Below are 144,179 nucleotides of genomic sequence, written 5' to 3'. Positions count from 1 at the left end.
AGATACTGTAGTAACTGTCAAATAAATTTTAGTTTACAGATATGGCCTTGGTGTGGAATCGCCCAGACCCAGCTAGGCTTTCTGCTCCCTTGCCTTTCTAGACCATGCTCTTTCTCTGGACTGGCTCATTTCTATGCAATCCACAGCTTTCGCTGTGTCTGAGCTGAATGAAGCACATGGACCAGGGGACATCAAGTCTTTGATTTCTCCCCCATGGGCAATGCAGTGAGGCAGTCTTTGATGTGAAGTTAAAACCACTTGGAGAGAAGGGCAGGAAGGTGATCCCGTGCCTGTGGATTCACTTCTCGGCCTCAGCCCTTGAGCCAGTGGCCAGGACCCCATAGTGCTTGGGAAATGTGTCCTTCCTTCCGGTCAAGCTTATCATGGCTTTGACTGCAGACAAGCACAGAAAGATGGGAGCTGGGAACCAGCAGAAGAGGACAGCTGCTCCCTTGTCCCTGACACCTACAACACAGTCAAGGCCAGGAGCCCTGTTACCAAAACACTCAGCTCCTCTCCAAATCTCATTTCTGAAAATGGTGAACCCTCCTTTATCTGACTACATTCAAAATCCTGCTTTGCCTTATTATTGGAATCCACTTTTTTGGTCACTTGCTATATTCCAGGAGTTATATACATACTACCTAAATGAATCCTTATGAAGGCTGTATCAATACTGACATTATTCCCCCTACTCCTCATTTTACAGATGACGTCATTAAGCTTCAGAAGTGGAGACAGGATTTGACTCCAAGCTCTTCGGCAAATCTCGTTTGAATTAATCAACAGTGAACTCATCAGATTCTCCATCTTTTTATTAATTTAATTTTTATTTCATATCAGAGTATAGTATGTATTTACAATATTGTGTTAGTTTCAGGTATACAGCAAAGTGATTCAGTTGCACATATATTAATATACACACCCATTCTTTTTCAGATTATTTTTCCATATTATTACAGAATATTGAGTAGAGTTCCCTGTGCTATTGAGTAGGTCCTTGTTGATTATCTATTTTATATGTAGTCAAACACACTTTTTAAAAATAACAGCTTTATTGAGATATAATTCACATACCATATGATCACCTTTTTTTAAAGTATATGATTCAATAGTTTCAAGTGTATTCACAGAGTTGTGTAACCATCTCAATACCTAATTCCAGAATATTATCATCACCCCCAAAAGAAATTATTTTTCTATTCTCAGTCACTTCTCATGCCCTCAACCCCAACCATTGATTTCATTAATCTGTTTTCTATCTCTACCAATTTTCCTATTCTGGATACTTCATATAAATGGAATCGTACAATATGTTCACCCTTGTTTTTTTATTTGTTGTTAGTAATTTTTTAATTTTGTATTGCAATACTGCTGATTAACAATGTTGTGATAGTTTCAGGAAGACAGCAAAGGGACTCGGTCATACATATACATGTATCCATTCTCCCCCAAACTCCCTCAACATGTGGCTTTTGTGTCTCACTTTTTTCACACATGCACAATATTTTCAAGACTCATCTATTTTGTAGCACAAATCAGTACTTCACTTGGTTTTATGTCTGAATAATATTCCATTGTATGGATAAACCACATTTTGTTTATTCATTAATCACCAGTGGATGAATATCAGATTGTTTCTATTTCTTTGATGCCATAAATAACACACCATGCACATTCATTATGCTTCTGTGTAGATATATTTTCAATTTTGTGAGTATATACCCAGGAGTGAAATTTCTGGGTCATGTGATAAACTTCTGTTTAATCTTTGAGGAACTGTCAAACTGCTTTTTATGATGAATGTACCATTTTATAGTTCTTTTTTTTTAATGTATAAAGAATTTACTGGTTTTCTAAGCCAGAAACAAAAACACTAAACACTAAACACTACAGGGGCAGCAGGTGTGACTTAATGTATTTCTGGCTATTTTACATTTCCATCAGAAACATATGAGGGCTCCAATTTTCCCGCATCCTAACCAACACATTATTCTTATCTTTTTTATTACAGTCATTTCAACAAGTGTGAAATGGCATCTTGATTTATATTTCTCTAATGACTAAGGAAGAGGTGGCAAGAACACACAGAAGAACTATATTAAAAAGATCTTAATGACCCAGATACCCATGCTGGTGTGGTCACTCACCTAGAGCCAGACATCCTGGAATGTGAAGTCAAGTGGGCCTTAGGAAGCATCACTATGAACAAAGCTAGTGGAGGTGATGGAATTCCAGCTGAGCTATTTCAAATCCTAAAGTTGATGCTGTGAAAGTGCTGCACTCAATATGCAAGCAAATTTGGAAAACTCAGCAGAGACCACAGGACTGGAAAAGGTCAGTTTTCATTCCAATCTCAAAGAAAGGCAATGCCAAAGAATATTCAAACTACTGCACAATTGCACTCATCTCACACGTTAGCAAAGTAATGCTCAAAATTCTCCAAGCCAGGCTTCAACAGTACATGAACTGAGAACTTCCAAATGTTTAAGCTGGATTTAGAAAAGACAGAAGAACCAGAGATCAAATTGCCAAAATCTGTTGAATCATAGAAAAAGCAAGAGAATTCCAGAAAAACACGTATTTCTGCTTTATTGACTATGCCAAAACCTTTAACCATGTGGATCACAACAAATTGTGGAAAATTCTTCAAGAGATGGGAATACCAGACCACCTGACCTGCCTTGTAAGAAATCTGTATGCAAGTCAAGAAGCAACAGTTAGATCTGAACAGGGAACAACACACTAGTTCCAAATTGGGAAAGGAGTACATCAAGGCTGTATATTGTCACCCTGATTATTTAACTTACATGCAGAGTAAATCATGAAAAATGTCAGGCTAGATGAGGCATAAACTGGAATCAAGACTGCTGGCAGAAATACCAATAACCTCAGACATACAGATGATACCACTCTTATGGCAGAAAGTGAAGAAGAACTAAAGAGCCTCCTGATGAAAGTGAAAGAGGAGAGTGAAAAAGTTGGCTTAAAGCTCAACATTCAAAAAACTAAGATCATGGCATCCAGTCCCATCACTTCATGGCAAAAATGGGGAAACACTGGAAACAGTGAGAGGTTTATTTTCTTGGGCTTCACAATCTCCACAGATGGTGACTGCAGCCATGAAATTAAAAGATGCTTGCTCCTTGGAAGAAAAGGTATAAACAACCTAGACAGCATATTAAAAAGAAGACATTACTTTGCCAACAAAGGTCCATCTAGTCAAGGCTATGGTTTTTCCAGTAGTCATGTATGGATGTGAGAGTTGGACCATAAAGAATACTGAGTGCTGAAGAATTGCTGCTTTTGAACTATAGTGTTGGAGAAGACTCTTGAGAGTCCCTTGGACTGCAAGGAGATCCAACCAGTCCGTCCTAAAGGAAATCAGTCCTGAATATTCACTGAAGGACTGATGCTGAAGCTGAAGCTCCAATACTTTGGCCACCTGATGCAAAGAACTGACTTATTGGAAAAGACCCTGATGGTGGGAAAGATTGAAGGCAGGAGGAGAAGGGGATGACAGAGGATGAGATGGTTGGATTTCATCACTGACTCGATGGACACGACTTTGAGCAACGTCTGGGAGTTGATGATGAACAGAGAAGCCTGGTGTGCTGCAGCCAGCCCATGGGTCACAAAGAGTTGGACATGAGTGAGCGACTGAACTGAATGACTAATGATGTCAGTATTTTTTCATATACTTATTGACTATTTGTATATTTTCTCTGGAGAAGTACCTATTCAAATTCTTTGCCCACTTATAAATTAGTATATTTGTCTCTTTATTCTTGAGTTGCAAGAGTTCTTTTAAAACTGTGGGTACAAGACCCTTACCAGATATATTATTTTCAAAAATGTTATCCTGTTTTGTGAGTTTTCTTTTCACTTTCTTGATAGTGTCCTTTGAAGCACAAAATTTTTAATATAAATTTATTTATTTTAATTGGAGGTTAATTACTTTACAATATTGTATTGGTTTTGCCATACATCAACATGAATCCACCATGGATATACACGTGTTCCCCATCCTGAACCCCCCTCTCCCCTCCCTCCCTATCCCATCCCTCTGGGTCATCCCAGTGCACCAGCCCCAAGCATCCTGCCTTATGACCCAGCAATCCCACTGCTGGGCATACACACTGAGGAAACCAGAATTGAAAGAGACACGTGTACCTCAATGTTCATTGCAGCACTGTTTATAATAGCCAGGACATGGAAGCAACCTAGATGTCCATCAGCAGATGAATGGATAAGAAAGCTGTGGTACGTATACACAATGGAGTATTACTCAGCCATTAAAAAAATACATTTGAATCAGTTCTAATGAGGTGGATGAAACTGGAGCCTATTATACAGAGTGAAGTAAGCCAGAAAGAAAAACACCAATACAGTATACTAACACATATATATGGAATTTAGAAAGATGGTAATGATAACCCTGTTTGCAAGCCAGCAAAAGAGACACAGATGTATAGAATAGTCTTTTGGACTCTATGGGAGAGGGAGAGGGTGGGATGATTTGGGAGAATGGCATTGAAACATGTATAATATCATATATGAAACGAATCGCCAGTCCAGGTTCGATGCATGATACACATTTTTTTTAATTTTGATGAAAGTTCAGTCTATTTTTTCTTTTGTTGCATGTGATTTTTCATATTTCAAAAACTGTTGCCAAATATAAGGTCATAAAATTTTACTCATATTTTTTTCTAAGAGTTTTACAGTTTTCGCTCTTAGGTTTATTTAGATTTATCATCGATTTTCAGTTAATTTTTGTATCTGATGTTAGGTAGGGGTCCAACTTTCTTCCTGGATGGAGATATCCATTTGTCTCAGCACCATTTGCTGAAAAGACTATTCTTTTTCCCATTAAAATTCTTGGTAATGCTTTAGAAATTCTAATAATTTATTTCTGGACGCTCAGTTATCTTCCATTAACCCATACGTGTATCTTATGCCAACACACATTATCTTGATTACCATAGCTTTGAAGTAAATTCAAAATAGGGAAGCTTGAGTTTTCAAATTTTTTCCACCCCAAAGAAAGTTTTCGGCTATTCTTGGTCCCTAGCATTTCCATATAAATTTTCAGAGCAGTTTGTCAAATTATGTAAAAAAGATAGCTGGGATTATGATAGGGATTGCATTGAAGCTAAAGTTTAATTTGGAGAATATTAAATTATTACAATACTAAGTTTTAATATCAATATTGTTTTCCAATTCATGATTATGAGATCTATTTCCATTTATTTAGAGCTTCTTCAATTCCTTTCAACAATGTTTTTTGGTTTTAATTTAGTAAGTCTTACACTTCCTTTGTAAAATTTATTCCTAAGTATTTTATTCTTTTTGATGCTCCTGTAAGTGGAATTTTTTTCCATTGTTTTTAGATTGTTCACTGATGGTATATATGAATATGAATACAACTTTTTTTGTATATTGTTCTTATATCCTACAACCTTGCTGAATTCTCTTATTAGCTCTATTACATTTCTACATGTGATTGCTTATCTATATTCTCCAGCACTCTATATTGAGCGCTGAATAAAGCACTCAAACTTTGGATGGTCTCTTCCGATCCAGAATTGTACCACATTGTTCACAATCATAAACCTTCTCTACCCCGTTGGTTCTAATGGGCTTTTCGGTCTTCTCGTTTCACTGTTTTTTACCACCTAATGTCTATTCCCTCCTCTCTGGAATAGCTTCCAGGGGTATACTCCCTTCCCTGCTGTCAGTCCATAAATCCAGGGAGCTCCAATTCCAGGCGTTGACACAAGCCTGACCGCCACATCCATCTGGTCGTGATAACTCGTTTGAGCCGAGCATATAGCACAATCAGAGTCAATGAGCTGGAATCTCAGGACTTTGAAAAGTCGCCTCCAAGGTGACACGTTTTTCTTTTTGGCTGGTCTTAGGGTCGACACAAAGAAAAGAAAGGGAGAGACATTAGTTCTGATGTCATTGCTTAAACCCAGGATCACATTAAACTGGAGGCCCAGTCAAGCCCTTGACTATTCAGGTTTGCGAGCCAATGAATTATCTTTACGGGTTAGCCAGTTCAGGGTGAATTGTCTGCCACTTGCACTGATGACTCCTCAGATCATGTGTAGGATAAAAGACCAGAGTGTCCTGCATCGGACATAGACTGGCGATTCGTTTCTTGCATGATAGTATACATGTTTCAGTGCCATTCACCAACCCATGGTGGATTCATGTCAATGTATGGCAAAACCAATACAGTGTTGTAAAGTAAAATAAAGTAAAAATTAAAATTAAAAAAAAAGACCATAGTATTTCTGTGTTGTAACACCTAAGAATTTTATTGTAAATAAATGGTCTAGTAACCAAGGATGTAACAGACAATTTTTAAAAATCCTCATGCTTTGCCTTTCCATTCTAGGAAGAGGGCTTAAATCAAGGAACTTGATTTTCATTAGGGGCACACATATTTAAATTATTTAGCTTTACCTTTGGCAATACACTTTGCCTGAACTCCATGTGCAGCCCCTCTGGTGGCTAATTTAATAGGTAACAATTCAGGCTTCCTTCTCTTCCAGTAGCTTTGCTCATGGTGAGTTTGCTCTCAGAGTGGACTCATCGCTATAGCATCTTTTAAACTAATCCCACTAGATGGAAACAACTGTTTTATTTTATTAGGAAGAGCTCTAGAAGGAATTTTGCATAATATCCAAGAGTGTTAAGCAAGAAAAAAGAAGAAACTGCATTAAATAACCAATTCCACAAGGCAGGCTGTTTGATTTTACTCCCTTACACAGCTCATTCCAGAGAAGGAAAACTACCCCCAGCTTATGATTTAACATTTACCAGGAAGTGCAGAGGTTTTCAGCTCCACATACTAAAAACTATACTTGTAGCTCAATTCTTTTAGCTCATAGGGAACAGGAAATTACTCCAGGAAAGGGGGTTCTTTTATCTCCCAGCTATAGATTTATTTAGAAAGAAGGGTTTAAGGAGGAAGTCAGAGAGTGGTCCTCTCCTGACTAAATGGAGTTGGCTACCTTTATAAAGTAAAGGCATACAGTGGTGCTTAACATATTAGACTTGGAATTTGTCAAACATGGATCAAAAATTTGCCTCTCCTGCTCACTAGAATGTGCCCAGAATAAAGTTACTGGAACACTCTGAGTTTCAGACTGTTTTGTGAAATACGGTTAATCACAAAACCTACTTTATAGAGTTTTATGAGAGATGATGTAAAATTCACTTAGTTCGTGGTACTTTAAAAATGCTCAATAAATATTATCATGTCATTATTGTTATTTCTTAACTTTAGCAGGAATGGTGAATATCAAACGGCCCTTCCTTCCTCTAAGAAGGCATGTTCACAATCCAATCTCAGAATCCAGGTGGCCAAGATGAGTAACTTTGCCAGAATTTACCCAGGTGAAACAGCTAGCATTATCTGTTCCTGAGGCTCTCCTTGGAGGAATGGGTATATGAGAGCAATACAGTGTCAACAGCCATCTAAATACCAGGAATTTCAATATTGTACAACATGGGGAATATAGCAAATATTTTACAATAACTATAAACAGAGAATAACCTTTAAAATTTGTGAATGACTATATCATACATCTGTAATTTAAATAATGTTATATATCAACTGTACTTCAATTAAAAAAGACCCTAAAATTTAAAAAAAAAAAATTACCAGAAATTTCAGCTCTGAAACAAGTATTGGATTTTGCATCTAGTTTTTTTCTCATTGTTATTTTTTGCCTTATGATTCCCTCTCCTTATTCATAAGTTTTACAAGATTTAAGAGATACTGCCATTAAACTTCTTAGATAGGTCTTTGTTTTTTTCCCATCCAATCTACTTAAAGCATCTCTTCTGAAATTTGGCCAGAAACAGCAAGGGATCATGAGTTAATTCCACTGAGAATCCATGCAGAATGATAATTCCCAAACTAAAGGCGTTTTTCAGTCATCACAGTGGAGTGAATGATATGGACATTAGTGCCCCTACTTATAGTCACTGACGAATCTGCTCTTAACCCCTGGAGCCCCCAAGTGTGCCTGCAGCAATGGGGAGGGGGGTGTTTTACAGGGGGCATGAATGAGTTCATTGTACCTATATATTTTGGAAGCCAAGACCATTGCCAGATGATGCAAGAAATGGGATGCAAGAAAAATGACTTTTATCACTGAAAATAAAAAGCAGAGACATCATTTTGCTGACAAAGGTGTGTATAGCCATAGGTATGGTTTTTCCAGTAGTTATATGTGGATGTGAGTGTTGGACCATAATGAAGGTTGAGCGCCAAAGAATTGCTTTTGAACTGTGGTGCTGGAGAAGACTCTTGAGAGTCCCTTGGACTGAAAGGAGATCCAACCAGTCAATCCCTGAAGGAAATCAACCCTAAATATTCATTGGAAGGACTGATGTTGAAGCTGAAGCTCCAGTATTTTGGCCACTTGATGCAAAGGGCCAACTCACTGGAAAAGACCCTGATGCTGGGAAGATTGAAGGCAGGAGGAGAAGGGGAAGACAGAGGACGAGATGGTTGGGTGGCATCACCGACTCAATGGACATGAGTTTGAGCAAACCCTGAGAGATAGTGAAGGACAGGGAAGCCTGGTGAGCTGTGGTCCATGGGGATGCAAAGTTGGACACGACTGAGAAACTAAACAACAAATCACTGAAAATGAAGAAAGGATTCAACAAAAGCTAACTCTGGAAAGAAAGAACAGTCAGTCAGTGGTGCCCCGTTTCTAGCTCTTCCAATTATGGCATTGGTCTATTCTATTACACTAGTCAAGGAAAAATTCCTCCTTTACAGGTGGAGATGATGATTATTAAAGCAATTTGTTAGAGGCAGTGTGTGTACATATTAAAGCAAGATAATCATATTGGAGAAGTTGGCCTGAAGCAGAGATTCACCTGGAAAGGCCACTGCACATAACTTGGTTTTCTCGACCTGGGTAATGATGGTCACCCTAGTGACCAAGCTGCACGGTATGCTTTAATTGGATTTTCTCCCAAATATATCTGGTAATGAGATTAAGCCTGCTTAAAAAGTAGACACTTCTGGAATACTGCTTTGATATAAGAGAGGAAAGCTTATCAATCAGATCACAGCCTCTTTTAAAAGAGAAAAAAACCAGTCTGCTCCTAGAGTTATTTATTCACTCAACAAATACTTATCTAAGACCTGCTCTGCAAAGAGGTGGGAATATATGCAGGAGAGAATAATAAAGACATTATCGCTATCTTTGTGGGGTTTCTACGCTGTGGAAGGGATCAAACAACCATTATGCAATTGAATATTCAATCACAATCATGACAAATGCTTCGGAAGAGAACTATAGGCTACTTTATCTATGAATGTTGGGAAGTCTTCCTAAACTGAGTGATCAGAGAACATTTTCTTGAGGTGGGAGCATTTGAGCTGAACACTAACGATGAGAATTAGTTAAGAAGTGGGATGGAAAGTGGAAATGTGTTCCAGGCATCTGTCACGGCTCCCAGGCAGGAGTGATAATGAGAGAGAGTGTGACTGGAGCTGGCAGAGTAACCGAGGAGAGACGCAGGAAGGTTCTGGAAAAGTTGCTAGGGCGCTTTGCGTATGTCGCTCTCCTTGCCTGGAGCACATTGGGATGCCTCAGTGTACAGGGTGGCATGGGTACCAGCACTGTGGACAGCATCCAGCTCCACTCCTAGGGCCCCGGGGATCCTGGGGACCCTGTGCAGGGGGTGTGACTGAAAGATCACTTTGGCTTCAATGTGAAGAATGACTTGGAGAGGGGCAAGCAGGAGTGCAGACTGCAGAGGTACGTAGGAGGAAAAACCAACAGTACTTGGAAATTATCTGGATCTAGAAGGGACAGATGAACTTCTATGAAATATGACTAGTAGGAAAATCTCATTTTAGAAAGAATCTTTGATAATTGGGGGAATTTCTAATAATTACCCCACAACTATCCTCTCTGAGCTTCATTTAGTTAGTAAGACAAAACCCGTGTAAGAAGCACTGAGTGTGACTGTATCATTAGATGCACTTGTGGTAACACTGGAAAGAATCAATGTGAACATACACTGGGTACTTTAAATGTGCTCAAAGCTTTTCAAGGTTTCAACCATGAGGAGTATGAGGCATGCGACTTCCCATAGCAGACCCAAAGGCCTGGGAGGCTCCTTTTTTGAAAGTGCTTAAAATTGTGTTTTATGGTAAGTAAAGTCAAGCATGTGTCAGTTCAAAGTCTCACTTTTTCCTCTATTTTGGATGATTCTGACTTTTGAAGTAGTTACTTGACCCCTCTAAGCTTCATTTTTCTTATCTGAAAACTGAACTTAAAGAGGTAAGGGACTCAGTGTTTGGTTTAAAATATTAGTTCCCATCACCTTTCTCTAAGAATAATTATTAAAAAATGTAAGGACTTTCCTGGCAATCCAGCGGTTAAGACTTCATCTTTCAACGTGGGAAGTGTGGTTTCAATCCCTGGTCAGGGAGCTAAGATTCCACATGCCTCATGGCCAAAAAACCAAAACATAAAACAGAAACAATATTTTAATAAAGTCAATAAAGACTTTTCAAATGGTTCACATAGAAAAAACATAAGAAAATAAAGGTGTAACACTTTTTTAAAAGAAGAACAATAAAGATCTAGCTAATAATCATATCCATAATAAAATAAAAATAGTTCATAGTCATTGAATGCCTACGGTGTGCCAGCAATTATGCAAGGCACTTATATTTATCAATTCATCTAGTCCTATAACAACCCTTTGAAATAGGTAGTGTCACCATACCCATTTAACAGATAAGAAAACTGAGGCCATAGACTCAGGGCTACTCAAGTGAGTGGCAGAGTCAGGATTCAAAGACAACTAGTTTGAATGGGTGTTGAAAAAATGTTTCCAAACAACTTATGAGACAGCAACAGGCAGAAATAGAGGATGCAATTTATGTTAATCACCTACTATGACTCTATACTCTCAATAAATTCAGACAGAAAATCCCAAGTTGATGGCACAGAGGCACAGTGCTCTGAAAAATTTAACACTGTGCCGTGCTTATGAAGAATGAAACTCGCTGGATGTCACAGCATTCCAAATGTTCTCCCACCCACCGCCTTACAATCGAGGAACAACACCTTCAATTTATATGCCAACTCATCATGTCCTGGCAAGCCAAGTACTTTGCTGGGGACAAAGCACAGTGGTTTAAGGGGACAGTATGTCGTGCTGGGTTAATTAATGACAGAGAGAAGATAGAGCACTACTGAGATCCCTAGGTTGGATTTAAGAAACAGGGCTCAGTCAGGGATCTGGGCATGTGAGCCCAGCCCAGCCCAGACTGGAAAAGGCTGAATGTATGAACCAACCTTCCCTTCTGCTCTGCTCTGATGATGGACAAAGAAATCCTTCAAACCTGGAAGTTTTAAAGTCCTGTAGAAACCAGCTCTTCAATGCAGGGTGCTATCATCACAACCACTGCAAAGCTAACAGGGGACTGTATGGCGCTTGGAGAACAAACATTCTGTTCCACATTTTGGCACAGGGAATCACTGAATACTGATGTGCAGTGATGCTGTGTGCTGTTATCTAATGCCTGCTTTTCCAGAGAACTCTGTGAGAAAGAGTAAATTTGATTCTGTGCTTCCTCATAGCACTGAGTGTGCGTGATGCCCGGAAAAATAATAATAACAATAATGAGGAGGAAAAGGAAGGAAGCCAGCAGTTTCCATATACTGTATAATTACAAGAGGCCCACTGTAGTCTAAATATTTTCCATGAATTATTGTTTAACCCTGACAACAATCCTATAAGATAGGTTTTATTACTACTGTGTTTTGCAAGTGAGGAAGCTGAGGCATAATGAACTGCAGTAATAAACTGACTGAGGCTGAGAGAGACAGAACTCGAGTCCAGGCTCCAGCTGTAGGGTATGTGCTCCCAGCTGCTAGAGGAGGATGTCTCTTATAAAGGGTGGAGATGAGTTAGTATTTGTGGAATAAATAAACATTCTAGAAACTATTGCACTAGTGAGGGATGTGAATGGGGAGTGAGTGACTGGCTTCTAAAAGGCATATTGGAAGTCCTGGGGAGTCCCTTCAAACTATCCATCCTGTTCTTAGTCACTTTCCGTCTCCACTTCCGGGTGAAAATCCTCTCTGTGGTCAGTCACTTTTAGCAGTACAAAAGGCCTTCTCCCTCAAGCATATTTCGAGGGAAAATGAGACTAGAAATTACTGATCTAGAACAGCGGTCCTCAAGCCTGGCTGTACATTCGACCATGCCAGCTTTTAAAAATACTGATGCTGCACCCACCTCAGATGGATTAAACATAATTGCTGGGGAGCCTAGGCACTGGTTATTTCTTAAGAGCCACCCAGGTGATTTCAATATGGTGAAGACTGAGAAGCACTGATGCACACTCCTCAGCAAAAAGCAACCAAGGGACTCTCCGGACCCACCTTATTGCCCTTCCTTAGGTACTAACATAGAGGAACAGTTCCCTGAACAGATATCAAGGGTGTCAGCTATTTAAATTTTAATTTAATTCAACAAATACTTCATGAGCACCTCCTACATGGAAAAGGCAAGCACAAAGTAAAACTTTTATAGTGTATGACCTTAAACCTTAGCAAGAAAATAAAAGCACAGAGATGAGTATATAACATAGCTATCACTTCAGTTCAGTTCAGTCACTCAGTCATGTCCGACTCTTTGCGACCCCATGAATTGCACCATGCCAGGGCTCCCTGTCCATCACCAAATCCCGGAGTTCACTCAGACTCACTTCCATCGAGTCAGTGATGCCATCCAGCCATCCAATCCTCTGTCGTCCCCTTCTCCTCCTGCCCCCAATCCCTCCCGGCATCAGAGTCTTTTCCAATGAGTCAACTCTTCACATGAGGTGGCCAAAGTACTGGAGTTTCAGCTTCAGCATCATTCCCTCCAAAGAAATCCCAGGGCTGATCACCCTCAGAATGGACTGGTTGGATTTCCTTGCAGTCCAAGGGACTCTCAAGAGTCTTCTCCAACACCACAGTTCAAAAGCATCAATACTTCGGGGCTCAGCTTTCTTCACAGTCCAATTCTCACATCCATACATGATTCCTGGAAAAACCATAGCCTTGACTAGATGGACCTTTGTTGGCAAGGTAATGTCTCTGCTTTTCAATATGCTATCTAGGTTGGTCATAAATTTTCTTCCAAGGAGTAAGCGTCTTTTAATTTCATGGCTGCAATCACCATCTGCAGTGATTTTGGAGCCCCCAAAAAATAAAGTCTGACACTGTTTCCACTGTTTCCCCATCTATTTGCCATGAAGTGATGGGACCAGATGCCATGATCTTCGTTTTCTGAATGTTGAGCTTTAAGCCAACTTTTTCCCTCTCCTCTTTCACTTTCATCAAGAAGCTCTAGTTCCTCTTCACTCTCTGCCATAAGGATGGTGTCATCTGCATATCTGAGGTGATTGATATTTCTCCCGGCAATCCTGATTCCACCTTGTGCTTCTTCCAGCCCAGCATTTCTCATGAGGTACTCTGCATAGAAGTTAAATAAACAGGGTGACAATATACAGCCTTGATGTACTCCTTTTCCTATTTGGAACCAGTCTGTTGTTCCATGTCTGGTTCTAACTGTTGCTTCCTGACCTGCATATAGGTTTCTCAAGAGGCAGGTCAGGTGGTCTGGTATTCCCATCTCTTTCAGAATTTTCCACAGTTTCTTGTGATCCACACAGTCAATGGCTTTGGCATAGTCAATAAAGCAGAAATAGATGTTTTTCTGGAACTCATTTGCTTTTTCCATGATCCAGCAGATGTTGGCGATTTGATCTCTGGTTCCTCTGCCTTTTCTAAAACCAGCTTGAACATCAGGGAGTTCACAGTTCACATATTGCTGAAGCCTGGCTTTGAGAATTTTGAGCATTACTTTCCTAGCCTGTGAGATGAGTGCAATTGTGCAGTAGTTTGAGCATTCTTTGGCATTGCCTTTCTTTGGGATTGGAATGAAAACTGACCTTTTCCAGTCCTGTGGCCACTGCTGAGTTTTCCAAATTTGCTGGCATATTGAGTGCAGCACTTTCACAGCATCATCTTTCAGGATTTGAAACAGCTCAACTGGAATTCCATCACCTCCACTAGCTTTGTTCATAGCGATGCTTTCCAAGGCCCACTTGACTTCACATTCCAGGATGTCTGGCTTCTAGATTAGTGATCACACCATCATGATTATCTGGGTCATGTAGATCTTTTTGTACAGTTCTTCTGTGTATTCTTGCCACCTCTTCTTAATATCTTCTGCTTCTGTTAGGTCCAGACCATTTCTTTCCTTTATCGAGCCCATCTTGGCATGAAATGTTCCCTTGGTATCTCTACTTTTCTTGAAGAGATCTCTAGTCTTTCCCATTCTGTTGTTTTCCTCTATTTCTTTGCATTAATCGCTGAAGAAGGCTTTCTTATCTCTTCTTGCTATTCTCTGGAACTCTGCATTCAGATGCTTATATCTTTCCTTTTCTCCTTTGCTTTTTGCTTCTCTTCTTTTCACAGCTATTTCTAAGGCCTCCTCAGACAGCCATTTTGCTCTTTTGCATTTCTTTTCCATGGCGATGGTCTTGATCCCTGTCTCCTGTACAATGTCACGAACCTCCATCCATAGTTCATCAGGCACTCAATCTATCAGGTCTAGGCCCTTAAATCTATTTCTCACTTCCACTGTATAATCATAAGGGATTTGATTTAGATCATACCAGAATGATCTAGTGCTTTTCCCTACTTTCTTCAATTTCAGTCTGAATTTGGCAATAAGGAGTTCATGATCTGAGCCACAGTCAGCTCCTGGTCTTGTTTTTGTTGACTGTATAGAGCTTCTCCATCTTTGGCTGCAAAGAATATAATCAATCTGATTTTGGTGTTGACCATCTGGTGATGTCCATGTGTAGAGTCTTCTCTTGTGCTGTTGGAAGAGGGTGTTTGGTATGACCAGTGCATTTTCTTGGCATAACAATAAGAAAACAGCATAGATATAGGAAGAGCAGGAGGACTGGGGGCTTCCCTAGTGGCTCAGACAGTAAAGAATCTTCCTGCAATGCAAGAGAGCTGGCTATGATCCCTGAGTCAGGAAGATGCCCTGGAGACGGGAATGGCTACCCAACCCAGTATTCTTGCCTGGAGAATCCCATAGACAGAGGAGCCTGGTGGGCCACAGGCTACTGGAGGACTAATAGGAAGAGAGACCCTGATGGAAAGCAGAAGTGACTCTCTAGACACCAGAGGGCAATGACATAGAGGTGCAGAGGAAACAGATGAGGAAGAGCAGAGAAAGCAAGGGCGGAGGCATCTCCTTCCTTTCTTTTACTTTTTCTTTTGAGGTAATTGTAGATTCACAGACAGTTATAAGAAATCATACAGAGACATTTCGTATGCTATTGTCAGTTTTCCCCAATGGTAACACCTTGCATAACTATAGCATTCTTTTTCTTTTTTTTTTTTTTTGACAGAAGGCTCAGAATAAGCAGTAAATTTTTAAAAACATTTAAAATAGCCTATCAGATAATATAGCTATGAGCATAGGTCAATATTTTATTAAAAACTTGTGCAAAAGAGAGATCTTGGTTGACCTTGGAAGACACATTCAATGGGAAGAGGAGGGTGAGACAGTCACTGTTAGACTGGATACATGTAAAAAGAACGTCTGGTTAAGAAGATTATTAGAAACTTGACTTTCAGCTAAGCAGGTGGGTAGGTCGTTTCCCAGAAGAAGTCTTAATCTCATTAAAGTTTAACGTAAAACTGCTTAAGCATTTTATCACAAATCTTAATTTCTTTCCTAGTAGGAGGCTGTGAATTACATCATGAAAAAAAAAAAAAAAAAACTCCGTCTCAAACCTGGTTTGGGACAATTTTTCATAAGCAAAGGAATTAAGTGCAGTGTTGAGATTTCGAACATGACAGACACCTGGACCTGAGCCCCTGGAAGATGACCCAAGAAGAGACCCCAAGGTAAGAGACCAGCAACATGGAGACTCTAGCTTCTGTGTGACATAAACGACTTGATGTTTGTTACATATTATTTCCATGTTAGACTGTGATGCCTCTATAAGTTACAGAGGATGGGGATTTTTGTCTTTTATACTGATTTTTCCCTTGAACATTACTAAGTACCTGTTATTAACATGCAATAAATACTGATTGAATAAATTAATTCTTAAACATTAAGATAACTAGTAATCTTCCTGGCCCTATATTTGTATCATGTTGGAGGTGGGGACAGTTAATTCAAGATGACATTTCATGAGCTAATATTTCGGGAGCATATGTATGGGCACACTGATATACACCAATGCCACACCATGAGGAAAATTTCAGCCTCATCTTATACAAGGACCTCTACTGACACATTGTTGGGAATCCAGCAATCACTCAAGAAAGCCTTTGTTTTCGTTTTAACACTGAAGAACAAATCGGTGGTTACTGGGAACTGGGGTTGGGGTGTGATTACAGTGGGATAGCATGAGCGTTTTGGATGCCATTCTATATCCTGATTATAATGTATATGTCTAATAAATCTATACATCTAGTAAAGTTCATAGAATACTGTACATCAAGTCAACTGTTTTAAACATAAAACATTTACCACTAAATGCCTACAGAATGGGAATCTTGTAGAGTCAGCCAATGAATCAGCATTCCTGTCTCTTTGACCATCCTCTGTCTCCTTGACCACCCTCTGTCTCCACACGCAGTTAGATTTCCAGGAATGCTACTTACATTGGGACATTCTGTCCCCACCCCACCCTTCAAGATGATTGATGACAAGCTGAACCAATCAGGTCTCTCAGATATTTGAAATATGGGATTGTTTCCACAAGTCAGTCTCCAAAAGTGGATGGAATGGTAACAACAAAATCTATGGTTGTGAGCCAGCCATATTCTATTAAACAAATGCAGAACTGAGAAAGCTAGTTTGCAAAGCAAGACACAAAAGGATGAAAACCAACCAAAATAAGTAGAGATGAAAGAAATGAGAAAGAGAAATCAGACATGAGAATCAGACATGCTGACTGATCAATTAAATGGTTCCTCTTCTGGTTCCTCTTCATCAAGTCTATCTACTTTCTTACATTTGATTTTAATGAGCTATTCTATGCTTTTATAATCTTGTTTATGTTTACATTTAAACAAGCTCAAATAATCCTGTTCCTAAGATCATAGACTCTAATTTGTGTGCCATTAAATACTAACTCTACTGTCTTCAACCCATGAGAATTTGGGCAGTTGAACCTCTCAGTACCTGAGTTTTCTATTTCTTAAAGAAGCTTAATATCTTCCAAAGAATTCCTTGGATTCTATTTCGTTGTGACCTTTATGACAGCTCTTTAAAGCAGGTATTATTGTTGAAATTCCATGGATGAGGAAATTTAGGCTCAGAGAGAATCCAATGTCATTTTGCCATTTAATAGAATAGATAGGATGGAGGTCTTCTGGCCCCAAGAATTAAGCTTTTTCACAATAATCATATCTGTCCCTGCCAAACAAACAGCTCTGCGGATGAAGCCAAGCCTGGTACAGATATTTTTCCCACTTCTCAGATTTTACTTCTGGCTTGTATGTTGTATTCCCTACATTTTGCGCTCACAGAAGCATGGCAACATAAGCAAGCTGTCCTCATGGTATAGATTATGAAGTCAGGTCTTTAGTGATTCAAGTTTAAGGTCATTTTGGGGGTATGTGAATTAGTAAGAGAATAAATCTGGAGAATCAACCCAACTATCTCCTTCCTTCAAATCCAGTACTCTATCCCATTACATGCCACTACCTTTTAGGTTATTTTATTCTTAACCCTAGCATTTCAAATGATCAACTAAGGCTGAGTGGTGGAGACACATGTTCCTTGTAGTCAGAAAATTGCCAGAACTATGAGAAAAATACACATACTTTCCCCAATGGGATAGAAAAAGAGCTATGGTCAAATAATTAATATTGCACAAATGTTACAGAAGAATAACATAGATCTACATAGTCCAACCAGAGAAGGTGATGGCACCCCACTCCATTTCTCTTGCCTGGAAAATCCCATGGACGGAGGAGCCTGGTAGGCTGCAGTCCATGGGGTCGCGGAGAGTCGGACACGACTGAGCGACTTCATTTTCACTTTTCACTTTTATGCATTGGAGAAGGAAATGGCAATCCACTCCAGTGTTCTTGCCTGGAGAATCCCAGGGATGGCAGAGCCTGGTGGGCTGCCGTCTATGGGGTCGTACAGAGTCGGACACGACTGAGCGACTTAGCAGCAGCAGCAGCACATAGTCCAACATAGTACAAGATGGAGTGTTAAATGTGGGAGGGGGTGGAGGTTTTAAGACAGATTAGCTGTTTGCTGAAAATGAAAGAGGAAAATGAGCAACATTACATAGATATAAAAAAAAGAGCGTTTCTCTAGAAAGAGGTCATTCATCCCAAGATAGATAAAGGGTGTGGTCCTTGCACCTGGAAGAATACAGAGTTTCTCTTTCTTAGGGCCAGGGATTGAGGTTAGTGAGGAGAGCTGATTATAGGCGGCGTGTGGCTGAGGATAGAAATTGTAAAGCAAAATAAGGTAAAAATAAAAATTTAAAAAAAAAGAAATTCTCCTAGATCCAGCTATCCTGCAAATGGGGTTTGCCTTGGAAGATAATTGCAAGAGAGAGGAAGTGAGAGAGAATAATGTGTGCGTATGTGCACCCATATATGTGTGTGGATGTGCCCATGTTTTGTAAGATCTGTGTATACCAGAACTTTGGGAGCCTAGAACATGTTGGCAGGAAAGCAGACAAAACAATATGTCACTGAAAAGATCATTCCTTTTCATCACCTGTACCCACAGAGGTTCAACAGATGACTCAGGAGACTTTATCCAGTGGAAAAATGAACTGGATCATTGGGTTTGGGCAGGCAGTGTAATCTCAGGTCACTGCTGGTTTTCTGCCTGACTTTAAGCCGGAAATGGAGGTGTTTCAAGGGTGACCATGTGAAAATGACAATTACCAAAGCCAAAAGCAGCATGATTCCTCAGCCAGCTGAGGAGGATTTCTGTTCTTCCTTTTCTCTCCTCAATACAGGTGAGCAAATCTGCCTCCTTGGAGAGTGTTCGCACTCCTTTGTTAGAAGTACCATAGGACAAAGGATCCAGGTAAGGAAGAAAGACATTATCATAATATGTGGTTTCAGCGACTTATAATTTAAATCATAAAAGGAATGTGACCCAGCACCTACTTTTTGCTGTGACAGTGGCTCATATCACACTAAATCTACTGCCAAAAATAACCACAAAATCTAGATAAAATACCCCAAAAAAGGTGATTTGAAGCATTGAAAGTCAAGGAAGCAGGATGGTAAGGTCATGAAGAGATACTGATCAGTGACTTTTTTCCCTTTGAGATGTTTCATAGTCCAGGGTACAGAGGCCAAATAAAATGCTGCAACCTAGAACTTGCAGCTACCCTACAAAGCTGGGGAGATCAAAATTAAAGTACAGGACAACAAAGGCATTGCTTAACTTCCAAATATTCAAGGATCTTTCAAGATCCATGACCCTGGGGAAAAAGTGAACTAGTGAGAAGTGAGCCAAAAATTCTACATACAATTTTCCCTCAAGACCATATGCCAAGCTCCAAAAATGCACACACATGAAGCAAGATGCTGAGAATCCGAGAAGAAAACGTGCTAAAAAGCCAGAGTCGCCGAGACAAAATTTGGAGTTCTGAGGATGCCAAAGAGAGTTGCTAGTTAGAGATAGGAAAAATAAAACACAATTTGAACTGAAACTTCCAATAGGCTGTGTCCTTGGATGAAGCATTATACCTTAGGAGAATGGACAAGCTGGGAATATAGGTAGTCCTGATGAAATCTGAAAGCAGGTTTCCACCAAAGTAAGGTGACCTGCTTAGATTCTTTCTGGCTGCCAGAAGAAAATTACATATCCTGTAGAAGACGATAATATTGTGCAGAGTCTCTACTACTTTCATACAAAACATCCACCATTCTCCAAAAAGTTATCAGACAACAGAAACTATACCAGAGATGAAATAGATCCTGAGTTATTATACATATTATTTTGTCCAAAAACAGAAATCCACAGAGAATGCATAACAGAATTAGAATCCATAAGATAAGAACAAATGGAAATTCTAAAATTTAAAAATAGAGTAACTCATATTTATAATTCAGTAGTGATTTTAACAGAAGATAAAACAGAGAAAGGAAGAGTAATGAAATGAAAGGTAAAAAATTAGAATATATCCAAGTTGAGGCACAGACAAGAACCATACAGAAAATAGATAAATGACCCTTGGGATGTAGTTCAATCAGTTAAGAAATGTATAGAGTCTCAGAAGGAATGAATAGACAAGATAAAAAAGAATTATTTGAAGATTAGGATGAGGAATTTTCCAAAATGATGGAAGATAATCTACAGATTTCCAAAATCTCTACAAACACTGAAAGCAAATGAATACAAAACAAAATATCTAGACACATTGTTCCAAATCAAAGAAAGAAAAGCTTTCACAGAGCAGATACAGGAGAGAAAGAAGTATCAGGAGAGAAAGCAGTACAGGGGAGAAAGTATTTACTTTCAAGAAGTATCAAAAAAATGAATAGCTGATATCCTAATAGAAGTGATAGGAACTAAGATATTGAAGCAGCATCTTTCAAATGGTGACAGAAAACAACTGCCAAACCAGAGTCCTATACTCACCCCCAAAATTCCTCTAAAGTAAACACAGAAAAAAAATACATTTTCAGACAAAAAAAAAGAGAGAGAGATAAAATTACAGCAGATTGGGACTAGAGAAAGTGCTAAAGGGAATTTTTCATGTAGAAAAAAATATATATATATGACCCTGGAGGAAATTATAAAAACAGGAAGGAATAAAGATTTCTAGAAAGACAGACATGTGATTAAATCTAAACGGATATTGACTGCTAAAACATTGATAGTATGTCATGTACTACAATATATTTTTAGAATTAAAATACATGACAACAATGAAACAAGGGATAGGAGATGTAAATAGAAGTAAAACATTAATTCAAAAGAAAACAAGAAATCATAAACAGATGAAACAAAAATATGACGGTATATTTAAATGTAAATATTTCAGTAATTAATATTAAGTGTAAATGGACTAAATATATCAATTCAAAAAGAGATCGTCAACTTGGACAAAAAGAACCAACTAAATGCTGCTTATAAGAGACCTTTAAATATAAATATATAAAAGAGTAAAAGTTAAAAAATGGAAAAATATACCACAGATATACGGGAGCCAATGTGTAATTGTCATTTCTGACAAAGCAGACTTCACGGCAAGACGTATATTAGAGATAAAGAACATTTCATAATGATGAAAGAGTTAATCCACCAGAAAGATAAATTTACATGCACCTAATAACCTAGTCTCAAAACATATGGAGCAAAAGTTGACAGGAGAAGCAAAAGATAAAGCTAAATGAAATCGTATCTTTCTTAGAAAAATGCAGACAGAAAACAGAGGCATAGACATGTTGAAAAACACCCTCAACCGATTTGAGATGACTGACATTTATAAACCACTACACCAAACAACCTCAGAACACACTATTTCTCACACACACTTATGCTTGCTTAGTCACTCAGTCGTGTCTGACTCTTTGTGACCCCATGGATTGTAGCCCACCAGGATCCTCTGTCCATGGGATTCTCCAAGTAAGAGTACTGGAGTGAGTTGCCATTTCCTTCTCCAATGTGCACATAAGTTATTTATTAATATAAAAATAGATAAAAAGTTGTCTCCAAAATTATACAAAATATGTTCTCTGACAGGACACTAGGGAACATGAAAAGACCAATGAATTCCATGAGCATGGGTCCACTGCTCCATTTTCTTTGCTATGAAATGACTTCTTTGATTGCAGCAAAGCTGTGTGCAATACCATGATGGCCAGTAAGACATTCTGTAAGTTCATGGACAGAACCTGTGGCAGACGCATTGTGTGCAAGTAAGGCAAGTCCACACGTAGTGCATTGAACCCTAGAATTTCAGTAGTATACCACATTTTAATGGCCAGGAATTTATTCTCTTCCAGGTGGACAAGCCTCCATCTTAAAGGTACTGTCCCAACAATGGGGGGCGGGGGCAGGGAAGAGGTGTGGCATGCATCAGGGTCCCCCTGCTTCCTCAGTCAGAAAACCCCTAGGAGAAGGTAGTCACCTTCTCCAAGAAACAAACACCAAGGGTGGGGCTAAGGGAGTAAGACATACTTTTTACCCCAGGGCTCCTGCTCTGATCTGACACTTAAACGCTACAGACCTTTATACCCAGGTCCTTCCATGACTAAAACTCTTTAAAAGGGCCATAGGCCGGCTTGCCTTTCACCCATGTCTATCCAGAGTGACTGAGTGAACACTATATTGAGACTTCAATTACGTTTATTATGAGAAGATTGGGTGGTATGCAAGTGAGCAAGGGGGAAATTTTCTAACTATGAAAACATTAAAACCATGTGATTTTGCTAAAAACATCCTGAAAAATAAGTCTTTGTAAATGCTTCTAATTCAAACCTTAGGATGGGAGAGAGAATAGAGAACAATGATAAAAGAGAATGATGTTTGCACAGACTTCATCAATTAAGAATAAGAATTTATCACTATCTCTAATTGGAGAAGAAACAAATATATGTGTTTTTTTAAAAAAAACAACAGGTACTTAAAGCTGCAAACTAGACTTTGAGTGTACATTAAAGCAGAGAAAAACAGCAGGGTGTCTCCTTGTGCCTTATCCAGTTGCATTAATGAGAAGTAGGACTGAAGTGACTTAGCAGCAGCAGCAGCAGCAGGGCATGAAGGTAAAAAGTTCCTTTGGAGCAATCTTCTCTGGAAGGTTTGCTTATTCCTATCTTGTGCCCATCAACTTGGCAGTCTTCTAAAAGGTCTGTCCTCTTAATAAACAAATCTTATCTAAAATGATGTGTGGTTATCCCACGGTTGCTACGTCTCTACCAACAGGGAAACAGAGCTCACGCTCTATCAGCTACCTGGAGTTTGAGATGGACGAGTCATGCCAAGAAGAGGATGTTGTTGTTATTGTTCAATTGCTAAGTCATGTCCTCCTCTTTGCGACCCCATGGACTGCAGCATGCCAGGCTTTCCTGCCTTTCACTATCTCCTGGAGTTGGCTCAGATTCATGTCCATGGCGTTGGTGATGCCATCTAACCATCTCATCCTCTGCTGCCCTCTTCTCCTTTTGCCTTCAGTCTTCCTGAGCATCAGGGTCTTTGCCAATGAGTTCGCTCTTTGCATCAGATGGCCACAGTATGCAGGCTTCAGCATCAGTCCTTCCAATGAGTGTTCAGGGTTGATTTCCTTTAGGCTTGACTGGCTTTATCTCTGTGCAGTCCAAGGGACTCTCAAGAGTCTTCTTCAGCATCACAATTTGAAAGCATCAGTTCTACAGCGCTCAGTCTCATTTATGGTCCAGCTCTCACATCCGTACATGATTACTGGAAAAACCATAGCTTTGACTATGTGGACCTTTGTCCGCAAAGTGATTTTTTTACTTTTTAATCTGCTTTCTAGGTTTGTCATAGCTTTCCTCCCAAGGAGCAAGCGTCTTTTAATTTCATGGCTGCAGTCACCGTCTGCAGTGATTTTGGAGCCCAAGAAAATAAAGTCTGTCACTGTTTCTACTTTTTGCCCTTCTATTTGCATGAAGAAGAGGATGGCACGCCTCCAAATACTGTGGCCTATCTCGGGACTCCTGAGCACAGGTCCAAGTGGACCAGTGTTCCAGGTGTCCCAAGGCCCTTCCTACTCTGTTGTTCTCAAAGCAGGTCCTGCAGTGGGGTGGGGACAGTTTGAATCTTGGGTTGTACTTAGGTATCAAAGAGAACATGTAAAAATCAGTGCACTAAGGATCGGTGGTTCCCAGCCACTGGCTTGCAGCCTTCTCCTCCTTTCTTTTGGCAATACAGCTCTTACAGATAGCAAGGTTTGTTTTTAAATTGGGTCTGTCATTGGACTCTGTGGGAGAGGGCGAGGGTGGGATGATTTGGGAGAATGGCACTGAAACATGTATAATATCATATGTGACATGAATCGCCAGTCCAGGTTCAATGCATGAGATAGGATGCTCGGGGCTGGTGCACTGGGATGACCCAGAGGTGTGGTACAGGGAGGGAGGTGGGAGGGGGGTTCAGGATGGGGAACACATGTACACCCATGGCGGATTCATGTTGATGTATGGCAAAACCAATGTAATATTGTAATTAGCCTCCAATTACAATAAATAAAATTTATATTAAAAAATAAAAATAAATTGGGTCTGTCATATTTTTTATCCCCATAATATGTATTTGAAAGTTTTGTGCTTTTATGTTACATAATTAAAAATAAAAGTTAAATTATAAAAATGCAGAAGATATTCAGAAATATGTTTGTCAGGTAATACATTATAATGGAAATACAAAAAAAAGGAATGTGTCTCCTCCCCTAGTTCCACACTTCCCCATCCTTAGCAGTAACTGATGTTAGCAGCTTGATAATATATACATACGTGTGTGTGTCACAGGATATGTACTTATAGGCTTTGGGGCCCATATAAACACACACAAACATTAAAAAAATAAAGGTAAGGATTTCCCCGGTGGTCCAGTGGTTAAGACTCCACACTTCCAATGCAAGGAGTGAGGGTTTGATCCCTGGTTGGAGAACTAAGATCCCACATGCCACATGGCATGGCCTCCCCCGCAAAAATGAAAAAATGAAATAAAGGTAAGATATTATTTTAAAATAAGTAAAAAATAAAATGATATCCATGTCATCCAGTTAGCAGCTCCCCTGAAACAATCATTCCTTTGAAATTCAAGTGCAATTCACTCAAGCCACATGTCATGTGCTGGGTGAGTGAGTGAGTGAAAGTCGCTCAGTTGTGTCCGACTCTTTGTGATCTCATGGACTGTAGCCCACCAGGCTCCTCTGTCCATGGAATTCTCCAGGTAAGAGTACTAGAGTGGGTTGCCATACCCTTCTCCAGGGGATCTTCCCAACTCGGGGATCGAACCCAGGTCTCCTGCATTGCAGGCGGATTCTTTACTGTCTGAGCCAGCAGGGAAGCCTGCCACGTGCTGGAGAAAAGCTCGATGCTGATCCCATCTATGGAGATTCTTGAAATGTTGGGGTTGTCACCATCACTGAATCGTTTCTAGCTCAGCATCCCGTAATTCAGGCGAGGCCATTCCGTTTGTGGATAAACACACTGTCTGCCCATTTCCGCACTGTTACCAGACACCAGTCTCCATCTGTGAACCTCAGGCTGTAAGTGTGGCAGACTTTTTTTGAAAATTTGTGACAGTGAAGAAAATTTTACACCGCAGCAAAAGCTGTAGCAGCAAATCACCTCACTTAAAGCACGTAACAAGCACACACGAAGCTTCACAACTTCTAAACCAGGGACCAAACCAAAAATGACTTCTTTAAGGGCTCCTTCTTTTTGGTGTACCACAGGTAAAAACTTTTTAATGTGAGTGAGTGCGTAGTCACGTCTGACTCTTTGTTACCCCATGGATTGTAGAGTCCACCATGCTCCATGGAATTTTCTAGGCAAGAATACCGAAGTACATTTCCATTTCCTACTCCAGAGGACTTAAAGCTTTTTTTTTTTTTTTACCCTGACTTAAAGCTTTTAAACTGAATGTTACTTTAAAAACATCCCACACTTTCACCTCCACCTATCAAAAAAAAAAAAAAATTCCTTCCATCTCCTGTTTGCCAAGAGAATTCCCATGGACCACCCATCTCAGCCCCATTTTCTCTCTCCTTCCTCGTCCTAGCCTTTCTTTGCTCCATGCAAACCATAAGGTATCTCCCTGCTGCTGCTGCTAAGTCACTTCAGTCGTGTCCAACTCTGTGAGACCCCACAGATGGCAGCCCACCAGGCTCCCCTGTCCCTGGGATTCTCCAGGCAAGAACACTGGAGTGGGTTGCCATTTCCTTCTCCAATGCATGAAAGCGAAAAGTGAAAGTGAAGTCCTCAGTCGTGTCTGAGTCTTCGTGACCCCATGGACTGCAGCCTACCAGGCCCCTCCATCCATGGGATTTTCCAGGCAAGAGAACTGGAGTGGGGTGCCATTGCCTTCTCCAAAGGTACCTCCCTACATACTGTTAATCTCTTGTGCAAGAGAGTTTTCACAGTCTCTTTATTTCACTGTCTGTTTCCTAACTATGCCTTCCAAATTCAAGTCATCTGTATAAAGCTATTTAAATAGCAATAGGTCTCTCCCTAAAAGAAACTCAGCTGCCAGATAGAAAATTATTAGTTTCTACCCTGTTTCAAATGACATAAATTCCCTCCTACTTATAAATTCAACTAGTAGTTGGTACTCAATCTGGCCAGACACTAATGTGCTTGGGATATAGTGGGTGAATGTAATAAATTCCTAATTTTATCAAGCTCCCAAGAGAGGCTCAATAAATCCTCATTTGTTTGGAAAAATATAGTAAAGTCTTCTGCATTAATGAATGAATGAAAGGTATCTTTTCCACATCTGTGATTCAGAACTCAGACTTTTACACCTAATAATGATTCCTTCTCTTCTTAGGATATCTACCTAGATCCCCTCTTTCCATAAAAAGGGGAACCAAAAGCTACAGAAACAATGCTTCTAAATCCACTTTATCGAAATAAGCAACACTCTCCATTTCCTCTGCAAAACACGCTGACTGCTCCCCACAGAAACCAGAGACCTCTTGGCTAATAGGCAGCTCTCATTCTTCTGCTAGATTAGCCAGCCAACTACCAGTTCTAATTAGATTAGAAGGCTTCTACTGTATTTTTCCAAATAAAAACAGTTTCTCCCCAAGTGGAACTCTCATGCAGGAGTTGAAAAAATTAACTCTGTTTTCTTCCTATCCCATGCAGATGACTGGATGCTTCAGCAAGATTTCTTCCAGGCCTACACAGAATTCACCTCCTCCTTATTCAGTTCAGTTCAGTTCAGTCGCTCAGTCGTGTCCAACTCTTTGTAACCCCATGAACTGCAGCACACCAGGCCTCCCAGTCCAACACCAACTCCCGGAGCCCACCCAAACTCATGCTCATTGAGTCAGTGATGCCATCCAACCATCTCATTCTCTTTTGTTCCCTTCTCCTCCTGCCCTCAATCTTTCCCAGCATCAGGGTCTTTTCAAATGAGTCAGCTCTTTGCATCAGGTGGCCAAAGTATTGGAGTTTCAGCTTCAGCATCAGACCTTCCAATGAACACCTAGGACTGATCTCCTTTAAGAGAGTAAAATTCCATTGTTCACGTGCAGGAAGGGAAATGTAAGTAGTTGTATCACTTGTACTGATGGTTTAAAACAATAAGCATGTATTATTGCTGGGGAGTCTGTTGATAAGCAGGGAGGTTTTATTGACCTGAGCAATGCTTGTGTGGCTTGACCTTGTGTTGGCAGTCAGCTGGCAAAATCATCAGGAGTTACCTGGTCAGGGATAGCACTATATAGCAGGTGATTGATTGGCTGTTGGCAGGAGAGGAGGAGTGTCCAAGTCCTGGAATTTCTACATCCATCAGGCTAGACACCAACAGCAAGACAGAGTTCAAGAAGAAAGGTAGAAAGTACAAAGCCTACTGAGGTCTAGTCTCAATACTGACATACTGTCACTTCATTCACATTCTACTGGCCAAAGTAATTAACATGATGAGCTCATTTTAAGGGGAAAGGAAACAAGTTCCACCCTTTTATGAAAGGAGCTACAACATCATATTTCAAAGGTTGTAGATATAGGGATGAATGAAGAATCCAAGTCATTATTGTAATCAAGGTACTACATACAAGGTACTACATGCAATTAAGGCAGCGTAATTAACATTTTTTGCATTATGTGTCAAATTTATCTGGAAATTTTAGTACTCAGAAGAAAACCAGTGGGTTTCCTTCCATTTCAGACACAGAAAATCATGAGTGACAGTTGCTCTCACCCAAAAGATCAAAATAACTCACTTAAGCTATACCAAAGAAAACATACTAATACTCAATCACATTAATAATTACATTAAATTACAAAACTACCCAGTTAGAAGGCAGAGATTGTCAGATGGCTGAGGGGGAAAAAAATGTAATAACTAAATGTTACAAACAACAACAATACATTTTAATTATCAAGAAAAATACAACTTGATATAAATGTATACCATATAAACACCAAGCACAAGGAAGCTGTAATGTCAATATTAATATAAAACAATTTAAAATTAGAGAAAATAGTACTATTATGGATTAGTTCATTTCAGTTGCTCAGTTGTGTCCAATTCTTTGTGACCCCATGGACTGCAGCACACCAGGCTTCCCTGTCCATCACCAACTCCCAAAACTTGCTCAAACACATGTCCATTGAGTCGGTGATGCCATCCAACCATCTCATCCTCTGTCATCCCCTTCTCCTTCTGCCTTCAATCTTTCTCAGCATCAGGGAATTTTCCAGTGAGTCAGTTCTTCACATCAGGTGGCTAAAGAATTGGAGCTTCAGCTTCAGCATCAGTCCTTCTAATGAACATTCAGGACTGATTTCCTTTAGGATTCATTGGTTGATCTCCTTTCAGTCCAAGGGACTCTCAAGAGTCATCTCCAATGCCACAGTTCAGAAGCATCAATTCTTCAGCACTCAGCTTTCTTTATGGTCAAACTCTCACATCCATATATGACTATTGGAAAAACCATAGCTTTGACTAGATGGATCTTTGCTGTCAGAGTTATGTCTCTGCTTTTTAATATGCTGTCTAGGTTGGTCATAGCTTTTCTTCCAAGGAGCAAGCATCTTTTAATTTCATGGCTGCAGTCACCATCTGCAGTGATTTTGGAGCCCAAGAAAATAAAGTCTGTCACTGTTTCCATTGTTTCCCCATCTATTTGCCATGAAGTGATGGGACTGGATGCCATGGTCTTAGTTTTCTGAATGTTGAGCTTTAAGCCAACTTTTTCACTTTCCTCTTTCACTTTCATCAAGAGGCTCTTTAGTTCTTCTTCACTTTCTGCCATAAGGGTGGTGTCATCTGCATATCTGAGGTTATTGATAGTTCTTGGTTAATCTTGGTTCCAGCTTGCGCTTCATCTAGCCCAACATTTCCCATAATGTACTCTGCGTGTAAGTTAAATAGAGTGACAATATACAGCTTTGACATACTCCTTTCCCAGTTTGGAACCAGTCTGTTGTTCCATGTTCAGTTCTAACTGTTGCTTCTTGACCTGCATACAGATTTCTCAGGAGGCAAGTCAGGTGGTCTGGTATTCCCATCTTTTTAAGAGGAACACTTGACAATTATAAAAGTATCCACTCATCAAATAGACCTAACAAGCCTATATGTTAATGGGCCTAACAACCGAACTTCAAACATGTAAAGTATATTGATGTGGAACATTCTCCAAGAACTTTATAAAAATGGTAAGTCATACAGAAGATGTTCTCTAATTACAATAGCAGTAGATTACAATTCAATAAAAAATAAAGTATGTGGAAAATCCCCAAGTTGTCAATTAAATAACACGTTTATAAGTAACTCATAAATAAAAGGAGAAATGATGGGGAAAATCAGAAAATATTGTGGACTGAATAATAATGAAATAGAGCATATCAAAATTTATGAGATGCAGCTAAAGCAGTTCTTAGAGGAAAATTTGGGATATTGAATGCTTATTTTATGAACATGATACAGTTTTAAAATCAATAATTTAAGGCAGGAGTCAGTAAACTATAACCATGGGCTAAACCCAATTTGCTGCCTATTTGTTGATTTTTGGCTGTGCTGGGTCTTTGTTGCTGCACAGGCTTTCTCTAGTTGTAGGGAACAGGGGTTACTCTTCACATGGGGCTGGGGCCTTCTCATTGTCGTGGCTGTAGGCTTGTGGACTCAAAAGTTTCAGTGCACAGGTTTATTTGTCCTGTGACATGTACAATCTTCCCAGACCGGGGATGGAACCTGTGTCCTTTGCATTGGCAAGCAGATTCTTAACCACTGGATCACCACAGAAACCCTGCTGCCTGTTTCTACAAATAACCTTGTTTTGGAACACAGGCACCACCACTCATTTACATTTTGTCTATGGCAGCCCTCATGTAGCAGTGGAAAAGTAAGATAGTTGGAATTGAAACTGCACGGCTTACAAAATATTTCTTTGCCTCGTCCTCTATTCTTCAATCTCTTAAGCAAAATTTTACCTTAACAAACAAGAAAAAGAACAAAGTAAGCAGAAGGGAAGAGAACATAAAGAGCAAAAATTAGCAAAGCAGAAAACAGGGAAACAATGGAAGAAAAAAATAAAGTCACAAATTTAGATTTTAAAAAGACTAATGAAATTGATAAATTCCTACCAAGATTGAAATAAAAAGGAGAAACTAAAAAATTATCCAGAAGAGAAATATAAAAAGAAGAACATCATCTCAGATAACATCGACATTAAAGGGATGGTCTGAAAGTTTTTTGAACAACAGTATGTCAAATTCAAAAACTTTAATGAAATGGGCAGCCTCCTTGGAAAGCAAATTATTAAAATTTACAGAAGAAGAAAAAAATCTGAAGAGCAACATACGTATTAAAAAATTAAGTTCACAGTTAGAAATAAAGAAAGCTTTAGACCTAGATGATATCACTAGGAAAGCCTACAAATTTTTTTTCTTTTTTGCCTGAACTGGTCTTAGTTGCAGCACGCAGGATTTCCATCTTCTTTGCGGCATACAAACGCTTAGTTGTGGCCCATGGGATCCATTTTTCGACCAGGGATCAAACCAGGGCCCCCTGCATTAGGAACACAGAGTCTTAGCTACTGGAACAGCAGGGAAGTCCTTCTACAAAATTTTAAAAAAGAAACTACATCAATTCTACTCAATTCTCTTGGAAAACAGAAGACAAAATACTTTCTAACTCATTTTAGGAGGCCTACGTAACCCTGATATTTATAGTTGACAAAGATTACTACAGAAAACTGCATGCCAAAACACCTCCTGAAGAAATGTAAAAATCCTTCTTAAAAATCTTAGCAGAAAGAATTCAGTAATAGTTTTGAAAGTTAATACATCATGACCAAGTAAGATTTATCCAAGGAATATAAGATTGATTTAACATTCAAAAAAATCAATCCATGCAATATATAACATTAGTGAAAGAAAAGAGAAAAGTCATAGAATCATGCCCATAGAGGCAGTAATACCTTTTCATGATTTAAAAACTCAGCAAACTGGTATAAGAAAAAAAAAATTTTTTTCCCAAGCTGAAAAGCGAATCTGTGAAAAACTTACAGCTACCATCATATCTCTTACCATACTTAATGTTAATCCTTTCCCCCAGATAAAAGCAAGGCGATAAAGTCTGCTCTCATCCCTTGTATTCACCATTATCCTAGAAATCATATGTAGTGCAATAAAAAGTAAAAGAAATAAAAAGTATTAAGATTAGAAAAAAGACAAAATCCTAATTATTTTCAGGTTACATGACTGTGTATGTAGAATGTCCAAAGAAATCTTCCAAACTCTAAAATTAATTAGTAAATTTAACAAAGTGATAGGATATAAGGTAGATATGAAAAAATAATTATTAATATATAACCACATACAAGCAATAAACAAATTGACATTTTAAGACTTCCTAGTTCTTTTCTCTTCCTTTCCCCTTTCCTTCCTGGATAATTCTGCCCAACAGTTATTCAGTGGGGCTGAACGTGGTTAAGTATTCCCACAGGGAAGTGGGGCAAGGTTGTAATGAGACAGTACATGGTATTGAAGCCCAAGCATAATAAAGAGGACATTTACATGAGAGTCTGGCCCCAGTTAAAGGGGTCCGAACCTGAGCAGAGTGAAACAGTTATCTGTACGTGGGAAGGTGGCTGGTGTGCAGCACCAGAGCCCATGTAGGCTCAGTAAGGCACGGATGTGGGAGAGGAGCCTGGTACAAGGTGAGGGAGTATGAGTAGGGTGTGCCGGGGTGGTAGCAATGATGACGTTGGCACCTAGAGGTGGATTGACGAAATAGGTAAAAACATGGAAGGTAACAGAAGCAAGGTTTCTCACTGTCAGTAAAGGGATTCCAAATAGGAAAGGGAGAACATTAGAATGCACTCTGTGGTGCTGGATGGAACTGAATGTACTAGCGTTGTTGTTGGTCGGTGGCTCAGTCGTGTCCGACTCTTTGCGACCCCATGGACTGCAGCACACCAGGCTTCCCTGTCCTTCACCATCTCCCAGAGCTTGCTCAGACTCACGGCCATCGAGTCAGTGATACCATCCATCCTCTGTCACCCGCTTCTCCTCCTGCCTTCAATCTTTCCCAACACCAGGGTTTTTTCTAATACGTCAGCTCTTGGCAGCATGTGGCCAAAGTATTGGAGCTTCAGCTTCAGCATCAGTCCTTCCAATGAATATTCAGGACCGATTTCCTTTAGGATTTGACTGGTTTGATCTCCTTTCAGTCCAAGGGACTCTTAAAAGTCTTCTCAAACACCACAGTTCAAAAGCATCAATTCTTCGGTACTCAGCTTTCTTTATGGTCCAACTCTCACATCCATACACAACTACTGGAAAAACCATAGCCTTGACTAGATGGACCTTTGTCGGCAAAGTAATGTCTCTGCTTTTTAATATGCTGTCTAGGTTGGTTGTAGCTTTTCTTCCAAGGAGCAGGCATCTTTTAATGTCATGGCTGCAGTCACCATCTGCAGTGATTTTGAAGCCCAAGAAAATAAAGTCTGTCACTGATTCCATTGTTTCCCCATCTATTTGCATGAAGTAATGGGACTGGATGCCATGATCTCAGTTTTTTGAATGTTAAGTTTTAGGCTTCCTCTTTCACCTTCATCGAGAGGCTCTTTAGTTCCTCTTCAGTTTCTGCCATAAGGGTGGTGTCAACTGCATATCTAAGGTTATTAATATATCTCCTGGCAATCTTGACTCCAGCTTGTGCTTCATCCAGCCGGGCATTTCACAAGATGTACTCTGAATATAAGTTAAATAAGCAGGGTGACAATATATAGCCTTGATGTACTCTTTTCCCAATTTGGCACCAATCTGTTGTTCCATGTCCAGTTCTAACTGTTGCTTCTTGACTTGCATATAGACTTTACAGAAGGCAGGTAAGGTGGCTGTACTAGTGTAACCCAGTGATTTTAAAAAGTATATATATAAACAGATACCCATTACAAGCAATACATATAGTGATAAGCATATCTAAGCCCCAGATGTTTGTTTCTAAACATCATTCTGAAATAAAATGATTAAGAACTTGGATAAACGACAGAGTCTGGATCTTAAAGCAAGAAAAGTCAATGATGAACCTGGAATTGTTTTTGTTAGAAAGTAAAGACGTAGTCAAAGAATAGAGTGGGCATGTCAAAAAGGCATGAGCAGCAGCTTGAAGCTAATCAGCCAAAAATGGGACAATCCGAGCATCAAAATGAAGAATGATATTAATGGATTAAAGTTTGTTAAATAAGAATCATGTACCTATACTAACAGAAATGAAAATACTCAATGCTTAATGAAGATTAAAACAATATCAAAATATAAAGTATACAAAAATGCTTACTACAAAGGGGTAAACAGTAAATTTACAGTGGAGAAGCCCAACAGGCACCATTGTAGTAAATCATCAGTAATAGAACAAATTAAAGCTATGTAACACTTGTAGGATATAATAAGAATATAGACTTATTTCTGTGATATTTCTGCCAAAGATGAATAACCTGAGTCGAATCCAAAGGAAGATCAGATCAACCTAAGCTCTATAAAGAAAAATCTATCAAGGTCATAAAAATGAAAGACTGAGGAATTTTTTCAGAACAGTACACCTAATAATTAAAGAATCAGATCATTTTACTATAAAGAGCATCTAAGGGACAACTGACAAAACTTGAACAGTCTGAGGATTATATGTTAATAATGCATTCTTGCTTATTTCCTATTTTGATGGTTGTACTGTGGTTATTTAGGGTAATGTCCTTGTTTTAGGAAATAAAAAGTAATGAAGGGGTGATAGGATATAGTGTTGGAAGCTTATTCTCAAATACTCCTGGAGAAGTTTCTTTGTTCTCTACTTTTAAATTTTTGAAAAGTTTGAAGTTGTCTCAACAGACAAAGAAGCAATATAATTTTTAATAACATTAAAATGATAAATGTATAGAAAAAACACCTAATGAAATATGTGCAAGACACCTAAACCCAAAATGTCACTTAAAATCAAAATCCTGAATAGCTGGGAGTTAGTTATAAAATGGAATTCACCTGAGCTATTTCAGATCCTAAAAGATGATGCTGTGAAAATGCTGCATTAAATATGCCAGCAAATATGGAAAACTCGGCAGTGGCCACAGGACTGGAAAAGTCAGTTTTCATTCCAATCCCAAAGAAAGACGATGCCAAAGAATGTTCAAACTACTGCACAATTGCACTCATCTCACAAGCAAAGTAATGCTCAAAATTCTCCAAGCAAGGCTTCAACAGTAAGTGAATAGTGAACTTCCACATGGTCAAGCTGGATTTAGAAAAGGCAGAGGAACCAGAGATCAAACTGCCAACATCCATTGGAGCATCAAAAAAGCAAGAGAATTCCAGAAAAACATTTACTTTTGCTTTGCTGACTACACCAAAGACTTTGACTGTGTGGATCACAACAAACTGTGGAAAATTCTTCAAGAGATGGGAATACCTGACCACATGACCTGCCTCCTGAGAAATCTGTATGCAGGTCAGGAAGCAACAGTTAGAACTGAGATTGCTTCCAAACTGGGAAAGGATGTCAAGGATGTATTTTGTCACCCTGTTTATCTAACTTATATCCAGAGTGCATCATGCAAAATGCCAGGCTGGATGAAGCGCAAACTGGAGTCAAGATTGCTAGGAGAAATATCAATAACCTCAAGATATGCAGATGACATCACCCTTATGACAGAAACTGAAGAGGAACTAAACAGCCTCTTGATGAAAGCGAAAGAGGAAAGTGAAAAAGCTGGCTTAAAACTTAGCATTAAAAAAACTAAGATCATGATATCCGATCCCATCACTTCATAGCAAATAGATGGGGAATCAATGGAAATAATGACAGACTTTATTTTCTTGGGCTCCACAATCTCTGCAGATGGTGACTGCAGCCATAAAATTAAAAGATGCTTGCTCCTTGGAAGAAAAGCTATGACCAACCTAGACAGCACATTAAAAAGGAGAGACAGTACTTTGCCAACAAAGGTCCATCTAGTTAAAGCTATAGTTTTTCCAGTGGTCATGTATGGATGTGAGAGTGGGACCATAAAGAAAGCTGAGCACTGAAGAATTGATGCTTTTGAACTGTGGCAGTGGAGAAGACTCTTGAGAGTCCCTTGGACTGAAAGGAGATCCAACCAGTCAATCCTAAAGGAAATCAGTCTTGAATATTCACTGGAAGGACTGACGCCGAAGTTGAAACTCCAATACTTTGGTCACCTGACATGAAGAACTGACTCATTGGAAAAGACCCTGATGCTGGGAAAGATTGAAGCTGGGCAGAGAAGGGGACAACAGAAGGTGAGATGGTTGGATGTCATCACCAACTCAATGGACATGGGTGTGAGTAACCTCTGGGAGTTGGTGATGGACAGGGAAGCCTGGTGTGCTGCAGTCCATGGGGTTACAAATAGCTGGAGACAACTGAGCAACTGAACAGAAACTGAACTGAGTTATACAATATTCATAGATTGGAAGACTCAATATTGTTAAGATATTCACTGACCCTAAATTGACATACAAGACTCATTACAAAAACACAAGATAATTTTAAAATTTATATGGCAATACTATAGATGTAGAATAACCAAACAATATTGAAAAAGATGAACAACAAAGCTGAAGAACTGAGACTTCCCTGGTGGTTCAGTGGTTGGAAACTCTGTGTTCCTGCCCCCAGAGGGCACAGGCTTAGTCCCTGGTCAGGGAACTGGGATCTACAAGCTGTGTGGTACAGCCAAAAAAAAAAAAAAATTTTTTTTTTTAAGATAATTGCTTTCCAGAATTTTGTTGTTTTCTGCCAAGTATGAATACAAATCAGCCATAGATATACATTTGTCTTAAATTTTTTAAAGAATGACTAAATAAACTTGAAAAATAAAGCAAAAGTTAAAATAACATTTAAAAAAAGCTGAAGAACTAACAATTTCTAGTTTCAAGTCTTATTCTAAAGCTACAAAGATATGTTAATAGTTGGAGAGTAGGATAGAAAACTAAATCAATGGAAAAGAATAGAGTGTGTAGAAATATACAATACTTGTATGGTCAGTTGATTTTTTCATAAAAATGCCAAGTCAGTTCTATGGGATAAAGTACATCTTTTTAACAAATGTTGCTAAAACAACTGAATTATATATATATATATAATATATATATTATATATATATATTATATATATATAATATATATATATATGCTGCTGTTGAGTCACTTCAGTCATGTCCAACTCTGTGCGACCCCATAGACGGAAGCCCACCAGACGGAAGTCCATGGGGTTCTCCAGGCAAGAGCACTGGAGTGGGGTGGCATTGCCTTGAAGCCAGTCAGTGATGTCTGACTCCCAGCAACCCCATGGACTGCAGCCCACCAGGCTCCTCCGTCCATGGGATTCTCCAAGCAAGAGCCCTGGAGTGGGGTGCCATTGCCTCCTCCATATATATATATATATATATATATATATATATATATATATATATATATATATATATATAACTTTCTACCCCTTTCTACCCATAAACAAAAATTAGTATTAATCACTGATTTAGACATAAAACTCAGGACCTTACCACGTCTAGAAAAAAACACGAGAAAATTCTCATGACTGTGGATGGATAAAGGTTTTATTGAACAGGGCACCCAAAACACAACGCTAACAAGTAAATTTTGAAAAATTAGACTTCATAAGAAATAAAATTTATGCTCATCAAAAGCATTACTAAGACAATGAATAAGCAAGGCACAGGTTGGGAAATAATGTTTACAACATCACTGTGGGACAATGGACTTATATCCAGAATACACAAAAGAACCATAAGTCAACAATTATACAAATGAGCAACGAAATATCTTAAAATTCACAAAATATTTGAACAGATGCTTCACAGAAGTAGATACACAAATAGCCAACAAGTGTTTATAAAAGAACTCAATGTCATTAAATTCTTAGAGAATGTAAATTAAAGATCTTAATTAGATGCACTTGATACCCACTTGAATGATTAAAGTAAAAGGTTGACAACCCAGAAGTTGGCAAAGATATGGAACAACTGGAACTCTCATCCATGGCTGGTGTGAGTGTACAAACGCTCAATGTTTAGATTTCTTCCTTCCAGAAAAGCACAATGTTTGAAAAATTGAGGACATAATATGTATGCATGCACACTTGTGACTCAACTTTGAAATAGTTACTACTCCACAAAACAAAACATGGAGAGAAAGTGATCACAGTCCATGTGTAATCAGCCAGATCCCATGATGTCATGGTTCATATCCGACCACCAGCACTACCCCGCTCATGATTTGGTGACCAAGCAGTTTCAACTATATCACAGGGGTAGACAGCACCAGCTTGAAGTCAGAACTCTGTCTTCCTACAGCTTCATGCTCTTCTTTCAGTAATTCTGTGAGCCAAAAGTCTAGCGGTAAATGGGTAGTTCTTCTGATTTCAATCTATTGAGTGGACCTCTTCATCTTAGGTGTATAGCATCAGTTCCAGTCTCACAGGGCCCCCCAAAGTTGTAAACAGATACTTTGCTCAGCTCCTCACACCTTCAGCCACTCCTTTTCCCTCTTTGGGAAACAAAAAATAAATAATAAAAAGATGCCACATAAAATGGTATGAATACTGGAAAGTAGAGCCAGAATGTAGAATGCTTTTCTTGAACACAACTGTAAAGGGGTAAATAGACATTTACTTATTTTGGGAGTTATGCATGATTGATGATGCCGCTCGGCAGCTCCACATTCTCATTTAACGCCCTTCAAGCGTGCAATTGTTCGACAGGCTTAAAACACATGATTCTGCTTCCAGAGATGGAGGCAGACAGCAAGGGCCTTCTGCCTGAGTGTGTGGAAGAAAGAGCAAGCAGCAGAAGAAACCAGCCACGGAGGATGAGCACACCGGTAGTTGCTGCTCCATTGGTTTCAGAGTGGAAGCAAGGAAAATGCTCCTTGGACATTTGAAAACTTTCTATGTCTCCCCTGCTAAGCTTGGCAACTGCCAAGCTATCCCAGACTCTCTCACCAAAGCCCCAGATGCCCACATCTCTCCTTATTTCGGGATATAAATGTGACCAAAATCATCTCTTATTATAAGGCAAGGAAAGAGCTCCAGATTTAGTCACTGGTGCTACTAGGACCTTGCTGAACCAAAGAGAATGCCAAGATGTGGCAGGGTGGCAAGAAGGCCCTTTGGATGGATCCACATGCTCATAATTCATTCACACAATTTCCTCTGAGCAAGGAGAAAATTTAAAATCATCCAATGTGGGTCTTCCTGGAGTTATAAAAATAGGACTGTGCCCAGAATTGAGGATTGGTTGCCCCCTGTTCCCCAGTGCCACCCCAGATGGAAGACAGCCAGAAACTGGGTTACACAGTTTCTTTGACAGAAATGGAGATTAGCAGGTGTTAAAGACAGATTAGCGACTAAATGAGTTTCTCACTGGCATAATAAGTATTCCAAAAGGAAGGGTTTAGAGTGAAGTTGGGCAGCTGATGGGAGCCTTCTCCCATGAGAAGAAATTTTCCTGCATTTACCAAGCCTGTGCAAACTAAAGAAACTGAAGTAGAAAGGTAGCCCATAATTGAAATCTATAGCAGGCAGGCACTCAGACAGAATGTGCAACTGAGATAAGATGGGGTGACAGCAGGTTTTGTTTTATTTGGGGGGCACTTCCTGGGGATTGGCAGCAGAAAGCTCTATTTTTGTGCTTTCTTTATCTCTAGACTGAGATTCTGACTCTAGTTCCAATCAATATTCCTGTTGTTGATGAGGTATCTTTTCCTGCACCCTAAGGTTTGGCCACAGAGCTGGAGGATAGAAGAAAGAGTTTGAATGGTCTCAGATGAAACAACACTGACTTAATCAGTGCAGGCTGCTGTAACAAAAATACTATAGACTAAGTGGCTTTAACATCAATCATTTATTTACCAAGAGTTCTGAAGACTGAGAAATCCAAGATCAAAGCACCAGCAGATCTGGTGCATGGTGGATGCACCTGGTTTGCAGATGCTATCTTTCCTTGTATCTTCCTGTGGCTGAGAGACTGAGAAAGAGATCATCTCTCCAATGTTTCATCTTCAGTCTAGTTCAGTTCAGTCACTCAGTCATGTCCGACTCTTTGCAACCCCACGAACCGCAGCACGCCAGCCCTCCCTGTCCATCACCAACTCCTGGAGTCCACCCAAACCCATGTCCATTGAGTCGGTGTTGCCATCCAACCATCTCATCCTCTGTCATCCCCTTCTCCTCCTGCCCTCAATTCCCAGCATCAGGGTCTTTTCCAATGAGTCAGTTCTTCAAGTCAGGTGACCAAAGTATTGGAGTTTCAGCTTCAACATCAGTCCTTCCAATGAACACCCAGGACTGATCTCCTTTAGGATGGACTGGTTGGATCTCCTTGCAGTCCAAGGGACTCTCAACAGTCTTCTCCAACACCACAGTTCAAAAGCATCAATTCTTCGGTGCTCAGCTTTCTTCACAGTCCAACTCTCACATCCACACATGACCACTGGAAAAACCATAGCCTTGACTAGACCTTTGTTGGCAAAGTAATGTTTCTGTTTCATCTTAAAAGGGCACTAACCCCATCCATGAGGGTTACATTCTTATGACCTAATTACCTGCCAAGAGCCCCACCTCCTGATACCATCACATTGGGACTTAGACTTCAACATATGATATTGGGGGTAGGGGACACAAATATTCAATCCACAGCAAATGTCAAGTACACAGTCAACTCCATTTCTAGATAGAAAGGAAAGGAAAATGATTTATTATGTACCTACTATGCACCACTTATTTTACTAGGCCCTTTCACCAGTTTATAATAACCCAAGGAACAGATTAACACAGACGACCTGGTCCACACTAGAAGATCTGGCATAAGGGAGACTAAAGACAGATTGTCTCCAATTTCTTTCCTTCCCACGGTTTTGTGTTTCCTTCCTAATGTTATTTTGAATTTGTTTGGGCTCAAATTATATTATACCCTTGTCATCTCCATTAGCTAAAATGTATTTATGGCTGATTATGCATGCAGAAAATAAATTAAATATCTGAATAACATTACCAGTAATTGGTGAAATTGCCTTATGTTTTCACATTCTTACAACAAAAAAGGCATCAACAAATGACCAGGAAAACAAAAGGACAATCCATTATAATTGTCCATATTACCATAGCGATAGGACAGACACAATTAGGGGCAATTTCGGTGTCTAAAAATCAAGTGTGATGAAAATTATATTGAATTTAACCAAAAAAAAAAAAAAAAAACCTTTAACTTTGGTAGCAAAACAACTGCTAGTCAGGATCAGAGGAAATAGCCCCTGCTATGAAAAATCAGTCACTGACTTGGAAGTTGACACTGACTGTCTTGAGCATCTGCAAAATATAAACCACCATTGGAGTGCTCATTTAGATCTGCCTGAGTTATTCCACATGATATGGTTTCTCTGCAGACATCTCTGGTTTATTGGTGAAGTATTTATGCTGATTAGCGAGAGACTCTAGAATGCTTTAGTTTCTAAATATAGTAAGTACCACCTCCAGCACAGTGTGACATATACATGTTAGATCATGCTGGCATAATCTTTTTTTTTTTTTGGTTGCATATTGTGGTTTTTTGAAGATGACCAAAATTTTTAATATTTAATAAGCATAAAAACTACCTGGGTTCAATCCCTGGGTCAGTAAGTTCCCCCAGACAAGAGAATGGCCACCCACACCAGTATTTTTGCCTGGAGAATTCCATGGACAGAGCAGTGTGGCAGGCTACAGTCTGTGCAGTCACAAAGAGTCAAACACAACTGAGTACTTATGACTTTCACTTTCATAGAAACTATTATGGGGACTGATCAATTGAGAAGGTGTTGTATTAGGGTCCTGGCACCCCTTCTGTGAAGGCAGAGGTCTGAGTTACTGGGACACAGAGAAGCTGCTATATACCAACAAATATGGAAGTCTTTTTTAAAACTTTTATTTATTTGTTTATTTTTGTCTGTGCTGGGTCTTCGTTGCTGCACTTGCTTTTCTCTAGCTGCGGTGAGCGGGGGCTACCCTCCAGTTGCAATGCCTGGGTTTCTCATTGCGGCGGCTTCTCTCGTTGTGGAGCACAGGCTCTAGGCACACGGGCTTCAGTAGTTGCAGCTCCCAGGCTCTAGAGCACCGGCTTAATAGCTGTGGTGCACAGGCTTAGTTGCTCCGAGTCATGTGGAATCTTCCAGATCAGGGATCCAACGTGTGTCTCCTGCATTTGCAAGCAGGTTGTTTACCACTGAGCCACCAGGGAAGCCCTGGAAGTCTTTTAACATTTTAACAATGGGGTTCAGTTCAGTGCAGTTCAGTCACTCAGTTGTGTCCGACTCTTTGCGACCCCATGAATCGTAGCACACCAGGCCTCCCTGTCCATCACCATCTCCCGGAGTTCACTCAGACTCATGTCCATCGAGTCCGTGATGCCATCCAGCCATCTCATCCTCTGTCGTCCCCTTCTCCTCCTGCCCCCAATCCCTCCCAGCATCAGAGTCTTTTCCAATGAGTCAACTGTTCACATGAGGTGGCCAAAGTACAGGAGCTTCAGCTTCGGCATCATTCCTTCCAAAGGAATCCCAGGGCTGATCTCCTTCAGAATGGACTGGTTGGATCTCCTTGCAGTCCAAGGGACCCTCAAGAGTCTTCTCCAACACCACAGTTCAAAAGCATCAATTCTTCGGTGCTCAGCCTTCTTCATAGTCCAACTCTCACATCCATACATGACCACAGGAAAAACCATAGCCTTGACTAGACGGACCTTAGTCGGCAAAGTAATGTCTCTGCTTTTGAATATACTATCTAGGTTGGTCATAACTTTTCTTCCAAGGAGTAAGCATCTTTTAATTTCATGGCTGCAGTCACCATCTGCAGTGATTTTGGAGCCCCAAAAAATAGTCTGACACTATGTCCTGCTAAATGTCAGCACTGCACAGATACACAGATAAAAGACCAAGGTCCAGCCTCTCACTTTGCTTCTATTTATCCAGGTGGCTTCTCTCAGCATCTTGCAGAATGGATACCCCAGGAAACTGCATCCCTGTAGGGTTCGGGCAGATAATACACAGCCCAAACCAAAGGCCATTTCTATAAAGACACACCTTCCTTTTCAGTACTGACACCTTGAAAACCACAGTCCAACCCAGAGAGCACAGCCAATGGGGCCCAACTGCAGTTGGCACCATTTGGATTTTTAAAGCCAAAGATGTGTGGAACTTAAATCAGACAGGAAGGTTCCAAATACACCCAAGGGAACTGAAAGAAGATAAATCAACAGAGAGATAGGTGGTAAGATTTGTACCTCAAGAGAACCTTTTCATTTACTGTCAGAGGCCAGGTCCACACATGACATTCCTCCAAATTCCTCTGTCACCAACCTCGTAGCACACAGGGACCTGCCTCACCTTGGTTCTTGCTGCCTGCACCCTGCTGTTGTTGTTGCCATTGTTCAGTCGTTAAGTCGTGTCCAAGTCTTTGTGACCCCATGGACTGCAGCATGCTAGGCTTCCCTGTCCTTCACGATCTCCCAGAGTTTGTTCAAACTCATGTCCATTGAGTCAGTGACACCATCCAACCATCTCATCTTCTGTCGCCTTCTTCTCCTCCTGCCCTCAATCTTTTCCAGCATCAAGTTCTTTTCCAGTGAGTCAGCTCTTGGCATCAGGTGGCCAAAGGATTGGAGCTTCAGCCCACACCCTGTATCCAAGTAATACTGAACCAACTGTGATATAAGAACATATCTTGTTACTTCATACCCCTCTTTCCATTCCACTACAATCCATGTCTCAAGTCTAGAAAATTACCTAGTTGCCTCCATCTAAGTATCCTGAATAACCTAAGGCTTGATAGATATCAGGTCCCAGTAATTTTTGTTGGATGGATAATTCAATATAATCAGGCACTTTAAAACTATATTAAAAAAAATGGTGGACAGCCTGTCACAGCTCTTTGGGGAAGTAAAGTTTTGTCCAATGTATTCTAAGATCACAGGATGAAAATGTGCAAAGCTTAAAAGCCAAAAGACTAGCCATACTCAAGTGGAGTAGTGGAAATGAGGAGGAACTGGAACTGCCATACACTGGTGTTCAGTTCAGTTCAGTCGCTCAGTCATGTCCGACTCTGCAACCCCATGGACTGCAGCACGCCAGGCCTCCCTGTCCATCACCAACTCCTAGAGTTCACTCAAACTCACATACATTGCTGATAGGAATGCAAAATGGCACAATGACTTGGAAAACAATTTGGCAGCTTCTTACAAAGTTAAACATAAACCTACTGTATGATCCAGCCATTGTAGTCCTAAGTGAAAGTGAAAGTGAAGTCGCTCAGTCGTGTCCGACTCTTTGCGACCCCGTGGACTGTAGCCCACCAGGCTCCTCTGTCCATGAGATTCTCCAGGCAAGAATACTGGAGTGGGTTGCCATTTCCTTCTCCAGGGGATCTTCCCGACCCAGGGATCGAACCCGGGTCTCCTGCATTGGAGTCAGACGCTTTAACCTCTGAGCCACCAGGGAAGCTCTAATGCAGTCCTAAGTATTTATATAAAAATAAAAGCATATATTCCTATAGCCTTTTTATACAAATGTTCATGGACATTTTATTTGTAACAGCCAACAACTAGAAATTAGCAGATGACTTTGAACAAGTGAGTGGCTAAACAAACTGTGGTGTGTCTGTTCACTAGAATACTGTTGTTGTTCTCATTGTTTAATTGTTAAGTTGTGTCCGACTCTTTGTGACCCCATGATCTGTGGCCCACCAGGCTCCTCTGTCCATGGGATTTCCCAGGCAAGTATATTGGAGTGGGTTGCCATTTCCTTCTGCAAGGGATCTTTCCAACCCAGGGACCAAACTCGGGTCCCCTGCATTGGCAGGCAGATTCTTTATTGCTGAGTGACCAGGGAAGCCCTCACTAGAATACTACTCAGCAATAAAAAGTGATGAACTATTGATTAACACAAAAACATGCATGAGTCTCAAAGAAATGGTGCTCTGTGGAAATAGCTAGGTAAGAAAAGAGTATATACTTTGTACCTTTATAAAATCATAGAAAATACCAAGTCATCTACAGTAGATCAGGGCTGAAAAAGATCAGGGCTTCCTTAGTGGATGTATAGACAGTGCTAGGGAGGAAACACTATAAACAGGCAAGAAGAAATTGGAAGAGGTGATTAAATATACTCATTATTTTTATTGTGATGATGGTTTCACAGGTGTATGAATAGGTTCAGTTCAGTTCAGTCACTCAGTCATGTCCGACTCTTTGTGACCCCATGAATTGCAGCACACCAGGCCTCCCTGTCCATCACCATCTCCCGGAGTTCACTCAAACTCACGTCCAAGGAGTTGGTGATGCCATTCAGCCATCTCATCCTCTGTCATCCCCTTCTCCTCCTGCCCCCAATCCCTCCCAGCATCAGAGTCTTTTCCAGTGAGTCAACTCTTCACATGAGGTGGCCAAAGTACTGGAGTTTCAGCTTTAGCATCATTCCTTTCAAAGAACACCCAGGACTGATCTCCTTCAGAATGGACCAGTTGGATCTCCTTACAGTCCAAGGGACTCTCAACAGTCTTCTTCAACACTACAGTTCAAAAGCATCAATTCTTCGGCACTCAGCTTTCCTCACAGTCCAACTCTCACATCCATACATGACTACTGGAAAAATCATAGCCTTGACTAGATGGACCTTTGTTGGCAAAGTAATGTCTCTGCTTTTTAATATGCTGTCTAGGTTGGTCATAACTTTCCTTCCAAGGAGTAAGCATCTTTTAATTTCATGGCTGCAATCACCATCTGCAGTGATTTTGGAGCCCAAAAAAATAAGGTCTGACACTGTTTCCACTGTTTCCCCATCTACTTCCCATGAAGTGATGGGACCAGATGCCATGATCTTCGTTTTCTGAATGTTGAGCTTTAAGCCAACTTTTTCACTCTCCTCTGTCACTTTCATCAAGAGGTTTTTGAGTTCCTCTTCACTTTCTGCCATAAGGGTGGTGTCATCTGCATATCTGAGGTGATTGATATTTCTCCTGGCAATCCTGATTCCAGCTTGTGCTGCTTCCAGCCCAGCGTTTCTCGTGATGTACTCTGCATATAAGTTAAATAAGCAGGGTGACAATATACAGCCTCGACGGACTCCTTTTCCTATTTGGAACCAGTCTGTTGTTCCATGTCCAGTTCTAACTGTTGCTTCCTGACCTGCATATAGGTTTCTCAAGAGGCAGGTCAGGTGGTCTGGTAGGTCCATCTCTTTCAGAATTTTCCACAGTTTATTATGATCCACACAGTCAAAGGCTTTGGCATAGTCAATAAAACAGAAATAGATGTTTTTCTGAAACTCTCTTGCTTTTTCCATGATCCAGTGGATGTTGGCAATTTGATTTCTGGTTCCTCTGCCTTTTCTAAAACCAGTTTGAACATCTGGAAGTTCACGGTTCACATATTGCTGAAGCCTGGCTTGGAGAACTTTGAGCATTACTTTCCGAGCATGTGAGATGAGTGCAATTGTGCAGTAGTTTGAGCATTCTTTGGCATTGCCTTTCTTTGGGATTGGAATGAACACTGCCCTTTTCCAGTCCTCAAATTCTACACTTTAAATATGTGCTGCTTATTATATGTCAATCATACCTCAATAAAAGTATAAAAATTTAAAGCTGAGCAAAGGCCTTAGGAGAAAACGGTCCCTATGGTTTGAGAAAATTACAATTAGATATTAAGAAGTAAAATGGGAATACTCTGATTTTAGAAGCATAAGTTAGAGGTTGAGAAGAGTGACCCATTAGAAGAAGGGAAAATATAAGGGAAAAGTCTAATACTCAAAACTGCCCATTGAAAATAAAATAAGTGTACCTTGGGTACAATTAGACATGAATAAATTCAATTAATTTGGTTAAAAATAAAAAACTGTCCAATGATAAAATTAAATGTTGTAGAGGTAGTAAGTTCCCAGTCCCTAGAAGTGTAAATCTGATGACCATTAAGCAGCTCTAAAAATGAATTCTTGCCTTGTTTGGGCAATTATCTTATATGATTCCTCGGATTCTTTTAAACTCTAAACTCGCCCATTCACTGAGACAACACTGGCAGGAGGTATTTTCTGGGAGCCAATTCCCTGTTGCTGATGCTCACGAAAACAACCATTAGGAATCTTCCACAGGAATAAAAGAAGTGAAAATAATTCAAAGGACTAGGACTTCAAAGAAGTAAAGTTGAAAGCAAATCAGTTCTTCAGATATAGAAATTACAAGTGAGTACAAAGAGAACAGTGAGTGATGGAACTTTGGGGAGAGGTGGGTGGGTGGGTGGCAGATAGTGTGAGTGTGAGAATATTTGAGATGCGGGAGATTGGCACTGGGGGGTTGTCTAGAAAACCTAAGATGTTGGTATAAAAAATTGAGAACAGGAGGTCTCAGCAGGGATTGGGAGGCTAGGGTCTAGGGATGTTCTATCACAGATGCTGCTGGACTTAATCTGGACTAATCTTCTGAGGAACAAAATACACCCCCATGTTCAATAACTTCCTTTTGTACTTAGTATATCATTAAAATTCTTCAGCAGTTACACAGGTACTGCTAAGTGAAAATAGCAAAATGTAGGGAAATACACAAAAATGGAATAGCATTAAAAACAAAGACAATAAAAATTGCTTCTTGTATGTATGTGTATTTTACATGAGCAGTTTACCCAAGGACACCACTGTCGATGACGACACTAAATTAAAACCTCCCCCAAAGCCTGTCCCCGGTCCTCTACAAGCCCCACTCTGGCATATGGTGCTGCTCCAGGGGGAGACAGGGATAATTGCTGGAAGCAGAGGGGGTCCAATGAGGAGCAGTTGTGATCCCACCAGCCACCTGGATGAAGCAATTAAATGATCGAGTGAGTGAATAGTAACAAGATGCCAAAGGGATGAAAACTGACTTTGGTGAAGGGAAAATGAGGTCATCTCCCTCATTCCTAAAAACCAAGGTGAATGTTAAGGGCAGACCCTTCTCCTTATCCCATGTTTCCTCCTTGGCTCATAGCAGAGAGGACAACTCTCTGCTCTTATGGGAGGGAGGCTGCCAAACTCTCTCGACTCCTGAGTCCTCCCCAAGAAAGTGAAAGTCACTCAGTTGTGTCTGACTCTTTGCCACCCCATGGACTGTATAGTCCATAGAATTCTCCAGGCCAGAATACTGGAGTGGGTAGCCTTTCCTTTCTCCAGGGGATCTTCCCAACCCAGGGACTGAACCCAGGTCTCCTGCATTGCAGGTGGATTCTTTACCAGCTGAGCCACAAGGGACGCCTGAGAATACTGGAGTGGGTAGCCTATCCCTTCTGCAATGGATCTTCCCAACCCAGGAATTGAACCAGGGTCTCCTGCATTGCAGGCAGATTCTTTACCAACTGAGCTATCAGGGAAGCCCCCCAGATAGTTAGATAAATAGTTAGGAAGGACTAACACAACTGACCAGAGAGCAACACCTACTGGATGGATCCCAGTTTACTGAAGGGCAAGGTCTCAGAGGTTGTTAGGACCGCTGTGCCAATTTCCTCTTTGAACGCACCCCAGACACCCCTCTCCTGTCTTCCGTGTCCCATAAACCTACTGGCCTCACACTTCTACAGTTGGATGGCAGCTCAAGTTTCAAGCAGGAAGACTAGGAAGCTCTGCTGGCCCCAGGCCATGTTCTCATTCAATGTGTAACTGGACACTCAGTTTAGGAAGTGTTTAGGGGAGTTGGGCAGCTACCAATACAAAGGGAACCGCGTGCTTTGTGGGGGAACCCATCATTCAGAATCCTGGAATAGGAGAGAAGAGATTGGTAGGATCTGGCCACCATGAGAGTCTTAAACAGTGAAGAAAACCCATAGGTTACACAAAGCAAGTAGCAAAGTGGTCTGTGTACATACAAGAGCCTCAGGCACTCCTCTATCTCCTGCCAACCTCATCACCACCACTGTGAGGTACTTGCTTTTATCCCCATTTCATATATGATTAGGGCAGACTCAGACAGCTATGGATGGAATGCTTGTGTCTCCCCTGAATTCTTACATTAACACCTAATCCACAATGTGATGGTATTAAGAGGTGGGGCCCTTGGATGTGATTAGGTCATGAGGGCAGAGCTTTCATGAATGTGGGTAGTGCCCTTATAAAAGAGACATCCAGAGTGCTCTACCCCCTCCAGCCACTGGAAGACATGGTGAAAAGATGAAAGTTTACGAATCAGGATGAGGGCTATCACCAGACACCAAATCTGCCAGCACCATGAGCTTGGACTGCTCAGACTCCAAAACTGTAAGAAATGAATTTCTGTTCTTAAGCCACTCAGTCTATGACACTTGTTAATAGCAGCCCAAACAGACAGAAACATATAGAGTTAAAATAACAGGGAACTATATTCAATATCCTGTGATAAACCATAATGGAAAAGAATATTTAAAAGAATGTATATATATCTCTGAGTCACTTTGCCGTACAGCAGTGATTGGCACCACACTATAAATCAACTACATGTCAATAAAAAAATTTTTTTAATAACTATTCATGGCACCCGCTGGCTCCAGAGGGCTCTTAATCACTGAACTATTCTACATCTTTAAATATATGAAGAAATACTGTAATTGTTTTCTTACTAATATAAGCTGAAAGAGAAAGTCACCAAACCAAGAATGCCCAGCAGCTCCTCTAAACCAAAGACAAGCAGGAAATCACAAAGAAAGCAGTGCGGGGGAGTGGGGAGAGTTCACAGAAGACCTGGGTTCAAGTCTAAACTCTACCATGAAACAGCAGCTGCTTCATCAGGGGAAACTGCATGTCCTACAAGGCTCAGACAAGATCATACATGACAGCACATTGTACATACATTATATTGGAACAAGTATTTACTTTACAGTGCGGTAGTTACAGTTGTCACAGGTCAACAACTTTGAGTTGATTCAGTGATTCTTTGTTCAGGGTGATTTTGTCTCCCACGGGACACTGGGCGACGTCTGGAGACATTTATGGTTGTCGCAACTTGGGGGAGGGGACGCTGCTGACATCTAGTGGGTAGAGGCCAGGGATGCTAATGCTGAACATTCTAGAATGTGCAAGACAGCCCCCGAAACAAAGCCCGAAATGTCAATAGTGCCAAGGCTGAGAAACACTGGTTTGGAATGCATTCATGTGTCATAGCAAATCAGGAACAGAGGTGGTGCTCCATACACATTTGTTGAATATATGAAGAGAGAAACAAAGGATGATCAAACCTTACAATGTGGCTAATCTGAGCAAGCAATGTTAGGATAAGTAAACAAGATATAAATAGGCCAGGATGACCAAAGGTAAGACACATCCTTGGAACTTGAAGTGCGGTACATGGTCCAACCTCAGCCTCACTTAGGCACCTGTCAGAAAGAATCCCAGATGCTACCTAAAGCTACTGAATCAGACTCTGCACTATAACAAGGTCCTGGTGATCTCTAGGCTTGTTAAAGCTTGAAAAACACTCTCCAAGAGTCTATACTTAATGGCAGGTTAATTTCCAATAGCAGCCCTAGAATCTGCCTGCCAGTGCAGGAGACACAAGTTCGATCATTGGGTCAGGAAGATCCCCTGGAGAAGGGAATGGCAACCCACTCCAATATTCTTGCCTGGGAAATCCCACGGAGAGAGGAGCCTGGTAGGCTATAGTCCATGGGGTTGCAAAGAGTCAGACACGACTGAGTCTGCACACACACACACATTCCAACGGCTGTGTGCAGAAGCTAAGGCGTCTTTAAGATGAGCCCAGCTGGAGCATGCCTCTTGAATGTAACCAAGCTCCATCCACAGGTGGCCTTTCCACCTGGATACTCTCCATTTGGATAACAGAGAGCGCGGCCCCCAGGCACATTAGCAAATCTTCTCACTTTGTTCACAAGTACAGTGCTGAATATAATGAAATATGGCACATTATCAATACCCCCTATGCAGAAACTGCACACAATGCCAAAGCTGGAGGATTCTTTGAAGGGGAAAAGAAAACGCTATTGCAACTTTTATTTGGAGCTTGATTGCATCATTGCTCCTTGCCCTCAGGTGAAGGGGCAGCCAAGAAAAATACATTCTGTGTGACACTGTGAGCTGGGAGAATGTTCTGAATGCCGCTCAATCTGTGACTTGAGAGGGGAAAAGAAGGCCCTGCATCAGCTCCAAAGCCAAGCATTTTCTCCAATCAGGATTCTCCAATTCCTTCTTCAAAGAACAAGAGGTCATAAGAACTCAGATTTATCCAGCATTGACTAAGTGTCATGGTGCTCTTTGAAGTATTTCACCTATATTAGCTCATTTAATACTTACACACCCTGTGAGGTAGTAGCTCTCAATATCCCCATTTCATAGATGAGGAAACTTCAGCACTGAGAAGTTAAGTAACTTTCCCAGGGTCAGATATCGAGGAAGCAGCAAAGCCAAGATTTGAACCTACGACATCTGGCTTCAGAGTCACTGCTCATAAGCCCTCCACCATCCTGTTTACACTCGACTATGTATTAAGGACTCTCAGAGGATTTTATACGACTCAATAAGATGACATTTCTGCCCTGATGGAATATCCAGTCTGGTGAAGGGAGATAGTTAAACAGATAAAACACACCATACTAGGCACTTGAAGAAAAATGCACTCTTTTCTCTCTTTGGCACCATGACATCCCTCCTTATTTTCTGTCTTTATTCTAATTGGACTCAATGTTTTAGAATCACAAGACAGGTTGCAACATATCAGTTACCTTCTAGATGGTGACTGAATAATAGTTGAATGAATGAATGAATCAAGTAAATTCACAAGTGAATGCGGTCCCATAGTAAGGTTTTGAGAAAATAACACTCTATGAATGACTATGACTCTTACAGCCAATATCTGTGGGTTTATCTTTTCTGTCCAGCACTATCTCTCAACCCCCACCCTTACTTGTGGAATCACCCTTTCCCCCAACTCTCTCCACACAGTTCCCACTGGAGCTGCCAGGACCTGGCGTTGCAGGACTCCTTGCCTTAGTTGACAGCCCAGTGGTGAGCTCCTAGAATGAGCTGAGCCAACCAGTTCCAATCCTTAGAAATTCTGGAATCAAGAAAAAGGAAATCAGAAATGCTCTCCCTAGGTCGTTAAAACTGTGTGAGGGGGAAGAAAAAAAATGGGATCTGCTGGCATCTACTTTTTCAATGACAGGGAGAAGACTTGCCTGCAATAAGAGGGCTGCATAAACTTTATGCTAATGTGCAGCCCAGAGGCAAAGATGAGAGATGGACAGAAATTACTTCTGACATCGTTCAAGTCGCTATTTCCACACACTTAACCTCTCTGAGCTTTCATTTTCTTTCTGTAAAATAAGGAGGGGGAAATTACATCCTAAAAGGCTAGGTATCACCACTGTTCAAGGAAGAAGGGGCTGGTTCCAACCAGGCAACGTCTGAGCAACGTTGACCCTCCCTCCCATAATCATCCTCACAGCCCCAACCACCAGAAAGCAATGCCCGTCGAGAGAATCCAGTCCCTTTTGTTCCTGAGTTCTATCAAACTCCTCCTGATAAACATGCACAGGTAAATATGCAGAAAGGATTGCCCTGACAGGTGGCAGTTTGTCTCAGATGAATCTCATGTTACTCATGAATAAAAAGGCGATATAAGTTTATACCACTGGTTTCCTATGTTTTGGGACATCATGAGCCATGTTTCAGGGTCTGCTCACCTGGAAGGGCTCAGCGTTCAAATTCTGCTCTTGTAGGGCTGCAAGCCCATGCCCACTTGACTCTCACCAAATATCTGGCCCAAACAAGGTGGTTTCCCATGCTCATGACTAAGTTACACAGCTCCCTGATGAAACAGCACAGTAGTATCATTGAGTTCCGACCACAGTACCAAGGGTAGAAACAGCCTCTAATATTCCCTATACCCATAGTTTCACACTTTTCTCTGAGGAACCTCAAAGGTCACCTGGGGAGAAGGAGGGAGGTTAAATGTGATGGTCCTTGTTCTATTGCAGCTCCACTCAGATGTGATATAAATCTGTGGGTTTTGCACATACTAAGGTTCTCCAGAGAAACAGAACCAAAAGAAGATAGATGGATGGATGGATGGATAGATAGAAAGATGAGGAGATTTACTATAGGAATTGGCTCAAGTGGTTGTGGAGACCGAGAAGTCCTACAATTTGCCATCTGGAAGCTGGGAAACCAAGAAATCCAGTGCTGTATTCAGTGCAAGTCTAAAGGCTTAAGAATCAGAAGAGCTGATGGTGTAAATCCCTGTCTGAGCCTGAACGTCTGAGAACCAGGAAAGATGGCTGCCTTAGCTAAAACAGGATTAATTTGCCCTTCCTTCACATTTCTGTTCTATTTGGGGCCACAGTAGGTTGGATGATGCCCACCACGTTGGTGAGGAAGATCTTTACTCGACCTTCTGATTCAGATGCCAATCTCTTCCACTGACATCCTCACACAGACACCCAGAAATAATGTTTACTAGCTCTCTGGGTATCCTTTAGCCCGGTCAAGTTGACACATAAAACTAGGCATCAACATACCAGGTAATACATTGTGACATTCTATTTTATTTAAAATGAAAAAGGCAATAATGCCCCACTAAACCAATGTCATGATCTCTTCATGGGCCCCAAACTGATGTTCAAAAAACATTGTTCTGACATGCCCACAAAGCACCTCCTAGTTTGGATTGGCTTAAGTTCATTACATCAAAGTTTGCAAACTGGTTCCTACCAGTTGGCGAGGGACACATTTAATCTGAGCCTCACATAGTTGGCCAGCATGATGTTTAAAATATATATAATTTCCAAAAGCTTTAGATGGAGACGTGTACATTCTAGGATTCTAGGCTAGAAGGGGTAAAGTCAGAGGGGAGAGGAAATAAATAGAATGTGGTACAACACGGGGTCTACAGGTCCACGTAGCTACAACTGGCTAGAGTTGCGTAGCAGCCAATGAGCTATATGGAACATCTCCCTTCCTGTTCACCAAGGTTCCTTTTGCTTATGGCAACTCCACTAATATGAAAAAAGATGTCTGAGTTTGCTCTCTCCACGATAGGTCTTCCCTCAAAATACCAGTCTGAACAGGAAGCAATTCCAAGACCACAAGGGCTCACCCCAAGGTCACCAAGCCCTTTCACGTGTCAAACCTCCTTCTGTAAATACCTCCTCACCATAGATTCTGCAAGTACAGCCAGCTCTCCTTTTGATAAATACCCTTTGCTAAGATGCAGGTCAGTGTAATTTTCCAAAAGGTTAGGCGGAGTGACTGCTCAGAGAGCGCTCGCTTATTATTTCAAATGCCACTCGTCCCATTCGCTAACATTCCCCGAGTTATTTACAACTCGATTCCTGCCATACCTGCCAGAGTGCCTGACCTGCCCTCCCTCTCCCCCTCCCCTCATCATCTCTCCAGCCCTGAAACTGAAGCTGGTGGCTACAGGGCAGTGCCTTCCTGAGCCAGGGAGGCCTTTAACCTAAGTTAGAGAAGCCACTGTAATGGGTAATTTTTCTCCAAGTCATGCTTAAAAGTCATGAGCAAAATTCACATACTTTGAGGCACACAAGGGGCTGTCAACTGTCTCCATGTGGCTTCTAATGTTTATTCCATTTTCATTTTGCTCAGCCAGATAAAAAAGTCAGTACTAATGGTCAAAACTAACAAGCCTCAAAAAACATTTTCTTTAATGCCCCTTAAATATGTGGGGCATTGCTTTGGGTCAGTAATTTCAGTTAAATTTTGAGGGTACAATATCCATCCATAAGCCTGCTGAAGTTATAACAAAAATGAAAATGAGGGTAACATTAAGATCTATCATTTCTTCAGTATCTGCTATGTGCCAACTTGATGCAAGTTTAGCTCTTTGCTAAGTAGATAGAGAAATGGATAGATATAGTTATTTAACTCAGAACATCTATGCAAGTTAGGTGTCAGAGAGCTATGTCCTTTTTACAGATAAGGAAGCCAGGTCTCAGAGAGCCTCAGTGGTTTTCCCATGGGCACTCAGTCTTTATTGGAGCCAGGACTGGATTTCCAGACTGTCTGAATTTTCTACCCCACACAGTGCTTCACCGTTGTAATTATACCAAGAAGCACCTCCCTGTAACCAGCATCTATGCCCATATATAAATCAAAGCACCAAGATTACTCAGTAAGAAAACTGTGAATATTCTGTATTGTTGTGAACTTTCTTCTGGACTGAAGCTAGAGTGGACCCAGCTTTCTTTCTCCCACAGGATCCAGGGAATCTTGGTCTCACAGCCTAGAGTGGTTGAACACCTTGGCACTGGAATCAGATTAACTGAGACTGGAATCCTGCCTCTCCTGTATTAGCTATTGGATGTTGGGCAAGTCATTTAATCTGTCTGAGCATCAGTTTCCTCATCTTAAAAGAAAGGGGACACAAGGGCTCAGATGGTAAAGAATCTGCCTGCAATGCAGGAGACCCGGGTTTGATCCCTGGGTCAGGAAGATCCTCTGGAAAAGGAAATGGCTACCCACTCCAGTATTCTTGTGTAGAGAATTCCATGGACAGAGGAGACTGGTGGTCTATAGTCCATGGGGTCGCAAGGAGGCAGACACGACTGAGCGACTAACATACATAGGGTTATGATGGGAGAAAAATGTGGTATGTGTATAAAGCACATAACCCTGTAGCTGGAGCTGTGATAAATAAACGTAGATACTGTCATAATTAGCCATCTGGAGGTGATTCCTGAGCAGCTATTAGAGCCATAAATAAGAATTTTTCAGAACAGAACATGAGAGTTTTACTTCTGGAACAAATAACTACCTTCATCCCATCTCTTATACTCTAACCCCATCCACCAGCAGCAATGACACTACCTCCTCCTGGGCAAAGAGAAGCTGTCAGTCAGGTTCTGAAAAGCAGGCAACAAAAGGCAGCCCTCAATAGTCCCAGACTGTGTGTTTCCCAGACTTGTTCTCAGATGTGCCACCTTCTCCCCTGGGCATCAGCTCTGGGACCCTCTGCTTCTCAGTCTGTATGACTAAGAATCTCTAAACTGCACTAGACTTACTCGTGGGTTCTAAGGATAAGTTTACTAATTTTTTTCTGTCTCTTCTTCCTTCCCCCTTCCTCTTTCTGCTTCTGCTTCTACTTTACCTTGAATGCCCCCTTTTCACTTTTTTTCTCCAGGGCAATCAGTCTGCATTTTGACCTGTGATTTCTCAGATCTGTCTAATGTTATCTGCTTCTCCATCCGGGTTCAGTACCCCTTGTAGGCTGGAAGAAAGGACTTGAACTCTCCCATCCCATTAAACAGCTTCTTGTCATGATGCTCCGTATGCATCAGGTCTATGTTAGTTTTCTAGGGCTGCCGTAACAAATGACCACAAGCATGGAGGCTTAAACTACCAGACATGCATTCTCACACAGTTCTGGAGGCCAGAAGTCCAAAGTCAAGATGTCTGCAGGGCCACACTCCCTCCAAAGTTTCTAAGGAAGAATCCTTCCTTGCCTCCTCCAGCTTCTGGGGAGTCCAGCATTCCTTGGCTTGTGGCAGCATAACTTCCCCAAGCTTTGTGGTGTCCTTTCTCCTTCTATCTCTTAAAAGGATACACGCCATTGGATTTAGGGACCATCTTAATCCAGGATGAGTCCCAACTCAACATCCTTAACTTGGTCACTTCTGCAAAGACTTTTTTCCAAATAAGGTCCATTCACATGTTCCAGCTGGACATGTTATGGGGGGGATCACCAATTTAAGCCATTCCTTGATACTAATGAGCCCAACGAAGCTTGTGACATGATAATACCCTCCTTTCACTTCTCTCCTTTACCAAAACAATGTCAAGACCTGAAGAAAAACCTTCCTTTTTATTACACAAGCCAGATCTTTCCACCCACTTCCTCTGAGTCCACACTTTGCAGAAATCTGACACTGCTGGAGCAGGTTGTGTGGGTGGTGTTGGGAAATGAAATAGAACTCCAGGAAGATAAAGGGGATCCTTGTCTCCTCTCTGAGTCAGTCAGCTTCCTGAAAGATCACAATGTGGAGACACAGGTCAGCCCACTGTCCACTCCCTCCAGTGAGACAGAGTCTGAGGGACAGGAAGACATTTTTTGTTGTTCAGTCACTCGGTCGTATCGACTGCTTGCAAACCCATGGACTGCAGCATGCCAGGCTTCCCCATCCTTCACTATCTTCTGGAATTTGCTCAAACTGATGTCCATTGAGTCGATGATATCATCCAACCATCTCATCCTCTGTCGTCCCCTTCTCCTCCTGCTCTCAATCTCTCCAAGTATCAGGGTCTTTTCCAACGAGTCAGCTCTTTGCATCGGGTAGCCAAAGTATTGGAGCTTCAGCTTCAGCATCGGTCTTCCCAATGAAGATTCAGGGTTGATTTCCTTTAGAATTGACTGATTTGGTCTCCTTGCTGTCCAAGGAACACTCAAGAGTCTTCCCCAGCACCATTAGCACTTTCCAAAATCTGTTTCCATCATGGTTTCAAATTTTCTATTTTCAGACAAATTTAAGAAGTGCTGAGTAAATAAATTCAGACAAGTTTCCCCATTACAGAACTTGCCAGAGCTCTCAATTCAGTAAACAATGAATAAAGGTAGAAATAATTGGTGGTATTTCCCAAACTTATGGCCCAGAGAACCCCTTTACTTATAAGGCATCTCATAGCCCTAAGGTTCTTCCAAAGATACAGTGGGAGATACTGGTAAAATTCATTCTATTCAATTAAGTTGCTATCAAACCATTATTATATTAAAACCACAGTAAGTTACTGTTTCGTACCCACTTGGATGACTACAACCAAAAGAAAGACAATAACTAGTGTTTGTAGGAACTTGGACCAGCGGGAACCCTTCGATCTTTCTGATGGGAATGTAAAGTTGTGCAGCTGCTTTGGAAAAAAGGTTTAGCCATTTTTCAAAGGTCAAATTTATCATACATGCCAACAATTTCACCTTTAGAAAACACACGGCCATAGTGACTGTTCATAGCAGCATTATTCATAATAACCCAAACCTGAAAACAACCCCAAAACTCATCAACAGATGAATGGATAAATAAAATGTAGAGCTGTACAATGAATTATTTTCCAACAATTTTAAAAAATGAAATATTAATACATGCTACAACATGGATGAACTGCAAATACATTTTGCTCAGTGAAAGAAGTCAGGCACAAAAGACCATACATTGTATAATTCTGCTTATAGAGAAATGAAAAACAAGGCAAACATATAGGGACAGAGAGATTTAGTGGCTGCCAAGATCTGTGTTAGGATTAGGGGCTAATTGTTAATGGGTATGAGGGTTTCTACTGAAATGATGCAAAGTTTGTGAAACTGAATTGTAGTGATAGCTGCACGACTCAGTAAATTTGCTAAAAAAAATCATTAAACTGTGCACTTAATATAGGTGAATTTTATAGTATGTAAATTATGCCTCAATAAAGTTGTTTTTAAAAGTCTGTCACGGATTAATGAAATAAAATTTTATTAAGCTGAAAAAAAAATGCCTGTCAAGCTATATGCACAGCCTTATGCTTGCTCAAACAAAGACACTGAGCAAAAGTTTTTACAGTAATGAAGGATAAAGTTTCAGGTGCGAAGTTTTTCATTGCACTTCAGAAAGTTGCCTGGAAAATTCCATAGGCAGAGGAGGTTGGTAGGCTGCAGTCCATGGGGCTGCGAAGTCAAACACAACTGAGTGACTTCACATTCTTTCTTTCTTTCTTTCAGAAAGTTGAGCAATTTGTATATGGTACCTACGTTGTGGGTTGTGTTTGGAAGGACACAATGAAGTCTCTTTTATTGAAGGCTGTGTTCCATGTAGAGGTACTTGCAAACTGGAAACACTTGTGATAAAGCCCCACTTAAACACTCTACACTCAACAAACCAAGACCCAGCCCATAGAATTTATTTAAATAGTGGAACTGATTAGAATTCCAGGACCAGTGTGATAGAAGTTCTAAGAGAGAGGGACTGGGCTCTTTGATCTGCCTGGTTTCCCCCTGACTTCTTTCTAATTAGCAAAGCTTTTGAGGCTGACTGATAAGCATTCTGGGCATTGCACATGTCTGGCCACTGACTAATTAATTAATTTTTGACTTTGAGCAGTGACACTTAATTTGAAAACTTTCTACCATCCACAGATGAATGTGGAAAAGTAGGGCAAAGATTTAAAAATATGCTAAAGGTGCCATTTCAAATCCAGTTGATTCGCAAGGGGGCAAGATGGGTCAGTGCGTTAAATAAAGAGATGGATTCTTGGAGGAAAAGCAGAGGGAGGGTGTGCTAGGCCAGCTCTGCACCCACTTTGCTGTGCATTTGGGCTTAGCCATGTACCCTCTCTGCTTATTTGAAAAGTAGGGGTCTCCTTGACATCCTCATTTATTAAGTGACTGTGTGCACTGCCCATAAGAGAAAAGGGACAGAGAACAAAAATGACTCTCAGAAAGGGTATTAGGAGAGTAGACAAAGCTTATGAACTAAAACACAGGCTCTGAGAAAAATACTGCCCAGGTCAAGGGTCTGCAAACTATACCCCGAGGGCTAAATCCAATCTTCCACTTGTCTTTTGTGAATAAAGTTTTATTGGAACACAGTCACACCCATTTGTGTATCCATTGTCTTTGGTTGTCTTCCTGCTACTGTGGCAGAGCTGAGTGGGTACAACAGAGATGGTGTGACTGCAAAGTAGAACATGTTTACTCTCTGATTCTCCATAGAAAATGCAATCAAATCCCTAGTTGAGTCGGAGTCAGCTTTATACTTTTTTGGTATGACTGAAGGACACTGGGAACTCTTTTTATCTTAAAAGACCTCTTTTTTTCTTACAAAGGAGCTAATATTCCTTGAGCACCTCTGTGTGCCTGATACTAGGCTCCTTTCTTAAAGATTAGCTTCACTGCACATCTTTGAGGTGGAGATTAACATGGTCATGTTTCAAAGGAGGACATTGAGGCTTAGAAAGGAAATCACTTGCCTATAAGTTAGAGAGCTGGCATTTGAAACCAGACCAACTTGTCTCCAACATCGTAGCATGATGTCTCTCCAGTATGTTAACATTAAAGCAAATGTTTTGGCAAGAGGCTCCCTCAGTCATTCCCTTTTAAAGGGTCAAAGAGCTTTGGGAGCAAATTTTAGAGGGATGTATTTGATTAGATTTATTCAGTCAAATCTGTGCCAACTCTTATTTTTTAACCTTGGAGAGAATTCCCTCTACTAACGTCCCTCTTGAAGCAGAATCAAGATTATGCCATACAATTTTAACAAATCTTTACCAAATTGGGAGGACTTCAAAATTTTTCACAGAGAGGAACTCATGCCTGCCACTAGAATTACAGCCTCTCTAGTGAAAATCCTACAAATGGAGCTCCTACTCTGCCCAGCCGCAGATGCAAAGGAGCCCCCTCCTCAGCCCAAGGCCTTCTCAATTTCCACCCCAGGATGCTGATCATGGGACAGACCCTTCCTTCAGAAGAAATCCCTACTTCAACCACACAACAGGCTCCACCCTCAAAGGTCCAGACAAGGCATGAAACAACTTGACAGCATACTTCTAAATGTCTGGGGTTAGTCACTAAGCTGGAAAGGCTATACCAAGGCCAGTCTACTCATGTTCAAAACCCTTTCTCCAGCTTGAGGAAAAGAGATCAGGCTTGATCAGACTGCCCTTTGGGAGGGATTCTGGAGCCCTGATCACCTCTAAACAAATGTGGAAAAGAAACATATACTTCTTAGGAGCAAATAGTAAGTTTTTAGTATCATCCAACTTAAATCCATTTTTTTCTAAGAGAGGAGCAAGTTTCCTCTAATCCTACAGAAGGATAAACACAATCTTAACTTCCATCACTAAACAGAACTCTGAGCATTTCAGGCCTCAGTATTTAATAGTAAGCAAGGTGGACAAAGTTCCATAGAATCAAAGCATAATTTTTCCAGTAGTCATGTATAGATGTGAGAGTTGAATCATAAAGAACGCTGAGCATCAAAGAATTTATGTTTTTCAACTGTGATGTTGGAGAAGGCTCTTGAGAGTCCTTTGGACTGCAAGGAGATCAAACCAGTCCATCCTAAAGGAAATCAACCCTGAATATTCATTGGAAGGACTGATGCTGAAGCTGAAGTTCCAGTACTTTGGCCACCTGATGTGAAGAACTGACACACTGGAAAAGACCCTGATGCTAGCAAAGATTGAGGGCAAGAAGAGATGGGGGCAACAGAGGATGAGATGGTGGGATGGTGTCACTGACTCAATGGACTTCAGTTTGAGCAAACTCGGGTAGATAGTGAAGGACATGGAAGCGCGTCGTACTGCAGTTCATGGGGTCACAAGGAGTCAGCCACAACTTATCAACTAAACCACAACAACAAAGGTCACTTAGAGCTCATATGGCACCTTTGTGCAAATTAGAAAGCAGCTGCCTCATCCCGGCAGATGCACCATGTGACAGGTGCACTGTGTCTGATGGTCAGAGCTGAGCCATGCCCTCCTCTAGGTGGACGTACCTCACGTTAGCGCTCAGGGCTGGACAAAGAGATCACAGGCTGGGCTTCAGTGTTACCACTGCCCAGTAAGCAACTTGCACAGCCATCCATGACTCTTCCTGGGCTTTCTTGAAGAATACTCGGCCATTTTCCTTTATATCTGTTTCACGACTGAGCCCATTCCAATGATTTTTTTTTTTTTATAAATAGAGAACATCTGGAAAAAGCTTATTTAATAGCCACATCTAGAGGGGGGAAAATGGTAGGATTTACAACAAAATAATTCAGAAGCCCTGAGTTGAATTCACAACTCAGCCAGTTGCCAGCTGTGTGATCTTAGACAAGACCCTTGGCCTCCCTGAGGTTTTTGTCTGTCAGTTGGAAGCATTAATAACAACACTACCAAGATCTCAAAGATGTTTAAAATCTCTAAGTGGAAAATATAGAATGACTCAGGAAACCTAAAGCACTCTGTAGATATTAAGCAGTAACCACATATAAAGGCAGAAACAACACATGAAATCATTCATGCTTCCATCTAAAGCCATTCCTTCCATTCCTGCTGTTTCTGGCTACAGTATTCTTCCAGCAAAATCCAAGAAGGGCCATTAGTTGTCCCTGGTTTCCAAAAAGGTCATCCAAGTAATAAAGCGTTTCCCGTGTGGAAGGTAATTAGCTCTCGAAGTCTTTCCATCCCACCTGATCAATCAGACTAAGCACTGAACACTCCCATCCCTAAAGTACATAAAACTAAATTGTATGTATGCCTTACTATTAGGGACCAGTAATGCACTGCTTTCAGAGTTGGTCACATGAGCTGAGGAGTCATCAAATTTTTTCAAGTCACCACCCTGACTGATGATAAGATGTTTGGTTGGATTTTTAATTCTTGAGAATACAACACAAAATGAAAGTATGATATCAGCGTCTGTGTGGCCCATCAGGGTTATCTAAAGTCTTCCGTGGAATCCGTTGCAACTGGGCTGCTTGATCCAGGCCTTTCCACTGCTGTATCCACAATCCAGCCTCATCGACTGGGCTGGATGTAAGTATCAAACACAAGGCCCATTTTTCTTTGTCAGAGGCTCCCTGTGCAAGGAGATGTTAGACCTCTCAGCAACCCACCCAAGCATAGATGCGTACCCCTTTCCTCCTCTCCTGGAAGACAAGTTATTAAAAAGATGTATTTTTGAAAGCCGCCTTCTCTGCATGTACCGTCAACATCAGCAAATAAAGGGGGAGGGATGAAAAGGCAATGCAAGGGCCATTCAAAGGCAGGGGGTGGGGGGAGGGGGTGCCTCCCAGAGCACAGTTTAAGAAATGATCAATGCCTCTGTCAGAGGCAGCGATAAGACATGCTGAGCTTATCAAAAACTGAAGTTCTGATGACAGAGTTCACATGTGGCTGGAAGATAAGAGAGGCCGCCTTCTTCTCTCCCTCTTTTCTCTACCCAAAGACCCTGTTTTAATTTCCCACTCTGGAGGTTCCGTTTTCTGTCCCAATGGAGACCATAGAGCCTCGTTCAACTCCCTCTCTAATCTCACTGTGAATGTTTCCAGGAGACTGTGATTAGCAGATGTCCACTTCAGTGCTATTTGGGGAAGTTTTGTATGAGTGGTGCTAGAGATCCAAATACAGCTGAAGGTTCCAGAAACACTCTGAGCACCAGAGAAAGGAAGAGGAAGGGCAATAAGCTGGAGGCTGAGAACCATATATATCCATCTGGGCTCTACCACAAATATGCTTTGTGACCTTACATTGGTCACGTCATCTCCCCAGGCAGGAATTTCTACCTCTATAAAATGGAAGGAGATGGACTGTGTTCTCAAGAATCTTCTCACTAGGGATTTCCACAGTGGTTCAGTGGCTAAGACTCCGCACTCTCAATGCAGCGGGCCCAGAGTTTGATCCCTGGTCAGGGAACTAGATCCCTCATGCCGCAAATGAGAGCTGTCATGCTGCAACTCAAGATCCTACATGCTGCTGCTAAGATGCAGTACAGCCAGGTACAGAAATAAATAAATATTTTAAAAGAAGAATGTTTTCATCTAGAAAAGATTCTTCACCTTCACCCCTGCTCTCTGGGAACAAGGCTCGGAGGCTGCAAAGTAGCAAACCCGAGGCCACGGCCTTCAACCCTCTGCTCGGCACTGCATCAGTCATCTCATGATGAAATGCCGTAGACTGGGTGGCTTTCACAACAGAGATTTAATTCTCACAATTCTGGAGGCTGGGAAGTCAAAGACCACAGTGCCAACAGATTCAGTTCTTGGCCCACTTCCGGTGTCGCAGACATCCCCACCTGTCTCACTGTGTGCTCACATGATGGAGAGAGAGAGAGAGAGGGAAGAAACTCTGGTGCTTCTTTCTTTTCTTATAAGAGCACTAATCCTATCATGAGGGTTCCACCTCATGACCTCATTTAAGCTTCCTCCTAAAACCTTATTACCTCCTAAATTACCTCATTACCTCCTAAAACAACCCACTGGTAATTAGGGCTTCAAGATATGAATTTGGGAAGGAGACCATGTTCAGTTCATAACTGGTACCAAAGTTCTTGCAAGAGGACCAGAATCCATGACAAAGTGGAAGGTCATCTGTGTATCTCTCCCCTCCTCCCTCCAATTCATCAGGTTCTTTCTCTGCCACCCCTCCCCTCCCCCCAGCAAGGCCATGTTGACCCCTTTGATTATCCCTGAGCCATGAAGATATCCTTGGACCTTATCCTAACTTCAATCTGTTTTATTTTAACTTGACCCACAACCAAAACCAATTTCTGTCCCCTTTCTCCAAAACTGAGATGAAACTAACCCATTCCAAGAAAATAGATTTCTCTTGGTTTCCCTACCAAAAGTTCTCTGGTGTTCAACCTTGATTAACAGAAGTGGTTGCCTGGCATTTAGAAGGACCCAGAGGCCATGTCTGGGCTGAAATGAAAAGAGCTGTGATTGATTAGTGATGTCTACCAGGGCAGGAGAGCAATGACACAGCGCATGCTTGCATCCCTGACACCCAGAGGCTAAAACAGTAGTTTCCAACAGGATAGTCTAGAATGCTGATTTAAGGACAGGTTTCCAGACCCCACACCAGAAATCCTGATGTGGTGAGTCTATGGCGCGGAGCTTATGTGCCTAGCTGTAAAACTGCCCCTACCTGATTTTGATGTAAATCAAAGTCCACATGGCAAAAACCGGGAACAAGGTGAAGAGATAGAAATGTGAATTAGATTCACTATAGTAATCATCTCACTTATGCATATGTGTACATATACAGAACATCATGTTGTACACCTTAAAATACATACAAGTAATTACATAAATGTGTGCGTGCTAAGTCACTTCAGTCATATCCAACTCTTCGTGAGCCTATGGACTGCAGCCCACCAGGCTCCTCTGTCCACGGGATTCTTCAGGCAAGAACACTGGAGCAGGTTGCCATTTCCTCCTCTAGGGGATCTTCCTGACCCAGGGATCAAACCAGAGTCTGCTGTATCTCCTGAATTGCAGGCAGGTCCTTTACCAATGAGTCACTGGAGAAGCCCCAATTGTATAAATAAATGGAATTAATTTCAGCCACGAACTTTGTGGGGGACCATATCTTTGTCAGTGTTAAACACATAATGGAGATAATGTTTTCTTTAAATTCCCTTCCCTCAAGACATGTACCTCCAATTCTTTCTTCCATCCTACTCCACATTCCACTCATAACATGCATAATTTTGTGTATTTATAAAGCATCTTTCACTTCTCAAAGCATTTATGCATTCAGACATCCTTTTGGAATTTACGAGAGATTTATCAGCTAGGAGAGAGAGGCAACAGCATTCTTCTCTTTTGGTAAATGAGATTCGCCCTTTGAAGACATGCCCAGAGAAGCATGCCACATCACACCAGGTTACAGTCAGACTGCCCTGCAGCATGCCACCAGCATCGCTTTGGCACGAGGAGTAATTTAGGCTAGTTATTATTTTTAAAACTATTTGGCTGCACCAGGTCTTAGTTGCAGCACGTCGGACCTTTGTTGCTGCTTGTGGGATAGTTTAGTTCCAGAATGTGTGATCTTTTTTAGTTCTGGCACGTGAACTCTTAGTTGTGGCCAAGAGTTGTGGGTCTAGTTCCCTGAGCAGGGATCAGACTCTGCCCCCTTGCACTGGGAGCATGGAGCCTTAGCCACTGGACCACCAGGAAGTCCCAAGACTGATTATTTTTAAGACGCCCCCCCAAACTCAGGAAGAACCTTTGACCTTCGCCTTACTGCCTAAAAGAATGTAGATAGAGGACCTGTCCCAGGAAAGAAGCGTCACCATATATCATGATAGTGTAAGAAATAAAACCTTAAAGTGACCCATTTTCAAGGACAGCTACCTTTTGAGTGACAGCTTGCTGATGTAACAGCCACAAGGGTTTACAAAGCGGGAAAGTCTGGGCAAACGAAGGGAGAGTGGAATGCTTAGAGTTTTCACACAGGTTCATTCTATTGGTGAGCTCAAAACTCAAGAGCGGGACTAAGTGCACAGGAAAGGGGGAAAAAAGATGTTAGGGAGGGGGCCAGCCCATAAAGATGAGGGGAATGAACTTAGGTGATGTTCGGGAAGACTGTTCACCCCATAGTACTCAACCAATAAGGAACTGGCGGAGGGACCTTGCACGCTAAAATACAAAATGCTTGTTGTAACTGCCATGGCTGTGCCTGCCCACCAGATGCGATCCTGTAAGACCATCATTAAAGCCTCACTTCCCGCTGCACCTCGTGTCTCCAAGTCCCTGCTTTGGGTTTGGGCCAGTGGGCTCTATTTTCCACAATAGTACAAAGCACGTGTGTGGGCAGGAAGGAACCTAGCCAAGTCTGTTTTAAAATTTCTTTCTGTGTCCCATTGTCTCTGCCCAACCCAGCAAACGTTTACCAAACAAATTTGTTTATCAAACAAATGTTTTTCCATCTCCATATAAACTGCCTTTCTCCCTTTCAAAGTCAAAAACCGCTACCCCAACATCCCCTTCTGTCTTTAGCTAAAGACGGTATTTAAGGTGATGATTTCGGCCACTTTAGCAAGTTACCCAGTTTCCCAGGGTTTCTCCCACGCACACATGTTGTTCAACTTTTGTTTGGTTTTCTCCTGTTACTCTGTCTCATGTCAATTTAATCCTTAGATGAGCCAGAAGAACCCGAAAGAGCAGGGGAAAATGCCTTGTTTCCAACATGTCAGTTTTCACCCTGGAGCAAGGAGATTTCTCTGAGAAAACTGCCATTCAGATACTTTCCCTTGATGGGAAAGACAAACCAATTGAGTTTGCTGGGCTAGAGCCCATCAATGCTACTTAATTCTTGTCTCCTACTCATGGAGTCCCAACGCTTGGGGCATATGGAAGTGAATGAACTATTTGATACAGTAATTCAAAGGTCAGGCTACTATGTTCACAGACATAAATGTAAGATACAGCCTACCACACCTGAAGAGAAATCAGCTTGTTAAAAAAAAAAATTCTAAATCAGTGATTCTCACACTTGAGCGTGCATCAGAATCCCCTGGAGGGCTTGTTAAAATCTCCATGGCTGGACCCATCCTAGGGTTTCTGATTCAGCAGGCTTGAGAGTTTGCATTTCTTTTTTTTAATTAATTTATTTTAGTCGGAGGATCATTACTTTACAGTATGTGATCATTTTTGCCATATGTCAACATGAACCAGCCACAGGCATACATGTGTCCCCCCAATCCTGATGCCCACACCCCGCCTCCCTCCCCTTCCTATTGCTCTTGGTTGTCCCATAACACTGGATTTGGGTGCCCTGCTTCATGCATTGACCTTGCACTGGTCATCTGGTTTACATATGGCATAATGGAATATTACTCAGCTATGAAAAGGAATGCATTTGAGTCAGTTCTCATGAAGTGGATGAACCTGAAGCCTATTAAACAGAGTGAAGTAGGTCAGCAAGAGAAAGACGAATACCGTATATTAAGGCACGTATATAGAATTTAGAAAGACAATACCTATGTTCCTACATGCAGGGGAGCAAAGGAGACAAAGATGTAAAGAACAAACTTTCAGACTCAGTGGGAGAAGCCAAGGGTGGGGTGATTTGAGAGAATCTGCATTTCTAACAAGCCCCTGGGTGAGACCAAAGATACAGCTGAGGACCACTGCTTCCAGAGTGTTTTTTAAGTGTCCTGTGCCTACAAGTAACCCAGAGCTATAGTTAAAATGCAGATCTGGCCTCAGGATGTCCCAGCTGTCTTTCTAACAAGATCCAGGTCATGCCAGCCTTGCCAGTCTGTGGACCACAGTGAGCAGGGAGGCTCCAAGCCCCTGGCTCTCAAAGGGATTTATTTGCAACTACCCCCTTATATTAGTCACCAGTGAGTTTATTTAGAATGTAGATGAGGATGCAGTGATGCTGAAAAAAAGTCCCATTGAGAATGACTGGACCTGCCCTCGGAGGTGAAGGGATACATCCGCCTACAGACTCACGGGCAATACAGACAAAGGGTTGCATGAACCCACCTCTGCACCCCCAGCAGGACCATCTCAGAGCCTGGAACTCAGCTCTCTTGCGTTTGCACCAAAAGTGGAATTCTCTGAGTCTCTTTAAAACAGCAAGTTGCAGTAACCCTCTTTAAAGGAAGAAAGAGCCAGCAACCCTATTCGGCTTTGAGGTGACACAGACTGTGTGCTGGAAACAAGCTGGATGGTCATCAGCTGGACATCCCTCAGGATATCAAGTGGAGAAGGCGATGGCACCCCATTCCAGTACTCTTGCCCTGGAAAATCCCATGGATGGAAGAGCCTGGTAGGCTGCAGTCATGGGGTTGCGAAGAGTCAGACACGACTGAGCAACTTCACTTTCACTTTTCACTTTCCTGCATTGGAGAAGGAAATGGCAACCCACTCCAGTGTTCTTGCCTGGAGAGTCCCAGGGACGGGGGAGCCTGGTGGGCTGCCATCTATGGGGTCTCACAGAGTCGGACACGACTGAAGTGCCTTAGCAGCAGCAGCAGCAGCAGGATATCAAAACAGCCCCTCTCATCTTCAGCACAAAGAAAAAGAAGGAGGGAGGGAAGGAAAGAGGGGGCAGGAGACAGAGGAAATCGTGCTCTTGTTACGAGATGGCATTCAGAATAAGGTAGAAATTCAAAACAAATATTGAACAACTTGCAAATTGCTTTTTCCTGGGACTTTTCTCTTGGCTCTTTTGGTTTGTTTGCTTTAATTGAAAGCTGTGTGCGGCAATGAGCTCACGTGATAGGCCATGATCAGTTGTTCCAAATGACTGGAGCCACGTGATGCTCTATTTCTCATCGGTTGCAGAACACATTTTATGTTTCAGGAACTACAGTACAATCTTTCTAACTATCATATCGCACAGAAATTACTTTGGCACTCAGGTACAATGGCACTTCCTGAGTGATGGCGGTGGGGGGGAGGTCATCCCTGGGTCAAAGATGAGCAGAGATCATGAAAGGCAGATGGTTCCCTGTGAACCACCTGGGAAAGGGTAGAAAACTGCATTGGGAAAAACAGATACAGAAAAATGGAACACAACACCCAGGGATCCCAGAAAAAAGCCCAAGAATGTGGCTGGAGAATTGGAGGAACTGGGGCAGGGCTCAGACATGAAGTCACCCACTTTGTTTCCAGAGAGACTTCAACCAGCCCAATACCTTGTATGTTCTCAAGACTAGAAGCCTGTACCAAATCACTTGCCCAAATGGAGCAAGTTGTACCAATTTATTGAATCCAAATATAGAGGGCTTTTTTTTTCTTTTTGTTTTTGTTTTTGTCTACTTTGAGAGTCCCTTGGACTGCAAGGAGATCCAACCGGTCCATCCTAAAGGAGATCAGTCCTGAATATTCATTGGAAGGACTGATGTTGAAGCTGACATTCCAATACTTTGGCCACCTGATGCGAAGAACTGACTTATTGGAAAAGACCCTGATGCTGGGAAAGACTGAGGGCAGGAGGAGAAGGGGACAACAGAGGATGAGATGGTTGGATGGCATCACCGACTCAATGGACATGAGTTTGGGTAAACTCTGGGAGTTGGTGATGGACAGGGAGGCCTGGCATGCTGCAGTCCATGGGGTCACAAAGAGTCAGACATGACTGAGCGACTAAACTGAACTGAACTTTACAACAGGTAAAAATACTTTTTCAAAACAAACCAACCGATGAACACATAGATTTACTCACAGTGATAGAGCTAATACAAACATTGCTGTATGATACGCCTCTGAGTGTGCTCAGTCCCTCATTCGTGTCCAGCTCTGAGGCCCCATGGACTGTAGCCCCCCAGGCTCCTCAGGCCATGGCATTTTCCAGGCAAGAATACTGGAGTGCCATTTTCTACTCCAGGGGATTTTCCCAACCCAGGGATCGAGCTTGTGTCTCCTGTGTCAGCAGGTGGATTCTTCACCACTGAGCCCCCTGGGAAGGGCTGTATGACAAACACTGGGCCAGTAGTCTGATTTAGTCCCCTCAAAGTGAAAGTGAAGTCACTCAGTCGTGTCCGACTCTTTGTGACCCGTGGACTATAGCCCACCAACTTCTCCGTCCATGAGACTCTCCAGGCAAGAACGCTGGAGTGGGTTGCCATTTCCTTCTCCAGGGGATCTTCCTGACCCAGGGATCGAACCCAGGTCTCCCACATTGCAGGCAGACGCTTTAACCTCTGCACCACCAGGGAAGCCCTTAAATACAAGAATACAGTCTCTCAGAAAACCTCCTACAGAGACACAGAACTTCAGATCCAAGTACTAACATCAAGGATTTCAAGGGAGGAAAGGAAGCCAGGTTGAAAGAAGAAGGGGGAGGAGGCGGGAGAGGGGGGTGAAAGGGGTGGCCCTACAGACATTTCCTGCCACCTTGAGATACCCAGGCGTTATGGGACTTTTCCCTAGGCCTCCAGAGAAGGGAGGACTGGAACTCGGCCCTACCAGAAATCAGACCAGACCAGAACCAGAGTTCAAGTTCTCTGCCAAGAGGAGGTGATCAGTCTCCAATCTTCAGCTCAGGCTGAGGGCCCTTCAACCATATTCCTGCGTCCAGGACCAGGGGACTAGAAAAACGGGGAAGGATAGGAAGGGTTAAGGAGAGGAAAGAGAGAGGGAAGGGGAGAGAGTTCGATAAAGTCTCTTGTTCCTTACCGGTCGGGGCACTCTGGCCAGTTGTCCATCTCAGGAGGAGACCAGGAACAAAAGGGTCCCAGTTGCGGTCGCTGGGTCTGGTCCATTGGCAGGCAAGCTGGCCCCTGAGTGCCCTGAGTGGTCAGGATATCAGTCTCAACGAAGAAGAATCCCACCAGCGTCGCAATTTGTTGCAGGAAGACAGGCCTCTTCCAGGGCCCGAAACTGGGCTCTTGTCTAACACTCGGAAATGAATTGTCCGAGGAGACACATGTGCTGACAAAGCAATAGATTTTATTGGGAAAGGGCACCCGGGTGGAGAGCAGTAGGGTAAGGGAACCCAGGAGAACTGCTCTCCTCAACCACCATACAAAGCAGGTATTATTATTTCCATTTTAGAAGCAGGAAACAGAGGCAATAACTTATTCAAAGCCACACAAGTCATAAATAGTAGATCAGAGAGACTGGATCCCGAAACCAGAGTTCTACTCTGTTCTACCTTTGGTAGTAAGACGCAATTAGATATAGAAACCCCTATATAATGCTATTATATATGTGAAATGCATAATGATTCAGTTGCTTTAGAAAACAGTAGCAGTTTCTTACGATGTTAAATGAAATTTACCATATGTAGAAAGGACCCAGCAATATCGTTTCTAAGTGTCGACCCAAGAGAAGTGAAAACATATGCCCACAGAAAAGTTTCAGATGAATGCTCACAACAGTGTTACCAAAAATAGCCAAAAATCGAAAACCACCCAAATCCCAACAAACTGGAGAAGAAATAAACAAAATGTGGTATACCCAAACAATGGAATACAATTCAGCAATAAAAAGGGATGAGACATTGAAATATGCTACAACATGGATGAACCTCAAAAACATTATGCTAAGTGAAAGATGCTAGACAATGCATACGACCACATATTGTATAACGCCATATGAAATATAGCAAAGCTAAATCCATGAGACAGAACAAAAATTATGGGTACTTGGGGCTGGGGATAGAATGGTAGTGACCACAAAACAGCAGAAGGGATATTTTCAGGGTGATGCAAGTGTTCTAAAGTTGGGTTGTGATGATGGTTGCACAACTCTATATATTTACAACTTATAATTGTGTTATTAAAATAGGAGAATTTTATAATATGTAAATTATACCTTAAAAGCTTTTTTAAAAAATGTAAAAAGCTTTAAAAAAAACTAAAATCTAAAAAAAAAATTAGACAAAAGGAATGACCGTTGATCTGGCAAATGATGACATGATGAGCACGCATTAGGCACTGACCAAGGTGCCCTCATGTAGTCCTTGCAACAAGGCCTCCCTGCCTCCCTCAACCCTGGTTCTACAATGTCACTTCAAGTACAGGAATTCTCACATTGCTTGCTCCCAACACAGAGGCTGACAGGCAGGAGCCGCTCAGTAAATACTTGCAGAATCATGCAATATTGCATCATAATCAAAAGATCAGACTCTGGACAATAGACAGAGTGAATCGAAACCTGACATACTAGTATATGTTAAGGGGATCCAGAATATTTAACTTTCCCCCACTATTGCAAGGGGGAAGTTAAATACTCAATTGGATCCCCTTGCGCCTTGGTACAACCCTAGTATGGAGGGAAGGGCAGGTTCTAAGACATGTTTTTGCTTTCCTGATAAAAACAGTTGTTGCAGCTGGTGCCATCCCTATCTCCTTCTTCCTGACTTAGACACAGATCTGATGTTAGGAGCACAGCAGCTATTTTGTGGACATGGCGGAATAGGAATCACGAAATTCGGGCCTATTATTGTTGAACTATTGAAACACCACCAGTGGCTACATATCACTAGACTTTCTGACATGTGAAAAAAGTCTCATTTAAGTCTTGTTTGAATTTTTCTATTACTTATACCTGAGAGCATAGATTAATTAGTATTATTTGGAGCAGAACTACAGTAGTAGTTTTTCCTTATTAGAATGCCTTAGGTTTCTCTTGCTTTCCTGCTCCCTCTTCTAAACCATGTCTAAGTCCTTTGGGGTCTGACTAGAAGACTCAGAGGCACATTGAGTTGTCCCTACTTTAGCTCCAGGGTTTTTTTTTTTAATAATTTTATTTTTAAATTTATTTTTGGCTGTGCTGGGTCTTCATTGCTGTGTGAGCCTTTCTTAAGCGCAGTGCACAGGGCCTACCCTCTAGTTGTGTTGTGCAGCTTCCTCTTTGCAGTGGCTTCTATTGTTGCGGGGCATGGGCTCTAGGGTGTGCAGGCTTCAGTAGCTGCAGTTCCAGGGCTTTCGAGCCCAGGCTCAATAGTTGTGGTGTAAGGGCTTAGTTGCTCTGAGGCACATAGGATCTTCCCTGACCAAGGATTAAACCCATGTCTCTTGCATTGGCAGGGAGATTCTTTTCCACTGAGCCACCAGGGAAGCCCTAGCTCCAGTTTTAAATTTGCATTTGGAATACCTCTTTCCTAATGCTGGAAATTAAAAGATGCTTACTCCTTGGGAGAAAAGTTATGACCAACCTAGACAGCATATTCAAAACCAAAGACATTACTTTGCCGACTAAGGTCCGTCTAGTCAAGGCTATGGTTTTTCCTGTGGTCATGTATGAATGTGAGAGTTGGACTGTGAAGAAGGCTGAGCACTGAAGAATTGATGCTTTTGAACTGTGGTGTTGGAGAAGACTCTTGAGAGTCCCTTGGACTGCAAGGAGATCCAACTAATCCATCCTGAAGATCAGTCCTGGGATTTCTTTGGAAGGAATGATGCTACTCTAGTACTTTGGCCACCTCATGTGAAGAGTGGACTCATTGGAAAAGACTCTGATGCTGGGAGGGATTGGGGGCAGGAGGAGAAGGGGAAGACAGAGGATGAGATGGCTGGATGGCATCATTGACTCGATGGACGTGAGTTTGAGTGAACTCTGGGAATTGGTGATAGACAGGGAGGCCTGGCGTGCTGCGATTCATGGGGTCACAAAGAGCAGGACACGACTGAGTGACTGAACTGAACTGAACTGAATGCTGGATTCACTGAAAATATCCCAAAGCAGTAGCCCCAATGGGAAAAAAATGAGTCTAATTTCAGAAAAGACAAGCCCATCTTCTCTCCTCACCAGCAGTCTCATAATACAATGATAATTACCAGTAATAATAATAGACAGTTAATATACATAATTCTCCATAATCAGTGCCCCTCACTATGAGCATTCTTTATTTCTCCCATCTCTGATCTTTGTGGAAGAGGGAAATTTCATTGCAGCATCTTCCAGAAACATGCAAATGGCTCTTCAACTGGCCGCCCTGACGTCAATTCCCTCACTCTTTTCAGAATAGGAGTCAGAACATCGAGCAGTCACCAATGGCACCAGACTACCTTGCCCCTCTGCAGTGGGACCGACACTGTCCCAATCTCCAGATTTACACTGAGAGAAGGAGGCTCCAGGGAGGCACCAGGGAAGACAGGATGGAGAACTCCTGAAATTTGACAATAATATCCAGCGAGTGATCAGGCGCCGTGGGATCCAAGTGCACTGGGATGTATTCTTAGAAGACAACTGTGACTAGGGGATGGGACACAGGAGAAGAGATTAGGAGACTACAGCAGAAAGCTTCAATATAGCCCCCTAATAATCTCCTCTCCTTATGTGTGAGCCAAGTCAGGAGATTCTCTTCTAACCAACAGAACGTGGCAAGTGATGGGCTGTACCTCAGTTATTAGGTCACAAAAGACTGTGGTTCCCATCTTGTTCATATTCTCTCTGGCTCTTCTCACAAGCTTGCTCTGGTGGAGAGAGCCACACTGCGGAAAAGAAAGGATGTCTTCTGCCAATAGTCAGCAATGAGCTGAGACTTTCTGCCTGACAGCTGATGAGGAAGCAAATCCCACCAAAAAACCCTGAGTGGGCTCGGGAGCAGAGTCTGCTCACTGCAGAGAAGAAAGGATGGCCTCTGCCAATAGACAGCAATGAGCTGAGACACTCTGTCTGACAGCTGATGAGGAGGCAAATCCCACCAAGAAATACTGAGTGGGCTTGGGAGCAGACTCTGTTCCCGCTGAACTCGAGATGTTAAAGTTCCAGCTGACAACTTGACGGCAGACTGTGAGAGACCCCAAAGCATGGGGTCCTGCTAAGCCATTCCTGGATTCCACACCCACAGAAACTGTGCTGCTTATAACTGCTAATTTAGGAGTCATTTGTTATGTGGCAACATTATGATATACTTTTATTAGTTTTTATTGGCGTAGAGCTGCCTTATAATGTGGTGTTAGTTTCTGCTATACAGCAAAGTGAGTCAACTGTATGTACACATATATCTCCTCTTTTGGGGATTTCCTTCCCATTTAGGTCACCAGAGAGCATTGAGTAGAGTGCCCTGTGCTATACAGGGTTCCATTAGTCATCTGTTTTATACGCTGTTGTTATTCAGTCACTCTGTCCTCTCCAACTGTTTGTGATCCCATGAACTGAGGTACTCCAGGCTTCCCTGTCCTTCAAAATCTCCTGGAGTTTGGCTAAAACTCATGTCCACTGAATCAGTGATGCCATCCAACCATCTCATCCTCTGTCATCCCCTTTCCCTCCTGCCTTCAATCTTTCCCAGCATCAGGGTCTTTTCCAATGAGTCACTTCTTCACATCAGGTGGCCAAAGTGCTGGAGCTTCCATTTCAGCATCAGTCTTTCCAATGAGTATTCAGGGTTGATTTCCTTTAGGATTGACTGGTTTGATCTTCTTGCTGTCCAAAGAACTCTCAAGAGTCTTCTCCAGCACCACAGTTCAAAAGCATCAGTTCTTCAGTGTTCAGCCTTCTTTATGGTCCAACTCTCACATCCATACATTACCACTGGAAAAACCATAGCTTTGACTAGATGGACCTTTGTCAGGAAGCTAATGTCTCTGCTTTTTAATACACTATCTAGGTTTGTCAGAGCTTTTCTTCCAAGTAGCAAGCATATTTTAATTTCATGGCTGCAGTCACTGTCCGCAGTGACTTTAAAGCCCAAGAAAACAAAGTCTGTCACTGTTTTCATTGTTTTCCCAACTATTTGCCATGAAGCGATGGGACTGGATACCATGATCTTAGCTTTTTGAGTGTTGTTTTAAGCCAGCTTTCTTGCTCTCCTTTTCACCTTCATCAAGAGGCTCTCTTAGTTCCTCTTCACTTTCTGCCATAAAGGTGGTATCATCTGCATATTGAGGTTATTGATATTTCTTCCAGCAATCTTGATTCCAGTTTGAGCTTCATCCAGCCTGGCATTTTGATTGATGTATTCTGCATATAAGTTAAATAAGCAGGGTGACAATATATAACCTTGATGTACCCCTTTTCCTATTTGGAACCAATCTATTGTTCCATGTCTGGTTCTAACTGTTGCTTCTTGACCTGCATACAAGTTTCTCAGGAGGCAGGTAAGGTGGTATTCCCATCTCTTGAAGAATTTTCCAGTTTGTTGTGATCCGCACAGTAAAAGGCTTTAGCATAGTCAATGAAGCAGTAGATGTTTTTCTGGAATCCCCTTGCTTTATCTATGACCTGGTGGATGTTTAATACCTGCTGCTGCTGCTGCTGCTAAGTCGCTTCAGTCATGTCCAACTCTACATGACCCCATAGACAGCAGCCCACCAGCCTCTGCCGTCCCTGAGAGTCTCCAGGCAAGAACACTGGAGTGGGTTGCCATTTCCTTCTCCAGTGTGTGAAAGTGAAGAATGAAAGTGAAGCCGCTCAGTTGTGTCCGACTCTTTGTGACTCCATGGACAGCAGCCTACCAGGCTCCTCCGTCGATGGGATTTTCCAGGCAAGAGTACCGGAGTGGGGTGCCACTGCCTTCTCCTAGTAGTATGTATATGTCAACCCCAGTCTTCCAATTTATCCAACCCCTACCCGCCCCCCTGCTTTGGTGTCCATATGTTTGTTTTTTACATCTATGTGTCTATTTCTAGTTTAAAAATAGGTTCATTTATACCATTTTTCTAGATCCCACACATATGATATTTTTAAGTGAAAATAAACACAAACTCTTTGAGTATTCAAAGTCTTTCTCTGACCCATGTTATAAGAAGGGTTTTGCAGTTGTTCTGTTTGGAGTTGTTGGTTTTTTTCTTTTTGTTTTTTTGCTTGTTTGATTTTGTTTTGGAGGTTTCACTATTTATTTTTGCCCAAGCAGCTACTGATTAAATCTGGACATTTCTTGGGTGAATCAAGGCAGTATCAACTGTTATAATTGTTACTATTTAATCCGAGTTTGTAATATGTCAAGCACTGTGATGAACTTTATAATTATTATCTTATTTAATGCTTATAACAACCCAGTGAAAGAGGTATTATGATCCTTTGTCCCCTTTCCACACATGAGGATGCAGATGTTTAGAGAGTTACAGTTCTTGCCTGAGTCACATAACTAGTTAGTTGCAGAGCCAGGAGGCACACCCAGGGATTCTGACTCTTGGCCTGTTCTAATCACTTAGCAAAACTAAAGAAGAGGAAGGAGCCAGGAAGGCTAGAATAACTTATATCAGAAAGGGCACAGATCCAAAATGTTGTGAGTCAGGGGACAAGGAGGAGAAAAGCTGAGAAAGACTAAGTTTGAAAAGAGAAAGATTGGGGAGGGTTGGAAGGAATGATGAGGAATTGGGGTCACTGCTGCACCTGCTGGTGGCAGGGAGAAAGGGAGAGAGGAATTAAGGCAGGGAAAGGAAGGACAGGGAGAGGAGGTGGAAAGAAATTGACTGATTATTTTGCTGTACAATATGTACATAACCCCTTTTTAGCATTTTCCAGAGATGCAGTAAAGATAGATTGAAACTACTTTCAATGTAAGAGATGGGTAATACACACAACCATAAAAGAGACGGGCACTGCATCTGATTACTTTGTCTCTTCTCCATTTACAATTTCTGTGACGCCTACTGTTTCTTTGACCTCTTCTTTGTCTTCTGTGAGTCTGAGCTTATCCCTATTATTGTGAAAATCTTTGTCCCCCTTTTTCACACAGCTGTTCCTATCCCAGTTCCCACCCTTACCTTCTGTCTCCTGGATGATGACAACAGCCTCCTAAAAGACCTTCCTGCCTCCAGTACTCCCCCTGCGGAGCTCGTTTCTCAATTAGCGATTAGGTGCTCCCTTCGGCAACATACACACTAAAATTGGAATAAATTAATGATTAGGCAACCTGTTCAGTTACAGCCTTCACCAGGACATTGCTCTGCTCACACCCTTCACATATAGAATTAATTCCAAGCATCAAACTATGATATGAAAGACTACTGCCACCTCTTGTTTGGACTACAGTGATTGTTTCTAAGTAGTGTGAGAAGAAGTAAACAGTAAGTCCTCTCTCACCTCCTGATCCCCAGGATTCACATCCCAGAGACAACTGCAAATCTTATTTATACTTCCAGAGATGTGAGACACAAATGTAAGCATTATGTATAGGAGCATCAAACTTCACCCACTACAACTTACATGTACAAAAAAAGGCAGCAAATATAGTCAATGGATCTTAGACAAAGGAGAAAAGGGAAAACAGTGGCAAAAAGACAGTTTCATCATAAATGGGGCTGGAATAACTGGGCAGGCAAAAAAATTAAAAAAAATATGTCTAGATACAGACCACACTCTTTACAAAAATTAAGTTAAAATGGATCATAAATCTAAATGGAAAACACAAAACTATAAAACTCTTAGAAGATTTAATAGGCAAAAATCTAGATGACCTTGGGTCTGGTGACACCTTTTTAGATACAACACCAAAGACACAATCCATGAGAGAAATAACTGATAAGCTGGACTTTGTTCAATTAAAAACTTCAATCCTGTGAGAAGACAAGCTACAGACTGGGAGAAAATATTTGCAAAAGAAACATTTGATTAAAGACTATAATCCAAGGCATACAAGGAACCCTTAAAACTCAGCAATAAGAAAGCAAACAACTTGATTAAAGAATGGGTCAAAGTCTCAACAGACACCTCAGCAAAGAAGACAGACAAGCAGCAAATGAGTGTATAAAAAGAGGCTCCACATCATTTGTCTTCAGGGAATGTACACTAAAGAGACAGTGAGATCCTGTTACACACCTATTAAAATGACCAGAACCTACAACACTGACAAGGATGTGCAGCAACAGGAACACTAATTCATTGCTGGTAGGAATGCAAAGTGGAAAAATTCCTTGGAAGACAGTTTGGCAGTTTCTTATGCAGCTAACCATAATTTTACCATGTGATCCGGCAATCTCACTTCTTGGTATTTACCCAAAGGAGTCAAAAACTCATCAGTTCAGTTCAGTCCCTTAGTCATATCCAACTCTTTGTGACCCCATGGACTGCAGCATGCCAGGCTTCCCTGTCCATCACCAACTCCCAGAGGTTACTCACACTCATGTCCATCGAGTCAATGACGCCATCCAACCATCTCATCCTCTGTCGTCCCCTTCTCCTCCTGCCTTCAATCTTCCCCAGCATCAGGGTCATTTCCAATGAGTCAGTTCTTTGCATCAGGTGGTCCAAGTATTGGAGAGTTTCAGCTTTAGCATCAGTTCTTCCAATGAATATTCAGGGTTGATTTCCTTTCAGATTGACTGGTTTGATCTCCTTGCAGTCCAAGGGACTCTCAAGAGTCTTCTCCAACACCGCCGTTCAAAAGCATCAATTCTTCAGTGCTAAGCTTTCTTTTTGGTCCAACTTTCCCATCCATACATGACTACTGATAAAACTAGAGCTTTGACTAGACAGACTTTGTGGATAAAGTGATGTCTCTGCTTTTTCATATGCTGTCTAGGTTGGCCATAGCTTTTCTTCCAAGGAGCAAGCGTCTTTTAATTTCATGGCTGCAGCCACCATCTGCAGTAATTTTGGAGCCCAAAAAATAAAGTCTGTCACCCTTTCCATTGTTTCCCCATCTATTTCCATGAAGTGATGAGACTGGATGCCATGATCTTTGTTTTTTGAATGTTGAGTTTTAAATCAGCTTTTTCACTTTCCTCTTTCACTTTCATCAAGAGGCTCTTTAGTTCCTCTTCACTTTCTGCCATAAGCGTGGTGTCATCTGTGTATCTGAGGTTATTGATATTTCTCCCGGCAATCTTGATTCCAGCTTGTACTTCATCCAGTCTGGCATTTCACATGCTATACTCTGCATAGAAGTTAAATAAGCAGGGTGACAATATACAGCCTTAATGTACTCCTTTCCCAATTTGGAACCAGTCCATTGTTCTATGTCCAGTTCTAACTGTTGCTTCTTGACCTGCATACAGATTTCTCAGGAGGCAGGGCAGGTGGTCTGGTATTCCCATCTCTTGAAGAATTTTCCACAGTTTGTTGTGATCCACACAGTCAAAGGCTTTGGCATAGTCAATAAAGCAGAAGTAGATGTTTTTCTAGAACTCTCTTGCTTTTTCTATGATCCAGCAGATGTTGGCAATTTGATCTCTCATTCCTTTGCCTTTCCTAAATCCAGCTTGAACATCTAGAAGTTCTCAGTTCATGTACTGTTGAAGCCTTGATTGGAGAATTCTGAGCATTACTTTGCTAGCAATTCTTTGCACTGATCACTGAGGAAGGCTTTCTTATCTCTCCTTGCTATCCTTTGGAACTCTGCTTTCAGATGGGTATATCTTTCCTTTTCTCGTTTCCCTTTAGTTTCTCTTCTTTTCTCAGCTATTTGTAAGGCGTCCTCAGTCAACTATTTTGCCTTTTTGCATTTCTTTTTCTTGGGGATGATCTTGATCACCGCCTCCTGCACAATGTCACAAACCTCCATCCATAGTTCTTCAGGTACTCTATCAGATCTAATCTCTTGAATCTATAGGTCACTTCCACTATATAATCATAAAGTATTTGATTTAGGTCATACCTGAATGGTCTAGTGGTTTCCCCTACTCTCCTTGGTATTTACCCAAAGGGGTCAAAAACTTATGTTTATACATAAACTTGCATGTGGAGGTTTATGGCATCTTTATTCATAACTGCCAAAACTTAAAAGCAAACAGGATGTCCTTCAGTAGGTGAGGGCTTTTCCAGTATTCTTGCCTAGAGAATCCCATGGACAGAGGAGCCTGGCAGGCTATAGCTGAAGGGATTACAGAGTTGGAAATGACTGAGCAAGTAACGCTTTCACTTTCACTTTTCAGCAGGTGAATGAATGACTGTGTGCTAAGCTGTTTCAGTTGTCTTTGACTGTTTGCAATCCTAAGGACTGTAGCATGCCTGCCAGGCTCCATGGGATTCTTCAGGCAAGAACACTGGAGTGGGTTGCCATGCCCTCCTCCAGGAGATCTTTCTGACTCAGGGACCAAACCAAAATCTCTTATGTCTCCTGCATTGGCACTTGGGTTCCTTACCACTAGCACCACCTGGGAAGCCCCAGGTGAATGAATAAATAGCCTAAATTTCATGCAAACAATGAAATATTATTAGCATGAAAAAGAAATGTACAGTTGGTGAGTGAGATGAATCAGCAGGACACAGAGGATTTTAGGGCATTGATAATACTCTGTATATTAAAAAGGTGGAACATGGCATCATGAAGTGAAAAAAGTTAAAAGTGTTAGTCACTCAGTCGTGTCCAAGTGTTTGCAACCCCATGGACTGTAGCTTGCCAGGCTCCTCTGTCATGGAATTCTCCAGGCAAGAAAGAATACTGGAGTGGGTTACCCTTCCTTTCTCCAGGGGATCTTCCCAACCCAGGGATTGAAGCTGAGTCTCCCACATATGAGGCAGATTCTTTACCATCTGAGCCACCAGGGACATGTCATCACACTTTTGTCAAAACCCACAGAATGCACAACACCGAGAGTGAACCCTAAGGTAAACCATGAACTTTGGATGATTTTGATGTCTATACAGGTTCAACCTTATTTTTAAAAAATGTAGTACTTCATTGAGTGGTGTTGATCACGAGGGAGGCTGTGCACTGGGGCAGGAAGTGCACAGTAAATCTCTATATCTTCCTCTCAACTTTGCCGTGAACCTAAACAGCTTCAAAAATAAAATAAAATCTGTTTTAAAATTAGCAAACTTTATGTTCCCCAACTTAGTCTTGCCCAGTGCCCCATTCCACCAGTAATGTGAAAAACAGCATATGTGCCAGGTTTTGGGGAGAGGTGGGATTGTTTGTTTTGTTTTTGAGTTTGGAGCAGAGAAGGGTTTATTGCAGGACCAAGCAAGGAGAAGGGTGGCTCAGGGTCTCAAAAACCTGAGCTCCCTGAAGGGTTTTGGAAAAGCATTTTTAAAGGCCAGGAGAGAGAGGCAGATTGTAGGGTCTGTGATCACCTCTGCACAAATCCCTGATTAGCTGATGGTGAGGTAGCAGGGTGCTGTCACAGGGGTTATCATTCCCAATCCTTAGGCTCCCAGAAGTCTGGGGGGTCTGGGGGCTATGTGCTCTTGGTCATCAAGTAGTTAACATCTTCCATTAGGTGGGGTTTTCATATCTGTAAAACAGCTTAGAAATGTTCATCAAATGCTATTATCAAGGGACTTCAGAGAGGAGCTAAATAGTAGAGGGTGTGGGGCAACGTTTGTCCTGGGAAGGCCCCACTGGGTCCTGCTCGGTTACAATTCTCCCCCTCTTCTTTGACATTCTCAATCTTGAGGAGGACAAGTTTTGAACAAGAAAAGGAACAAAGGTTCAGTAACGAGGTTTAATCCTAAACTTGACAGAGTTATCCACAACGTCCTGCCTGGTTACAACTCCAGCAGACAGTGCTTTGAGAAGAGCTGGTGGTTCCTGAGTCTGGCACAGATTACTATCACAGTTACTCCGTGTTTACTTCCAAAGCATTTCTCTCCTCCATGGCCAAAGCAGATGTCACACTAGTGATTGTAGTGCTTTTCTGGATATGAAAAGATGCAAGAATTTGGACTCATAAAATCTTCTGAAAATATCTATCTGAAGGCCTGTTCTGCCAGTTTTCCCCAGAGCACAGAGTGCCTCATTCCTGATCCCCACCCTGAACTCCTTTCAGGGGATGTTGAAGGTCAGCAGCTGCAGTGGCTCATGATTTAATCCTTATAGAGATGGGAGGCAAGGGCCAGTTTTCAGTTAGCAGGGTCCCTTCAGGGTCATAAATTTGACCATAGTATGAAGGGCATTTCATGACCATTTTGCCCCATAGCGCTAGGAATGATCATTCCCAGGGCTGAAAATATTTCACTGCTAGGCCACTCAATGTGCCATTACTGGACTAGGCCTTATTAACATAATGTGACAGTTTTTTGTTGTTTTTTTTTATATCCTCATATCAGGATGTTTAAAACAGTTGGTTCAGACTTTTTAGGAATAGTATTCAATCAAGTCTGAGGTTCAAACTCCATAACAAAGCTGTTGCTATCTTCCACAAGAAGTCACCCAAGGTCAGAAGAACATGTACGTGTCCTCAGAGGAGGACAGAACCCTCAGGCCCACCTGACATCCTTCTGGACTTTTCTGGCACCTGCAACAGTATGGCCAGGACTGGCCTGTCTCTGGTGTCTCTAGATGGGAAGGCAGATCTCTCAACGTTTGTACTATTATCCTGGGACTCACCTGTAGTTTGGGCCACTTACCTCTTGTTGCCAAGTCCGTATCTTCTGGGCCCTCCTGGCTCTGATCCCAGATGGTCCATAAGTTCCCCCAGTATCTTCACATCCCTCTGCCGGAACTCATGGGGACCTCTAGACACAGAGCTTCAGGGAATCCATTCCCTCATACTCCTCTCTGGCAAATGCCAAGGGTGTGAAAATATTTACTCTGAACTGCAGGAAATCAGGAAAGTGCCCTACCAAGCTCTGAAAGACCCCCCAGATTTATCTTCCTTATTCTAATGCTACTTCTGGTATATCTATCAGGAAGCATGCATTTGAGACACACAGATCTTTCTCCTTCCCATCATCTCTGTTGCTCCTTCAAGACCAGAGGGGCTTCCTGTAGCACCTCCAGCAAGCAGGACACCATGATTGGTTATGAAACTCCATGCTGTCAGTTGGCCAGGCTTGCACCCTGGTGTGTAAAGAGCTTTTTGGAGTTTAGAAAGGGCAAACAAAAAGATATACAAAATTTCATCTCAGTGAAGTTTGGCTTCAAAGATTGCTTTCCTGCCATTCACTGGGGCAAAAAAGAAATGTCATCTTTGAGACTCAAGACTGAATCTCTCTGTTCCATTCCATGTGGCTCTCTCCTCCAGGACAAAAGCCCTGTGGCTTAGCTTCATAACCCAAAGGGTGCCATGAAGAAAGAAATTGGCTTCTGAGGGAATAATGAATCCCCAAGAGGTATTTCAATCTCTGTTTTATTTATTTCCTCTCGGATATTTGTTATTTTCTTTCTTCTGCTGACCTTAGGTTTTGTTCACTCTTTTCTCTAATTCTTTGGGTGGTATGTACTGTTGTTTATTTGAGATTTCTCTTGTTTTTTTGAGGAGAGTCTTTGTCACTATGTGCTTCCCTCTAAGAACTGCTCTTGCTCCACGCTGTAGATTTTGTATGGTTGTGTTTTCATTTTTCTCAAGGTGTTTTCAAATTGTGTCCTTGATTTCATCATTGACCCACTGGTTTTTAGTAGCATGTTTTTTAGTCTCCATGTAATCATGTTCTCTCCTTTCTCTTTCTGTGACTGATTTCTAGTTCCATGTCATTGTGGTCAGATGTGGTCAATTTCCCTCCTCTTAAATTTGTTGAGGTTTGTTTAAGAGGTATTTCAAACACATTACACCTATCATATTTGGTGTGTATAGGTATAAGTGTGTGTGGTGTGTGAGAGTGCATCTATACATAAGTGACAGCATATTCTACATCAGGGGTATGCAAAACTATGGCTCCAAGTCAAATCCAGCGTGCCTCCTGTTTTTGGTATGGCCAGCAAACCCAGAATGATTTTTATAATTTTTAATGACTGGGGAGAAAAAAGAGCAACATTTTGTGACATATGAAAAATTTTTGAAACTCAAATTCTAGTATGCATAAAGTTTTATTGACACACATGCTTAGCACACACATGTTTGTATGTTGTCTATTGATACTTTCACATGAGGAAAGCACAGATCATACCAGATCATAAAATATTATAGTTACCATCTGACCTTTTAAGAAAAACTTTGTCATTCCCTTTTCTATACTATCCAGTTCCTTTTCTTTCTTCTTAAATATATCTTGGAGAGCATTGCTTATAATACGTTGAACCTACTTCATTCTTTTAGAAGGGTTTTTTTTCCCCCAGAATTTTCCCACCACCACCACCACCCCAATGAATATTCTTGTACATCTGACTTTCTATATTTAAAACACAACACTTCTGTCTGTATTCCTCCCCTACCATAACTATGCACCCCATGAAGGAGGTGATCTTGTCTATTTATTGTTATTTATTTATTGTTATGATCCCAGAGTAGAACTAAATAAAAACATGAATTGATGGATGACATCTGGTTCCAAATATAAAATTAAAACAATCTTGGAATAGTTCAAAGAAACAGATTTGAACTTCGATCAATCACGTGTCCTTTCATATTGAAATCTATCTTCTGCACGACTCTTTGTAGGCATATAGATCTTCTCTGCCTGCCTTTTTCTTAGCAATTTGACTTATGTTTAGCAGCCATTCCCCAAGACAGCATATTCCTCTGTGACAAGATTTAATTAAACTTCCAGCAAAATAATTAGCCAGGCTATCTCAAAAGACTATTTTAAAATACCGGAGTGATACCAAGGAGCAAATAGAGTTAACACTGTCATGAGAGATCAAAGCCATCGAAAGACGTGACTAAAAATTTAACCTCCAGCAGCTGACTAATGAAAAAGTACACATTGGAACTCCTGTGATAGCCTCCCTCTCGAGCCCCATCGACAAATTCATTTGACATGGAAAATTTCCCAGAGGAAGCTTAAAACTGGTAAATTTCCATTAATTACACAGCAAAGAATGTTCTCTTCATAATTTATTATCTATCAGGAAACTTTGGGGGACACTGTAACTACCCCTTTTTGTAGACTCTCCTTCTTCACTGGGGGAGGATGAGGGGACTGATGAACAATCTCTCAGCTGATATGAGAGCTCCTCTGGTAGAACTGCCTTGACTGTGATGATGGTGGTAATGGTGTCAGTTTTCACAGCGGGTCCCGTGGTGATGGTGACAATGTGGACGGTGACAGATTCATGACAATTCCAACAAGTCCAGCTCCCAATTTAGGACCCACTTCCTTCTCCCAGGATTCTTGGGAAGGATGAGAAAAGTTCAGGAGATCCAAAGTGAGAAGACTCTATCTTTCATTTTGGAGGACTACATTTTCGCTGGGGCGTGGGGGCTTTCTCCAGTTGCGGAGCGCAGCCTCTCGAGCACATGGACTCAGCAGCTGTGGTACATGGACTTAGTTACTCCGCAGCATGTGGGATCTTCATTCCCCAACCAGGGATGGAATCAGTGCCCCCTGTATTGGAAGGCAGATTCTCAACCCCTGGAATTCCAGTGAAGTCCCCAGTGAAGAAGACTTTAGGCTTTAGCCTCTAGCCCTTGGTCATTCTGTAATCATAAGAAAGTCCCCTGTCCTCTTTCAATGTCATTGTTCACCTGTACAGCAGGCATCGTACTCTCCTCTTTACCTATCTTGCACATTTGTGTGGATGACAAAAGATGCTGTCCACACTCAGGGCGATGGAAAGTGTAACTCTGCACAGCAACCCCATTCTCACTTGTGTTTTTCACAGCCTTCCATGAACATATCTATCCCCAGGCAGCCCCAAGAGATCTAAACGTGGAAGAATAAAGGTCAGACTCAGGTTATTTTGCAATTAACGCAAGGATACAGTGACTTTCATTCTTTCCTGTGGACCTACAGTTGGCTATTATGTCTTAATTTTTTTTCCCTGTGCTGGGAATATATTTACAAAGGTTTATTTACTCTTTGAAGATGTAGGTTAATCAACTTTCCGAATGGAAGTGAACAATTATTGTGCTTTCACATTTCTTAAGTATTCAGAATATCCCAATTATTATCCCCTACGAGCAATATTAATACCCAATATTTAAGCACTTCTGTGTCAAGCATGGCACTAAGTACCTTTGAAGCTGGTGCAATTATCAGACTCATTTTATGAATGAGCAAGTTAAGGTCTATGGGTATGTTTCTAGGTCTAAAACTTTTTAAAATTTTCTCTGCCTCTCACACCCAATCTCCCTTCCCACTCCTACTTAAATCATTACCACCCTTCTCATCAACACCAACCTCACCACCAATCAGACATCCACAGATTTTACTCCTATGTTCCTTGTCTTCCAAACTGCAGTGACAGACATCTGAATGAACATTCCACCAGTTAAATGGACCAGCGCATGTAACGGACCCAAAACACAGCGACTGTTAAGTGGTGGCTGGAATAGGGTCTGGTGATTCAATGCAGGAGTTCAGGGTTCCAAGGTCTTGATTCAAACTCTGGCTCGTCCGCTTGTTAAAAAGGGAGACCTTAGCCAACATGCTTCATTTCTCCAAGATGCAAATGCTTGATGGGGATAATAGCACCTCCACTCATTGCGCTGCAGTGACGATTGAGTGAGTTGCCTACAGCACCGTGCTCAGGACCCCGTCGGGCACTATCAACATCCCACATGTGCATCTCTCACGGTTATCATTATTTCCAACAATGCGAAACTTTTACTGGAGTCTTTTTCCTAGTGCTGTGCTCTTGCCAGAAAAACCAAATTAACCTTAGGAAGTTTATTACTTTTAAATCTTGGTTGCAAACATGCCCCACCCCACAGCAAGACCCTCATCCTCTCAATTCCTCTGTTAATACTTTTGCTGATTATTTTTCTTAAAGAGGATTAGCTTGTTGTCTCCCCAACAAGCTCAGCAGAGAAAACAGAGATGAGGGAAATCTGTTTCAGCCATTAGCTCTGTCTCTCATGCCACTTGTGACCTCAGCGGGGCCCTGGCCAACCCTCCTCACCTCCCATCTGCACTCAGGTTTCCTTTAACAGAAACTGTAGGAGATCAACCTGCCACAGCCTGTGACCCCACCAGCAGAACAGGCCCCCAACAGAGGGCTTGCAGTTCAGGGAGCCTCCAAGTGCAGTTTAAAGTCAGTATTCACATTGGCGCTATGGTCAGCCCTCAGAATTTGTTTCCAAATGATTTCCATATTCAGAACTCTATTCTCCAATGCTTTGGCCCATTGGGGAGTGATTTGCATTCAGGGAGGGAAGGCTAATATTCCAGTCTTAGCAATTATTGAAACACATCCAGTCAGGACTCTAATAAATTATCTTAACCCAATTACTAAAAACATTGCAAAACATTACTATGCATCGAAGACCGTTCTGCCCAGGAATCTTTATTGGCAGCATAATTAAAAACGTACTAGCTATGGCTTCTGCTCAAATATTTGGGGATGTTTTGTGCCATTTGAATTAGTTCTCTTGGACTCTGGAGACAGCGAGATCTGCATGAATCTCCTCCATCAGTCCCCTCCCCCAACTCCTTGTTTCCAGACCCACTGGGGTCTCTTTCCCTCATCAGTGCTGCCCACAAGCCCCTTCCCACCCTAATCCTTCTTACAGAAAGAAATACTTAAACAGGTTCAGTCCCCTCTCCTGCATCCATCTTCCTTCTCTGTTCAAAGCAAAAGACTTTTGTTAACCATCATGTATTGGGTACCCACTGTGTGCCAGAAACTTCCACATTATCAGAATAAATCCTACAGTAACATTTTAAGGAACAACACTCCCACTGCAAGAATTAGAAAATTTAAGAATTATGAAGGTTAAGTGAATTGCCAAAGTTCATATAGCTGATGAGTGATAAAAACAGGATCAAACAGATCTGGTGGTCCCAAGGCCTTTCTTTCATTCTTCAACAAGTATTGATCAACTGCTTAGATGTGCTGGGCACTATGCTAGGTCCTGGGACTAGGATGGTGAACAAACTAGGCAGAGTCCCCTGCCTTGTGGGTCTTGCAAGCATCCACCAGGTGTGTGGGTCAGGATACATCAGTGATGCTGAACTAACAAGCAAACCCCAGATGTCAGTAGATAGTGCAAACACCGCTTTCTTACCTGTCAGTGGAGGTTTACTGGGACCACAGGAGGTCTCAGGGTCATATCCAGTTTTAAAGTAGATGAGGAAATATAAGCCTAGCCAAGGACTGAGAATGAGGAAGTTGGAAATGTCTGGTAAACAACACTAATGGCAACCTCAGCTCCTGCCAGACAGAGGGAAGGGAGGGAGGGATGTCATTTTCAGAACAACAACGAGGAGCTCTGCAGTGAATTTACAAGCAAGCTGTAATACTGGCCAAAGGTACCCAGCACTCCACTCACAAACCCGACATCCATCTCCAAACATCACCATCAGACCACAGGGATCCCGCATCAAACCCTGCCATAATCACAGGGGCATGTGACACTCACTCCTTCACAATTCGGCTCATCTTCACAGCCTGCAGTGAGCACCAGAAAGCTGGACACAAGAGCCAAGATCTAAGGGCACGAATGGACCCAGCCTGGAGCCATCAAATGGAGGTGGCCGCGGCAGCGCTGCCTGTTGACTTAACTATTGAGAATCACTAAAAAGCCCTGACCAAACGGCCACAAGGATGGTGTTCTTCCTTGAGATCATTAAAGACATCATTTGGTGTTGGTTCTCCTTTCACTGTGGAATAGTTCCTGGACTAAACTGCATTATCTAATTTAAACTGTACAACAATGTTGAGGAGAACATATTGGTTCCATTTTACAGATGACACAGGATCCAAAAGATTAAGTAAGCAACTTACAAAGTGGCAGAACAAGGCTTTGAACCCAACTCTGTCCCATACCTGAGCACCCAGAAGCCTGGAGCATCCAGAGCCTTGATCAGAAGCACTGTAGCAGAGACCTCGATTCCAGCGCTTCAGAATCTAAGAGGCTGGAAGCTGTGGCTGAGACCAGAGATCAGCAAAATGGTTTGCAGTCCAAGACAGAAGTGACAATATACCAGAGTTATTGTGAGAAGAGAAACCTATTTTAAGCAACTACAATGTGCCAGAACACCAGACAAGCCCAGACTGTGCATTTCCACAGTGCACGTGACCTAGACTCAAGGCATCATCTCATTTACTCTTCACAACATCACTGCTAGCTGGGTATTTTATGGATAATAAATCTGTGTCTAAGGCCACACAGGAGACAGAGTCCCCCCCAGGAATCCTGGGACTGTCTGACTGCGTATTTTCTACTCCATCACAGTTCCTCTTGAGGGGTCATAGGGGAAGACCAAGGAGCCCCCAACACATGCAAACATGGATTTTTCATTGAGGTCTAGTTGAGTCACAATATTATGTAAGTTTCAGGCATACAACACAGTGATTTTCAATTTCTTTTTGATTTACAATTTTTAAAGATTATATTCCATTTATAGTTAATGTAACACATTGCCTATATTCCCTGCACTGTGCAATCTATCTTTGTAACTTATTTTACACATAGTAGGTTGCACCTCTTAATTCTCCACCCTTATCTTGCCCCTCCCTGCTTCCCTCTCCCCACTAATAACCACCAGTTTGTTCTCTTCATCTGTGAGTCTGTTTCTTTTTTGTTATGTTTACTAGTTTGTTTTATTTTTTAGACTCCACATATAAGTGATAATATACAGTATTTGTCTTTCTCTGTCTGAATTATTTCACTAAGCATGACAGCCTTCAAGGCCAATGATGCTCTTACAAATGGAAAAAATTCATTCTTTTCTGTGGCTGAGTAATATTCCTTTGTATACAAGATGTAATATATATATATACACATACATACATTAAGACCTTTTCATGTGCCTCTTGGCAAATGTGAATTTTGATGACTATTTCAAAAAAAAAAAATCACAGCATCATCTGGGAATGGGTCTTGGTTCTTCTCCTAAATGGAATTGTGTCCCACTCCAAACCAAGCCCATTACCTTGCCAGGGGATAGCAACACCACCACCTCTACCACCAACAGTAATAATAATAGAAAGAAAGAGGAGAGGTCAATTAGGGAATTCTTAGTTAATGCTGACATGTTCTGAGTACCTTGCAAGCACCACCTCATTAAATCTTCACAGAAAGCCCCAAAAGGTAACAAGTACTGTTATTCCCATTTTACAGGCAAGGAGGCTGAGATTCAGAATTGTCACATATGTTTCCCAAGGTCAGCTGCTAGTGGGCAGAAGAACCAAGGCTCAAACCCACACCTGCATGCAAAGTCCATCCTCTTCAACAGCTAGAACCTCTGCCTCGGAGGAAAAGCAGAAAGGGCTTTATATGGATCACGGCTTGGGGAGTGAGGGACACAACTTTTTCCCCTTCCTGTCAGGGGTGAAAAAGGAAGCAGAAAACAGGCTTGTTTCCTTTCCAAAGGAGATTCTTTCTCAAGGGTCTGCTAGGTAGCCTCCTCTTGGTACCCCACCCAGCTCTCCTTTCCGGCAGGTGCACCCATCCTCCAGCTGACAGCGACACACAGCTGCCCACTGTCCTCTCCAGGGAACTGCATCAGCCTCTCGCACTGAGGCAGGACCGACTCTGTGCCGGATTCCAGCTCCAGAGCACCCCAGTGTGACACTAACCTCCATCCTGCTTGGTTCCTCTGCCCCATCCCGCTTCCATCACTCCCCTTCCAGCCCCTCGTCTTCCAAAAGTCGCTGGCACAGGAATCCATGCCCCGGGCTGTGCATCTGGAGAACCAAATGCAAGTTACCCCATCGCCTACTCCCAGCACCGCAGCTCCTGAACGCGAGCTGCTGCTTCTCCGCCTCCGAGGCAGGAGAAACAGAAGGGAAACTGAGGGACTTGAGGACCCAGGGATGGAGGGAGGCGTGAGGCCAGGCAGCTGACAGAGGGCAGCCAGCCTGGCAGTGCCCCGCCGCCCCCACGCCAGCCTGCCCTCGGCCTCGTACACTTTGGGTAATTAAGAACAGATGGCCCATTGCCTCCGCCAAGCCCCATTAACTCCTTAACGCTGCTCTTCTGGAGGCCGGACGGTAGACTGGAAAAGCCAGCTTCAGAGGTCATCTAATTAAATGATGCCCGGCACACAGGGCTGGCCAGTCTCTCTTCTCAGGCTGGCAGCTGCCCCCGTTGCTTCATCAGAGCTGCCGTCGGTGACCAGATGGGCTGGGAAGGGGGCCTGGGTGGGCTTAATGGGGAAAACGTGCTGAGCTCACAGAGTGCTGGCTTAAAAATCAAGGGACAGGCGTTGCCCCGTGGCCTTGGACAAGTCATTTAATCTGGGTCTCAGTTTCACCACCTGCCAAATAGCAACAGTAATAATAACCATAATAACAGCATCAGCGGTAATTTTAACATTGTTCTAATGGCAATTATTATTCCTTTAATGATCAGAATAATCAGTCTAGTGGTAATACACTCTGCGCCAAACCTTTTACATGTGATCTCTTCTTTAACTGTCATAACTTCCCTTTGAAATGGTACCTGTTATGATCTCCTTTTTATAAGATGGAAAAACAGAGGCTCGGAGAGGTTCAGCAGAAAAAAATCATCAAGTTCACACACCTGGCAAGAATCAGAGGGAGGACCTGAACCTCAGTCTCACTGACTCCAGGGCCCCTGGTCTTCCCCATCAGGTGCCAGCACTCCACGCCCCCTGCCTTGCGGGATGTTCAAATCTGAGGAAAAGAAGAAACCACAGAAGCCTTTTGCATTCCTTGGCACACCAAAGAATCTTTGACTTCTCTCCCTCCAAAAAGATTTTAATTAAAGTACCTCATTCTTTATTCAGTTCGTTCTTCGCCCACATTATCTTCTCAGACCTAAAAATTGAAGGCTTGTCCTAAAAATTCTAGGTGCTGTGTAGTGCTTCCAGCTACCTTAAACAAAAGAAAGGTAAGATACGCATATCTACGTGTTTGGGATAAAGCTGATAAAGGAGGAGGCTCTGTGAAGGGCGCTATGTCCTTGATCAATGAAAGAACCCAAGAAACTGAAAAGTTAGTGTCTCCTTTTTTTTTTTTTCAATGTATTCATTCAATTTTACTGCATCAGGTCTTAATTGCAGCACGTGGGCTCTGGAGTGCTGGGGCTCAGTAGTTGTGGCCCACAGGCTTAGTTACCCCTAGGCATGTGGAATCTTAGCTCCCCAACCAGGGATTGAACCAGTGTCCCCTGCCTTGGCTGGTGGATTCCTAACCACTGGACCACCAAGGAAGGCCTGCTGGTATCTCATTTGAGAAAGCTGGGCAAGTCAGGTGAGCTGCAAGTGAACAGAACCCAGGCAAGAGATGAGGGACTCAGGCAGACCCGGAGGGCACAGGGAGCTGGCCTTCCACGCATACCCCATTGGGGTTGACTGATTTAAGTGGGGCTGGTTGCCTGATTTGGGGCACGGACGTGAGAGACCTCAAAGAAATAGTCATTCTAGTGTGCTTTGGCAAAAGCTGTTTTAATTCTTGGTCTAGGTGATCGTTATATGAGCATATTCAGTTTGTGAAAATTCATTGAGCTGCTCACTTATGTAAATGTGCTTTTCTGAATATATATATTATACTTCAATCAAGCGTTTGTTAAATAAAGGAAAATAGCCCCAGTGAAAAACAGCAAGTGCTTTGGAACGCCCAAATTGCTACCCAGGTTTACTGTTTTGATGTTCTTACTGTGTTGTAAACAACTCCCCTCCCTCATTCTGAAAGTCTGTTCTCCATCTCAAAACAAAGGGGTGCTCAGCTCACTGGATATCTGCTCACTTGAGTCTCCACATTGTGTGGGAATGGTCCCCAGCTCACCTCTGGAAGGGCTCATATGCATCTTATAGGTAGATTTTTATCACTCTCTGGTCTCCAAATGCCTTAAACTCCCAGGTCTTTCCCTACCACATCCACTCCTTGGTAGAGCCCTTGATGAGCCTCAGGCAGCTCGGTGGAGTTCTGCAAGCTGGCAAAAGTAAGTTCAGTTCCCTAAACATGCCAGATGCAGAGAGCATAGATCAGCAGTGCCCTGTTGGGTGGCCACCTCCTTAGCCTCCTTCAACCCACTCTTTTTTTTTTTTTAATTTATTTATTTTTAATTGAAGGATAATTGCTTTACAGTATTGTGTGGGTTTCTACCAAATATCAACATGAATCAACCACAGCTTCAACCCACTCTTCATCCTGCTCAGCTCTGCTCTCTCTCCCTGGGTCTCTCTGTGTACCTTGACTCCTCCATTTTGTTGTCTTTCTTTTTTTTTAAGATTTCTTTGAGGTGGACCATTTGTAAAGTCTTTCTTCAATTTCTTACAACATTGCTTCTGTTTTCTTTTTTTTTTTTTTTAATGCTTTGGTTTTTTTGGCCACAAGGCATGTGGGATCTCAGCTCCCTGACCCTGTGCACCGGAAGTCGAAGTCTTAACCGTTGGACCGCCACGGAAGTTCCTCCATCTTGCCTTCTAATTCCATCTGAGGCCTCGGATTCTTCACTTTACTGCTCCCTGCCTCAGCCAGTTTCACATCATTTTCTCCTCTGGTCCTCTCCAATCACCATCACCATCCACCTCGTTCAAACCAAAAGCTTAGAATCACCTCTGCTTCTTTCTTCTCCCCTCTGCCCACTTCGTGATCCATCAACATCTCCCTAACCTCCCCTGACGCATCACTCCACCCCAAGCTCCCATTTATCCTCCCTCCAAACTACCTCACGCCCAGAGCCAGCTTTTTAAAATGTAAGTCAGATTAAGGCAGAGCCCTGCCCTGAACCACCACTGGTCTTCTAATCCCATGGAGAACAAACGCCAAACTTATGATCAAGCTTTGCAAGGCCTGTTCAGGTTGCCATCTGCTTGCTTATGGCCAGCCTCCCTCAGCCCCAGTCACCAGTACCAATCTCCATTCCTCAGTCACTCTGAACTCATCCCCAACGCAGACCTTCCACGTGCACTGTTCCCTCTAAACACTTTTTCTTTGGCTTTTCCCATAGATGCTGCCTTTTCATTCTCCAGTCTCAAGGAAAGCTCATCTCTATGGAGAGACCCTCCCTGACCACCGTCTAAATTGTCCCTGAATTATTCTCCATCACATTACCTTATCACTTAATCAGAATTTTTTGTCATCCTACTCTATCGCGTGTCTTCCACCCAAAGAGCAAGGATCATGATCACAGAGACCTTCTGTCCTGTTCCATGATGAGTCCCCAGCTCCTGGCACAGTCAGGACTCGATAAATGAATACACCTGGCACTCTCCCCAGCGTTACGCACCTGGGCTGCCCAGAGCAGAAGTGGCCTGCCTCTGGCCCATTCCCCAGCTGGCATCTCAATTCATGAAAAGATACATGGGTCATGAAACAGTGGTTCTTGATCCTTCCTGAGATGCTTCTGCTTCCATAACTTCACACCTTGCTCTCAAATTTTCAAAGCCAACAGGAAAAGCAAGGTCCTTCTTTTTTTTTTAAGATGATTACTTAAATTTATTTATTTATCTATTTATTTGGTTGTGCTGTGTGGCATGCAGGATCCTGGTTCTCTGACCAGGGATTGAATGCATGCTGCCTGAAGGCACAGATTCTTAACCACTGGACTGTCAGGGAAATCTCAACAAGCTCCTTCTTGAATCAGGTCTGCAACACTCCTTTCCAAGTACCAGTGGTCTCTTAGGCTGACCCATGCTCCTCCTTCGACTGGGAGGCAGCCAAATAAAACAATAGATACAAGAGTCTAGACCCCAGAGTAGGAAGGACCCAAGCTCAAATTCTGGCTTCATCATATTTATTAGTGATTTGCCCTAATACTAATCCTCATCAGCCTTAGTTTCTCCTTCTGTAAAATAACAATAAATCTGTCTGCCTCAAGACGGTCTGAGGCATTATGGACTTATTTAAAGGGTAAACCATTTCCATGAGTGTTACAAGGTCTAGAAGGTACTTAGCAGAATAGATGATGTGTGTGCTGCTGTGCTAAGTCACTTCAGCCGTGTCCGACTCTTTGCGACCCCATGTCTGTGGGATTATCCCAGCAAGAATACTGGAGTGGGTTGCCGTTTCTTCCTCCAGGGGATCTTCCCGATCCAGGGATCAAACCCCCACCTCTTACGTCTCCTGCACTGGCAGGCGGGTTCTTTACCACTAGTGCCACCTGGGAAGCCGCAGAGCCCTCAGTAAATGCCATCTATAATTCATACCAATTTACGGGAAGCTCACAGATCTTAGTCTACGTTTTCCTTCCTCTAAGTCTGACTTAGGTGCTCTACCCACAGGCAGCTCTGAGGCCCAGTACTCAATGTGTTCCCTGGATCCCATCTCATTCTGAGTGAAAGCCAGTTCCTATACCGAGATTCTGCATAATTGAGTCCCATCATTTCTTTAACCCTTTTTGCATCACTCTCCCCATCACTCCACTCTCCTCCAGCTACACTGGACCCTGTGCTATTCCTCAAACCTTCCAGTCACTCTCCAGACTCACCTACTATTTCCTCTTCTTATAACCTCCTTGCCCTCAGCAATCTGCTTTATTCTCACCCTCCCCTCCCTTGGGACCTTGGTCAAATAACTCCTTCATGAGGCTTTTCTTAAGCCACTGCGGTGGCTAACTAATGGTCCCCTGAAGACATCCAAGTCCTAACCCCAGGAACCTATGAACAGGTTGCACTATGTGGTAAAATGGACTTTGCATACGTGATTAAGTTAAATCTCAGTAGGAGAAGACTGTTCTAAACTATCAAGGTGGGCCCGATGTAATCACAAGGGTTCTTATAAGAGGAAGCAAGAGGGTCAGAGTCAGAGAAAGAAAGACATTGGAAGATGCTAAGATGTTGGCTTTGAAGTGGGGGCTGGCGCGGGGGGGTGGGGGTGCTATGAGCTAAGGAATGCAGGTGGCCTTCAGAAGCTAGAACAGGCAATAAAATGGATTCCCCCAGAGAGCTCAGAGAAGGGATGCAGGCCTGCTGCATCCATTTAAACCTTTGACCTCCGGAACTGTGATACAATGCGCTTATGCTATTTTAAGCCATTGGATTTATGGTAACTTACCAGAGCAACAATAGAAAACAAATTCATCCACTAATCTAAAATTATATTCTCCACCAAATGTATACCCATTAACATGTATTTGCACAAAACACACACAAATGTATGCATCCATGTAGACAAATAAGACACACACATTCTTTACCCCCTCTTTCTTCATGATCTTCACAACACTCACCATTTGACAATCAAAATAAATGAGAAAACGATGGCACTTATCTCCCACAAGACACATATACACCCAGAAATAAACACTTCTTTGAAGACTGATTTTTGTCTATTTTGGTGACTGCTAGAAAAAGGCCTGGCATTATTGAGTAGACAGACATGCAATTTGTTGACTGCACGCTTTCTTCATCTTAGCACTTATATATATTCTATTTCTTATGATTTATATAAAATCTATGTCATCCCTCAACTTTCAGCCCTTGAAGATAACAACCTGTCTCTCTCAGTCACTACTATATCATTCCATCACTAATACAGCACCTTGTCCCCCGTAAGATTCCCCACAAGCACATGCAGAACAACTGTGTCAACACTGTCACATTCTTCCTATACATCTGAGCCCCAGCGTTGTCAGAATTCCACCCCGTCAAGAGCCCTCACATTTTATTTGATTGCAAATATGTTTAATTCCTGGTTCACTGGAGCAGCAAGAAGGAAAAAAAGCCACTTGAGTTTGCAATTTACAAAGCAAATCTGCCCAGCAGAAATATTCATCTTCAGAAGACAGTGGGATCCAATCATTTTTTTAAAAGAGAAGGCAACCCACCCTGTTCTTCATACTTTGTAGTTGTATTGTTTGCAAACCTTCTGCAAGCACTTTGAGGCCAAGGCTAATCATTTTCCTTCAAGGGGTTCATTTCCTGGAGCTGGTGGTAATTTTGTCTCTGAGGAAGGAACACAGCAGGCAGGAAAACTGAGACTGTGTGACCGAAGTCCTTCTTGGGGAAAGGATGTGTGAAAATCCAGCCCATTCCCCTTGACTTGCTAATGAGAATTCCAGGAGGACAGGGCGGTGCAGCCATTGGAACCCTTGGAATAATCAGATGAACAAGGATATCCCCAAGAAGGAGTGGACTAGGACATATTTGAATTATATTACATTCACTTTAAATAACCACAAAGAAATAATTTAGGTGCGTTAGGGACAATCCATATGTGTTAGTTGCCTTTGGTTTTTTATTCCCTCTTTCATAGATCTATCTCATCCTGCCACGTTGGAAAAGACATTTGCTTTTTGATTTCCAGACCCATATGTGGGCCCCTAAGGAGCAGGGGCTTCCCTAATAGCTCAGTTAGTAAAGAATCTGCCTGCAATGCAGGAAACCCTGGTTCAGTTCCTGGGTCAGCAAGATTCCCTGGAGAAAGGGTAGGCTACCCACTCCAGTATTCTTGGACATCCCTTGTGGCTCAGCTGGTAAAGAGTCCGCTCACAATGTGGGAGACCTGGGTTCGATCCCTGGATTGGGAACATCCCCTGGAGAAGGGAAAGGCTACCTACTCCAGTATTCTGGCCTGGAGAATTCCATTGACTGTATAGTCCATGGGGAGGCAAAGAGTTGGACACAACTGAGTGACTTTCACCTCACTTCAAAGAGTACAGACCATGTATCATTTTTCTTTGCATTTCTGGAGCCATTATAGTGCCTGACACCTTCTAGTCATTGTATTAAATGTTTTAATAGGTGAGCCTCTTAACCCAAGAATAAGTACTCCTGTACCAAATGCCTGTGTCTCCACTGGACCGGTACTCACCCAGGGCACTGGTTCAAACTATAGCGTCTCAGGCCCTTTCCCTAGAGAACTGAATTCTGTCTATCTCACAGCTCCGATCATCAGGCAAGCTTAAGAAACACGTTTACATCCAACTGTTTAACACATCCTTACCTGAAGTGTCCATGTGTCATATTTCCCATCACAGGGCAATCTTCATCAGGTGAAGTTTCTCACATTCTAAAATAGGAAGCAGGGCCTTTCCATTTCCAGCCATGTATTCCCTCCCTATTGATATTCAACCCTCCAAAAGAAGCCTTATATAGTTGGCCCTGAGTATCTGTAGGTTCCACATCTGAGGATTCAATCAACCACAGATCAAAAAAAAATTTGTTAATTCTAGAAAGTACCAGAAAGCATGACTTGAATTTGCCACATGACAGTAACTCTTCATATAGCATTGACATTGTATTAAGTATTATAAGTGAGTAATCTAGAGGTGATCTAAGTAACCTAGAGGTGACTTAAAGGATACACGAAGATGTGCATAGGTTCTATGCAAACTCTATATGAGGGACCTGAGTGTCCTGGAACTGATCCCCATCCCACCGCTCACCCCACCCCCAGCAGATACCAAGGGATGGCTCTCTGTTCTCACTCTCATTACCAGAGCCTTCAAAGGTTCCTACCATAGGACAAGACAGTAGAGCCCACGGGTCTGTATTCTGTCTGACGGTGCCAGACTTGACTGCCTGGAAGTCCTCACATCTGAAAGCCGGCCCTCCTGGCTCTTGGACTCCCTGACACAATATCCTTCCTGCCTGTTCAGCAGAAGTGCTGGCTTTTGCTTATTTTATCTCATTACCTGTGTCTCTCTTGAGGAACAAGGCCTAGGCAGTGTCTTTAGACCTGTCCTCAGGAGCACTCTGGGCTTCCCAGGTGGCGCTAGTGATAAAGAACCTGCCTGCCAATGCAGGAGACGTAAGAGATGCAGGTTTGATCCCTGGGTTGGGAAGACACCCTGGAGGAGGGCATGGTGACGTATGCCAGTATGCGTGCCTAGAGAATCCCATGGGCAGAGAATCCTGGTAGGCTACAGATTATAGGGTCAAAAAGAGTCAGACATGACTGAAGTGACTTAGCATGTGTGCACACGGGGAGCCTTTAGCCACCAAGGAGGCCCCAGGACTCCATCTTCTTCCCACTAGGACAGATTCTTATTTTCCTAGTTCCCACAGTAGACCTTCTCCTGCAAAATTTGATTCAAACAAAGAGTTCCATGGATCAAAAAGGTTTAAAAGCTACTGATGTAAAGCACCATTTTTGAGCTGTACCATAATATTATTTTGACCTTCATCTCTCGAGGTCCCATTAGAACAAAAAGGAACTGCCCTTTAGGACGTTGAAAAGCCAGACCCCAGGACTATAGCTTTCATTTATACTCCGCTGACTGACCAAACTGACTGACCCCTATGCCTGGACATCAACTTTTGTCAATTCTTGGAAGTAGAAGTAACCTCGGAACAAATGAATACTTTCTGTATTAGTCAGTGATCTACTGCTGCATAAGAAATTACCCCAACACTTAGTGCCTCAAATGACAACATTTATCAACTCACAGTTCCTGTGGGCAAGGAATCCAGGCATCACTTAGCTGGGCAGTTTAATTCAGGCTCTGACGAGACTGCTGTCAAGATATCAGCCAGGCCTGCAGTCATCTCAGGCCTGAATAGAGAAGGCTCCGCTCCCTAGACCACCTACATGGTTGTTGGTAGGATTCAGTTTCTCAGGGGTACTGGACTAAGGGCCTCAGTTCCTCTCTAGCTGTGGGCAGAAACTGGTGCCAGGGAGCTTCTCCATCCTCCAACTGACAGTTCACAACATAGCAACGGGCTTCCATCAGAGTCAGCAAGTGAGGAAGAGAGTGCAGACTGGATAGGAGCAACCTAACCTTTTAGTTACCTAATCTCGGGAGTGCCATCCCATCCCTTCCGCTGTTCTGTTCATCAGAAGCCAGCCCACACTCAAGGGGAGAGGATCATACAAGAACGTGGATACCAGGCGATGGGGACCACCGGGAGCCGTTGTAGAAGCTACCCACCATTCCTTCTAAGGGATGTGTGTGTGCATGCTAAGTCACTTCAGTCGTGTCCAACTCTGCAACCTTGTAGACTGTAGCTCGCCAGGCTCCTCTGGAGCAGGCTGTCATGCCCTCCTACAGGGGATCTTCCCCATCCAGGGATCAAACCCATGTCTCTTAGGTCTCCTGCATTGGCAGAAGTGTTCTTTACCACTAGCGCCACCTGGGAAGCCCTTCTAAAGGATACCTATCAGGTAATCTAGTCAGAACCAATGGGATAAGATATGGTCAGACAGACCTAAGTTCAAACCTTGGGTCTGCCTCTTACTATTTTAATTGAACTTTTTATTTTGTATTGGAGTATAGCCAATTAACAGTGTTATGATAGTTTCAGGTGAACAGCAAAGGGATTCAGCCATACCTATACATGTATTCATTCTCCCCTAAACTCCCCTCCCATCCAGGCTGCCACACAACATCAAGCAGAGTTCCATGTGCTATCCAGGTCCTTGTTGGTTATCCATTTAAAATATAGCAATGTGTACAAACTCCCTAACTATCCCTTCCCCCATCCTTCCCTCCACCTTCCCCTTCTTCCCCACAACCATAAGTTCTTTCTCTAAGTCTGTCAGTCTATTTCTGTTTCTGTTTTGTAAATTCATTTGTATCATTTCTTTTGAGATTCCACATATAAGGGAGGCCATTCGATATTTCTTCTCTGTCTGACTTACATCACTCAGTATTCTCTAGGTCTACCCATGTTGCTGCACATTGCATTATCTCATTCTTTTTAATCTGCCTCTTACTATTACACCTACTCCTGATAATAATGACAATGATTGCTCTTGCTACTGATTATTAGGCTCTTCGCAGATCTTCACAAGCATTAACGTTTTCCGATGGTCACAACATCCTTTCGAGAAAGTCCTTTTACTGCACCCATTGCACAGATGAGGAAACTGAGGCTTAGAGGCATTCAGCCACTTGTCCAAGATCTCACAGCTAGTGAGCAGAAGCCAGATTCAACCACAGTGCTTCCTGTGCTGAGACCCCAAGGTTATGCTCTGATTGCTAACTTATCTCCTATGACCTCTTCCAGGAAAAAGTGATACTAACACTCACCTTCAAGGGCTAGTTGAGAAGATTAAAGAAGCTAATGAAATAAAGACACATAGTCAAAGATCAATACAGGGAGGTATTTTGTTTAACAAACATTTGCAGAGCACTTTATCTCTGCCAGCGCTGTGCTGGTTCAGGCTTTACTTAGCCAGTCTCGTTCAGTACTCACTCCAGCCCACGAGATAGGGGTAGTAAGTGCTTACACTGGCTTATTATAGCTGGGCTCGCTGAGCCTGTGAAATGACTCGAGGAGGAAGGTGCTTGGAGCACTGCAGGGCATGTGAGCCCAACCCCCAGCCTCCGGCCCCTGGATTCTTTGCCAGGGTTCTTGGGCTGCTGAAGTCGGCTTCATCCTCCCGTGTGCCATGTGCAGCTGCGCCTGCCCTGGGAACATGCTTCAACAGCTAACTAATACACCAGCTCACTCCTCCCACCAGAAGTATAACTCTGAGCTGCATATTACGCAGTGTCCATCGGCACCTCCCGGAGTGACTTCCACTGTGTTGTCTCACTGGCAGTAGGCTGAATGATACCACCTTTAGGACTGCCTTCCCTTCCCTGTCTCACTTCTCCACTCACCTACCCATGTTTTCTGACTCTTCCAGTTAAATTAGGGCTTCCCTGGTGGCTCAGATGGTAAAGAAATTGCCGGCAGTGAAGGAGACCCTGGTTCAGTCCCTGAGTTGGGAAGATCCTTTGGAGAAGGGAACAGCTACCCACTCCAGTATTCTTGCCTGGATAAGTCCATGGGCAGAGGAGCCTGGTTGAACCTCCCAGATAAATTACTTGCACTCAGATCTTTGTCTCAGTGTCTGCTTCCAAGGAAGCTAAAACTGAGACAATACTATTATTACTGTTTTCCCATGTTTCAGATGAGAACTCTGAAGCACAGAGAGGTGAAGTTAACTTGCCTAACGTCAAACAGCTAGGAAGCAGTAGAGTCAGAATTCAAACCCAGGCAGTCTGACTCTTTACATGATGCATGATCATGTTTTTCTTTCTGACTAAGCTGGGTAAATAGAGTAAGATCCATTGCCTTACGGTGCCAAGCAAAGAGTCTTTCCACACCAAAGCAGTGTCACCGGCGGCTAGGTGTGCAAAGAGTTTCATGAACTACTACAAAGACCAACTCATTCTCTAATGAAAATGTCAGCTCCCCCGACACAGCTAGCTGTGATCCCCTGAAAGACATGATTATGGAATCCATGCTAATGGTATTATCATGCAGCAAGGATTTCTGGTGTGCTTGTAAACCTAAAGCTGTAATTGCCAAAAAGAACCCATCGCCCACAAATCAAGCCCCTCTGTATTGACAATTACATCCAGTGTTGCATGGAATTTAATGCCTAAATAATGAAGTCAAAGAACAATGCTGGAGACGGAGCATTTGAATATACTTGATTGATTCATTTCTTGAACCCATTTAATAACCCACTTAGTTGGTGACGGTTAAGTGCAGCAGACTTAGAAAGAACATAACACACTAGAGAGAAAACATTTCACAGATTAATAACTGGATGTGGGTACAAGCTGGCGCTCCCCTAATAGCAGCACAAAAATAGGTTATCGTCAAAAATCTGAATTTAATGTTCCAAAGTGAGGATCCGTGCTTTTCTTTTCCACGGTCCCATACTTATCACCACAGGCTAATGAAACATAAATCAGAAATCAGGAGCTAATAAATGCAATTCTGGGGGAGTATTTCTTTTATCTAATACCTTCCAAGATCGTGATCTTTGTTCAAGATCTTTAATGCTCAGATTACAACGTCTGAATAGTAAGCATATTCGATCATGATTGGACTCTCCAAAAGGCTAATTTATGAACCCTGCAGCCTAACACGTGTGCATCATTTAAAGGAGGATTTGCTCACAGTTCGTTTATACCAATTTCTCCAGTGTAGAGATAAACGCTCTTCCGTTGCCTCTGTGAATACAGTCATTCACATATGTATCTGGCTGGTTTGTTTGATTTGTACAGAAGGATGTACAATGAAATGATTGTGTAAAGCAATTTGGGCAGGAATTTAGCTTTGGGGAACATTCCTTACTGTTCTGATGAAGGAAGGAGGTGGTTGGTCCACAGCAGTCACCCTCTCAGGTGGGACAGTGATGGAATGGGCTTCCTCCTGCCATCGTTCTTTCTGAAATAATTTCATGGTGTCCGTGGGAAAATATTTTCCCCCAAGAAATTCAGTCTTAATGTGAGTTCATCAACATCCTCATCCCGATAATCTGCTGTGAGATTTACACCCTGTTTATCATAGAATGGCCACACCCTGGAGCAAAGTGAGAACTGCTTTGTGACTTTGCTGTAGGGAACTAGCAGAGGAGTGAAGGCATTTCCTATGTGCTTGAACCATCCTGTGCTGAAAAGAACCTGGTCCGCTCATCCTGCAGGCTACTGACTTTTGCCACAGCCTCAGTTATTTGTTTCGTAATTATTGCCAAAGAGTATACAGGATACCAATTCAGTAAAATGGCATAATTAGCACTCAGATGTTAGGACAAAACTGAGGAAAATATCACACAGAGACTTACATTTCAACTCTGCATATTTATACCAACTGATTCTGAGACCCCTGGCAATCAAGACATCAGGGGAACCTCATCCCTTATTTGGCTCCATAGGGAGAACAAACATTTTCCTGGGCAAGCACCTGTAAAGTGCGCCTCAGAGAGCTAGTAACATCCCCCCAACATCCTCTCCTCCACACACATCCCTTCCATGGGCAGGCTCCTCTTGTTGAGTACAGAATGCCTACATGCAATTTGAAAATAAAATAAGTGCCCCCTGGGTGGGAACAGGCAAGCTTACTGAGCCTTAATACAAGGAACAATACATCTCTCCCTCCAGGAAGAGTCAAAGAAAGCAGCACAGCAAACAGATGCTGGCTCGATTTCAGCTTCCACATACTCCTTTGGCAGGACTGTACACAGGGACCTGGATTTAATTCTAAAATTTTTTCATGCAGGGCTTCAGACGGGACCACAGAGAGGTAGGGTGGGCAAAACTCTCAACAATGGGAATACTATTGGTCTCCCTGAAGCAAGGGTCAGCCTCTGGTGAAAATCAACGTGTGTCTAAGGGAAATTCAAGGAAAACAATTCTACAGGAGCCGAGATAAAGTAGTCCTACTTCTCTCAACAAGCTCAGGATATACCTTCGGAGAGAATGGAGAAATTGGTAAACATTCAGCTAAGTAACGGTGCCATTAATAAGAGCAATGCCCAACCCAGAGGTGGACCTGCCAGGACGTGTAAGGGTCTTCCACCCTGGGGCAGGAATGGCAGAATGGAGGCAAGGCTGAGATACTGGTACAGTTTCTACCTTATCTCTTTTATTTCAATAAATAAGCCCCCTCTTTCCTTCTTTAAAGTCCCTCTCTTGAAGAGCTTGATTTAATGAGCCATTCAAGTGGGCTGGCAAGCATAGAAACAGGCTATAAATTAGGAAAACAGCCCAGAAATCATTTGGTTCCACAGAGTAAAGGATAACTGTGGGTGGTGGGAGCTTAAAGAGGAATGCCAGAGTTGCGTCTCTTTGACAGTGGGGAAGAAAGAGAAGGGAATGAGGAATGGAATGAAGCTCTGGGATTTGCTACTTTGAAGCAATCCTCTGTAATCCTCTAATATTGAAAAGCCAACCAAAGACACCAGGTTAGCATATCAGGCTTCTGTATTTTCCACAAGCATGGTGCCACTCAGTGGGAGAGTGCTATATGCCTATAAACAGTCCTCAAAAGAGACCCTCCCACTGGAAAAGCCACACCCCAATCGTGAGGGGAGGAGCCTCTTATAGATATAATTGGTACTGGCCAACCAGGGAGCACTATGCAAATTATAAGTCTTCTGATTGGACAGAGTCCGGGACGATGCCAACCTATGCCTATGCAATAGGGTTTAACCCTTCTGTTCCTGTTTTCACTGTCAGTCCGGAACCAAGAATAGCTTCACTCTTAGACTCTTAACTCATTAAGCAGGCAGAAAAGGTTTGGGGGCTCCTGGTGCTTGAGCTACAGAAAGCTAGCTAGTACAATGGAAGACCAGGGGGATATTCCTCCCCCTGTTCCAAGAGTTTTCTTCATGACCTATCATATTATGGTCAACATCTGGAATGAACAACTAGTAACTGCAAAAATGCCTTGAGGGGCTTCACCTATTTACATATAAATAGTTCTGACCAGAGTTGGCCACCAGCAACGGTTAATTTAATTTACTATCCCTTGGCGAAAGAATAGTCATTGGTTTTCCAGCACTTTTAACCTTGGTAGACCCTTGGGAAATAAAAATTAGATTGAGAGAAAATTACCAGTGGTGGAGAACAGTATAAAAGTGACAGTAACATATATAAACCTCCGGCAGGAGTGGAATAAACTGGCATATTATTGTTTGCTGGCTCCCAACGTTCAATATTTCTTCTGTGATTTGCACTTCGCCATTGTCTCACCCCCCCGGAGTATTTCTGACCACTCGGGGCAGTCTCTCCCAAGATACACATCCTTGTTACTGTCAGAGAAGGACCAGATTACCTGGCTAACCAGGGAGAGAGATTTAGACAAAGAGCCATGAGAAAACGGAACTCAACAAACAAGAGTTTAAAGAGACGCCTGGAATGAAGCAGGGGAGTGTCTGGGTGATGGAGGCTGTCCTTCTGCTTTCTTTGTAGAATTCTACGGTAATGCTCAGCTCTGATGCCAGGTTCTGGCTAATGCTGCCCCTTTCAGCCTCAATGCTCACCATGTATGTTGCGACTCCATGAAACTTCCTGTGTTTACACACACACACACACACACACACACACACACACACACACACACACACCCCTATTCCATAATGGTGTCTCTTCTCTGAACATTAATTCACATGATATCCTCTGCCTGGACCACCTTTCATCCCCTTCCCTGTTTTGCCTGTCTAGCTCCTAACTGCCCTTCAAAGCAGCCCAGGTTATCACCTCTTCTAGGAAGCATTCCCGGATCATCTCTAGGCCAGGTGAGCACCTGCTTTGTCTCAGTCCCAGGAACTTCCCTCTTATATTGTTCATATCCATCTTGTCCATGTGTTTTCATCATCCCCACTCCAGAACACACGAGTCTGTTGTGATTGCCTAAAGAACTGAAATTTAAGTCCAGAGAGAAAGGTCAGGGTTCAAAACAAGCAATGGAGGCATGGAGCTCAGGAAACTTCTAACGGACATCTCCAGCTGGACAGGTTTCCTCACATAGGCTTTTTCCTTCCTGCATATACCACAATTGTGTCCTGATTGTATTTGTGTAATTATTTGATTAATGCACACACATGCATACATACACAAGATTATAAAGACCCATGTTTTTAGTATTTAGTACAGTGCCTAGCACATATATACCCTATAAACATGTAGTAGTTAATTAATGGCTTAATTAATTAATCAGCACATATGAACAGATAAGAGAGATAAAAGCAGAAATAAGGTCATAGATGGGGCTAAATTCCAAAGTTCATTTGTATGTCTACCTGGCACAAAATAGACATGGACACTGTATGAAAATAATGGATACTGAGCTCTAATTCTAATGAAATTATATCCAGGCCTGGGATGGTGTGCATCTGAGACTTATGTTTAAACAAATATTTAAACCACCATGGTATTTCTCTTCCCCAATAGATCCCAAAACCTACAATTTTTGGAGTGTAAGCAGATTTAAACAATGAAGCTGTCTAAATCTGACCAAAACCTTCATTTTACATGTAATGAAGTGAAGCAAGATTTTATTCACTTATCCACTGGCATGATAACATCTCTTGGAGAAAACACTGTATTTGTTTAGGAGACACTTTAATTAACAATTTGAAGTAGTGAGTGAGGCCAGAAAGTTATGTGCAAGTCACAGGAGAAGAACACCAAAGTGGCTTGGATAAAAGGCGACCACAGTTAACCATTGATTCTCTTATTTTCTCAAGTTCCGTTATGAGTGGAATTTGCAAGTTTGGGGCAGAGAAGAATTGCTCTGGTCATAGGAGGGGATCCAGAGCACCAAACTGGGTGTCAAAGAAGGAAAACACAGACATAATATAGTAGTAATACACTTGGGAAGTTTTCAATTTGCTTGTGATGTGGTACCTTATTGTGATAGCTCATTGCTTTGTCTCCCCAACAACCTCTTCAGTAAATTGTGCTTGACTCTTGTGTGAGTGGGTTTTACCTGAGGGTGTGGGGCTCAAAGAATATGATCAGTGAATAGCAGACATTTGGATGTTAAAGGAATAGGGAAAATGATTCTTAGCCAAGCTAAACAACTTGCCAAAGGACCCTCTGCTAGCCACAGACTGAACCATTTCAGATCAGCTTTATTTCTCCCTCTCTTATATATTAAGGATTTCAACCAGCCATTTAGCACGTAATTCTGAAAGGGAAAAAAAGAAGGAAGGGTGAGTTCATTTTGATGAGTTAATGTCAACACTTATTGACATCTAATACATGCTAAACAATTTACATGAATTCATGTAAATTTCATAACTATAAAGCAGTTGGCATTATTTCTCTTTTATAGATGAAGAATAAAGGAATTCAGGAACGTGGAAGTAAATTATTCCAAGTCAGGCAGCCAGTAGTGTTAGAACCTGGACTTGAGTTCTCATCTATCTTTCCACCATATATTACAGTAGTCACGTATGGGTGTGAGAGTTGGACCACAAAGAGGGCTGAGCACCAAAGAATTGATGCTTTCTAACTGTGGTGCTGGAGAAGACTCTTGAGAGTTCCTTGGACTACAAGGAGATCAAACCAGTCAATCCTAAAGGAAACCAACCCTGAATATTTACTGGAAAGACTGATGCTGAAACTGAAGCTCCAGTTTGGCCACCTGATGCGAAGGACTAATTCATTGAAAAAGTCCCTGATGCGGGGTAAAATTGAAGGTAAAAGGAGAAGGGGGTGGCAGAGGATGAGATGGTTGGATAACATCACTGACTCAAATGACATGGATCTGTGCAAACTCCAGGAGATAGTGAAGGACAGGGGTGCTTGCCGTGCTGCAGTCCATGGGGTTGCACAGCTGGATGCAACTTAGCGACTGAACACCACCACTACCACTAACCCTTAAAAGGGCTGCACGATGGCCAAGGAAGGAAAAGGGAGTTTGGGAAATGATGCCACCCATTCAGGTATGGTTTCCAGGGAGAACTGTTGCCATGGAATATTTTAATACTCTAGGGTGTCAAACAAGGTGTACGGGTAAGATACATAACCATGAACCTGGGAACCATGGGACTTATGTTTGGTTTAATCACATAGGAAGTCACATAGCATGGTGTTTTGGAGTCAGGCAAATCCTGGCTTGAATCATGGCTCTGATTTATTACCTGAAACAGTTCACCTCTAAACATCCATTTAGAAATAATAATCATAAACATAAATTTAACAGTTAATCAAAAGAAGAACAGCTCTTCTGAATCAGGGAACAAATGTTACCAGAGAATATGAACTCTAAATCTCCTTCATGGGATTCATAGCAGCGTTAGTTAACAAAGAGTAAGAGCTCAGCCTTGTAATTTCCTTAAGGCCTAACAATAAACTGGAACATCTGATGTCTATGGAATAGTCTGCAGCTTTATAGAAGAAACAAGACTGATAGTGTGACCTTGGGAAGATTACTTCACCTTTTTGAGACTCAGGGTTGCCATCTGTAAAATGGGGGTAGTCAAGCACCAAAGTCACTTTTGTAAATGATCTGAGATACTGTGTACAAAGTGCTGAGCACAGTGTCTGGCACATTAACGGGAGTGATGGTAGCGGCAATGATGGTGATGATTACAAACAGGACAATGCCAAAACAATGATGTAAAGACAAGACCATGACGAGAGAATGCTGCGTTAAGGCTGATGTGGCAGGAGGTGTTGCTCCTGATGCTGATGCTGTTAATGATGCTAATGAAGACTGACGTGGTAGAGGATGGCAATGACGACGACGACAATGACACCAGAGACTGCATGATTCAGTGGTAAGACCACGATGAGTAGTGTTTGTGACGCTGCTGTGTTTGTGCGTGTTGATGACATTGGTATAGCTGAAGGAGATGAAGAAAGAAGACACAGTAGAAAGAGGAAGGAAAGAAGAAAAAGGAAGAAGGAATTAAAAGAAGAGGAGAATTTCCCTAAAGCAGCCACTACAACTCAGAGATGACCAGGTCTCACAAACCCAAACCTAAGGTACTTTGTTCCTCCGACTAGAACAGATACCCCATTCCTGACTGGAGGAACATCAGGTACAACAATGGAGATGGGATCTCCCTCCCACCTCATTTTCCAGCATGCTCCTCACCCAAGAATGAGAAAAGAACCTTATTGTTTCAATCCTGTGTGTAGAGTCCTATAGACATGTGCTCACCATAACCTTTATAGCCAGATACTTTCTGTGCACTGGAGCCCAAACCATGAAGACTAACAAATATAGGGTTAATCCTCAAGAGCTGAGTGTCCAAGTAGACTGAGATCTCACCTGGGAGTACCTGGCCACACCACCTCCTCGATGTCGGCATTCGTGAAATGGAAACTACACCTTTTCAAGAGTTCTAAGACTATCAAGTGGATGAACAAGATCACACAAGTAAATATACTCTGAGTTCTCTCAAGTAGCTACTATGAATATCTCAATTTAGATAATTAAGAAGTGCTGAATTATTCTAATGGTTAGAAGTATTTAACAAGTTAATTAATCTCTCTGAATCTCTTTTTGATGAAATAATAATCTTATACAGCAGTATCTATCTTATATGACAAGCTTTATTGTTGTTGTTGAGTCGCTAAGTCGTGTCCAACTCTTTGCAACTCCGTGGACTGCAGCACACCAGGCTTCCTGTCCTTCAAACTGTCTCTAGAAGTTTGCTTAAACTCATGTCCATTGAGTTGGTGATGCCCTCCAACCATCTCATCCTCTGCCACCCTCTTCTCCTTTTGCCTTCAATCTTTTCCAGCATCACGGTCTTTTCCAATGAGGCAGTTCTTTGCATCACATGGCCAAAGTATTGGAGCTTCAGCATCAGTCCTTCCAATGAGTATTCATGGTTGATTTCCTTTAGGATTGACTGGTTTGATTTCCTTGCAGTCCAAGGGACTCTCAAGAGTCTTCTCCAGCACCACACTTTGAAGGTATCAATTCTTGGCACTTAGCCTTCTTTATGGTCCAACTCTTACATCCATACGTGACTACTGGAAAAACCATTGCTTTGCCTATACTTACCTTTGCCAGCAAAGTGATGTCTTCACTTTTTAATACGCTGTCTAGGTTTGTTATACCTTTCCATTCAAGGAGCAAGCATCTTTTAATTCAAGGCTATAGTCACTGTCTGCAGTGATTTTTGGAGAAACCTGCAATGATTCTGGGCAAGCCTTAACTGAGATAATCTGTATGAAAAGTGCAACATAATATCTTTCTTATGGCACCCTCCAGTAACATTAGCTGAGATTATTATTAGTGTAGGAGACAACAAGAAAATAAAACAAATATAGCCAAGGTACATTACTATTGTGTAAATCTTCTGCTTGAAATTTTCAGTGGTTTTCTTGCAATTCTAAGGATAGAATCCAAATATTTAATACAGCTGGCAAAGCCCTTTATGACCTGGCTCCTGCCTAACTCTCCCCACAGACTAAATCTTCCTAAACTGCTTTCACACCTTCCAGGTTTCAAGGTCTTTCTCTCTTCACACTCTTTCATCATGCTGCTCACCCTCCTAGAACACTCAGCCTCAGGCTTGGAGGAGCTACCTTCCTTCAGGAGCCTAACACCCTTGAATATCCCATATCACAGTGTGGCTGGGTAACTTCCTGGTGACTTATCTGTTTCCACAACTACTTGGGATTGAGGTGGTATATGCTCAGTCACTTAGTTGTATCCGACTCCTTGCAACTCTGATTCCATGGATTATAGCCCGACAGGTTCCTCTGTCCATGGGATTTCCCAGGCAAGAATACTGGAGTGGGTTGCCATTTCCTCCTCCTGAGATACTGACTGTTAATATTCACCTTCTAACACAGCACCTGGCACAGAGGAGAGCTTGCTAAATGAAGGAAAGAGTGCTATGATTGACGTGAGCCTGGGGCACAGCGAAGGAGCATGGAGGGGGGTCAGAGGGAGCCAAATGGAGAAGCTATCCAGACAGATAAAAAGAGTAAGAGCATTCCAGAAAGAGAGGACAGCATGGACAAACAGAAGTATGACAGCATGGTACGCTGGGGAAACTTCATATGAATGGGTAGCACTGAAACGCAGGATTCCAGAGTAGGGTGGTACAAGATGATGGTCACTGTGTGCTGGCAAGCAGCCTGGCCTTTATCCTGTAGACACTGCACAACCATTGAAGAATTGAAAGCAGAGGACTCATCTGACCAGACTGCAGCATGAGGTTAGTGACTGGGACTCAGGATCTCTCTTTCATTATTTCCCATCCTTTCTTCTTACCCGTCCCATCCTTTTTCTCTCCTTTATTCTACCCTCTCAAATATATTCTTTCCTTTCCTACAGTTTCCATTTACATGGATTTTGTTGACCCTGGATGTTAGAGAACCATGAATTTCGGGAGGGAGTCCTACCAGCATTAATTGAGATTCAGGTGAATAACCTTCCAATCCAACATGACCCAAAACACAAACAGACACTTCTCCCCAACATAAGGACTCTACACATGGTCTGAAAGTGAGACAGAAGTGATATCTTCATCTTGATATAAAGGGAACATGCTTGTTGCTTGCTTAACATAATTATTTACCTGAGAGTGTCTGTGAAACCGGAGAAGGCAATGGCACCCCACTTCAGTGCTCTTGCCTGGGAAATCCCATGGATGGAGGAGCCTGGTGGGCTGCAGTCCATGGGGTCACTAGGAGTCAGACCCGACTGAGTGACTTTATTTTCACTTTTCACTTTCATGCATTGGAGAAGGAAATGGCAACCCACTCCAGTATTCTTGCCTGGAGAATCCCAGGGACAGGGGAGCCTGGTGGGCTGCCGTCTATGGGGTCGCACAGAGTAGGACACGAATGAAGTGACTTAGCAGCAGCAGCAGCAGCAGTCTGTGAAAACACTAAGCTTTTCCAGCAATCAATGCACTTCCTTTATAATTGAAAATATGACTCTTCTCATCCCTCCTTTTTTATGTAACTTCTGACTAACCTCTTTCAGTGTAAAATTACCAGGAAATTCCACTGAATAACATGGCTAATGAAATTATTCTAAGACAATCACTATCAAACTTAAAGTCCTAGACTTAAATTTGAGGATGAAGGTTAGGGTTAAGATCTAGGTTTAGTTCTGTAAAGCAATTAGCCATCAGTTTAAAATAAATTTTTTTTTTAAGATTTAGGTTTAGGGTTAAGGTTTTGAGCTTGGATCAAGGTTAATGTTAAGGGTAGGTTAGATTTGGGTTATGTTTGAGTAGATAAGAATAGGTAATGTTAGAGTAGGTAAGAGTAGGGTTGAAGTGAAGCGAAGTGAAGTCGCTCAGTCGTGTCCGACTCTTTGCGACCCCATGGACTGTAGCCTATCAGGCTCCTCCATCCATGGGATTTTCCAGGCAAGAGTGCTGGAGTGGATTGCCATTTCCTTCTCCAGGGGATCTTACCAACCGAGGAATAGAACCTGGGTCTCCCGCATTGCAGGCAGACGCTTTACCATCTGAGCCACCAGGAGGAGTAGGGTTAGGTTAGGGTTAAGGCTGGTGTCAGGTTTAACACTACAGTTATAGTTAAGGGACTTCTGGGGAAAGGGAAATGAGATTGAAGGGCAGTTAAGATTCTAACAATTTTAACACACATACATCAAACAATTATTTTACCTTTTTTTTTTTTCTGTTGAACTTCACTCAAAATAGTAATAATAAAAAAGGAATCTACTTTTGTCTGATTCATGAATGGACAGTGATTTGAAAAATCATTGATCTGAGCAACGTCCAAAGCCACGTATCAGATTCAAAGACAGACCCCATGGGCCATTTTTCAGGAACTCATCATCCTCATGAATAAGAAGCATTTAGACTCCTGCAGGCATGGTATCTTCATAGCTGAAGCTGCCCCATAACAGGAGAGGACAGCTGGGATGCTCTGGGGTGAGAGAACAGTCTAGATGCTCTTTCCTCCTGACTGGCAGGAGCTGGGAAGTATGATCAGTAGTAGGAACAAGACCACACATGCCCTCTCTTGTGGTAGGTGGAACTAAGAGAAATAGTATAGAATGATTATTGCCCAGAAGTTCCAAAAAACAGGCCTCTGGATTCAAGAGGTTAGGAAAAAAACTATGGTATGAAATCAAGGATGGCTGGGGAGCTAATAATTGATCAAGTATAGAGAAATTTTTGAGACTGAGGATTAGTATTCTTTTTATTATAGTAAGTATCAGCAAAAAATTTCTGTAAAGAGCCAGATAGTAAACATTTTAGGTTCTGAAGCCAAAAATAGTCTCTGTCATAGTTACTGAACTCTCTGCTGCTCTAGAATAGAAGTACCCAGAGACCATATATATACAAATAAGCATGCTCTGTCCCAGTATTTAGTTTAAAAAATTAGGCAGCAGACCGTATTTGCCTCTGGGTCATGATTTGTTGACTCTTGTACTAGGGTATTTGAGAACAACTTTTGTGATCCTCTATAAGAAGAGTGTTCTGAGAATTGAACCAATATAGAGATATACAGAATGAAGATACTAGAGAGCAAAATCAAGGCTGTAACATTAGTAGAAACCCAGGATCCAGCCATACCTGAAACTATCCTCCCTGATATCTTCATTTACATGACACAGTGAATTATTCTTTTTAAGTAGCATGAGTGAAGTCTCTGTCCACTGAAACCAGAAAATCCCCAGTTGGTAGCCGCAGCACATAAGATGTCACCAAAAATGTCCAGTCTCATCCCAAATCTTTTGACTCCCATTCCAGTTCTCATCCATTTCAACCAACATCAGGCAGAATGAATGCCCTAGTTGAGATATCTTTTGTCCTAGCCAAAGACCCATGTCACCAACATGGGTTGGATTCTGCTCCAAGAAACCCCCACTTTTTGAAATATCATTAAAGGAAAGTATGCGCTTAAGAAATACTACCCATGGATGTGGAAAGTTGACAACAGCCCTGGAGGGCCAGATGGATTCCAAACAGCTGTGACTTGATGGAGGTGCTCCATTTGGCAGGACCAGGAAGAGCTCAGCAGGAACAGCATCAATTAGCAACCTCTTCTTAGAGAGGATGATTGCAGCACATCACTGCAGTCGAGCTTCATGCAGCCACTACAAATGATGGTTATAAAGCCTCTGGAGCAACATGTAGACATGTTTGATACGATTTTAAAAGAGAACCTCAGAATACACTGTAATTCTCTTTCATTGATGAAGAGATGATTAATTGATACAAACTCTCCAGAAAGCAATTTTGCAATATGGTTTGAAAACCCTTAAAATCAAAACCCTCATAACTTTCAATTCAGCAATCCTCCTCTCCTATAAGAAACTATCCTAAGCAAATAATCAGAAATGTAAACACAGATTTCTGCCCAAGAATGTTCATCACAGCATTATTTATAATAGCAATAAAAGAAAATAGTGCCCAAATGCCGAAGGTAAGAAGTTGATGAAATATATTATGGTATATAGCCACAGGATGGGAAATTCTGGTAGCCAGCAAAAAATACAATTAGGAAGAATTTTTAATAACATGAGAATATATTCACACTATAGTAGGTTAAAAAAACAGAACACAAATTGTGTATATCCTGTGATAACCTCTAAATAATACATGGTGTATTATTTTTACTTACCTGAATATGGTGATGAAATGTTTGTGTTGGCAGGCTCAGGGCTCCTCTTATGGATTTATTTGCATGGGGATGTTTTTCCAGGGGCAAATGAGCTAACAATGAGGTGATAGGAGTTGTCCTAGAAAGAGAAGAAAGCAAGGACAATTAAAGGGATGTACAACAAAGCAGCATCTGACCCCTAATGCTAATAATATTGGAGGGCCCCATTGAGGAGAAGTTGAGGAGATTCTCAAGATCTCCAACACCTCTTCGCCAGGGAAGCCTTCCTCTTTCCCTGCATGAGGTTGACGCCTCTGTTATAAGCTCTCAAAGCACTTTTTTCATTTCTATTTCAAAGCACATAATAAATGTTGTCATCGTATATCAGGTGATATGCCATTCTCATGCACCAGTCCTGTCTTACCGAATACAGTAGTCACTTTCTAAAAATTGTTTATTAGCATAAAGTTGATTTACAATGTTGTGTTAGTTTCAGATGTACAGTAAGTGAATCAGTTATATATATATCCACTGTTTTTTAGATTTTTCCCCCATATAGGTTATTACCGAGTATTGAGTAGAGTTCTCTAAATAATACAGCAGGTCCTTATTAGTTATCAGTCATTTTAAATAGCAAATTCCATGGACAAAGGAACCTGGCAGGCTATAGTCCATGGGTTTGCAAAGAGTTGGACGCGACTGAGCAACTGAGCATACACACATACCTTGAAATTTAAGTACAAATTAATTCAAAGACTTTTCTGACGGTCCAGTGATTAGGACTTCACCTCCAGTGCAGGGGGTACAGGTTTAACCCCTGGAAATAGGATTCCACATGCCTCAGGGCCCAAAAAAAAGCAGAACATAAATAACAGAAACAATATTGCAAGAAATTCAATATAGACTTTAAAAATGGTCCACATGGGCAGAAACCAACACAGTATTACAAAGTGATTGTCTTCCAATTAAGAGTAATTTTTTACAAAAAATAAGTAATCAACAAGGACCTACTATATAGCACAGAGAACTCTACTCAGTACTCTGTAATAACCTATATAGGAAAAGAATCTGATAAAGAATGGATATATGCATATGCATAACTGAACCATTTTGCTGTACGTCTGAAACTAACACAGCATTATCAATCAACTATACCCCAATATAAAATAAAAATTAAATACATTTTAAAAGATCTGAGAAGAATAAATAATAAAAATGGTCCACATCAAGAAAAAAAAATTTTTTTAATAATTAATTAATTCAGATAAGACAAATACTGGAGTGGAGAGCCATTTCCTTCTCCACAGGATCTTCCTAATCCAAGGATCAAGCTCTTGTCTCCAGCTTTCTAGGAAGATTCCTTACCACTTGAGCCATCGGGGAAGCCAGATAAGACCAAACAAAAGTCTATTTCTTGGACAAACAAGCCACATTTCAAGGGCCCAAGAGCTGCATGTGGCTAGTGGCCTTCAGCAGGGACAGTGGACAGCATAGATATAAAACACCTCCATCATCACAATCTTCCAGAATGTGCTGTCCTGCTTACACTCCCTGCTCCCTAAAGTCTGGCCCATTACAAACACTCAATAATACTCACTGAATGAATATATAGCAAGGAAACATTCTCATTAAAAAAGAGGGTCCCGGCATAGCACCTCCTTCTTAGATTTGTCCCTTTTCCTAACAATCCAGCACCATCAAGATCTAGTTATGAATACATGAGGTAAAGAATAAACAGAATAAATGATGATAAAAGAGCTCTGAGCTCTAACTAGGAATCCAAACTTGCAGCATCAGCCCTGACAGCAAGGGTATCACGATGACACGTGTCTTATCCACCTTCTCAGGAGGAATTCTGAACTGGAAGTAGCTTATCCCTGTCACTGGGACCAGGGTGCTTGGGATGACGCAGCTGAGTTGCTGATGGTGGCCAGCCCATTCTCTCTTCTCTCTTCATCACTGTTGTTTTTTTTTTTTTTTTTTTTTTTCCCTTCCCTCATAGCTAAAGGATTAAGCTTAAAATCTGGGTCTTGGTCACGAACATTCTGAACTCTGGAGCTTTAGAAGACCCAGGCTATTCAACCTTTGTATGCCCTTCACAAAAGTTGCCAGCAAGTCACGAACCTCAGTATGGAGCAAGAAACTGTACTCTAACACTTCCTTACCTACAGGAGGTACTCAGGTCAATGCTGAATTAACAGGTAACTCTTAGTCTTGGAGAGAAGGTACCTGGTGAGTAACAGCATTCATTCAGCAAATGTTTATTGGGCACCTACTGGGAGACAGGCAGTGCTTAGGCACTTGGAGACCTACCCCGTGAACAAAACAGAAATAGAAACATACACGTTCATGAAGCTTACGTGCCAGGCTTTTCAGCCCTGGCCGAATATTAGAATCAGCTGGGGATTTTTGAAACTTCCTATTACTTGGGACACACACACACACATATGCACACAGATTCTTATTAAAACAGTCCATGATAAGGACTAGAAAAAGGATTTTTCTTAAGCTTCACAGCTGGCTTCAATGAACAGTCACCTGGAGAAATGTCAGAACCAGTGGTTCTGAAAGTGGTGATCCCCAGACCAGCAGCACCAGAAAACGTGTTAGAAATGCAAGTTCGGGACTTCCCTGGTGGTCCAGTGGTTAAGAATCCACCCTGCAGTGCAGGGGAGGTGGGTTTGATCCCTGGTCAGGGAACTAAGATTCCCACATGCTGCAGAGCAACTAAGCCTGCACGCCGCAACACTGAGCCCACATGCCACAACTAGACAGTCTGTGCGCCACAAGGAAAGATCCCACATGGCAGTGAAGATCCTGCATCCTGCAGCTAAGACCCAACACAGCCAAATAAATAAATGTGTATGTGTGCTCAGCTGCTTAGTCATGTCTGACTCTCTGCAGCCCCGTGGACTGTAGCCTGCTAGGCTCCTCTATCATTTCCAACTCCAGAGGATCTTTTCAACCCATGGATCGAATGTGTGTCCTCCGCTTGGCAGGCAGATTCTTTACCACTAGCGCCACTGGGAAGCCCCAAGTAAATAAATAAATATTTTCAAAAAGATAAAAGAAATGCAAGCTCTCAGACCTCTCCCTAGATGTACAGAATCAGAAACTCTAGGATGGGGACCCAGGAAGCTGTGTTTTAACATGCTTTTCAGCCAACTCTGATGCATTCAACAGTTTGAGAACCACTAGTCGAAACAAAATTACCTGGAGAAATGAGTTTTTAAAGAAAGAAGAATCCTGCTGTCTGTCTTTTCCCGATGCCTTCCTGCCAAGTCATTAAACCTGGACAGGAATCGTAAGAACAGCTTCCCCCAGCCACACTGCTGGGTTTCAGAGGCTCTCACCAGCTGCTCAAGGAACTGCCTCACTAGCTGGGACTCCTACCCCCACCCACTTCTCCAATTAGCAAGGCCTCCCCACTGCCAATGAGCCTGGCACAGACACCCTCTGCTGACTTCCCCATAATCACCTGCAGGTGCAACAAGCCCCCACAGTCTTATGATGTTCCCATCTCCCAGTGAGCTGCACAGACAGGGCACAGGCCCATATAGAGATGCGCGGCCCACCATGGCACACACATACAGCCTCATGTTACACAATACACAGAAGCACTTTCCTACTCGGTCACACACGATGTCACAAACACATGCATAGCACTCATTGTCAAGCACACATTCACATCCTCTTACTCTGTTTTCGACACACACATCACTCTACCAGCAACTCCCAAATTTGTCTGCATATTGGCCTCACCTGTGAAAGTGGGAAAATGTTAGTCACTCAGTTGTGTTCAACTCTTTGCAACTCCATGAACCAGGGATCGAACCTGAGTCTCCTGCCTTGCAAGCAGATTCTTTACCATCTGATGTACCAGGGAAGCCCACCTAGGAGTTTAAATTCTGATGCCCAGGACACACCCTGCATAAGTTAAACAAGGATATCTGGAGTTGGGAAGCAGGTATCTGTGTTTTCAAAAGCTACCCAAGTGGTTCCAATGGGTAGCCAAGGTTGAGAATACTGCTCTCCACCCTGGTCCTTTGACTAACAGGAAGAAGAAATAGTAGACGGTCTCAGCTTCTTTCAGAAAGGAAGAGACAAGATCAACAGGGGAAACTGGAATTCAAAGATTTCCCAAAGTCTTCTGTGGCATCCTTTGATTCACAAGGATCTGGATCACTCATTCGGTGTTTCGTGAGCACGTCCTACCAAGTCTTATTCCATCTGCTAATGCCCATGCATTAAGGACCATCAGGAACACACTTTCATCAGACAAAATGTGTTTATTGACCCACTGCACTGAGGCGGGTTGGGGTGGGGGGGGGGGGGTGGATGGCAGTGGTACACCAAGGAGAACATGGGGCATCTCAGCAAGAGACTACGATGATGTTCTGGTCTCTGCAAGAACACACTGTGGAATTGGGGCTGGGGGTGTGGGATTCATGGGAGGTTTCAAGGGAGCAGGGCTTTGCTCTGGATTGGATGTGTTGAACTTAGCATGAGATGATAATTCCATGACTGGGTGTCTTAATGAATCTTATCTAGAAATTCAGAGGAACAAAGTACGACTAAAGCTTTAACTTTGGAGTACAGAATGAAGGCTAATAGGGTTCTGCCAAGAGAACGCACTGGTCATAGCAAGCACCCTCTTCCAACAACACAAGAGAAGACTCTACACATGGACACCACCAGATGGTCTACACCAAAATCAGATTGATTACATTCTTTGCACCTAAAGATGGAGAAGCTCTATACAGTCAGCAAAAACAAGACCGGGAGCTGACTGTGGCTCAGATCATGAACTCCTTATTGTCAAATTCAGACTGAAATTGAAGAACGTGCAGAAAACCTCCAGACCATTCAGGTATGACCTAAATCAAATCCTTATAACTATACAGTGGAAGTGAGAAATAGATTTAAGGGACTAGATCTGATAGAGAGAGTGCCTGATGAACTGTGGACGGAGGTTCGTGACATTGTACAGGAGACAGGAATCAAGACCATCCCCAAGAAAAAGAAATGCAAAAAAGCAAAATGGCTGTCTGAGGACACCTTACAAATACCTGTGAAAAGAAGGGAAGCAAAGGAGAAAAGGAAAGATATACCTATTTGAATGCAGAGTTCCAAAGAATAGCAAGGAGAGATAAGAAAGCCTTCCTCAGTGATCAATGCAAAGAAATAGAGCTTGAATGGGAAATGGGAATGGGAAAGACTAGAGATCCCTTCAAGAAAATGAGAGATACCAAGGGAACATTTCATGCAAAGATGGGAACAATAAAGGACAGAAATGGTAGGGACCTAAGAGAAGCAGAAGATATTAAGAAGAGGTGGCAAGAATACACAGAAGAACCGTACAAAAAAGATCTTCATGACCCAGATAATCATGATGGTGTGATCGCTCACCTAGAGCCAGACATCCTGGAATGTGAAGTCAAGGGGGCCTTAGAAAGCATCGCTATGAACAAAGCTAGTGGAGGTGATGGAATACCAGTTGAGCCATTTCAAATCCTGAAAGATGACTCTGTGAAAGTGCTGCACTCAATATGCCAGCAAATTTGGAAAACTCAGCAGTGGCCACAGGACTGGAAAAGGTCAGTTTTCATTCCAATCCCAAAGAAAGGCAATGCCAAAGAATGCTCAAACTACCGCACAATTGCACTCATCTCACACGCTAGTAAAGTAATGCTCAAAATTCTCCAAGCCAGGCTTCAGCAATATGTGAACCATGAACTTCCAGATGTTCAAGCTTGTTTTAGAAAAGGCAGAGGAACCACAGATCAAATTGCCAACATCCACTGGATCATCAAAAAAGCAAGAGAGTTCCAGAAAATGCAGGTCAGGAAGCAACAGTTAGAACTGAACATGGAACAACAGACTAGTTCCAAATAGGAAAAGGAGTACATCAAGGCTGTATATTGTCACCCTGCTTGTTTAACTTATATGCAGAGTACATCATGAGAAACACTGGGCTGGAAGAAGCACAAGCTGGAATGAAGACTGCCGGGAGAAATATCAATAACCTCAGATACGCAGATGACACCACCCTTATGGCAGAAAATGAAGAACTAAAGAGCCTCTTGATGAAAGTGAAAGAAGAGAGTGAAAAAGTTGGCTTAATGCTCAAAATTCAGAAAACGAAGATCATGGCATCTGGTCCCATCACTTCATGGGAAATAGATGGGAAAACAGTGGAAAGAGTGGCTGACTTTATTTTTCTGGGCTCCATAATCACTGCAGATGGTGATTGCAGCCATGAAATTAAAAGATGCTTACTCCTTGGAAGGAAAGTTATGACCAACCTAGATAGTATATTCAAAAGCAGAGACATTACTTTGCCAACAAAGTTCTGTCTAGTCAAGGCTATGGTTTTTCCTGTGGTCATGTATGGATGTGAGAGTTGGACTGTGAAGAAAGCTGAGTGCTGAAGAGTTGATGTTTTTGAACTGTGGTGTTGGAGAAGACTCTTGAGAGTCCTTTGGACTGCAAGGAAATCCAACCAGTCCATCCTAAAGGAGATCAATCCTGGGTGTTAACTGGAAGGACTGATGTTGAAGCTGAAACTCCAATACTCTGGCCACCTGATGCAAAGGGCTGACTCATTGGAAAAGACCCTGATGCTGGGAAAGATTGAAGGCAGGAGGAGAAGGGGATGACAGAGGATGAGATTGGTTGGATGGCATCACTCAATGGACAGGGGTTTGGGTGGACTCCAGGAGTTGGTGACAGACAGGGAGGCCTGGCATGCTACGGTTCATGGGGTTGCAAAGAGTCAGACACGACTGAGTGACTGAACTGAACTGAACTGAAAGCTATAACTGATACAGAAACAGAAGTCATGCCCATAGGGCAGGAAATAAAGATGCTTAGACATTTGTATGGCCTTGACAGGGGTCTTGCTTTGTGCTCAGACACAATTATGGAATGATATCATGTTTATCTTGCTCCATTTAAGCCACAGAGTAGCCTTGTCCAATGTCATTCTTTAGTGTAATTGTTCAAAAGGAGAGCACCAAGGACTAGCTGTGGCTGCCAGGCCAGCCCCTGACCATCAGGGGCTACGCTTCTTCCTCTTCCGTCTCCTCTGTTCTCCAAGTTGACTCTATATTGTCTCTTTGCATTTGTACAAATGTGCCCATTTGTTCCTCTAGGAAATGAACTTCATCTTCTTAATCTCCTCTATAACACATAGCATAGCACTAGGCACATAGACAAGGGAGCCCCCACATTCTGAAAAGTATATTAGGCTTAGATTTGGAATCAGAAAACCCAGCTCCGAGTTCCTACTTTCCACTTGGTAGATAGATAACTTGGGCAAATGACTCAGTCTCTCTGAGCTCAGATAGGGATGACAGGCCTTGCCTACACCACTGAGATTCTGGTGCAGATAAAAGGAGACAACTCTCCAGCCACAAGGAGTGGGCAAAGCAGCAGATTCTCAAGGAATGCACACTGGGGAAGGCAGCTGGAACGGAGAGCGACTGATCTGACCAAACCTTGGTTGGGCATGGGGTTGCTGTTGTTGCTTGCTGTTTAGTCTCCGAGTAGCGTTCAACTCTTTTGTGAACCCATGGACTGCAGCCCACCAGGCTCCTCTGTCCGTGGGATTTCCCAGGCAAGCATCCTGGAGTGTGTTGTCCTTTCCTCTTCCAGGGGATCTTCCTGACCCAGGGATCCAACCCACATCTCCTACATTGGCAGGTGGATTCTTTACCACTGAGCCACCAGGGAAGCTCCTTGCTTGGAGTAGCAAAGGACAACTGGCTTAGGGGACCTCTGAAAACTCAGTGTGGGTACGAGAAGTGGAATCAACAGGTGGAATTCCAGTCTCCTAGGTGACCCTTTAGTTCCTAGAAACAAGCTTCAAGCATAAGTGATTACAGGTTGAATTTGCTTAGACTGCCATTGCACAACATTTTCTGAGTGCTGACTGTGTGATACAGAAATGGAAAAAACACAGTTTCTTCCCAAAGATACTCTTAGTCTAGTGGAAGAAAGAGAGACACATATAAAATCATTGCAATTCAGCATGGAAAACGGAGCACTCAAGAGGTACAGCATAGCATAGAGCAGGGAGGGGTTAATTCTCTATCAGGGCCTGGGGAAGAGTGGTGAGGAGATGTTAGGGAAAACTCCACAAAAATGAGCGGTGCTTCAACTAGGTTTTCAAAGGATGAGTAGGAGTGTGCCAGGCAGATGGAGGAGGAAGTGTCAGATCAGAAACCCATTCATAACTAAGTCATTTCAACAGGGTACAAGACTGCTGTGTCAGCTATTTTATCCCCAGGTCATAACAAATTGTCCAGGACATAGTGTTTACTTAAAAGGAGAAGGAGCAATTAATGAACACAATAGCTATTGTTATCAGAGGTTTTAGCCCTCTGGTAGAATTCCAACCATTATGAAAGTATGCCTCTATCCAGTGTAGCTTTCTTTACAGTCACAGTTACATTATACTTAAGTCTCCTGGCCCCATATTTACAACTCTTTGAAATTCCGTACATGCTCAACTGATTTCAATATCCAAAACCAGATTTTTTAAACAAAGATTATACAAACGTTGAGTGTTTTTTTTTTTTAATTCAATTTTTAGTTAGTGCTGTCTGTCTTGAAATAACTAATTCAGAAAGGGTATGACCCCAAAGCACAAGACTCCATCTACAGCCTCTTCCGAGTATTCTGACTTCCAGAAAATCAAGTTTAGTTAGTTAGCTGTAAGTTAACAGGCCACAAGGGAGCCCTGGGCTTGTCCCATGGCCCTGGCTTTTTTAGAGAAGACTCAGAAACTAATTCTAGAAGTAGCTGCCAAGAGAGCTTCAGGCTTCACAGGCCATGTGTACCAGCTTCCCCTGGGTGGCCAAAACTGAAAGTGATCTATCTGGCCAATTTTCTTGAGTTAGAATTAATATACCACATTATATTAGTTTCAGATACACAACATAGCAATTCACTATTTCTATACATTATGAAATGACCACCACAATAAATCCAGTCGCCACCTGTCACCATACCAAGTTGTCACAATATTATTGACTATATCCCTTATGTGTATATTACACCCCCATGAGTGACTTAGTTTATAGCTGAATGTTTCTACCTCCAAATTCCCTTGGCCTGTTTCATCCATCCTCCCACCTTCCTCCCCTCTGGCGACCACCAGTTTGACCACCATTTACTGGCCAGAGAGGCCCTTCTTGCAGGATGCTTTAAGGATATGTTACATACAGTTGAGGGGAGCGGGTACCCTTCTACGAGGGTGGCTAGACTCTCCAGCCCTGCTGTGCTCAATCTGCCACCAGCCAATGGCGAACTAACCCCTCCCACCACCCCCACCTGTGAAATGGGCATGTGAGAAAATAGCCACATTCTCAAATAACATATTCTTTTACATACACATTGCAATTGCCATCCAAACTAAATGAATTAAATGTAAATAGCCATTTGACTTTCTATCTGTACTTCTAGTTTGTATTTTTAAGTTGACCAAAACAAAAGCATAGTCAACTCAGGGATACAGACTAGTTGCATACCGAGTGTTGTGAGAGAGGACCCTGGGAGACCTGGCTAGGATTAGGAAGCAGAACTAGGGAGGCCAGGTCTATAAGTCACTGCCCCGGACACCACCTGCAATGTGGCCTTAGCACGCTTGGAGGGGTTCACACTCCTGGTCTGAACTTCTCCCGGTAACCCCTCCTTACCTCTTTTCATCTTGCCTTTGACCTTCCCAGGTACTGCCCTCCACTCCTGGTGTCATGCCCTCTCCTCTCTCTAAAACTCGGGTTCAAAATTACTTTCCAGTAAATCCTTATTTACTTTCTTCTTACATCAGCATCGGAAGGTATAATTTATGTACAATAAGTTGTATCCATGCTGAGCACTGATAAACATATAGACCCATATAACCACCATCCCATCAAATATAACATCCCAAAGAGTGTTCTCATGCCCCTTTGTGGCCAGCCCCGTCACTACTGACTAGTCTCCCTGTTCTGGGGTTTACCGTGAATGGAATCACACAGTATGTGTTCCACTGTGCCTGGCTTCCCTCTTTCAGAGTGATGCTGGGAGTCCCCACGTTGCATTTCTGTGGCTGAGGAGTACTCCATCGGGTGAACCCACCACTGCTCATATATCCATTCACTTGAGGAAAGACACTGAGTTTTCCCAGTTTTTGAGTATTACACAAAAAGTGTCTGTGAACATTCCGGGTCCGATGTGGGAACACGATTACTTCGCGTATCTTGTCCTGTTGTCTAACTGCTTCCAGTGCCCTGTGAAGGCCAGGAGTGGAATGGGACCCTCCTAGCTCTCATCAGATTTGCCTCCTTGCCCCGGATCTGATGTCCCTATCCTTTTTGAGAATGTGCTGTTTGACTCAACTCTCAGACAGCGTCACCCCCAACCCCAACCATGTCCCTGACCTGAAAATGGAAAGCAGATACTTAAAAATCCAGCTCTGGTACCAGGTTAATTTCACCAGTGACAAATCACATTGATGGCATGACCCCCCAACATGACAGAATGAGAAGGACATTCCAGTCTGCCATGTCCTTCTCCAAACCCTCCACATCGGTCTAACTCAGAGAAGCCTCAAGGACAGACCAGTACTCTTCAAAACTGTCAAGGTCATGATACTCTGGCTACCTGATGCAAAGAGCCGACTCACTGGAAAAGAGCCTGATGCTGGGCAAGACTGAAGGCAGGAGGAGAAGGGGATGACAGAGGATGAGATGGTTGGATGGCATCGTCGAATCGATGGACATGAGTTTGAGAAAGCTCCAGGAGTTGGTGATGGACAGGAAAGCCTGGCATGCTGCAGTCCATGGGGTCACAAAGAGTTGGACACGACTGAATGACTGAACAACAGCATGGAAAACACAAAGACTTCTGGACAAACTGGAGATACCTGAAGGAAGTCTGTGGTTTTGGCTAATGGTAATGCACTCACATTGGTTTCTTAGTTTTGGCAAAGGTACCGGATGATGTCAGCTATCAACAATAGAAGGGCCTGGGGAGGGGTATCTAGGGGTATCTGTACCATCTTTGCAGATCTCCAGGAAATATAAAATATTTCCAAAAGTTGAAAAAACACACTTTTAAAATGTCAGGCTTTAACATTCTGAGCACACGAGCCAATAAAGCAATAACTCTGAGCTGCAGCCACCCCCCTAACCTGCCTCGCCACCCTCACCACCCTGCATCCCCCAGGAAAGGCCAGATCACTGCTTATCTACCTGTACTCTTTACTCTCCCTTTGGGTAGATCTGCCTGGGATTTCTGATGATCGAATTGCTCTCCCGTTGCTATAGACACAAATCCTTATCGGGGTTTTTCTGCACAGACTGACCAATGTTGTGTGTGGGTGCGAGTTCAGTCGTGTCTAGACAGTGACCCCATGGACCGTAGCCCACCAGGCTCCTCTGACTATGGGATTTTACAGGCATGAATGCTGGAGCAGGTTGCCATTTCCTTCTCTAGGGGAGCCTCCTGACCCAAAGATCGGGCCCTCATCTCCTGCATTGGCAGGCAGTTTCTTTACCAGTTGAGCCCATAAACCATCCCAAACGAAGGAAAGAGCAGCACGTCTGAGCACAGATGGGATGTGTTCTAATGCAGGGCAAACCCCAACCAGCTCCACCAAGAGGCAGGTGATGCTGGAGGGAGACACATACCACCCAGGGGCAGCAAGACACTGTCGGATGCCCTGCCTTTTCCACCACCTTCCCTTTTCCACTGGGAAGCAAAGCATCCCTGAGGGGTTGAGGCAGCCTTTTACAAACCCTGCTCTGGGCTCTAGTTTTATTTCCCAAGGTTAACGATCTAAATAAATTGCCAAGCCTTCCCCCTTCTAAGCTGCTTGAGAAACGATGCTTTCTGGTCAACGCATATCAGATCGGTACTTTCTCCCTTTGAAACTTACCACTGACACAAGTTTTCATTCTACCTAATGAACCAATATTAGTTTAACTACATGTTGTTAATTAAAAGTAAGGTCTAATGCACGCTTTCTTTTTCCTACAAGAAAAAGAGAAAAGGAATATTTTACTTCAAAAGTTCCCAAAACAGAATAATAGTCCTAGAATTTAAAGGCCTCTCTTAATGGATATGTTGAAATATCTTTTAAGGGTGCCCTACCCTTAGGGATCTCATTCGCCTTCCAAGTGAGATCTGACCACAGATAACTCTCTATAACCCAGGCCATTCAGCTTTCATGCATGGGAGGAAACATTTCCTCCTGGGTTCTCAATCTTTTTTTCATTCCAAACCAGTTAGTTGGTGGGTCAACATGAATTGTGTGCCCAAGAAAACAAAAGCCACCTCTCCTGGTGGATCGAGCCAAAGATTTAGGAGAGCGTCTTCACTTGGGTTCCTCTGGAAGGAAGGATTTGAGTGAAATGATTTATTAGGAGGTGATCCAAGGACACATGAGTAGGGGAAAGGAGAAGTGAGACAGAGAAGGGAAGGAAACCAATGCAAAGGATGTGTTAGGAGATGAGTTACCACCGTGGGCACCTGGGGCTTAGCCACTCTGGTCTTCCTGGGACCAGGGCAGAAGATGCACTTCAGAGTCACCCCACGGAGACACCAAGAGGTGTGTACTGTTCCCCAACTTTCGTCATCACTGGTTGGTGCTTTTCTGAGGTATTAATCTCCCAGTCCTTCCAGCCTCCCAATAGCAGAGGCAATGTGGGATCTAGTGACCACAGAGAGCCTTCAGGCAGAGACAGAGGGGCCAGTAGTTCAAAGTTAAGCCAATTTCCACGGAAATGGTGAGAGCCAGAGGAATGTGGGCAGAGGACCAGCAGCTCCTGCGGATACAGTGGGTCAGAGCAGAGGCAGGGATGGAGCCCCGCCCTCCAGTCCTCTAGTCGCGTTGGGTAAGTACTGTTTCTGCCTTTGGCAGCCAGAGAAGAAAGAATGGGGGCAGGTGGGAGGGAGGCACAAGAAGGAGGGGATATATATAGTTGTTATGACTGATTTGCACTGTTGTACAGCAGAGACCAACGCAACATTGCTTATCTTCCAATTAAAAAAAAATAACAAACATCTAAACAAAATAGATGTTTTGTTTAGAAACAAAATAATAAAAATATCATTTTATTATTATAAAATATAATATGATTTTATAATGAAATAATAGACACTAAAAAAGAGAGAGAGAAGAAAGCCTGCCACACTTGCAGATACGCGGTGGTTAGTGGGGCTCCCAGAGCCTGCTGGGTGGACTCGGTGTGGGGTGTTGTGGCTTTCCGTTCTCCTCTCGTGTGGTCCTTGACACAGCAGGAAGATGACTGAACCAGTAGGCCTGGTTCTGCCACTAATGGTGCCCTTGGGAAAGTCACCACCTTTCTAAAATTCAATTTCCTCCATTTGTATATAGGGGATAATAAGAAGCATCTCATGAATTCCTAATTTTGATTGAAAGCTCATATTATCTCAAGTGAGAACTGAGAAAGCTGGGGCATTCAGTGTTGCTAACAGAATCTAATGAGATAATAAGCACATTGGGTAAGTAGCACCCTACAAAAATAAGGTAGTGTTAATAAGACTGTCTTATGGAGCACCATTGCCAAGAAATATAGCCATCCTGAGGCAGTCCTTGGGTTATTAGGGATATTGTAATCAATGTATGAACATGGATTAAAGGGTTTTAAGAAACATAAGAACCATGCGTAATCCATTATTCCTATTTAGATGCTGAGTCTCCCACATTGAGGAGAAGGCAATGGCACCCCACTCCAGTACGCTTGCCTGGAAAATCCCATGAACTGAGGAGCCTGGTAGACTGCAGTCCATGGGGTCGCGAAAGGACACGACTGAGTGGCTGCACTTTCATTTTTCACTTTCATGCATTGGAGAAGGAAATGGCAATCCACTCCAGTGTTCTTGCTTGGAGAATCCCAGGGACGGGGGAACCTGGTGGGCTGCCGTCTATGGGGTCGCACAGAGTCGGACATGACTGAAGCAACTTAGCAGCAGCAGCAGCTCCCGCATTGCAGGCAGATTCTTTACCAGCTGAGCCACAAGCGAAGCCCAAGAATACTGGAGTGGGTAGCCTATCCCTTCTCCAGCAGATCTTCCCGACCCGGGAATCGAACCGGGGTTTCCTGCATTGCAGGCAGATTCTTTACCAACTGAGCTATGAGGAAAGCCCTTTAAATAATGATAATTATAAAATACAATTTGAGAAAATTAGATCAGTTTGAATATAGGCCAGTATTATATTAATATGATATTAAAGAATTAATTTTGTTAGGTGGGATAATGGTATCATAGTTACCACAGGAAAATGATCTTATATTTTGGAGATCAGGATTTGCATATTAGGGGTGAAGCATTTATGTATTTGTATTTACTTTAAAATGATCTAGAATACTATGACAAAATGCTGGCAAATGCTAGGTGATAGCTAAGTGGGTGTTCATCTTACTGTCTTTTCTGCTTTTCTATGTGTTCCAGAAGTTTCATAACAAAAACATCACAGCATTTTTAAAGAATTTTTAAATAAATATTTCAAACATGAAAAACATAACATCACTGGGACTTACCAATGCTGAGTGAAATTTAGTTCATTTACCTTCTAATTGAAATTTTTACTGAGATAATTGTAGCTGGCAGTTGTAAGTAGTAATAGTGTGTATGCTTTGCATGGTTTTCCCCAATAGTGACATTTTACAAAACTATAGTATAATATCATAGCCAGGATATTGACAGTAATGAAATCTACTGGTCTTATTCAGATTTCCACATTGTTATCTATATCCCTTTGTCTGTGGGAGGATGTGGACGTGTGTGTTTAGTCATATAAATTTTATCACATATGTAGGTTCATGTAGCCACCATCGAATATTTTCGTCACCTCAAGGATCCTTCAGATTGACCTTTTAAAATTACATCCACCACACTCCCTACCCACACCCCTCCTCATCTCTAAACCTTGTCTCCCTTCCCAAAATTATACCATTTCAAAAATGTCATATAAATGGAATTATATGGGAGGTAACCGAAAAAGTCCGTGTGAAGTGACAGGTAAGACTGGGTGGGAACCAGAAGAACTGGGTCTGAGCCCAAGTTCTCCCACGAGAGCCGTCGGTTTCTTCAGTATATTACCAATCTATCTTGGCCTTTGTTTCTTCATCTGTAAAACCAAGTGGCCACTTGCTTTCTAGGGAACAAGGCTCTTCCAGGAGATAAAAGCATGCATGCCCTTGGCAAGAATCCCAGTATGAACGGTACCCTCTGAAGTTATGCAGGGCACTTTCTGTGCAATTCAATGCAGAGACCCTGCCTCCAGGCTGGCATATTTCCTCCTTTCAAATGAATATGTTGGCAAGTGGGTGTTTTCTCCATGTCTGCAAGCTTGATTGAATCAGTCTCCCTGAGAGAGAATATTCTGCTCCCCTGTGCTGATACAGATAGTTTCCGAGCCTAGGAGGTCCTGAATTGTGATAAATTTCTCCCCAAAATAAAGGCCACCTTGTGAAATCCCTTATCAGACAGTTAAAACTCTCCTAGGGGTGTCCTGACTTTGCTGCCAACTTTTTTAACATCTCAGCAGATGATCTGACCATTTCGGTGTCTGCGTTTCGTCTATAAAAAGAGGATGTGCAACAATGAGGACCACCCCCCGCACCCCGGCCATGCCACTGGAAGAGGGCAGACAGCTGCCAGCAGAGGATGCTTTGTGCTCTCGAGACTTTAAATATGTGACATGTGCACCTCTCTTCAGCCCAAGTGCGACTCCAAAGCTGTTTAATTTATGTTCAATTATTTATTCTGCTGTAATGCCTTCTCCAATTACTAACAGATAATTGCATAAGAGGAAATGAAACCCAACATGCCAGACTAATGTGAGATCGTTTTATGAGCAAATTTCTGGCTGGGAAACACTGGCTGAAATGGGGCACAGGTGATTAAGTACAATGAAAGCAGGGAGACAGGGCCCCCCTTTAATTAGCTCCTTAACTTATTTAATGATGCATTGTGGGTCCTGAAAGATGTTATTGTTTGAGTTTAATGTGCCATACCATACAGGAAAAGGAGCCTGTGAAGGAAAAAGCCAAAATGCTGACTGGCGAACATGTCCTTGGTGTGGTCTGCTCAACCCCATGAGCAAGCCAGGAGACGGTTATTCTGCTTTCTCTCTCCCTTCTCTGAACATCAGGTGCACGTGGGAAGACCCTTGTGGCAGCCCTCAGACTCAAAAATTTACTTGGCAACCTGGCAACTGTGTATATTTCTACTTCCTGCCTCAGCACATTGGCGATCGACGACAAGAAACTAAATTTTCCGTCTAAGTAATTCGATGACAAGAAACTAAATTTTCCCTCTAAGTTATTCTTCGGAGAAGGCAATGGCAACCCATTCCAGTACTCTTGGCTGGAAAATCCCATGGATGGAGGAGCCTGGAAGGCTGCAGTCCGCGGGGTTGCTAAGTCGGACATGACTGAGCGACTTCACTTTCACTTTTCACTTTCATGCATTGGAGAAGGAAATGGCAACCCACTCCAGTGTTCTTGCTTGGAGGATCCCAGGGACGGGGGAGCCTGGTGGGCTGCTGTCTATGGGGTCACACAGAGTCGGACACGACTGAACTGACTTAGCAAGTTATTCATCTTGGGTAAAAATCAGAATCCAAAAGAGAGGAGCAAGAAATGCCATATTTTTTCTTTTTAAACTGAACTGTAATTTTAGACCCCATTTCATAGGGAAGGTAGAAACTTTGTCTCAGTAACTTTGGGGTCTCCTTCTTCTGGAGTTACCTGGGTATCCTCAAGCATGTCTGACCTCACCTATACATGCATGCCCACCTGTTTCTAGTCCCTGCTTCCTGGACGAGAGCACTGGGATAAATGCAGCCCTTTCACCAGAACAAGCATATATTCTAGCTGAGCAGCACCTAGATTCAATCACCCTTTTTTCGCTCTTCTCTCTGAGGCCATCTCCACTCCTGTTCAATATATTCTCCTGTCTAAGTTCAGCTTCTTCTTGTTCCATTGATGTCCCTTTTGCGGCCTTTTCCACTTGAACAAAACACCAGGGCTCATAGATCAGAGAATCTGAAATGTGAGTGAGATTCAGAAATAACTTAATCCAACTCCCTTCCTCTTACACTGAGGTGACTCAGGAGTTGTGGGAGAGTGTGATCCTACAAGGAATTTTCTGGGATGGAAACTGCTCTGTATCCTGACTGTGGTGGTGGTTGGATGAATACACACACCTGTGCTGAGAGTTCATAGAACGAAATACCAAAAACTTACTTTTCCTGTATGATGACTTAAAAAATACAGACCTACCAAGCTTGAAAGTTGGGCTCAAAATCTTGGTCTCCTGAACCTTATAAAAGTACTCCCTAAAACAAAAAACTGCTTCCCTAAGACAACAACAATTTAGTTGACAAAGTAGGTCAAAATGGCTTGTGTGCATGCATGCTAAGTTGCTTCAGTCACGTCTGAGCCTTCCTGACTCTTTGTGACCCCATGGACTGTAGCCTGCCAGGCTCCTATGTCCATGGAAGTCTCCAGGCAAGAATACTGGACTGGGTTGCCATGCCCTCCACCAGGGGATCTTCCCCACCCAGGATCGAACACACGTCTCCTGCATCATTCTTTTACCACTCACGCAAGATGGCACGAACACGTATATAAATATGTGGGTCATCTTGACATGCTTAGTGTGTGTTGTATATTACATACTGTATCGTATATATCATTCTTATATATTCTCATATTGATGTATTAGTTATATTAGTATACATATATATTCTTATTTATAGTCCTTTCCTAAGAGCTAAGCACAGTGTCTGGTCAAGAAACACTTATTGAATGACAAAATTCGTAGTTTGCATAAAGCAAGCACCACGGAAGAATACAAGTGAGATCCTAGATACACAAGTGGGGGTTGCTTGAATTTTGGGCTTTCAACAATCTGTTTTCTCACTTGCTCAATACCCCTGCCAGCTGTGGGCTCAGCTAATCACCTGTAATAATAAAGCCGGTGCTAACGGAAGCTGTCAGTTTCCTGTCGCTTAGCTGCGAGCCTTTCAAATCACCCATAATGGTTTTCACTCTGTCCCTTCACTTGTCCCTTGGGCTCCAGGCTCATTTATGACCTGCAGCCTCAGCAGTCCGATTTCCATGTCTCCTAGTCACCTCAAATTTAACAAGGCCAGAACTGAACTGCTGAGTTCCTGTCCCCTAGATAAAACCCCAAGCAAAAACAAATTGTCTCTTGCCCACTTCAGTAAAAGGCAGCCGGCTGCACCAGCCAAAAACTAAACCGTCACTCTCGATGCCTTCCGTTTCCTCAAATCCATCATCCTCTCCATCCTCACTCCATCTGTCTCATCCTGGTTGTCATCTCTCTCCTGACTGCTAGAATCTTCTCACTGACCTCCCAGCTTCCACGGTTTCTCTGCTACAGGTCATTCTCTGCGCAATGAACTGGACTTCAAAATTAAAATTACATCATGTCGTTAAAACCTACAGGGCTCCCTTCCATGCTCAGGATATAGTCCATTGCCCACCCTCTAGGATTTGACCCCTGCCCTTCTCCTCAATCTCTTTTCTTTGCACTGTCCCTCCTACTGATACTTCAGCCACTTTTGCCTTTTTCGCTGTGTAGCCAATATGCCAAGTTCGTTCTTTAGGGCCCCTTATAACTTGGCCTCTATATCTCTTCCCTTGGATTGTGTCTGGCTGTTTCTTTTCCTGCAGGTCTCAGATGTGAACTGTTCAGATAAGACTTCTTTAACTACCCAACCCAGAAGAGGCTAATATCTTTAATTCATAAAAATAAGTTGTCTGAAGATTTGCCTGGTGGTCCAGTGGTTAAGGGAGAAGGCAATGGCAACCCACTTTCACTTTTCACTTTCATGCATTGGAGAAGGAAATGGCAACCCACTCCAGTGTTCTTGCCTGGAGAATCCCAGGGATGGAGGAGCCTGGTGGACTGCCATGTATGGGGTCGCACAGAGTCAGACACGACTGAAGCGACTTGGCAGCAGCAGCAGCCAGTGGCTAAGAACCTGCCTGCCAATCCAGGGGACAACAGGTTTGATCCTGAAGATCCAGAAGATCCCACGTGCCATGGAGCAACTAAGCTCGTGGTGGTGGTGATGGTGGTTTAGCCGCTAAATCTTCTCTGACCCTTGCGGCCCCATGGACTGTAGCCTTCCAGGCTCCTCTATCCATGGGATTCTCCAGGGGAGAATACTGGAGTGGGTTGCCATTTCCTTCTCCAGGGGATCTTCCCAATCCAGGATTTGAACCCGGGTCTACTGCACTACAGGCAGATTCTTTACCAACTGAGCTATGAGGGAAGCCCTAACTAAGCTCATAGGCCACAACTACTGTGCCCGAGTACCACAACTATGGCCCACACGCTGTAGAAAATGCAACAAGGGGAGCTGCCATAATGAGAAGCCCTCAGACCGCAACAAAGAATTGCCCTGGCTCACCACTAGAGAAACCCCACATGCAGCAAGGAAAACCCAAGGCAGCCAAAAATAAATAAAAAGTTAAAACAATAGGCTGTCTGTGGTCCTTCTCTGGACTATAAAGCCCCCTAAGTGTAGGGTTCTTTTCTAGTTTGCTCTCTGCTGTAGCTGCATGCCAAGAATAGCGTGTACAGTAGGTATGCAGCAAATGTTTGATGGATAAGTTAACTGGAAAGGAAATACACACAAAGAAAAAACTAATTGGAATTTCCTTGTAGAAACCCTCAAAGACTGCATAAGCTGGGTAACACATTCAGTACAGTTCAATCGCTCAGTCGTGTCCAACTCTTTGCAACCCCATGAACCGCAGCACGCCAGGCCTCCCTGTCCATCACCAACTCTCAGAGTTTACCCAAACTCATGTCCATCAAGTCGGTGATGCCATCCAACCATCTCATCCTCTGTTGTCCCCATTCCTCTTGCCCTCAATCTTTCCCAGCATCAGGTCTTTTCAGATGAGTCAGTTCTTTGCATCAGGTGGCCAAAGTACTGGAGTTTCAGCTTCAGCATCAGTCCTTCCAATTAATATTCAGGACTGATTTCCTTTAGAATGGACTGGTTGGATCTCCTTGCTATTGGATCTCCTTGCTGACATATTCCAGAGGACACTTTTAAAGGAACAACCCCTAAGGTACAGAAGATTTCAGTGAAAAACTACAGCCCAGAGGCAGGAATGCCCTTCTCTCTGTGTGCTGAAACTTCAACACTCAACACTTCTTCCCTCAGCCAGGGGTACTTTATCAGAGGGTAAAGAGCATGGCAGGAAGGTAGGTATTTAGGGACTGAATTAGTATGTTTATTGGGCCACATCGTCAGAGGCAGGCCACTTGTCTCATCAAAGTTACAGCTGTCTCCTAAGCATTTTCCTCTCCAACCAGCAATTTGCATGGGCAAACTTAACATATTGTACGATGTTGATTTATGGTGACAATTAAGAACGTATTACCAAAGTCTATTTCACCATTAACATCCCTGGGGACAGGATAAGTTTTAAATCTTCTGGCTGCTTCCTCCCTAAAGGCTTGGATCTTGGCTGAGGATTTAGAGATTATAAATTTAACAAAGGATGAAACCTACAGGAGGAGAGTCTTGAACAGCAAATAATGAGTTTAACCAGCATTTCGAGTCCTCAGCAAGATTTATAATGCCCCCCTGCCTGAGGCCAAGGAATCTTTTATTTTGAAGTTTATAGCCTCTGTGGTTGACTGTTTTAGCTCCAGATGTGAGAGTCTGGTCCTTGAATGGGATTCTTTATGGAAGCCAGTGATCACTGCTTCAGCAAAATTTTCCTTCTGTGGACCTTTTTGGAGAAGAGTATAATCACCAGGAGACATTAACTCTCATTTCCAAAGACCAAAAGAGGCACTGTGCTATACGCTGAACAAGTTGCCTGATGGACAGACCATTGACTACATGCTCACCTGACTACATGCTCATCTAGTCTAATGGCTAGACTTCCAACACGCTGACTCGGAAGAACCTTGGGGCTAATTCGTTCTATAAATACAGACATCTGGTTCTCTGGTGGGGCTACATTACCTCTGGGATCACCAATCACAGGAATGAAACACTAGCAAAACCAATCACTGTCTCCTGTGAGTTCAAACTCACAGAGTTTGAAAGTCAATTACACCTAGGTTCAGTTCAGTTCATTTCAGTTCAGTCGCTCAGTCGTGTCCGACTCTTTGCAACCCCATGAATCGCAGCACGCCAGGCCTCCCTGTCCATCACCAACTCCCAGAGTTCACTCAGACTCGCATCCATTGAGTCCGTGATGCCATCCAGCCATCTCATCCTCGATCGTCGCCTTCTTCTCCTGCCCCCAATCCCTCCCAGCATCAGAGTCTTTTCCAATGAGTCAACTCTTCTCATGAGGTGGCCAAAGTACCGGAGTTTCAGCTTTAGTATCATTCCTTCCCAAGAAATCCCAGGGCTGATCTCCTTCAGAATGGACTGGTTGGATCTCCTTGCAGTCCAAGGGACTCTCAAGAGTCTTCTCCAACACCTAGGTTAAACTTTCTCAACGAACAGTCCATAGATGACTTCCATCGGCTTCTTTCCTCTGTATGTCTCCAAGGGCCTCATGGAGAGAAAAGGAGGTGAGATTCCAAGTCTTCTGAGACCTTCACCCTTTGCTGGACCACCCTCTAGCGTGACAACAGCTGTATACCATCATGCTCAGTTTCATCCTTCTATAATATCCTTGGCACTCTACTAGGTACCAGAACACTCTAGTCTAAAATGAGCAATGAATATTCAATAGGAGGATTTCAGGTACCAGAAAGGCTGGTAGAAAATATTTTAACTCTGACTATTCATAGGTAATACTACTTCAACCTCTTTTTCACTCCCTCCCAGGAAAAAGTCATATAAATGTTGGCTCCCAGGACAAATATATTATAGATCAGAACCTGGCCCCATATCTAGGTCCAAATTCCCCATGTTGTCTGGTCATGAGGCTTTCAAAGCAGGGCATTTTACCAAAAGGATACCATCCTCAAATGCCATGTGTATTATATACACACACGTGCATGCATGTGTGTGCAAATAATCTCGGGAAAGGTATTGTTCTGTTTGGCAGGGACTGGCAGTGGATGGTGGCTCAGTGGGCATAAAGTTAACCCTTCCTGGCTACCAGAATCTTTTTGGTTAATATTTGTTTGTTTGGCTGCATTGGATCTTGGTTGCATAACACAGGATCTTTATTGTGGCACGTAGACTCAATAGTTGCGGTACACAGGCTGAAGATATAAGATCCCAAGGCATGTGGGATCTTAGTTCCCTGACCAGGGATTGAACCCACATCCCCTGCATTGTAAGGCAGATTCTTAACCACTAGACCTGCAGGGAAGATGTCCTTGGTCACCAGAATCTTAACAATGATAATCAAAAAGGACATAGAAACACCATTGATCCGTCTAAAATAAAATGAATATTTCTCCTACAGGATAAAATTTCATAATGAACTGGATATCCTATGGCCGAGTGGAATGATGATTATGATAACTAACATTGACTGGAAGCTTCCTTTGTGCTTAAGAATTGTACATGCATTGTGAGTCATTCTCAACACTATGTTAAGAGTTGGGTAATTGTTTATCTCTATTTCGAGAATCCAAAAAATTTTAACGGATTGGAAAAGACCCTGATTCTGGGAAAGATTGAGGGCAGGAAGAGAAGGGGACAACAGAAGATGAGGTGGTTGGATGGCATCACCTACTCAATGGACATGAGTTTGAGCTAGCTCTGGGAGTTGGTGAAGGACAGGGAAGCCTGGCGTGCTGCAGTCCATGAGGTTGCAAAGAGTCAGACAAGACTTAGTGACTGAACAACAAGAAGATTATACAGCACAGAAATAAGCTGGGGTCGGAATCTAGACAGCCTGACTCCAGAGGCAACTTCTTCTGCAAAGTTCTCAAGAGCAAACGCTGTAAGCTTTCCAGACCATATGGTTTTTGTTATAACCACTCAACCACCACTGTGGTATAAAAGCAGCCATTAGAAAACAAGTAAAGAAATTGGCAGGGCTGTGTGCCAATAAAACTTTACTACTGGAACTGAAATTTGAACTTCCTGTAATTTTCACACGTTGTAAAATATTGCTTTTTGGTTTTCCCAACCATTTAAAAATGTAAAAACTTTTGTATCACCCATGGTTGATACAAAAATGGGTGACAGACTGGATTTGGCCAGTGGGCTGAATTGAAAAGAGGAAAGACAAGGAATTCAGGCAAAGCTTTATTGGAAGCAAAAGAAAGTAACCGGCTGCCTTGCTTGCTCTCCAAGGGGAGTGAGTTGGTTCCTTAAATGGGGTGAGGGGGTGGGGGCAAATCAGTGGGTGGGGCCAACTTATTATGCAGTCTGCCCGCCCCCTGGTAGCGCTGTGTGCAGGGACCATGCTCAGTACACAGCTTTTGCTCTTGGCCCCTCAGAAGTGGCAGGTAGGCTTTACTTTTCTGCATCTTGCTGCCATAATAACCTGCGGGTGTGCAGTTATTTCTAGTCCCTTATATTAATAGTTTCTTTGTTAAAGAAACTATTTAACTATTCTGTTACTTAAGGAGGAAATGTTTGTTCAGGTGCAGGCATTGCAATAAAGAATCCCAGGTCCCAGGTCCCAACTTGTCTCAGAGTTATCTTAGGCATGTTGCTTAATGTTTCAGCTTTCTTACCTTTAATCACTAGACCTTCACTGACTGTTTGCATTAGTATTTTCTCATTCCCATGTTTGTACTTTGCTTTAACAAGTATTTAGTGACCCGTGCTCTGAGCTAAATGCTGAAGATGCCGGATTCAGTTCCTGCCATTACTGAACTTATGTTTCAATGAGAGTAATAAACAGTTACATGTTCTACTGTGTGCAATAGTACGACAGCGAAGTACTGAGCGCTATGGGCCACTGACTAAGACAAATACCTCAGGGGCATCATGGGAAAAGCAGAGAAATTTTACGGACTAAGGTAGTTCCATATAAGGAAGGGGCTTGACTCATTTTTATTTGTCCTGCTCTGCTTGGGCTGTCTTGAGAGACTGAAGGATTATCTGCGTCTTAGAAGTTGGTCAACTGCTCTAATTTCTTGATAAAAGATGCACTTTTTTTTTTTATTACTGTGTAACAAATCACCATACACTTCCCACCCTAAAACAGCATACATACATTCATTATCTCACAGTATCCATGGGTCAGGAGCCTGGACATGGCTTAGCTGGCCCCTTAGCTCAGAGTCCACTTGGCTACCCTTTCATGCAGAGGTTTGACTGGAGAAGCATGAGCTTCCAAGGGCATTCATATTGTTGGTAGAATTCATTTTCTTATAACGGCAGAACTCTTGGTGGCTTCTTTAAAGCTAACAGCAAAGTGATAAGAATGCATGTAACTCTCTACCCATCAATATCTATATAGACAGATACAGATGCATAAAATAATATAATGAAGGGAGTGGCATGCCATCACCCTCGTCACATGGCATAGCTTAACCAAGGAAGTGATACCCCACCCATGACCTTTGCCATATTTTATCTGCTAGAAGAAAGTTATAGGTCCTTCTACACCAAAGAGGAAAGGACTGACCAGGACATTTTAATTGGGGGCAAAGATCATGGGAGTCATCTTAGGATTCAGCTGCCACAGTAGATTTCATCTAAAAGACACAGGACTGATAGTGGTACCTGGCTTGTGGGGTTGTCTGCACAGCTGAAGAGCTTAGAACACTGCCTGACACTCTGAAATGGCTTGATCATCATTATTACCTTCATTTGCCACTATCATGACTAAGAAGCTAGCTCAGAGGTCATTCAGTACCTTCAAGGTGGTTTGGGATATTGTTATGCAGAGCAACCTCTCTCTTGTGTGTCCAGGGATTTCTCCATGCATCACACTGAGTCCCCATTCCCTCTGATGTCTTGGAATCTTTAAGCTGGACCTGATGGCTCAGTGCCATCTCATTTTCTAGGTAGAAACGTCCCTGTTAGAGATGGGTTATGTCAACTTTTGCCTACAATCTCTGAGCTTCCAAATCCCAAATGCTAAGTTGCTATGATTCAACAAATTCATCTCACAACCTTTTACTGTATGCCTACAGCATGCCAAGTCCTGTGTTTTCTCTTTCTCAGTTGGCTTGCTCCAGCCCCGCTCCCCAGAAATTGTTCTCTCATTTGCCTGTTTTAATTTGGATTTGGTGTCACTTCTTTCTCTATTTAAAATTGAGTCCATATTTTAAAAGCAATATCTACAACTTCGAAGTGCTGGAGAAATAGTGCACCTCACTGACCCTCCCTGTACTACGCAGAAGCACATATAACTAAGCTTTTCCTTCTCTTTATTTCTACCGCCTTTTCCTGTCATTGAGACTCAAAACTGATCCCTGCCTCTTCCATCTTAGAACCAATCCTACAAACACCTCTGGAACTTTAGTTGACTGACTTTTCTTGCTTTCATTTCTTTTTGGTTTTGGTCTCTGATTGCCTAGAAATCCTTTCAGAAAGATTTCACTCAAAGTTTCAAGTGATGGTCACTATATCGTTAGTAACAACAACAACTAATACTGACCACATTCCAGAATCTGTTCTAAGGTCTTTGTATCTATTAACTCTTTGAACCCTCATTGTAGGAATCAGGAAACTAAAGCACAGAGAACTTGTATAACTTTCCAAAGGTCACACAGCTAGCATGCCCAAGTCGTCTAATCCCAAAGCCTACACTTTTAACCGTTATGCTAGTCTGCCTCTCTGCATAGACTATGGGAAAGAAAAAAAATAAAAAACTGTGGAAATGGAATTTCATTTCCAGAAATAAACTTTGGATCCAAACAATAGGGTATGGGGTGAGGTAACAGGAAAAAAAGGACTGAAAGAGGGAAAAATTCGACTCTGCAATAACACCCCACAGCTCTAGATACTGCTTGAAAGAAAATCAGCCCAACTGGAATAAAATAGAGGAAAACGCAACACTGAATTCAAATGAAAACAGGCACAATGGGAGAAGGCAAAAATATAGGGGGAAGGTATCTGAGTATGGATTCCAGCAGGATTGGTTTGAATCTTGGCTTGAGACTTAATATCCGGTTGAATGCTGGGGAACAAGAAGGTCAGCCTCAATCTTGTTTGATGAAATGAATGTTTATTCCTTAAAGCAACCGAGTAATCACAGATGGACTCTTAATCATTCATGAAAACAGTCACTCCTAAATATTCTAGAAAGTGATATTTTATTGTTATTACTTTATACTACTCAAGGCAACAAAATCAGGTTATATGACTGGTAACTAATATTTGACCATTAAATATTATGACATGAGTACTCAACATTAGACTTTTCACTCTATTCCTATTTTTTTTTTAAGAATTAAGGCTTTTCATCTTTTAATTTGCAATATCTAATGGGGACATCCATTCCATTTAGTCAGTAAAGAGTGACTTATGTTTATGAGGATAATAATTTGCTAAGCGCTGACATGATGGCAGCTCTGAGCTGAGCCCCGCGTGTAGGATGAGTTATCAAAATCAGACCCAGTCTTTACCTTCTAGTGCTTACTATCTATCGAGTACTGAACCACGTGAGATTGCCAAGAATCAACCATGGTTTACTTCAAGGGTAGCAATTTCATATGGTTCAACCTGATAACAGGGTTATGTAGTAAATGACACAGAATGACAAAGAATGTTCAAACTACTGCACCCCTGCACTCATCTCACAGGCTAGCAAAGTAATGCTCAAAATTCTCCTAGCTAGGCTTCAACAGTACATGAACCAAGAACTTCCAGATGTTCAAGCTGGATTTAGAAAAGGCAGAGGAACCAGAGATCAAATTGCCAACATACTTTGGACCATTGAAAAAGCAAGAGAGTTCCAGAAAAACATCTACTTCTGCTTTATTGGCTACACCAAAGCCTTTGACTGTGTGGATCACAACAAACTGTGGAAAATTCTTCATGAGATGGGAATACCAGACCACCTGTCCTGCCTCCTGAGATATTTGTAATGCAGGTCAAGAAGCAACAGTTAAAACTAGACATGGAACAAAAGACTGGTTCCAAATTGAGAAAGGAATAGGTCAAGGCTATATATTGTCACCCTGCTTATTTAACTTCTATGCAGAGTACATCATGAGAAATGCCAGGCTAGATAAAGCACAAGCTGGAATGAAGAGTGCTGGGAGAAATATCAATAACCTCAGATATGCAGATGATACCACCTTTATGGCAGAAAGCGAAAAAGAACTAAAGAGCCTCTTGATGGAAGTGAAAGAGGAGAGTGAAAAAGCTTAAAATAATGACTTAAAATTCAACATTCAGAAAACTAAGATCATGGCATCTGGTCCCATCACCTCATGGCAAGTAGATGGGGAAACAATGGAAACAGTGACAGACTTTATTTGGGGGGGGGGGGGGGGCTCCCAAATCACTGCAGATGGTGACTGCAGCTATGAAATTAAAAACGCTTGCTCCTTGGAAGAAAAGTTATGACCAACCTAGATAGCATATTAAAAGGCAGAGAATTACTTTTGCCAACAAAGGTCCGGTTTATCCAGTTTAGTCAAAGCTGTGGTTTATCCAGCAGTCATGTATGGATGTTAAGAGTTGGACTATAAAGAAAGCTGAGTACTGAAGAATTGATATTTTTGAACTGTGGTGTTGGAGAAGACTCTTGAGAGTCCCTTGGACTGCAAGGAGATCCAACCAGTCCATGCTAAAGAAAATAAGTCCTGAATATTTATTGGAAGGACTGATGCTGAACCTGAAACTCCAATACTTAGGCCAGCTAATGCAAAGAACTGACCCATTGGAAAATTCCCTGATGCTGGGAAAGATTGAAGGCGGGAGGAGAAGGGGATGACAGAGGATGAGATGGTTGGATGGTATCACCAACTCAATAGACATGAGTTTGAGTAAGCTCCAGGTGTTGGTGATGGACAGGGAGGCCTGGTGTGCTGCAGTCCATGGGGTTGCAAAGAGTTGGACATGCCTGAGCGATTGAACTGAACTGTAGTCAATGATTACACAAACAGAAGTACAATTATAATCTGAGATAAGAGGCCCTCGAGAAAGATACAGTTTTCTATGCAAACAAACAAACAAACAAAAACAGAACACTGAATATAAATCCTTTCAGGATGCTTTAGGGAAATGCTACTTCTCCAGCCCTATGTAGCTGCTCAAGTAGAGAGGATTCTGGTAATGAAACAGCCCTGCCCTCTGCCCTCCTTCTCCACTGATGAGTTAGGGAGAGAACTTTTGTTGAGCCCACTGTTTCTTTCTCCTTCCTCTTAGGAGGCAGCCACCACAGAAACATCTGCTTGGCTTATTCTTCCATGCTTAAGTTTCTCTTTGTCTTTTTGGCAAAATATGCATAAGGTAAGTTTTGACCACTGTTAAGTCGAAATGGACCATTTTGACCATTTCAATGACCAATTCAACGGCATTGGTACCTCCACATTCTCATGCAACCATCATCATCATCTGTCCCCAGAAACTTCTTCATCTTCCCAAACTGAAACTCTGTCTCCATTAAATAACTCCCCATTCTTCCCTCTCCCCCAGACCCTGGCAACCACCATTCCACTTCCTGTCTTTATGAGTCTGACTATTTCAGATGCCTCATATAAGTGAAATCACATGGTATCTATCTTTTTGTGACTAGCTGTTTTCCATAGCATAATAGCCTCAAAGTTCATCCATGTTGTGCCAGATATCAGAATTTCCTTCAATTGTAAGGCTGAAAAACATGCCATTGTGTGTGTCTGTATATATACAAAATCATATTTTCATTATCTATTCAGCCATCGATAGATACTCAGGTTGCCTTTCCCTTTTGGCTAGTGCAGTTAGCGCTGCTCTGAATGTGGGTGTGCAAATATCTGAGTGAATTCCTGCTTTCAAGTTTTGAGGGGTGGACTGACAATTCTATTTTTAATTTGCTGAAGAACTATCATGTTGTTTTACACAGTGGCTACACCATTTTACATGACCACTGTCAAAGCACAAACATTTCAGTTTTCCCGCAAACTCACCAACTCTTGATTTCTCTTTTTTGAGTATAGTCATTCTAATGGATATGAAGTGTTATCCCATTGCGGTTTTGATTTGCATTGTCATTAGTGATGTTCAGCATCTTTGTACGTGCTTATTGACCAGCTGTATGTCTTCTCTGCAGAAATATCTATTCAATCCTTTACCCATTTTTTAATCATGTTATCTGTTTGTTGTTCAGTTGTAGGAATTCTTTATATATTCTGGATATTAACTCCTTATCAGATACGTGATTTGCACATAATTTATCCACTCCATGGCTTGTTTTTAACTCTGTTGCTAGTGTCCTTTGATGCACAAAAGTTTTTTGGCTTTGTTTTTGCTTTACATATATTTATTTCTTTGGCTCTGTCAGGCCTCTCTGCCCTGCAGCATATGGGGTCTTAGTTCCCAGGCTAGGAATCAGAACATACATCCCCTGCATTGCAAGGCAGATTCTTAACCAGTGGATCACCAGAGGCGTCCCCAAAAGGTTTTTATTTTGATGTAATCCAGCTTATCTATGTTTTACTTGTTGCTTGTGCTTTTGGCATTATGCTTTAAGTTTTACAGAGGCAGGCCCACCACTGGGATCTTGTGAGGTCAAGGGCTACCTGTGAGCTTAGTTAATTCTGGGTTTAATATCAAGAATCTCACTCAACCACAGAAATAGGCTATATTTTCCAACATTAGCTTTTCCAGCTTAACAAAAGTGGTATTTTGA

Source organism: Capra hircus, chromosome 25 (assembly GCF_001704415.2).
Source record: "Capra hircus breed San Clemente chromosome 25, ASM170441v1, whole genome shotgun sequence".
NCBI lineage: Eukaryota > Metazoa > Chordata > Mammalia > Artiodactyla > Bovidae > Capra > Capra hircus.
This window is presented reverse-complemented; position numbering follows the sequence as displayed.